This window comes from Mercenaria mercenaria, chromosome 11 (genome assembly GCF_021730395.1).
Source record: "Mercenaria mercenaria strain notata chromosome 11, MADL_Memer_1, whole genome shotgun sequence".
Taxonomy (NCBI): Eukaryota; Metazoa; Mollusca; class Bivalvia; order Venerida; family Veneridae; genus Mercenaria; species Mercenaria mercenaria.
In genome coordinates this window covers 9,890,454-10,034,632 of record NC_069371.1, presented here as the reverse complement: position 1 = coordinate 10,034,632, position 144,179 = coordinate 9,890,454, and the positions used below count along the sequence as shown (strand labels likewise).

The window sequence follows — 144,179 nt, the reverse complement described above, 5'->3', positions numbered from 1 at the left end:
ACGTACTCTTACAACCCCCATGTTTATATTTAATAGAGCAAATACAATGAAAATGAAGAGAAATAAAATCATCACACCACGTCTGCTAAATCTATTATTTTACTGGTTTATAATCATGTTTCAATACACATGACAAGTTGTACTGGTACAATTTCAATATCTTTGATGAACATGTTTATGCTGATAACTTATTTATTTTGGTTGCTCCAGGCACAGTTTTTATGTTTTTTAACACTGATACTGAATGTACTTAATGCTAGGATAACTAGAATGTGTCTGTAGGACACAGGGTGTGCCCCCCACTGGTACATTTGTCATAAATGAGGGCCAATAATTCAAATGTTTGCAGTCTTAATGGGGTATAGCCTCAACAATCATTTTATGAAAAGGATTCATTATTCTAGGCCCTTTACTTTTTGAGCTATGAGCATCACAAACAAAAAATCCACTATTTTGGTTATTTCACGGGCCATAACTCTGTAATAAGAGCTAAGATTCTCAAGAGGAATGCCAAGTGTGCAAGTTCACATCACGATAAAGACTCCAGCAAGGTTTCCTGAATTTACATCTGAAACTTTTTGAGCTAGGCACATAATTAGGTGAAAAAGTGCATTTTTTTACTATTTCAGGTGAGCAAGTTTATATCATGATAAAGACTTATGCAAGTTTTCAACCATTTATATTAAATACTTTTTGAGCTAGGTGCATCACAAGGTGAAAATGTGTATTTTTGACTATTTCAGGGGCCATAACTCTAAAAATAGGGGGTGGACCCAAATGAAAAATAGGAGGTGTGCAAGTTCATATCATGATTAAGACTCATGCAAGTTTTTCATGAATCTATATCAAATACTTTTTGAGCTAGGCATGTCACAAGGTGAAAATGTGCATTTTTGACTATTTCAGGGGCCATAACTCTGAAAATAGGGGCCGACTCAAATGAAAAATAGGAGGTGCGCAAGTTCATATCATAATCAAAACTCATGCAAGGTTTCATGAATCTATATCAAACACTTTTTGAGCTAGGCGTGTCACAAGGTGAAAATGCGCATTTTTTACTATTTCAGGGGCCATAACTCTGAAAATAGGGGGCAAAGCCAGATGAAAAATAGGAGGTGCGCAAGTTCATATCATAATCAAGACTCATGCAAGGTTTCGTGTATCTATATCAAATACTTTTTGAGCTAGGCATGTCACAAGGTGAAAATGTGCATTTTTGACTATTTCAGGGGCCATAACTCTAAAAATAGGGAGCGGAGCCAGATGAAAAATAGGAGGTGCGCAAGTTCATATCATGATTAAGACTCATGCAAGGTTTCATCAATTTTTATCGAATACTTTTTGAGCTAGGCATGTCACAAGGTGAAAATGTGCATTTTTGACTATTTCAGGGGCCATAACTCTGAAAATAGGGGGCGGAGCCAGACGAAAAATAGGAGGTGTGCAAGTTCATATCATGATAAACACTCATGCAAGGTTTCATCAATTTGTATCAAATACTTTTCGAGCTAGGCGCGTCATGAACTTCGGACAGATGGACGGATGGATGCACGGACAAGACCAAATCTATATGCCCCCACCACTCATGGGGGGGGGGCACAAAAAATCATGTTTTCTTTTTTCTGTAACTGTAAATAGACAATACTATGAATAGAAAATTGTTTGTAAAATACAGTCTGGTGATTGTATTAAGAAAAGCGTAAGATTGATTTAAAAATGCAAAATTTTATCAAAAAATTGATTTGTAAAGTATAACCACTATATTACAAAACAATGTTTTTCACAGCTTTATTTCTCATGTGCATAATTTCGTTTTTATAGGATCAGAGCAAATACCGATAAAGGGAGTATTTGGTCAATAATATTACCAGTAATCAATTGCATGTATTATATTCATGTTTCTGTTGTTGTGCTCCATCCTTCACAAGGATTTTCTTTTAAATAAAATCAATGTGAATTTTTTGTGTTTTTCAGGGGAAGTAACAGTGTAAGAATGAGTAAAGTTTGTAACTGATTGGTCTCCCTTGATGAATGTGTACATTTGCGATAACAAAAAAATTGCAGTGTTTAGATTTCGCCGGGAATATAGCGAAAATTAAACCTCCACGAATATAACCCGCTATACAGTATATCCGGACAATAAACATTTACCATGTATTCATTTACCATGTAATTCAGAAACATGACAGGTGTTAAAATGCACAATTATTTACCATATAATACCAGAACATGACTTACTTACAATGAACAGTTATTTACCTGGTAAGTTTTCCTCTTTTCCAATATAATCTTCAAACATTTTGTAAAGTCTGTATCATCCTGGTCTGGAGTATTTACAATTTCCACTCCCTGAAAACAGAAAGTCATTGAATCATTTAAGATCTGTACCATGTTCAGTCTATAACTAACATAGATAATACTGCTCACATGTCATTGATATCAACAAAACAAAACAAACAAAAACATTTTCAGATATTGGTAAATGTTTCATGTAAATGTTGGTTTACCATAACTAGAGCAACACAATTATAATAACCCATTTGCCTTTGATGCGATACATGTAACAGAGTTACCAACATCCCCTGCTTAGGGACATTTTTCACAAAACATATGGTATGCCAAAAGTTAATTCAGTTGCCTGTGACCTTGACCTTAGCACATGACACAATGTCTTGTAATGGGGAACATTTATGCCAAGTTATTTGAATATACACCAATGCATAAAAAAGTAACAGACCAGACAAAAAAAAAAAGTTCTATCTCCAAAGGTGACCTTGACCTTAAGAGCTAAGGGTCTGAGTCTTGCACATGACAAATCAAATTATTATAGGGAACATTTGTGCCAAGTAATTTTAAAATCCCTTGATGAATGGCAGAGTTATTGACCGGACAAGAAACAGACCATGTCAACCTTTAATCTCTAAATCTAAATGTGAGCTTGACCTTGGAGCTAGGGGTCTTGCATGACACGTCTTATCATGGGGAACATGACTGTACCTAGTAATTTCAAAATCCCTGAGGAATGGCAAAGTTACGAACTGGATATGAAACAGACTATGTTAATCTTTGACCGCTAAGTATGATCTTGATCTTAGAGCTATGTGTCTGGGACTTGCGCATGATATGTTGTCTCAAAAGTATCGTCATTGGTTATAAAATTGAACTTAAAGAGTACCAGGGCGTAAATTTATTATTAAATACCATTTCATATTGTATATATAAAACCTATTTTATCAGCGATAGTCGAACAAAATATTTATATATTAGTAATGTCCTATAAAATGATATAATTGTTATAATAGACTACTTGGAAAAAAGAAATACTTTGAAAACCTTTTTGAAATATATGTAATGTAACAAATGATGAATAATATTTTGTCATACATTCTATAGATTTATATTTTCTTTTATACTGCTTTTTATATTGTGTTATGTTAATTTGAAAAAATAAATGGGTCGTTCTACAGATATAAGATGATTTCAAAAAGAAAAACAATAACCCATTTGTCTTCAATGTGATACATTTAGAATAAAACATTTAATTACAGTGCAATATAATTACAATAACCGAACGACTGCCCATGTTTTATTACGGTAATTGATAAAATTATTGGAATATATTTATTATTTTGATTCTAACAACGCAAATAATTCGCATTTTACAGTACTACATTTTCAGCGTAATACGTAATTCGGGTCATATGCTGTTACAATTTACCCCCTTAGTATGGTTAGAAAGTGTTGCATAGCCAATGGAACGTATAGATATTTGTTTCTTTTTTATCAGAATTTTGAGAAGTATTCTAAAATTAGTTTTACTAACAGCTCGCAAACTAATTATGAACAGAATTATGAAATTAGGCGAGTTGACCCTGTGTTACGAGTGACGAGCTTAACTTTTATATAACGTCACATCATCATGACATCATATTTTATGTCATACATTTATGACGTCACCGCTGAATTATAATTTAGCTAATTGAATTTACTTGTAGAGATCAGAACGTGTTTAACGGACCTACACATAAGTCAGTATGACTTTTTATTATATTTATGTTTTTGAAATGCTGTTTTTAACGTTTGGTCCTGAAATAATTCGTATGTAATGGACCTGAAGTAGAATCTCTTATGTTACAATCATAGGGGGGTGAAATGTAACAGCCAACCATATTTTATCGTAGATTCATGTATAGGCGATTTCGCTATATATTTATATAGCAATTGCTGCGGATCGTGTTAGAATAAACATTAACTTGCTTCTTTTATATCTACATTATGTGTGTATAATATAACAATGCTACAACTCTATTTTAACCGAAAGATTACATTTTATACTAAAATTTCAAAACATATATGATACAGATAAACATGTACCTTTTCCTTATAAAACTGTAAGACCTCCGGCCTAGCTGAGTCAAAGTCCCCAGTGATGAGATTTGGCAGATATTTGCCTCTCTGCTCAGCCATGTTGTCATACAGCTCATTGGTTCCCCCATCCACTGTAGCCTTAAATAGGGCTGCAAAAACAAATAACTTCTACAGGATGATGTTAGACTGCATAGCTGAACTTCACTGCACAAACAGTATAAAAACTTAGCTCTGCCAACTAGCTGCAACAGGGTAACTTTTCTAAATAAATTTTGAATGTCACCTGTAAGTTTCTATTATTTGAATTGTTGGCCTAGAATTTCGTACTATATGACACAGTTGAACTTGACCTAGGTCAGTGTTCTGCCGAGGCCGCAGTATCACGAGAATATCACGTAAAAATTACAAATGCCGTGCACTTTGCGCACAATGGTCAACAGAATTTGAGCAGACAACACCTTTATTAACGGACTCACTTTCAATTTCACATGCTGAGACAGTGGGTTGTACAGAAGTGACAATTGTCATGTTACAAAAATTTTGGGGACAAATGCACGTATGGGATGACCAGAACTGAGTACGAATCATTCATTTCTCTTCCGCACCCAAATAGAAGAGTTTCCAGCAAAAACTTCATTCTTATCAATAATGAAAAACATTATTTCTCTATCTGCAGACAAGGAAAAAAAAAATTTAATCTAATGACTAACATCCTAGTTATTCATGTGACCTATAAAAAAGCCCACACAAACCGCGATGTTGTCAGCCGTTCTCCACCCACTGTCTCAGCATGTGAAACTGAAAGTGAGTCTGTTGATAAAAGCATTGTCTGCTCAAATTCTGTTGACCATTGTGCACTAATTGTCTTCAAAACTGACAATGCGTCACAAAATCAAACCACAAAGGGTGCAGAAAATTCATATTAAGAGAAAAGTGACTCCAAATTCCATGAGAGATGATTAGAGGGTGTCAATAGCCGGACTACAAAAAGAATTTTGAAAATGTCCCCACATTTTTCATACCAAGGGGACATTTGTCTCCACCATTTTTTTATCTTATGAAGAACACTGCTAGATTTCAGTGAAGTGACCTCTAGCATGTTATCAATGAGAAATAAAGCAACACTGACTAATTCAAGGGCCATAACTCCACTGTAACCACAGCAATCATGCCCACTATAACTGAATATGATGGTCTTGAAGAAACACATTCTGCACTGTTCTGCATCAACTACATGAAGATTGCTTCAGAAATGTGGCATATACTGTGAAATCATTAATATTCGTGGAGGACTGATTTTCGTGGATTTTCGTGGATTTCGTGGTTGAGTCAATCCACAAAATTTAATCTCAACGAACAAGTAAATTCCCATTTATTTTATGTTCATAAGTAATGCGATAGGTATTTCAACAACAACACGTATTATGTATAGTTTTTTTTATCTCATCAACGTTTCGGCTAACGCCTTCATCAGGATAATACACATACAAATATAAACAACGGACGTGACGTAAAACTGATAATGTAACGTCAAATGGCGGGAAAACGTTAATCAAAATATCAAAGTGCAAATACAATCATATAATTAGATACATATAATTCGTACAAGGTACTATCCCGGATATGAAAATACCAAAAATTTCCTATAGTAAGATTATATTATTATTTTTTTTTTTTTTTATGTTCATAAGTAGAAATCCACAAATTCATATCCCACGAAATTGCCATTTTGACCAAAACCACGAAATTTCATGCCCACGAAATAAAATGATTTTACAGTTCACAATGTAAAATATGACATTTTTGTATGTTATGGGTCACAACTATAGTTTTACTTCAGCAGATCTTTTGTTTATATTATATTCTACATAAGTTCAATGTCGAAAAAAAATGTGACCACTTTTGTGTTTACACAATGAAATAAGACACATGACAATGGATGACAGCAGACACAATGCTATCACAATAGCACACCAGAGTACAAATGCTTAGGTCTGCTTAAAATTTAAACCAACTTAATCTCTCTCAAATCAGTTTCCCAGGAAAGTAAGACAAGGCTGTGCAGATGTACAACAACTGGGCTCAAACTGATTGCCTGGTCACTTGACCGATTCCTTATCCACCAGACCATCACTTCCCAGCTTATGTAAGTCTACCTCTGGGAGTAAGTTCTCAGATACATACAGACTGACATACAAGCACGCTGAAAGAACTGTAACATCTGTTATTCTTCAGACAAGAAATCATGGATTTATGATTTTGTAAACCATAAGTTTCAGGAATACCAATTTTTGCAAACAAAATGAACTTATAAAATTTACCTTTTGACCAAAGTTGATGGAATATTTCTAGTTCTGGCTTTAGTGGCTGATTTAAGAGCAGCAATGCAAACTCTGTACCTGTAAATAAAATAGATAAATGTTTTAACATAATCCGCATTAATTGCATAATAAACATATAGCAAGCAACCTATATTTGAATCTTTAATTAAATATAATTGGCTGGTATATTTTGGCCACTGTAATTGAAAAACGGGGGGATTCACTTTTGTTCCTTTTCCCAAAAAAATCTTTCCCCTTTTCCAAAGGGTTATTAAACAATATTTCAACACAAAAAATCATAAAAATTTTTAACCTAAATTTATGTGCATGTATGCCCTTTTTTGAACCTGACCAAAAGGGAACATAAAAGTTTTAAACATTCGGGAATAAATTTTTCCTAGCTATTGTCATTAATGTAGCCTCTAGAGTTTAACAAGCTTTTCCCTCTGATTGCCTGGTGACATGTTTTTTAAACCCCCACCTACCCAATTTAAACTCGACCAAAATTTACCATAAGATTAACATTCGGGGCCCAAATTTTTCCATTAACCTTTACCCTTTGGGGGTGGTGAGAAATTCGCCTTTGCGCCAGGCAACCAAGACAACCTGCACATCATGGCCCTGCATTATTCATAAAATAAAGTAAATTTAAAGGAAAACCCCCCTTTGCATAATAATTGTATTCCCCAAAATTTGCATGATGGACCACCCATTTTAAAAAATTTACGGCTAAGCTTTAAACAGGGAAAAAGATTTTTGGTCTTTAAATGTGCCTCTGGGTGTTAGCTATTTTTTTCCTTTTGGCTCTGCCCTGGTACCTTTTTTTTTGCCCTCAGCTAAACCCGGGTTTAAATTGCATAAAATATCATAAAATTTAACCTCTACCAAGGTTCATTAAGTTTTAGGCCCATAAATGTAAATGAAGAAAATTTTCCCTGTAAAAATAAAAAAAGTTTTTCGGGAGAGACAAACATCGTCCCCTTTTTATGAAAATAAGACAGTTAAATTAACCAATTTTTTTTAAGGGTTTTTAATCTACTGACCAAAATAAGGGCTTCCTTCACAAAAAGTTTTTTTTTGCCCCCACCCGGGACCCAAACCCTTTTGGGTGGGGGGCGGTGATTCAAAGTCAGTGCATTAACCACTCGGCATGGGGGCTCTACCCTAAATTGGTCTTTTAAATAAATTTATTTCATTTTCATCCTTTTAAAAACTCTTTCCCATTCTATTTAAAAGAAAGTTTTAAAAAGGAATTTTTTTAAAATATTAAACCCTTATTTATTTACCATTGTTGGGTTTTTCAAGATATGAACATTTTCCCTTTCTAATGCTTCCATGTGTGCAAAAACCCTTATGATCAACTTTTTAAAGGGTTTTATTCTGCTAGAAAAACGTTGACAACTGTTTATGGTTTTCTCTGCTAAAACAACGATGTTTCCAACTGTTTTTTTATTTTTTTTTTTTCTGCTAAAAGAAATTTAATGACCCAAGTGTTTTATGTTTATCTCTAAAAATCAAACGGGAAAACATGAAAAAATTTTCATCCTCAAATACCAGGGGTTTCTGTTGCTGAATCCGGGAATGTCAATTTTTTTTTTTGGTTTTTTTTCCCATTACAACCAAGTTTTTGGGAAGGTTTCAGCCAATATGCACATTTGAAAATATTATGTCAAAGGGGCAAACCCAATAGAACTTTTAAAATGAAAGTCGGCTGCAATTTTTTCCCTAAAGGATGATGTTTTACAAGTGAAATCCTTTCTTGAACATTTGAGTAGGGGAAAATTTTTCATTTATCTTTGGCCCTTTTTATCATTTTTTAAAACTTCTTTTCTTTTTTTTATAGGGGCAGGTAAAAACCAAACTGAACCCTATTCCTGTAGCAACTTGTAAAAAGTTCATGGGGCCCCAAAAATATAAAAAGGGAAAATTTAATTAAGGGCCGCAAAATGAAAAAACCAACATAGTGCTTTTGCGACCCATGGTCCGACCAGCTTCGGATCCATCTTTTCGTTTAAGGGTTTCTTCATTGCAAAGGTTTTGAAACCCATCAGCATGGACCCTGATCAGCTTGGCCCCGGATTGCGGGCGGGGTCGGACCATTGGGGGAACAAATGCACAAATTTGGTTTTTTCAGGGCAAAGCTCAATATGTATCCCAAAAGATTCCAATACGTTGAAACTCTTATTAAAATTTTTGGCTTATTCAAAATTTCACCTAACTTAAAACATTTTCCCCCATCTGAAAAAAAACTTGTTTACCCCCGAAGTAAAAAAGCTTGATCCCTTAAAAATTTGGAAAAAACTGACCTGCAAACTGTTTTAAAATTCTACATATCGGGGTTTTTTTATTCCCTGCAAAAAAAGCATATTTTGCCCAAAATTTTTTTTTAAAAACTTTTTTTTTTCGGGGGGTTTTTTTCCAAAATTCATTTTTAAAAATTTTTTTAAATGCCTTTTCTTTTTTCCCCAAAATTTAAAACGTAAAAAATTTGGGGGCCCAAAGCTCTGTTTTATAGACGGTTTGCACAATTTTCACTAAGGGAAAAATCCCTGTAAAAATTTTTTAAAAAAGTAAACCCAAAGACTTTTCTGTCGAAAAAATTTTAAAATCTACCTTCTTGCAAAAAAAATTTTGTAAATCATAAAAATTTTGGTTTAAAAATTTAAGCAGTTAAAAAAAAATTTCTTACAAGGGGAAAAGTTTCATTGGGGGAAAGGGTTTCCCAAAATTTTTGGGGATTTCTTGTTTTTGCAAAAATTATCGCCCTTTAAATTTCCCTTTCCTCTGGTTTTTCCCAATAAAGAAAAACAAACTTAGCTCGGGCTCTTTTTTTGGCAAAATTTTAAACTTTTTTTTTCCCTTAATTAACATTGGGAATCATTTTTTAATAAACTTTTTGCCCCTTAAATTGTACCCCCATTTATATTAAAAACCCACAGTTCCCCTTTTAGCCCGGAATTGGGGGTTCCCTTTTAAAAAGGCCGGGTTTAAAATGGGGGAATCAAAATTTAAATTTCCCTTTCAAGAACACATGCAAGGGGGATTCCGGGTTTTAAAACGGGATTTTCCCCTTGTGGGTAAGTTTTTTCCCTTCGGCCCAAAATGAACCACTAAAAATTACTTTTTCCCAAAGTAAAGGGTTTTCATTTTTTTTTTGGGAAATTTTTTTAAAAATTTTTTGCAAATCCTACCCTTTTCCCAAAAATTCGAAAATTTCTTTTTTGGATTAAATGGAATATAAAGGGAATTCCTACCTGGCTTTTTAAGAAACTTTCTAATGAATTTTAAATTTTCTATGTAAAGAAATTTTGGGGTCTTTTTCCAAACTTTAAAGGGCCCCGGGCAATTTGAATCTTTTTCCAAATTTGGGGAAAATCGGTCCCCTAAGTTCCCCCCTCATTTAAAATGTCCTTAGAAAAAAAAACCTAACTGGCTTCTTGCTTTTGGGTTTAAACATCTTTTGGAAACATGCTGAAAGTGTTCCCTATGGGAAAAAATTAAACCCAAAAAATTGCTCATATCCAAAAAAAAGGGTTTAAAAACAAGGTGAATTTATACCCCCTCTCCCCACTGGGTTTTCATTGTAAATGAATACTAAAATTTTTGAATTTTTTTTTTGATTTCCAGATTTACATAAGTTTTACAATGGGGACTGCCCAAGGGTTTGTTGGTCTTAATTTTTTTACCAAATAAAGGGGAAAAACCCTGCATTTTTGGGATCTAAAATTTTGTTTAATTTTTAAGGGAAGATTCATCAACTATTACGGGGGTTTTTTTGGGAATAAATCAAAAATTTTAGAAAAAAAATAAAACACTAAAGGGAAAATTTAACTGCAGTTACTGAGCCCCCGAAAAAGTATGCATACCCTCGCCCTAACTACCCAAATCTTTCATAACAAGCAAAAATTTATAAAAAACAAATTTTCTACGATCTCACCCTAAATCTTTCTTTTTAAAAATTTTGGGGTTTAAAAATCCTTGTAAAAAAAACAATTTTTTTTTGCGTGTTTTAAATTTATTTTTCCTGAGGGGGTTATCCAAAAAAAAACCGCTAAAATTGTACCAGTAATGACGTTAAGAAACCTTTGTTTACGCCAATTTTCAATAGCCCTTCCCCCTTTACCCTAAAAAAAACAGACTGTCGGGGGAGGGTAACAATTTCCCAATTAGGCATTTCTGTTTTACAAAAACGGGGGCGAGTGTTTACAGAATTTTACATACAACTACAATTCCCAACAGAAAAAAACCCTTTTGCAAAACTTGATTCGGGTTTTTTCCCCAAAAATTAACATGCCCTACAAAAAAATGAAATGCCGTATTTAGTTTTTAAACCTGAGCTTATTTGTTGCAAAAAGGGTATTTTTTAAATACTGTATATTTTTAAGACATGAAAGGGGGCAAAATTTTGAAATAAATACACTTTTTCCCAAAGTAAAAATTTACAATTTTTTTAAGGGGGAACTAAAATTTAAACTTTCATTTTTTTACTGAATGGATAATTTTCTCAAAGGGAAAATCCTTTAAAGAAAAAAAAAAGTCATATTAAAATAAATCAAGACATTATGTTTTGTTACAGAAACAAGAGCTGCCCCAAAGACGCGTGTCGACTTTTCTAAGTGCTTGATCTGAAGGAGCTTTGCCAGAAAAAAAATTTCTAATTAAAAAAAGGGACAAAAACCCCTGTAAAAAATTCAAATCAATTTTATGGGAATTGGTCCCCTGGGGGAGATTTTCGATAGTAAAAACAAATTTTATTTAAAAGTCAAAAGCTTTAACAGTAACAGAGTTTTTTGACTTTTAACAAAACATTCTTATTTTAAAAGGGGCAAAAATTTGTCAAAATCGGGATTTCTAGGGATTTTGTTTTTTCCTGGTTAGATTTTTTGGGAAATAAGTTTTTTAATTTTCAAGTCAAAACTTTGATAGAAACAAAATTTTTGGGACTTTATCAAAAACTTTAACCAAGTTTTTAAAAAAGGGGCTTTAATTTTTGTAAAAATTCAAACCAGATTAGGGGAATTTGTTTTTTTGGGGGCGATTTTAAATTTGTATATAACTTTTTTGATTTTTCAAGTCAAAAGTTTAAATTTGTAAAAAGATTTTGATTTTATAAAAATTTAAAGAAAAAATTCTAAGTAAAAAAGGGGCATAATTCTTTCAAAATTCAACCAATTTAATGGGATTTTTTTCTCCTGGTGAAAGCCCTTTGATAGTAAATAACTTTTTTAAGTTTCCCCAAGTCAATGCTTTATAGTAACGAGACAGGGGGCTTTATTAAAAACTTTAAACCAAGGGCGACGGCAAACCCCGGGGCGGGGAAAAAATAGTTTTATTTTTTTTCTTTAAAAAGTCGAGCAAAAAAAGCAAAAAGTTTGGGGTCATTTACCCAAAGAAGTAAAAATACACAAATTGAAACCCAGGGAAACGGGCTTTGTTGTTATCACCCGCTTTCCCCCGGGCGTTAATATTTATTGAAGCTTTGCCTTAATTTTTTTTTTCCCCCCCCCCCCCTTAAATGTTTCAAGAAATTACACTTGATAACGGCCGGAATGAAAATCCCCCAAAAATTGTGTCCGTTTTAAACACCACTGCGTTTTTCCCCAGATTTCCCAAATCATAATTCTTTTCCCTTTTCCCCATTTTAAAAATACTAACAACTTTAAAAAAAAAAAGACTTTCGGATACACGTGCCGCTATTCGAAGAATTGTTTGAAAAGGGGGTAAAAATTATTTCCATAGATTTTCAGACAAAAAAAAAATGGATTAAAAAAAAAAATTTTTCCTGCTTTTTGGGGGTTTTCCCGTTAGCCCCTTGCCTAAAGGGCCCCAAGGGTTGACCATGATGGCAACTTTTTTAAAATTATATGTTAAAAAAAAAAAAATTTTGGAGTTATAAAAAATTTTAACTAATTTCCAAGCCAAAAAGGGTCATTATTCATTTCAAAATAGTTGCAAGTTTTTACATTTCCTACAGGGGGGAAATCATGTTGATAAAACTAGGGGTTAAAATTTTCAAACCCCACATTTTCAAACATTTTTTGAAAAAAAATTTCAAAGTCCAAAAAGGGCCATTTTTTCATTCCAAAAAATAGTTGTCACATTTAAGTACTCTTGCCTACAGAGGGAAATCAAAAATTGATAAAAAATGTTTAAAGTTTAAAAGCCATATGCCCTAATAGTTTTGAAAAAAACATGGACATATACGAAAATAAAAAACCCAATTTCCATGAATCAAAAAGGGGGCCCTTTAATTCAGCCCAAAGCGATGAAAAGGAGTTATGAAACCTTTTGCCTATTGATGGGGAACTTTATACTGAAAAAGATAAAAAAATTTCAAAGCCTTATGTCGAAAAACTTTAAAAAAAATTTTTAAAACTGGTACAAAAAACTTCCCAAAGATTTCTAATTTAAAAGGGGGCCAAACAGCCAAAATTTTTGTGGGTAATGTACTCTTGCCTTCAAAGGAAGGGTTTATGGTAAACAATTGTTGAAATTTTTTAAAAGCTTTATTAAAAAGGACTTTTTTCAAAAATGTAAAACTGGTACGAAAAACTTAACCCAAGATTTCTAAGTAAAAAAGGGGAAAAATTTCCCAACCAAATGCTTGATGGAGTTTTTTACTCTTGCCTACAACGGACATGGTATGGGTAAACAAGTGTTGAAATTTTTAAAAGTTTTTCCCCCTAAAAAGGACTTTGTCAAAATAGAACTGGTACGGAAATTTAAAACCAAAAGATTTCAAGAAAAAAGGGGGCCATAATTCAGTCAAAATGTTTGGACAGAGTTAGGGACTCTTGCCTAAAAATTGGAAAGGGTGATGGAAAAAAGTGTAAAGTTTCAAAGTTTTAAATCTCAAAAGATTTTGGCCCAAAATGGGGGCGGGTACAAAAACTTAAAGGGGGTGTGACGCCACCCCGTGGTTATAAAAAAGGGCTCTACTTTTTTTTAAATTAGCCCAAAATTTTCAAAGACTTACTGACTAGCTAAAAATTTTATTTGTACCTTTCAGTGTGCATGGGGTTAAAATTTCAAAGGGAGCTTGAGAAATGTGAAATTTGGTCCACAAATAAATTTTTAAAGGGACGAAATTTTTGAAAGTAGGTCACTGGGTTTCCAAAAATAAACGTCAAATTACATTTCCCAAACACAAATTTATGCATGGGGTTTCCAAATTTAAAGCCTGAAACCCTTAAAAAATGTAAAGTGGGTCACGGGTTAAATTTCCCTTGTCAAGGTCAAAGTTTGTTTTGGTACACAACCCCTTTTGTTTGGGGGCCCTAAATTTTAACCCGTACTACAAAAATGTGAAAGTGGGTTCACTAGGTCAATCTTAAGGTCAAAGTTATTTCGTACACAAAATAGGGAAAGTTCCAAATTTGAAGGCTGAAAAGCCGAAAATTGTGAAAGTGGGTCACTGGGTCAAAATCAAGGTCAAATTTTATTTGGGAAAAACACAGAAACTATGCATGTTTTCCCCCAAATTTTTAAAAGCCTGAAACCTTCAAAAATGTAAAAATTTGGTCCTGGGTAAGGGAAAGGTAAAGTTTTTTTGGGGTTTACCAAAACTTTGCATTTGCCCAAATACTAAAGGCTGTACTTGAGAAATTTTTAAAGTGGGGTTCGGGTGGGTTTAAAAATAAAGGGTCAAATTAAAATTTCAAAACACAAAACCCGCATTGGTCCAATTTGAACCCCTGTACCTTTCAAAAATGTGAAAGTGGGTCACTGGGTTCAATTAAAGGGGTAAAAGTTTGTTTCAGTGCACAAAACTATGAAAGGGCCCCAAATTTGAAGGCAGTAGCTAAAAGAAATGTGAAATAGGTCACTGGGTCAAAATAAAGGGTTTAAACCCTCATGTAAAGGTTCATCTTACTTCAAAACCATACATGTGGCCCAAAAATTTTGAATGTTGTAGGTTATGACAAGTTTTAAAAAATCTTTTTCCCTATAAAAGGTCTAAAATAAAACCATTTTCCCCCCCCAGGGGGGGGCCATGGATTTGGCCCCCTAGGGGGAAAATTTTAAAAAAAAATTTGGTAGAGAAACCACTAGATGATGCTACATTACAAATGCCAAAGCCCTAGGCTTTGGGGTATGGACAAAAAATTTTTAAAAGGGTTTTTCCTATAAAAGGGTCTATGAAAACCTTTGTGAAAACCCCGGGTGGGGGCCATATTTTGACCCAGGGGGAAAATTTTTGAACAATTTTAAATAGAAGACCACTAAGAAGGTCATATACAAAAAAATCCAAACTGGGGCCCTTTGGTTTGAAAAAAGGGGTTTTTCAAAGTTTTTTCCCTTTAAAAGGGCCCCAAAAATAAACCATGTCCCCCCCGGGGGGGGGGCCATTTTTGGGCCCCCAAAGGAAAATTTAATTTTGAATCATCTTGGAAAGGGACCACTAGATGATTTTTCATACCAAATATCAAAGCCCTGGGGTCTGGGGTTTTGGGACAAAAATTTTTTTCAAATTTTTTTCCCCTTTAAAAATCTATGTAAATTATAGAAAAAAACAAAGGGCCAAAAACTCACAAAAAAAATTTTTGGGACCGTTGATTTTTCGGGGGGAACACAACTGGGGGTCCCAAAATACATCATTCTGACAAATTTTGGGTTTAAAAACCCCCCCTGGAAATTTTCGGGGAAGATGCGATAACAAAAATTGGTTAAGGGAGGGAAAGGGACGGGGGACTGAGGGAAGGGGCCCGGACGGATGAGGGACGGAGGGAAGGAGACGGACCAGGGACCAGTTTAATTTGAAAGCCCACCATCACAATGGTGGGCTAACAAATATTTAAGATTTTTCACTACAAAAATTTTTATCCAAATGCTTTCTTTTTCCCATAGCCCAAGGAAAAAGGGAAACTCTTTTTTGTTCCCCTGACTGAGATGTTGGGGGGATTCACTCTATATGCAAAAAATTGCGGGATTTTTTTAAATTTGATAGCTCTTTCCAGTAAAACTTGAAAAAAAACTTTAAATCAGTCCCCTTTTTGCCAAATTTGGGGGTCACCGGGTTTATAAATTTTTTTCTTTTCCTTTTTAAAAAGTCTTTTTTTCTGAAAAAAACTTTAACTGTGGTATTAAAAAAAACCATTTAAAGACAGAATATAATGAGAGACAGAAATTTTTACTTTTAAAACCCGGGAGATATTAAAAAAGGAATTTATAGCACATTTTTCACAGTTGTATTTCTATCAAATTGCCCCCCCCTATATCTAAAAACTAAAATAAAAAATATTAATTCACAAAAACCTTTAAATTCATTTTATCAAAGTTTGCCGTTAAACCGTACAACTTTCAAATAAACCCTTTTTGTTTTGTATTTTTAAGCCAAAAAAAAAACCCTTTTGATTACCCTGAAAGGGGTGATTTCTCTTTTGGGCTGAATGGTCCCTCTGTTTCATGGAAATTTTTTTCCCATCGAAGTCAATCTAAAATTCATAATCATATTTTTTCCTATGAAAGGTGCGTTTAAAACTTTTCCCAAAATGATACCAAATTTGTGGGGTTTTTTATCGAAAAAATTGTGAGGTACGTTTAAAAAATATTCTACTTTGTAAAAATTCAAGAGGGGAAAACCCAAAGTCAAAAAACATGGTTGCAAGAGTTACTACTCAGGGAACTAAAAAACTAATTAGTTTTAGATCCATCTTTTTTTTGTCTTTTTAATTGCAAAATGATAAGTGTATGGGAAAGGACGTGTTTGTTACAAACCCGTTGTTTTTTTTCTTTTTTTAGAACTGACAAAGTTCGGGGGGTCAAAAGCCGAGCGCCCCTGTTTTTCTTTTTAACAGTTTTTTTTCTAAGGGGCTTAAATTTTCCCCTTTAAAACAAATGATACCCAAAAATTTTTTGATCAAGGGAAAGAATATAAAACAAGAAAATTTTTGAAAAATTTTTTTAAATATTATTTTGTTTATTTTTTCAAAATTTGGGGGAATTGCTACCCCGCTTTTAAAAAATAAAATTGTCTTTAAAACGGTTATTTCATTTTCAAAAAATATTTGAATAAGAAAATAAAAAAAATCGAAAGCATTTAAAAAATTTTTTAAAATTTTTAAAAAACCATATAGAATAAAAAATTTTTTAAAATTAAAAATTTCCCTACCCTTTACGGGTTTCCCATTTTTCCCGGCCCGAAATCGCTTTTTTTTTTGCCGGGAATTTTTCAAACAAAAAAGTAAAACAAAAAATTTTCACAAAAAAAAAAGCTATTTTTTCGTTAGCCCCAGCAAAAATTTCGATTCCCACTTCTTTTCATAACACAAATGTAATGGGGCCCCTCAAACGGGGGAAATTTAAAATTCCCAAATTAAAATTTCATTTTAGTCCGAGTAGTTTTCCGGAACTTTCTTTTAAAAAGTTATAACCTTCCGTAAAAGCAAAATTTCCGATTTCGTTTAAAATTTTCAAAAAAAAAACATAATTCAAAAGGCGTGATGATGATTTGAAAATTTATATTTCAAAAAATAAAAAATACTAATTTATAAAAGCTCATTACATTTTAATTCTAATTACGTTTTTAATACGTTTGCAATTTTCCCCGCAAAGGAAAGGGAGTATAAAAAATTTAGCGGGGCTGGTAATTCATGTTTACAAAAAGAAATTTTAAAAACTTTTAATAATTAAAAACTTTAAAAGAAAAAACAAAACGGTCTCAAAAATTTTTTATCTAATGCACTGACCACTTGGGGATGGACACGCTGCTAAACTTTTTTGGGTTTAACAGACGGGGATATACTTTTCGTTGATTTAAAAACCCGTGAGGGGCTATTTTGGTTCCTATTTTAATTGATAATTTTTTAAGCCCTAGTAAAGTAGATAGGTTGATATCTTCTGCTTTCGTTTTTTTTTTTTTTTATTTCTATCGGAATGTTTTTACTGTATTTGTCCCGTAAATTGGGGCATTTAATTGACTGATGTTTACCTTTTAAGGGGCCCCCAATTTCGCGCATGCGCACTGTAAATAAATTCCCCGCAGGTGCCCAATTTTTTGTTTAAAAAATTTTCGTCAAAATAAGTTAAAAAAACCGGGGTTTTTTCAAATTAAAAAAATGGTTCGGGAATGCTTTGTTTTCGTTCTATTAAAGACAACAAAAGGGCAGATATTTTGATATTGTTACCCAGAAATGCTTTTACGGGCGGGTTAAAAAAGGGGGGGGGGGGGGGCTTTTAAGCCAAAGAAATGTAAAAGGTCCGGGGGAAAAATACGGGGGCCGGGAAAATACTGGGGAAAACCCTACAAAAAACAATGTAAAAAAAATTTTGTTTTTTCCCACCGCCAGAAAAAACGGGGTTAAAGCGGGACGTTTTGGGCGATCTCTCCTTTTTAAATGGAAACTTAAACATTTTAGAGGGGGTTCGGGGTTTTTTCCCGGCCCTTTTTAAAAGAATTCAATACCCTATGGGGAACATTCTAAATTTCCCATTTTTGTATTCTATGGGCCCAAAAAATAGAAACAACTCCCGCACATTTTTGGGGTTAAATTCGGTAAAAATTTTTAAGAATTGATAACCCCGTTTAAAGCAAGAACGGTTTTAGATCCCTCGGCCCATGTCGGCCCTTTTTGATGCGGGCGCCACACAGTCGGGGTTTTTCCCCGGGCCCTGACAAAGTTTTTTTAAAAAAACAATGCTGTTTTAAAAGAAAAATAATAATTGTTTTTAAAGAATTTTAAAACAAACACCCAAAAACATTTTAAACATATTACGACATAAATTGCAGGGAAAACGGGAAATGCTGTAAAAACCCTTTAAAAATCATTTCCGAACAATTTTTTAAAATTTTAAAAATGTTGGGCAAAGTAACAAAAATACAGGGCATACCTTAAAAATTTAAGATATGACCATGCTCTATTAAAAAATTCTGGTTTTCTTTGGGCTACATTCCTAAAATTGAAAAACCAAAACAACAATAACACCCCAAAGATTTAAGTTTTTTTCTTTAATTTCAACACAATTTCACACAAATGCAACACTGCCCCCGTAAAAATCTGGGAAAACCCGGGTTGTTGGGTTAAAAAGGAAAGTCCCCATGGGCAAAAATGGCGGGCTTGCCCTGCTTTTGGGTAGTGGGAAAAAAACCCCCCCGGAAATTGGGGGGAAGGCAAGTGGGTTTTTTTTGTGTCAGCCGGCCTCCCCAAACCCCTTTTCCCCCCCGGCCCCCCCCCCCCCCCCCCCCCCCCCCGGGGCCCCCCGCCCCCCCCCGGTTTTCCCACCCCAAATGCAACTCGTAAATAAAAGACAGAAAAATTTTAAAAAAATATTTTTTTTTTTAGAATTAGAGGTTTTTCCCCCAAATTTAAAGCGAAACGGCCCCAATGCCCACAAAGGTATTTTTAGGCAAATCTAGGGAACTCATTTTTGTTCATTTACGAAACAAAAACACACAAATAGAAGTTATAATATGTTCTTTTATATCTGGCAAAAATGAATCTATATTTGTCAAAAAAAATTTAAAAATTTTTCACAGTTTGGGGTTTGCAAAGAGATCCCAAAATAACAAACAACACTGCTCTTGAAAACATTTTTGGGTTCCCGTCTGAAAATTTTTAGCTTTTTTTTTACCTGCAAAAATTTAAAAAAATTTATAATCGACGAATGAAAATTTTAAAACTCATTTGGGTGCCAATTAAAACTTTAAATTTGAGGGAAATTAAGTGGGATCTTTTAAAGCGTATTTCTTCTTTTTTTAAAAAAATTTTTTATACATTTTTTATATCCCGGGATATAACTTTTTTTATGATATCTTTAAAAATATTTTTAAATACTTTTTTTTCCCTTTAAAGATTTTTTGTTCCATGTCCCAGTTGACAAAATTGTAAAAATTTCTGGCCTTTCCCCGGCCCCCTAAAAAATTTGATTTGGAAAAATTTTCAAAAATCCATCAATTGCGTTTTTCAACATAAATTTTTACGATATTGATTGATAATTTGTTAACTAATTCCCGAAATACATTTTGTTTGACCTTGAAATTTTAAAAAAATTTTTACATGTCAAAAAAAAAAAAAAATTTTTTTTATAAGTTAAACTGCAGCTAAAAATTTAAAACTGTTCCCCTAAAATAAATGAAAAAAAATTGAATCATTGATTTTCAAATTTTAAATAAATGGCGGGCTGAAAACTTCCTTTTTGCCGGGAAATTGACTCAACAACTGCTTTTAAACCCCTTTGCCGGGGAAAAATTTTAAAAAAGGGGCTGTTCCTTTTTCATTTGGGCATTTTTTTTATTTTTCGAAGGGGTTCCCCTGAAAATTTTTAACTGAAAAGCGAACGTGCAAAACCATGATCGAAATGCACGGGGTGTGCAGGCTGATCTTGGGGCTGCACCGGGGCCCAAAGGGTGAAAAAATTCGCCGCCGCAAGGGGAAAGGTTAATTTAAAATCTTTCTACCCCGGGGAGCCCGGGTTTTGCCAAAGGGGCCCCCAGACCCAACCCCCCTCTAAACTCTTTTTAATGTTTAAGGGAAATTTACCCCTTTTTTTTTCAATTGACCCTCTACGGGATGTTCTCATTTGGGGAGTTGCCGTTTCTGGTTGTTGGGTTTTCAAGTCACGTGCAGTTTTACGGTTTTAACCCAAAAAGTATAAAATTTTAAATTTTTTTTTATGTCTTTTTTTTTTTTACGGAAAACAACAATAAAAGAAATTAAATTCCCGGAAGACAGGGGGATTAAAAAGTTAGAATTTTTTAAAACCTTTTTACTTCCTGTAAGAAAATAAAGTAAATTTAAATTAGGGTTTAAAATTAAAGTTTCGGGGTTTTCCTCCAAATCTGAATACAAAAGGGCGTACTTAAATCCAAAAAGGGGAAATAAAACCCAAATTTAAACCCATTTTAAACATTTTTAAATTTTTTCTGGCCTTGGGGCCAAAACCCCGGGGAGTATTTTATGCATCGGTCAGTGCTTTAAAAGGGTTTTAAAAACAGGAATCAATGTACAGGAAAAAAAGTAATATATTTGGGTACAATTCAGGTTAAATTTATTATTCTGGCATTTCTATTTTTCATGGATGGTTTTTAAACCTTTGTTTTGATAACTTTCTTTATTCTTGTAGAGAATCCGGGCTTGCCTTTTAAATTAAAAACACAAAACATGCACGCAATTTTTTAAAAAAAAATGGCCATCCTATTTTGCCTTTTTGGGGGAATGCAATATTGGACTAGACATGTAAGGCCCCGTGCCCCAAAATTTTTGCATTAAGTGTACCCCCGTACCTTTACCCAAAACTAAACCAATTTTTTCCCTGGTTCTTTTTGCTTTCCCACTTAAAATTTCGGTAAATGAAGGGGTTGTAGCTAACTCCTTTTTTTTAAATTTAAAAGCGGGGTTTTTTCCTGGTTTGATTCCAATGTGTTTTCCCCTTCTGTATTTAAGAATTTTACACAAGTTTGATTTTTTCCCGTCGATTGTATGTATATGTTTTTTCGCTTTCAATTTTAAAATTTGGGAAATGATAGTTGTAACTAATATTATAGCAGGGGCGATAATACTTAAACTATTTAAAAATTATACATTTTGTCATTTATCGACCCCAAATGCAAATTTAAAAAAAAATTTCATACCAGGTTGATTACATTTGCTGTTGATAACGCTTTAAAAACTATGAATTTTGTAAAATCAGAAATATTAAAAAATACCTTTAAAATTTTATCATTAAAAAAGGTTTTCCTTTTTGTCAAAAAAATGGAAAAATCTAACACAAGGGGTCTTCAAATGTTGTTTTTAAAGAATTAAACGCGCGTTTCCCCTATTCTTTTCTAAAACATAACAAATTCGAAAATGTCAAAAAAACAACAAAATTTCTCGAAATTGGCCGGGCACTGTTTAAATTTTTCATTTTCCCCAGGTGATGAGATCTAATAATTTTTAATATTAATAAAGATAATAATCTCTTTACTAAGTTCTTTCTGCAATTTGGGTTTTTAAAAAATGGGATTACAGTTTTTTTAATTGTGGGGGAACGTAAATTTTTTAAGGGAGTTTTTTTTTAATATTATTGTTAAAACTTTTTATTTATTTTTTATAAATCTGAAGAGAAAACTTTCGAAAATGTAATTTCCCTTTTTGGTTTTTCCCAATTTTTTGGGTCAAATAAAAGTAATCCCAAGATATTTTGCATTTTAGTTCTTATTATGTAATTTATTGGAAAGATATTTCTCTTCTCTCCTTCTCTTTTCTCTCTCCTCCCCTCCCCTCTCCTCTTTTTTTTTTGAGGTTTTTCCCATTTCTTCGATGTATCACATTGAATTTCCTAGCCCAAAAATTTCGTTCCCATTCTTCTTAATTTTGTCAAACATCTTAAAATTTTTTAAAGGGGTTTTTATCGGTTTTATGTTTTAGGGATATGATAATTTTCATCACAAATTTAACTTTTTCTTCCTTTAAAAAAGTTTAGGAAGGTAATTTATAAAACAAAAAGGAAAAGACAAGGACCCAACATTAAAATTTGAGGGAACCCCCCGATAAACTGGGGAAAAATGGAGCCTTCAGCTACTTCAGATTTTGGGCGGTTTCAAGGGAAAAATTGAAACCAGAATAGAGAGATTTTTGACACAAAGATTCCGATTTTTTTAAAAGGGGTTGATGATCAAACTTGTCGGAAAAACTTTTGAGAAATCCCTTACAAAGATACCTGTTTTTTTCCCAAAAAGGGAAAATTTCCCAAAATTTCTTGTGTAAAGGATAATAAATCGGGCCCCACAGCTATTTTGGGAAAAAGCTATTTTTGGGAAAAATTGAGGGAAGGGTTGTTGACTATTTTGATTCTCCAAGGGTTTACTTTTTTGTTTTTAAAGTTTCCCAATGGAAATTTATAAAAAGGGCTTCCGCCAGGTAGCCCCTGCAGAGTTTTCCCAGGACTTTAAAAATTTCAAAAGCTCTTTTTTGTACCTTCAGGTTTTTTTAGTTTTCTGTATAAGGGGGGCATCAAAAGGGCTTTTAAAGAATTTTCTTACTTCAGTTGCAGTCCCATAAACCTTTTTTAAACCCAAACCCCTCAATATCGTTTCATACACGTACCAAGTTAAAACCGGGCTTAATACAACAGGGGAAAGTTGTTTTTTGATGGGATAAGGTTTACCCCGATCAAATTTTTTAATGGCATTTGCGTTTTTATTGGGATGTCACAGTTTTTACCTTTTTCCCCGGGTTTTTGATGAAATTTCCGTTATTAAAGCCATTTTAAGTGTAAGTTTCACAAAATTTAAATTTCGTCAACGTCCCCCAAAATTTTAAAAAGGGACATTTCAGGAATTTTTTTTCTGTTTTCAATTTTTAAAATTTTTTAAAATTTATTTCCCAATTTTTTTATATTATGTCTTCCCAAATTAAAATTTTTTTGGGACAAATTTAAGGCAAACACTGATGGGAAATAAATACAAAATCAGAAGCCTTCTAAATTCTTTATTTTTTTCATTCCCCTGCAATTGTTTATGATATCAATATAAACAAGAGGGCCCCTATGGTCCTGAAAAAGGTCCCGAAATCCCCTTTTTTGGGGCCTTGTGGGTTTGGGCAGTCTGGGAAAAAATTTTACAATTTTTTAAAATTTTTAACCCCAAATTCTGGGGATTATGGAAATTTTTAAAAATTTTATTGTTTAATTTAGAAGTATATTGAATTCCCCAAAGAGACAATTTGCCCTGGGGGTGGTTTATTCAATCAAGTTTTAAAAACTCCCTTAAAATTTTTTTCTAATTTTTATGCAAAATATCTCAAACTCTTTTCCCTTGGGGGGCCCGAAAAAAGATTTTTGCTAGTAAGTATAACAGTTTTATATATAAAATGAAAGCCCTCATTCACTTACTTGAATTTATTAGCTCGGGGGGGCCCCCCCCTGGTTTTTTTGGGCAAAGGGGAGGTTTTTTTGGGTCAAATTTTTTCTTTTTTATCAGACTGAGTCAGGCTAATTTTGGGTATATGGGACCAGAGTAGCCAGAACATTTTTCTTTCCCAGAAACTCTGGCTTTTTCCTTTTCTGAAAAAATTTCCCCTCTGGCCAGCCCGAGTAACCAATTAGAAATCTGTAGAAGAACGCTGGCTACTCTGGCCAATTTAATTTAAAAAGAGTTATGGGCTTTTTGGCTGAACTCTGGGACTCCCTGAAAACGGCAACCATAATTTAAACCCGAGTTCTGATTCTCTGGGGACTTTTGGCTAAAAAATAGGGGGAAAACCCGGCTCTCTGGCTAAATCCTGGCCCAACTCTGGTACTCTGGCTAAACCCTGGGTTCTCGGGTTAATTTTACGCACATCGCTAAGCGATATTTTTACCCGGGAAACCTAAAATACCATGAGCCCTGTACTTTTACAGATCTACCGATTAAATCAAAGGTTTTCGGTTTTAAAAAACATGAATTATCCCCCCCCTTTTTACTTAGAATTTTAGGTTTTAAATTTTTTGGGGCAATTTCACTTTATCTTTGTTATTTCTTAATAATTTATTCAAATTTAAAAAAAGTTGTTCCCCCATCATCACCCCCCCATAAAGACAAAAAGTGCAAAAAACGGCACAAAATTTTTTATTTAATTTCCCCACTTTTACGGAAAATTTTAGGTTAAAGGGGTGGGCCCCCTTTCACTTTACTAAGTTATTTTCTTAATGGATTTTATTCAAACTTTAAAAAAGTTGTTTTTCCCCACATTACCCCAATCATTGACAAAAAGGGACAAAAATCGGGGTTGTATTGGGCGGGAATTCATGAAACTGCATTAAAACGTCGGGGAAAAAACTAAAAGGGTCCTTCCCTTTTAAGTCCCAAATTTTTGGGGCAAAAAAATTTTTAAAAAAAAATGCTGAATTTGCTGAAACTTTGTACGTGTATTACAGAACTTGGGGGCCCGGGGGTCGAAAAGTTTTTTGTTCCCGTTTTTAAAAATGTGAGTTCCCCGGGTTTAAAACTTTATTCACAGGGATGGTTTTCTATGCCCCCCGAGAAAAAAACATAGGGCTTAATAGGCAAGATATCCCTATGCTTTCCAAAGAAAAAAAACCTTTTTAAAGCTATGCAAAGCCAAATCAAAGCTCGTTATTGAACCAAAAAAGCTTTTGGGTTATAAAATCTTTTAAAAGAGTTACAAGTGATGGGGTCTTTCCCAAAATTTCCATTTTTCTTGGGACGAGTCCTATTTGACCTTTGGGGGAAAATTTGAAAATTCAAAAAGGGCCGGGACTCTTTCTTGAAGTTTTTTTTCAATTTTTCTTTTTATTAAAACACTCATCTAAGGCTGATTTTAATTTTTTTTGAAATTTTAAGAAAACGTTTTGGGGCACTGTATTTAAAAAAAAAGCCTCGGTAAAAACCCCTTTTTTAATTTTATGTTTTTCACCGTTGGGGTGTAATAGGTTTACGGGGACAATTCAATAGATTTATTGGGGATTTACAGATTTTAGACAAAATCTGTATTCATTCTAAATGTTTTTTAAATGGCCAAATTTGGTGAAGGGTCTCCCCCTGGGGGCACTAATGAACCACGAAAAAAAGGCTCTTTCCCCAGGGGGTGGGGGTTTATTAAACCCGCCCCCAAGTTAAAAAATTTGGTTTTCTTCCAAAAACAAAAAAAAAATTTTGGGGGTTGGGCCCACACGACGAACAAGTGGTTTTTTACAATACAATGTTGGGTTTTATTTTTAAATTTTGAGCAAACCACTTCATACAAATTTCTTTTTGGAAGAACTATCCAAGGCAAGTTTAAGGAAATTCCAAATTTAAATTTTTTTTTACAAAGTCTGGGTTACAATAACAATTTTTTAAAATAAGCCCCTTAAGAGCTTTTAAAACCCCACTAAATTGGAAAACGGGTAAACCCGTACAAAGGATAAAAAACATAATTAAATATGATATAACACGCACCCCAGGGATGCTGAAATAAGCATAACTTAGAAAACCTTTTTTACTTTGGGGCTTTCCAGGGTTTAAAGTACAAAAAGGTGACGTTTCGACTTTAACAAAATACGCTGAATTTATTCTTGAATTGAAATCAAAAGCCCGAATTCTCTTATCTTCGGCGGGTTTCCCTAAATTTCCCCGGGATAAAAAGAAATTTTGTTGGGAAAAACCCTTTTAACAACGAACGTCTTAGATCCAACATTTTTCGATTCCGCCTCTTAAACAGGGGTTTAAAATCCCCAATTGTTTAAAGGGGCCCAAAAGGGTGCCTGAAAATTCTATCCCCCAAAATTTTCAAAAACGTGAAATTTTTAAAATCGGGGCCCCTATTGAAAAAGATATGACATTTTAAATTTAAGAAAATGGGTGTTTATGAAGGCCCCATTTTAGTGTTTTAGGCGTCCCTTTCACTTTTCTGAATTTTTTTTTTCTAGCAAAATATCCTTTTAAATGGAAATTTAAATTTTTTTTCATTCTTGGGGGTGCAAGTTTTAATCATGGGAAATTTTTTTCCCTTATAGTGGAAATAGGGAGAAAATTTTTTCACAGAAAAAAGCAAAAATAATTCAAATACGGATGAAATATTTTTTTTAAATCCGCCCTGTTGTTTTGTTTTTTGGCCTTTGGGAAACCCAAAAAGGCCGCTATTTTTAAACCAAAAATTTTTTTTCTTAGGCCATTTTGAAAAAATTTTTTCACCCTCTAAAGATTTTAAAAAAAACCAAAATGAAATTTAAAACCAGAGCAATATTTTCCCTTACTTTAAAACCCAAAAATTCAATTTAGTTTTAAAACACAAACCTTTGACGGAAAAAAAGATCGTTTACCTTTGACTTTTTAAAAAACGCTCTTCCCCATTCCCCCCTTTGGTGTAACCAAACCGAGTTTTTCACGGGAGACCGATTTTAGCTAAATTAAAAAGGGTTTTTTTCGATAATAAAAAAAACCCAAAAAATTCTGTACTGGGCATTTTATCTTTATATTGGCAAAGGATTGGAACGGTTTTTTTGATATCACATGTTTAAATTTATTTGTAAACCCCCCTTTTTTACTTCCGTAAAAACCCTTTTTTTGTCCCACTTCCCCCTTTAGTTCTCGGTGACTCAGTATCGCCATATAAAAGTGTTTGTTCTTACTCTTTCCCCTTTTTTAAAGTTTAAACCTAATCGGGATTGACAGTAAACTCCGTTTTTTATTCAGTACCGCAAGGGTTTCCCTCTAATTTTCCCTTTTCCGTAAACGCCAATTTTAATTTTTTGTTTTTATTCCCTGAAGCCATGGGAAAAGTTAAAAATTTCCCACTTTCCCTATCAGAAAAAAACATCCCGGGGCCTGCCCGATCACCATTTAAACTCCTTTTTCCCTTTTCTTATATGTACAAATGTTTTGGGTTTTCAGGCCTTCCCCCTTTCTTCCTTTTTAACCCTTTCTTCGCTTTAACAAACTCAAACCCTTTTCAACCCCTTACCGAATCGCCATCTTTTAAAACAAAAAAAAAAAGCACGAATACTTTTATCAACTGTTTTTTTACTCTTACAAACCAATATACATGTACTTTGACATCATACCCTTTGACATCATACCCTAGATTAGGAATTTGATTACAATCGGTTATTATAAATAAATTGTAGCTAAGTTTTAATGCAAAAATGTCTTACATGGATTATTGATAACTTCTTCTTTCAGACTTCCTTACCAGACTAGTTTTTAAGAGAAGTTGAGAATTGATATTTTGTTGATTACATATACCTGTGAATTTGGTCAGAAAGTTATAAATGAGTGCATATAAAACATTAACCTTTGAATAAAATAGCATCCTCCATGTGTAATATTTTCAATGAAATGGACAAACATGGAAAGTGTGTTGAATGATAAATCGGTCAATGTACCTTACTCGAGTATGGGAGACAGAAGCTCAGGTGTTGGGAAGGAAGTGTACGCGATTCGCTGGTATGTGATTGCAGTTGTATCACTTGCCAATATCTTGAATAATTTTCTTTGGGCTACTTGGGGTTCAATTTCGCAGTCAGCATACCTGGTCTATGGATGGACGGATGAAAAGTTGTTTTGGATTGTCAACGTTGGAAATATAACAGGATTTTTATCAGTTTTATTTGGCGTATATCTTGTTGATTGTAAAGGTGAGCTGTAAATATTTACAGTCCAAAATATATTGTTGATTATAAATGTGAGCCATAAATATTTACAGTCCAAAATATAGTGTTGATTATAAATGTGAGCCATAAATATTTACAGTCCAAAATATCTTGTTGATTGTAAAGGTGAGCCGTAAATATTTAGAGTCCAAAATATCTTGTTGATTGTATAGGTGAGCCGTAAATATTTAGAGTCCAAAATATCTTGTTGATTGTATAGGTGAGCCGTAAATATTTAGAGTCCAAAATATCTTATTGATTGTATAGGTGAGCCGTAAATATTTAGAGTCCAAAATATCTTATTGATTGTATAGGTGAGCTGTAAATATTTAGAGTCCAAAATATATTGTTGATTGTATAGGTGAGCCGTAAATATTTAGAGTCCAAAATATCTTATTGATTGTATAGGTGAGCTGTAAATATTTAGAGTCCAAAATATCTTTTTGATTGTATAGGTAGGCCGTAAATATTTAGAGTCCAAAATATCTTTTTGATTGTATAGGTGAGCCGTAAATATTTACAGTCCAAAATATCTTTTTGATTGTATAGGTGAGCCGTAAATATTTACAGCCCAAAATATCTTGTTGATTGTACAGTGAGCCGCAAATATTTATTTACTTCTAAAAACCTGTATAAATCAGTTGTATTCAAATTCTGTGCCCAAAGCTGAAATTCCGCTCAATAATTTTGTTAACATAGTCACATCGACAAATGAGATACGTGCACATGCTGTTTGGTTTTTATTTTCTTTTATTTATGTCGCGGCATAAGTTCGTTGCTGTTTTAAGTATTGACTCAACACTCATTAATCTTCGCTAATATTGTTGGGTGTTTCTGTTACTTTACGCAATACATTTGAATTCTTTAATCCGGAAAATATTACTGTATTTAATAATGTAGATCTAGTTAACCAAGTTAATATGTAGTTAATGGTAAATAATTTTACTCGGGGTACGCCCAACGTATAACCGCCCATCGTGCATAAATAGTGTTAAAGCACTCTTTTGCTATATATTATTTCTTAATTCTAATATGCTTTTCTCTGTTAAAACACCTTACGCTAGAATAACGTCACGTTAACGTGCGGTGACGTCAATGTTTTTGTTGCGACCAAGAAAGAGCGCTACTATATTTTATCTACTGTTTCAGGTTAAGGGCATATTAGAATCGAAATAATTTATACCAAAACCGTATTTTAACACTATTTATACACTCGGGCGGTCATACGTCGTACAAATAATTTCACTCGGGCTGTGCCTTCGTGAAATCATTACGCCCGACCTATAACCGCCCATCGTGCATAATTAAGTGTTAAAACACTCTTTTGCTATAAATTATTTCTTAAATAAAATAATAATTTTCAAGAAATATAACTGCATAGAATCGATGTCAAATTTTGTCCTGAGGTAACTACAGGTTGGATCAGACTTGTAATATTGTTTGATCTCTGGTCGAATATTAATGCCTGCAAGTTAACATCTTGTTCTACTTGTAGGTTGCATACTTCCAACTGAGAAGGTTTGAAAGGTGTATTTCGGTTTCATGGTATAATATTTATCATATTTTAATTCTGTGAATAGTAAGATCTACATTGAGTGAATTACCTCGTCAACTAGAAATTTATTGAAAAATAAAAAAAAATGGAAATAATGGTTTTATGAATTCGTATAGGTATTCATTGTTTTTGTGTGTGCCCAGTGACTTTACTGTTTCGTGATATTTAAGGTATCCGTGTGTCAATGGTTGTGTGTGCTGTTACAATGGCTGTTGTCACAGCAACGAGAATTGTAACATTAAAGCCTGAAATCGCCACAATGTAAGTTTGAAAATTTACTAACACGTCAATGGACAGACAATCAGTTCTTGCCTACCTAGCGGGGAAAGTATAGGCCTACATTTATCCGAGCACGCGCCGGGGATAGATATTCCTTTATCCTGTCACTTGCAGTATTTTCGACCCGATATCAGGGTGCCGTATATCTTTCTTGATATACGGTCAGATGATCATGTGACCAGTGATATACGGTCAGTTAATCATGTGACCTTACGATCGATATTGTTGACATAAGAAATTTTGCAACGAAACCATCATCATTGTGTTGGAAATGTCCGAACTAAGAAAATGAGTGGTCAAATAATGAGTTTTTATTCAAAAACGAAGAAGTTATTGCGATTTTGCCGGTAATCACGTCATTATGTAAGTGACGTCATTACGAATATGACGTCATTAAAACGGTTGTCGCACACTTATTTTTGTAAAATAAATTGCCAAATATCGGAAAATGAAGTAATGACAAGATAAATAGAATAATAGTTTAGTGCCTAAGATGGAGAAAGTTTATCTGGCTCGGCTCCGGACGTTATCAGGTTCGCCTTCGGCTCACCCGATAACCTCCTCCACCTCGCCAGATAAACTTTCTCATCTACAGCACTAACCTATTATTCTCTGTCTTTCCCTAGGGAAAAAACCTTGTCTAAAATAGCGTGCACTAAGGTGACGTCACATAGTATTGGTACCATTGTGACGTCATAAACTTTATAAATAATGTCAGGAAATACCCAAACCTATTTGTCTCCACGATCTATTTTGAACATGATAGGCAAGAAAAATGATCTAACATGTCTGCCTGTGTAAGACAGCTGTTTTCCCTACCCTCGGGACAGCATGGATAAAAAGCCTCGCTAACGCTCGGTTTTCCATTCCACACTGTCCCTCGGGTAGGTAAAACCCCGTCTTACACAGACAGGCATGTAAGATCCTTATAATCTTTTGTTATTGTTATTTAATTATTATTATTATTATTATACCAGATTTATATAGCACCCTCGTCATGATAAACACGTTCAAATGGCGCTTTACATAGCACAAACGCAGCCACACAGGGCGTGACATTCATCCTCTACTAGTTCAGACACAGCAATCTGATCTGAGGAACAGAGTGAGATAAAGCCCCAAGAACAAATAGAGAGAAATCCTTTTTAAATACAGACAGTCTGGTTCTTTAACGTGCCCATGTATAGCACCAATACACGCGAGGGAAGAACCAGTACAGGCCTGTCTTAGTTAGGTGGGAGACACTCCAGAGCATATCAGAAATGTCCAATGCCTGGACCGGGATCTTTTGTTTTTCGACCATGACCTTTTTAAATTAATCTAAGGACAAAACTATCTTAACATCACTGTATATCTTTCCTTTGGTCTTACTTTTCTTAGTTTTGTGATGACTCCATATTAGTAGGTCTAAATCATAGAATAATTATGTTTGAAGGCAAACAGCATTTTCATACTTAAAGGTCCATTACTAAGGGAAAGTGAGTTGGCAATTTTTTTCATAGCCAGTGCATAGACTTCTGCAAGACACTAAATAATGAAGATTGGCAGGTCAAAATTTACAGAAGGTCTTTGGAACTCAAAGAAATGTATGTGTATTATGTTGAAATTGCAATGAATCGACAGAATGACCCCCCAGGTCTTTTTAACTTTCTTCATACTTCATAGAAAAATAATTGTACATATACTGCGATTTATTTCGAATTTCTACATACCAACTTTCATTTTCCAATAAAATGAAATAGTTTCTGTGCTTTTTAAAAGAAATTAAAATGTTCACTTTCCTTAGTATTGGACCTTTAAAACATGTATAGGGCCTACTCAAAATAGAAACGCACTTAAGCAACATCTAGTACGAGATCTAGTCACATCTAGTACGAGATCTTGTAAATTTACCATTAAAATGATATTAAAATGCTTGCAGACTAATTGCCATTGGTCAAGGTTTAAATGGTATAGCTACTAGTGTAACAATGTGTATTCCAACTGTCGTATCAAAGACCTGGTTCAAAGTCACAGAAAGGACCACGGCCACGGCTGTTTCTGCTCTCGCATCTGCCTTGGGTGCAGCAGCAGCTTACTTGTTCGGTATACTGTTTTTTTATATATCACATACTTATACTCTATAATATTAGTGAAGGAAATAGCAACATTTTGATCAAATCCCAAAAGTCATAATTAAAATGAAGTAAGAAAACACAATAAGTGAAAATTTGAAAGAACTTAAAAGCTTCAAAATTGAATTTTTGATCAATTTTCTGTAGATATGATCACGAAGTCCGATGTTTATTAGTTACATTTTTGTTTATATAAGGCGTCTTTTTTCATACTTACAGGTCCATTAACAGTGTCGATGCCTAAATTGTAAGTTAAAGGTTTTCTTTTCAATCGTTAGCACTAGCGAATTCAGCGAGAACACATGCCCCTACACCCACCCTTCCCATTCACACACGTCAAGTGTACTTGTTTCGATTTTCTACGTAATTAAAAGCTAATTTTCTGTTCGCTTTACTATCACATCATTGATAATTACTAATAATATCACCTGTTGCGATATTCCTACGCATACTGAAAATTTCGCTAGCACATCATAATAATTATTTAAAAAAATAACTATATTTTTTTAACGCATGATACATATTCTTATGGAACTTTAACAAAATTATTAAAACGCATGATACATATTCTTATGGAACTTTAACAAAATTATTAAAACAATTTTCGTAATGTTTTGCATTTAATGAGAAAATCTATTAGGACTGCTTTAATGGTGGTATTGTGGACGTGCAGATTATACACTGCCGACGTGTTTGTAATTCTATGTTGTGTTTAATTTCAGAAATGGTACAGAAGTACTTCTAAATGAAACAGGTAAGCCATAACTGACTATATTACAAAGTTACACTTATACGTAGGCCTACTAACATAAAGTGTCATACCCCAAAGTAATAAGGAAGTGATGTACGCACTTCTCTTTATAACCTATTCTTCTCTTAGATTATATCTGTATATAATGGTACATCGGTGATTGTTTCATTACATCAGTGTTTTTAACCTGTTGTCCAAAATTAAGTTCATTTCCATTGGATAACGTATTACTAAAGGGAACCAGATTTTTTTCACGGCAATACTTCACAAATATATCATAAAATTATAACACATTTCTCGTATATCTGTTATTAGATACTTCGCTGATAAAGTCACAGATGATGGAACTACATTACATATGTAAGTATCGTAAGTGAACATTCCGTTTTCATTAAAGACCTGCTCCAGTCCAGAATGTGCTAAAAAGGTTCCTAAATGTATTTATGATAAGGTCATTGTGATCGTCTGGATAATTTAAATATTAAGACTTCCTGGCTGATAGGGCGTTGATTGCTGTCGAAACTTGTTAATATTTGAAGTACTTGTAATTTTATTACCGTGAACTCTTTCTTGAATTTGACTGGTTAATACTGTTAATTACAGACACAATAAGGGTCATTTTAATTGGTTAGTTATTATATGTTGAGAGCGAATATTTTTTGAACACAGCAGGCTTCAAAAAAGAAGATTTGGATTTCCAAATGATAACATTGTGGTTCTCCAGCAGAAAATAATTTGATACTCTTTTAAATGTATGTACTTTAGTTGTTAACGTCAGGATAACCTTTGACGAACTTGTTATTCTATAAACTGTGTGGTTTTCCACTGAAGAATAATAAAGAAGAAAATCTGGAACTGTGTTTTATTATGTAGACATAATAGGTAGCGCTTAATACCTATAACATTCCATCATTAACTTTTCGGCATTACACCTGCAAGCGCCCTCTGGTGGACACTAAGTTCTGTTAGTGTTTATATGTTGTCTTCTTGTTAAAAATGCACGGTAAAATCTAACCATGAACGTTCCTTTTGAGCCTTTAAACATAGTAAAATTTATCACAAGGTAGCTTGCAAGTATGTCTCACATTTGTATACGAAACATTGTATAATTAGCTTGAAATCTCCGTAAGTATGATATATAAGTATGGTATTTCATTGTACATCTGTTTCAGCGTTTGGGTTCGCCATACTGCTGAAGTTGTGCTGCATCATATACCTCCCTTCCGCACCAAAGACTGCACCAAGCAAAACTGCAAGTATTGATAGGTACAGCTTGAAAGTTGGAATAATCCAGCTGGTAAAGTAAGTGTCCTGAGATAAATATGGACCACTTGATTGACAAGAACTCTCCGTAAGACAGCGCGCTCCACTATTCGGGGATTTGACAGTAAAATGAGTATATGTCTGAATAGGAGACCTCTACTTTAAAAGGAAGATACACCAAGGGGCATAATTCCATTAAATACACAAATTTGAGTTATTAAGATTATTACAACACATGCAGATGATGATGATAAAGATATATTTTGAGTTTCAAGTCATTATCTTATATAGTACCAAAGTTATGTCCAGAAAACGAAGTTTGTAAAAAAAAGGTATAAAAGGGGCATAATTCGGTCAAAAATACAGATCAGAGTTATGGGAATTGTTAACACATGCCGATGATGATGATAAAGGTACATTTTAAGTTTCAAGTCTTTATCTTTTATTGCATTAAAGTAGTATCCAGAAAGCAAAGATTGCAAAAAAGTTTAAGTACAAAAGGGGCATAATTCTGTCAAAAACACAATTAGAGTTATGGGGTATGTAGCCACAGATGCAGATGATTATTAACAAACACTTTTAATTTCAAGTCATTATCTTTTAAAGTACCAAAGAAGCTTTCGAAAAAAATTAACATGAAAATAATTCAAAGTATAACTCCTTGGTGACCTTGACCTTGGGTATAATGGGCCCAGCCCCAACACATACTTTGTTTGTATGCTGGACAATGTTTATGTGAACGTACAGTATGATATAAGCAAAAGTAACAAAGATATGACAGAAAAACAAAGGTTACCGGAAAACTTAAACATTAAAAATAACCAAAGTATAAGACCTTGGTGACCTTGACCTTGGGTATAATGGACCCAGTCCCTACACATACTTTGTTTGTATGCTGGACAATGTTTATGTGAACTTACAGTATGATATAAGCAAAAGTAACAAAGATATGACAGAAAAACAAAGGTTACCGGAAAACTTAAACATTAAAAATAACCAAAGTATAATACCTTGGTGACCTTGACCTTGGGTATAATGGACCCAGTCCCTACACGTACTTTGTTTGTATGCTGGACAATGTTTATGTGAACGTACAGTATGATATAAGCAAAAGTAACAAAGATATGACAGAAAAACAAAGGTTACCGGAAAACTTAAACATTAAAAATAACCAAAGTATAAGACCTTGGTGACCTTGACCTTGGGTATAATGGACCCAGTCCCTACACATACTTTGTTTGTATGCTGGACAATGTTTATGTGAACTTACAGTAAGAAATAAGCAATAGTAACAAAGATATGACAGAAAAACAAAGGTTGCCGAAAAACTTTAACCAAGAAGTGTCACGCCGACGCCGACACCGACGCCGACGCCGGGGCGAGTAGTATTGGAAACCTTTTAATTTCTTATATTCGAGATTATATTCTACTTAACAGGAGAAGCTAACATATACATTTGTGTCTTTCAACATCGAACATACTAAACTCGTTGAATAAGATTGATACAATGCTCGGAGCAGCCTCGCATTTTAGTATTTTATGGCATGAATAGACATTCATGTAATATCCTCTTTATCCTATATATTTGTTGGATATAAATGGTTTACATACAAAACAAGCATAGAGTTTGATGGCTTTAGGATCTGCGTATTATGGAGTCTTCACCTATCTAAAGCGGAAGGTGTATCTTCCAATTATAAAATTGCTGAACAGCAAACATGCTGTATGTCTGGTTATAGTTTCTGTCAATAAAACTATCAACAATAATGCAAAGTTTTCATGACCCAGAATCTTACGAAATATGTCAATATCAAACCCAGAAAAATCAATTTTTGATAAACCTTGTCACAGAAGTATCTTTAGACTGCTGTGAAATTTTGAAATCAAATTTGAATTCCGATAGTGTTTAGTAAAATATTTACGCAGTTTATGATGGTGTTAGCCCTCTTAAAAGAGCTTTTGTTTGGTAATATACTGATTACGTTCGTTGAGAATCATCTTGATGACGCCAACCTCTACCAGAACTGATTAATGGATAAGATGTTTAAATTATAATCATCTCGCTTATGATTCATGTGTGATATTATTAAATACGAGTGAGAGGTAACGCCCCCTCCTCGACAAAATGTACTAATGTCAAAAAGCAGACGACAGTAAGCTTGACATTTAATGTACCGTAAATATCTGATATGATCCCTAGACGAAAATCTTCATTTTTATTACAGAAAATCTTATATATATGTATATATTATAATCTTTGTCGCAAGAAAAGAAGTTTACTTTTTTAAGGAATCCTTCTGTTTGGTGCATAGCTGCCATTTATTCAATTCCTGTTGGATTCTATGGAAACTGGTCCTCAATCTTAGATGTTATACTTAGTCCGTATGGAATTTCGCAAGTAAGTAAAGCTTTTCATCAGTATACCCCGTCAGTAGATTTTAAAAAGAGGTTTTGTTATACCCAAGAGGTGACCGCAGAATATAGGCTAAGTATGGATTGATACCTTAGATTTTCGTTATGATTGATCAACAACCACGCATTTTTTATCTTGATTCATAGACACAAGAAATTTGATTGATTCCAAACACCATTTCAAGTAGAGGTGACATCCTTCATGACTAATCGGCTTTTTGAGTCGGCTAAACGCTGAAAGCGTTTGACGAGTCCTTGCTATCGCTCAATTTCTCATTCTCATTAAATGGCCTCACAACACAGCGAAGTGATGTAGTTCCATTAGATTGTCTCTACTTTCAAAGAGTTCATTGATCGGATGAAGTTCAGTTATGTCAATCCCATTTGCTATGACCAATATACGATGTAATCTGTCAAATTTATGACTTGTAATTGTGCAATACTTGAATAAAGCCGCGGTAACTCATTAAGCATAAACACGCATAACCGGATTCTGCGGGATTTGGTAATACATTTGCGCATATGATTATGGTGACTAATTTTATGCCCTTTTGTCACAAAATAGCAAATATGATGTTCACAAATTCAAATAAAAACTGCATATTTACTTATTAGCCAAATTATCTATTTGTTACCCTGTCCGTTTCAAAAAAATAATCTTTAAAATCATTGCACAAATAACAAAATTTATTGCGCTGTGCATTTTATGAATTGCGCAGGCTTACCAAGCTTGCGTAACATCCACCGAAAGACAAAATATAGTTCCAGAACATACTGCTGGTGTTTTATTGAGTCGGATACCTCTGAAAGCATTGGAATATCTCTTACCAAAGAGTTTACCACATCGATGAAATCAAATTATGTCAGCTTCATTTTAAATGACCCGAAAAAGATATGTGCAGTACGTTAATTCTTCCGCGAGACTTCGCGGATGAATCCTAATTACATTCTGGACACTTGTCGGCGAACACGCGTGATCTGTTTATAACAACGCTTCTACGACTTTGCGTGGGTTGAATTTTGCAGTCAGTAAGCGGATAAATTATCGGGAGAAGAAGCTCTTACTGGTTTGTTTTATTACTATTGATTTTAAAAATGATTTTATTTCTTATTTTTCGAGAAATAAACAAATCGGCGAAACATTAAATTGTATTTTCTTGTAGTTTTTGAAATCGAAAGTAGATCGTCTATGTTTGACTGCTTTGACGAAAAGTAACAACTTTTTTTATGAAATGATTTAAATAAGAGGTAATTTCACCGTAAACTTCAATGTCAGAGACTGTCAATTGCTGTTAAACTGTCTTCGTATCATCACAATTTGTAAAACATATTGTTGAAACTGGAGATTTAGGAAAGCGTAATCGTATCCGGATATAATATTTTGGGTAAATATCGAGCTGTGTTATGCACAGTATACTTACTTATTAAAGTATATCCCCCCCCCCCCCCCCCACACACACACCCCTATTGCCACTTTACAGTTTGATACATTTGTCCTTTTACCACCTGCCACAATGCCCATTTCAAAATCTGACTGCAATTCAAAGCGGGAAGGAACACCCCTCCCCATACCCACCCTGCTATCGACCACGTAAAAATGGCTCAAACATTTTTCAGCCCAGCCTGGGCCTGTCTGTCTACATGAATCAAAATGGATAATTGAAAGTGCATGAACTTGGGGATTATTGACATGGTTTTGAAGGGGTTAACAGGTCTGAAATAGAATAAATGATGGTTTTAACTAAAAAAGAACTGCATAATTTATTAATATCGGTTATCTTTTCCGAAATTGGTAGCTAGTCCGAGTTAGTTTCGAATGCGCAATATTCCTGTCAGTGTAAACATTCGTGACACTATATATTGACACTCAGTAACATTTACATATCTCTAAATGCAAAAGTAAGTATACTTTAAATTCACATCACTTATAATATGATTGAACAATACCTAATATATGACACGGTTATCGCCAGGCCCGTTATCTGTAAAATATCTGAACAGCTGTTTCGTCCATCCGTTACAAATTGTATGTGGCAATCCGCACTGTAAAATTTTAATATATAAATTGTCATATTCAAATTTTATCATGTGCGAATATATACCAGCCGATAATTGCCTCTTTTGGCAATGCCGGAGGCAAATGTTTACTGGAAAAATATATATAGTCATGGGCAGTATCTTGGTGTCAGCTGTCAAATTGTAGTTTGTATTTTCAACATTTTTATTTCTGCGAACCACTCTTCAATTTTAGAGAAATATATTGGGTTTAAATACTAGTGTAATGTCAATCAAAGTTTTACTAGGCATCGATTGAATGTTCATTTCATTTATTGTAACACAATTTCTGTTTAGTTGGGGAAAAAATCTCAAAACAAACCTAAACTAAACTAAACTACCAGTACGTCAATCATTAGCAGACTCTCAGGCCCTTCAGGCCTTTGATTGCATTTCATGTGATGGTGTAAAAATACTATTATCACAAAAGTGCATTAGAACTATTCTTTTAAATACATTGTACTGTTTCAAGTGAGAGGCAGAGGTAGGACTGATCTAACAGCTGACTTGATATTTAAAGAAACTATATATATTTTTTGTTTATTTAAGTTTGCCATTTTCAATACTATTTTGTTTTTATTATGTTGTTTGAGACAAATGTATTTTACTGTATTTCAAAAGTTTTGTATTCTTGATATATAGGCAGATGCAGGCTGGATGAATTTCTATGGTTCGATAGGTGGGGTTACTTGTGGAGTTCTTCTCGGCAGGTTTTGTCTACCTTTACTTACATTGAAGCTAGTGAACATATAAACAGGATATTTGATCAGTGTCGTGTTAAAACAAGTTTTAATATGAATTATGCATAAGTCTGTTCTAATTCAACAATTTTTAAACAATTTTACCTTTTTGTAAAACACAAAATCGATTTCAATGTTATACTGTAACATTTTGTTTGTTAAACATGTACCATTATGTCAAATAATTACTGTTTAAACTGACTTATTCATTAATTGTAAACAATGATAAAATAATACGCTTATTCTGCTTTCTTCTTTCAACAGGTGTGTTGATCATTTTCAAAGGAAAACGAAAATAATCATTATTATGTTGTATATATGTGCCGCGGTGGATTTTACATTGTTTACGTGCACGTGTGTGGACATTCTTCCAAAGTCGAAAGGTAAAATAATGATTTTTCCAAACTAGATGACAGTCACAGTCCAGAATAGACAACAACTGTGCTATATCGCTAAAATCCCATATTTTGTGAACTTTTGAAGACGGTTTTCTACATGGCGGCGATCCATTTGCTCGGTGGTTTATGACTTTGCACTGGCATATAAGTAGATTGTAGTGAGACGATGTGTGGAATACATGAACTTGCTTCTTAGTTCAAATGTCAATGTCCCAAATTGAGTTCAAATGTAGTCTGCCCTATATTTAGTGTCCCGAGCACAACTTTAAAAGAATTCAAGGTATTTACTTTAAACTTAAAATCGTTGGGTGGTGATGAGACGATTAGAGGAGTGCAAAAATCCACATGACTCCCCAACCCCGGCCAAACACCCACACACACATTAACCCCATCCCCACCCCCACCGTCCGAAAAAAGAAGAAGTGACTTGTGGTTCCATATGTCTTTGTATTCCGTCACCGCCGCCGCACACAACAAAAAAAAAAACACCAACCACTACTCAAAAACATTCTTGAAATTTTACTTCCTAATCCTCTAACCTAGAACTTCGGACGTATATTGCCTCACTTTGTGGAGCTCTTGTTGTCCTTGTTGTAATATTTATTCTGCTTTTATATGGCTATTTTAATTTAAACAAGCCATCGCCATGCAATGGTCACTTTAAACATAATTTATTATGCTAACTAGATTTGAAGTATGCAATTATATAATTTATGCAAGTAAGATAAGTACACACAAACATGTGTCATATTTACAGTACTTCTATTAAGTTTGATCTGCAATAGCGGTGTGCTGATTGATTATTTGTTCGTATGTATAAGTTAATTTCTCTCATAGGTTATACGCTTTGATCTCAAAATCTTTATTTGCATAATCAAAAAACAAATAAAACAACAAAAGGAAATGCTGTATTAAGTATTTAGGCAGCCCTGGTCAGTGCCGAGATCGCCTGTCCCCGATTATAGCGTGATCGAAGTATATCTGCACGCGTAAGAATACGACTGTTTTCATCATGCGTAAGTGTTCAGAATCATTTAGAAAGTTCTTATATGCCACCGTATAATAGCATACTCTATTTGAGTTTGTTTATGTGAGGAAATGAAGATGTAACAGCCCTATAGCTTATTTTTACGCACGTCGGGAGACAAAGAGTGAGGTTCCGTTGGAAATAAGCGGTTAAAGTTTTCCACTTGTGTGTTTGTCATTGACAGTTTCAAGGCGATACCCCACTGTGTTCCATTGTCTGTTTGTATTGCTCTTATTGTCTTTTTGGATTACTTTGTCTATGTTGATGTGTATATATGTATACAATGTACATACATGCACTTTCAAAAAGTGATCTTGTTTTTACGCTGGCTTATTTAATACCTGATAGGATCTATTTAAGAGGCACGTGCTATTTTCACCAACGTATATATTTTATTTAAATTAGATGCGTTGTTTTGTCTTGATGTTTGCTTTGTTGTGTAAAATTTATGTGAAGAACATAGACACCTCATGCTTTTATACACAATAAAACAAACAGTTTGAACTTTAATTACAGCCTCAAAGAGTAAATGTTTGGTTGTCTTTGGTGAAATTTTGTTGTTGGATGACGAATTCGGTCTTTCGTGTCAGTTCAAATATATTTGTAGACGACACACAGAAACAATGTAGGAGCATCTATTTATACATATTTCTCATGTGATAATACTTGCATAAGCATTTCGGATAGGAATATCTTTAAATCAGTGGAATGAATTACCGCCTCATATGTTATTCGCGGTGAACATAAAGAAAGTCCTCAAACAATCTGTCTGGCTTGTATTAAAGCAAAGGAATGTTTTATCTAAACTGTATACGTATTCTGTGCGACCATCAGTACTGAAATCATCTGTGCGAGTCGACTACCGTGTTGAAAGGGGAATGATTAAGCGCTTAAGAAACTAATTCTTCTCGCATTCCTGTTGTAACTTTACAAATCACTAACATGTACGTATATGATATATCTGATTTAAGCTTAGATCAGTCTAACATTAACCCTTATCCTGCTAAATTTCTAAAATTGACTGGTCCATCATTCAATTTGGGCAATACCATTTAATATCCGAAGGGGTGTTCACTGAAAATTTACTGACTGAATAGCGAACAGTGCAGACCATGATCAGACTGCACGGATGTGCAGGCTGATCTTGGTCTGCACTGGTCGCATAGGCAGAATACTTGCCGCCAGCAGGCTAAGGGTTAACAAAAAATATAATGCCAACATTTACGAAATGCATTTTACCATTTATTCAACAATTTAATGTAAATATTATATGATAAATTATCTACATTGTTTTCTATGAATCCGTACGTTGAAAACTTACAATCCCAATGCAGACATAGAAATTGATCGTGGCCATATTTAATGCCATCTTGAAAAATGCTTTTTTTGCAATTCGATAATGTGTAATAATCAACAGTTTCTCAAAGCATTGGGGTTTAGATTTCAACTTCTTATAGCCCAGGGACCTATTGTTGGTACCTAATATATCAATTGATATATTTTTCTCCAGAATTGAATACTCGAACGCCTATATTTTATAAACTTGGCCCATCAAAAAAAAAAAAACCCACTAAGTTTTAATGTCTTACATTTTTGTTTCGGTTTCAGTGATGCCAATTTTGTTTCCACCTGAATAGAAACAGCCAAAAGAAATTGACCATGACAACAGTATAAAATATCTAACATGCGACCCTAAAGAAAGTGTTTTATTTTCAGGGGTATTTTATACAACTGTTATATTAGGCAGTATGATTGTGAGCAGTAGCAGGCCACTTTTCCTGGAGATGACGTGTGAAACGTCATATCCTGTGGCCGAGGGAGTTACTGCAGGTTTCCTTGGAATGATTGTGAATTTAGGAGCAGCAGTCTTTATGTGCATAGAACTTATTCCTAACCTTGGTAAGTGCCCGAAAAACTCGTGCAGTTTATGAAAAGGAATGAAGTAAACAAATGATTAGATAAAACTGAAATCATCTCAGAGAATTAGAATTTCAAGAAAATGTCATATTTATTTGTCAACGTAATCCGTAATCGCATAGTACAAAAAATGCTGAATATTAAATCGCAAATAGATGAAAGCGCATCTAAATTACTATTATTAATTAACTACTTCATATGACATTGTGTGGCAATACTGTACTGACTGTCGAAGTTAGACTAGGATAAAGTTTGCAGAATTTTTCTTCATCTCACAAGATTTCTATGTCAATATCAGATTCCTTTAATTTGATTGTTTATCAACTCAACCGAAAGCAATGCAACTTCCGACTGGTTCATCCAAAACAGCCAATGCCACGAAAAGTTCTTGGCTGAAAAATAAACGTCATCTTCATATTTCTAATATTTCGTCAACATCTAAATTACCTAAGTGATATTATTTGATTACGAATACAGACAGTAAATCATTTAGTGCGATAAACTAACTGCAGGCGGAAGTGCACACCGAACTTTGATTTTTGAAAAATTTGGAATTATGACGAATTTATGCCTATACTTTATATTTTATAGCCGCAAAACCATAATCAATTACTTTTAAAACTTATTTCCAACATTTTAAAATATATGATCGATCAATATGTTCAATGTTATCACACTGCTGTGAATCCTCTTTACTTGCCATTACTTATAGTTGTATGGTTATGTGCTATTCTGATTATAATCAGATACTTACTTCTTTACGTACCTTTACTTAAAGTGGTGACGGAATTTAATTCTATTAAAAATCAAGTACTTACCTATTTATGAGCTGTAATGTTATTCAATGTTCTATTAATAATCAGGTACATACATTTTTTTCAGACACAGGCTGGGCAAACTGGGCTCTTGTTGGTGTTTATATCGTTGCTGTACCCCTCCTAGTATTCTATAAAGCTGAATATAAGAGAGTGGATATAGACATTGTAACAGATACATCCATATCGTGACAGATTTATTTCAGATGTAAACGGTTATTCAAAATGAATCGAACTGTTTAATAATTGAATATTCTGAAGCTTTCACAATTTTTCAACTGTTATAAGTTAAACTTTGTTTCAGTGTTAAGGTTAAAACGATATCACAGAGAGAATATCATACACAAAACATGTAATGAAATTACAAAGTCAGCTGATGATACGGGATTACACTAGGTTTTAAAAGCCCGCAAGGGTATAGAAGATTACCTTCTTCTGATAGGACAAATGTATTATATATATTTAAAATAACTACACGAAGATCGTTTGGAAACACTGAATACAACCAAGCAAAATTATTGCAGACTCAGTTTGGATATTAACGAAAGGAAATGGAATACAAGGTGCATCCTAACAAATTCTTTATTCGAATCCTCTAAATATATGTTAAAGGATCAGAAAATGTAAATAACTTAAGTTCTCAGATAAAACTTTTTAAACCGATAATCTCAGTTTTTCGCAATCACTGCATTCGGCCTGTAGTTACCGTGATTCTAATATCTATATTTGTAAACAGTTCAAAACATGGTGAATGTATCTGAATTATTATTATAAGATGCGTAAACTAGTGTTACTATTCAAATGATTACATAATTAATGCACACGGACAATATTTTTGCTCAACCTTTTTTCTTCAATATTTAATATTCCTATCTCCACAAACCCTTGAGTAGTCAGTGTTTAAATCTTCCTATCTTTACAAGCCCTTGAGTAGTCAGTGTTTAATCTTCCTATCCCACACAAGTTCTTGAGTAGTCAATGTTTAATCTTCCTATCCCACACAAGTTCATGAGTAGTCAATGTTTAATCTTCCTATCCCACACAAGTTTTTGAGTAGTCAGTGTTTAATCTTCCTATCTTTGAGTAGCAAATGTTTAATCTTCCTGTCCCCATCAACCCTTGAGTAGTCATGTTTTAATATCATATTGTTGACTTCTTTTATCTTTTTCTTCTTTCCTCTTTCTGTACATATGTTTGTAATTTCTATAGTTATTCCAGACTAAAATTCAGAAGTTCATACTGCTATTGACAAGTCATATCTTTCTACTGGTACATTCCAAAGACATGACGTTTTTTTTTTTTGTTTCTGCTTTTCATTGTGACAAAAATGAGTAAACACACATTCAACGTCCTCATGTAGACATTGTAACTAAAAAATTAAAACCGGAATTTTTAACATTTATACTCCAAATATATATTGCTAAGTGCATCAGATAATATATATACAATATTAAAATGCTGTGTGTTATTTTTTAAAAGAGATATTTACTCCAAAAAATTTAGTCCCCATAACATTTTTGGATCTCATCAAATTTGCTGATATAAAAATAAACTTAGGTATTTTCCCAGGATACCCTCATTAAAGTATGTTCAGACATGGAATGTAAACAAATACAGGAACAACCTAACAGTACAAGGACATGAAACAACCTTTTTTATTTTCCTTCAGGACAGGTACACATGTAAGGTCATACTTGTGGTTAATAAACCAAAATGTATAACAATTAATTAGCTCATCAAAGAAATGAAGACTATTAACTTCACAATATTTTATTACCTCCCTTCATTATATTTATCATCTTCATTCTACATATTTTTTATGGAATTACCTCCCTTTATCTCAAATATGTTTTCTTATATTGCAATTTAACCAGTCAGTAGTTTTTACCTTTATTTTCAGACAAATAAATATATATTTTTTTAATCCATGGTAAGGTGAAAAGCATAAATTATATTAAAGAATACCACAAAAGCATTTATCATACATGAATGCAAGGTATAAACAACAAATAATTTTGAGCTTTGTTGCCAATGACAATGTTGAAAAATATTAAAGCTGAGATGGCAAATGAGTGAGATAAAATCTTTTTAAGTTGAGTTAAGTTAATAATTCCCATATTAACTTATGACTACAAAAATTTAAAGTATGTTGTTATTCCCATTTCAGTCCAACATATCTAAAGAAGTAAATACTACAAAGACTGTATATCAATTTTTGGAAAATAAAATTCCACCAACATATTTTTTCATATTTCTTTTATCTTGATTATGTAGTGTACTTATCTGGAATGATGAGATATTTTAATATATATATTTCTTTATTCTCCTGGATGGAAATAAATAAAACATATAAACAAAACAACCATTTATACCAACCAAATTGTAAAACACTTAAGTTTCTTTGATGTTAGTAATTATATGTTGAGACATGAAAACAACATAAAATATAACTGAAAAATTGTGGAACATCATTTCTAGATTAGATTAGACTGTATTATACAAATGTTTATATGAAAATATGTGACAAATCTGGTTGAATAGAATATTAATTAAGTTATCATAACTTATGGTTAAATGTTGAACTGCTTTAATTCAGGGCTCCAGATAATTTTTTTGGCCTATGAGTATTTACTCATCAATTTTTTTTGCGAATGAGTAAAATGGTAAAACCTGAAATTGACTAGGAGCAATTTTACTCCTACAGTATATCATTGGACTGCCTTGCCTTCAGATGTTGCCAACTTGTCTGGGCCAGTGTTCAGTCAGGCTGTAAGCCAGATTGAGAACATCTCGCCTTAAGTACACCTGCTCTGTTTTTAACCTGTTTTAATTAACCATTCTCTTTCTTTCTTTTTACCACTACTTTTTACTCGTTTAACATTCTTGCTAGTTGACGCGCAAAGTCTAGGTCCCCAGCAGGGGTTTGACTAAATGAAAGATAGATAGATAGATAGATAGATAGATAGAAAGATAAAAACGGAAATCAGTTTTATAACATATTTATTGGGTGTAAACCCCATGAATTTGTTTGCAGTTCAGTTTCAATTCAGCATTCAGGTTGTTGCTTCTTTTTCTCCATTGGCTTGCTTTGGCTTCACACTCACTGCCAAATCCAATAGATTATTCAATATACCTTTAACGGTTATCTCATAACTCATTTTATGATTAAAATTATAATCATTAATAAACTATATGAAACATGAACCTGAAGTGTTCTAATTTATAAAGCTGCAATTAATATTGAAAAAAAAAACTGCAACTATTGTATACAATGTATATTAAAAAAGTATCATGAACCTGATTATAAAACAGTCCCAGTTCAAATGTAATAACACATGACAGTCAGAAAACCAAGGTATGGTGCACTTTAATGATATTAGTACTGCAAATCAGGTCAAATAACTTGCATATTTCCAGGGGTAACTGGTCTATGTGTTGCAACAATGACTTTTATATATCAAAATGTTTGTCAGAGTCTGTAGTTTTTAGAACTGCAACTCCTATGGTTCGATCTGGACGCAAAGTCTGAAAAATCCAAGATGGCCGCCAAGATGGCCGCCAAAACAGAAAATTTTAAGGAATTTTGATACGCATTACTTTCCCTTTCCACGGTTGAGTTCAAAAGGCATATACAATCTAATATGGAAGCAGTTATACTACAAATGCAATATAAATGTATTTTGTTTCTATTTTTGTTGTTTTTAATCTTTTTTTCACCTAAAATACGCTAAATTTAGCTCAAAATTAAGAGTTGGGGTTAGCATTTTCATGTGTAAGCTTAGCAAGAACGCACACAACTGTTGATTTCAAGCCATAATGTTCATTCACAGTATGAATATTAAGATCTAAATCCTATAAATGATCTACCAGTTTGTTACCATGATGTTGTAGGGCTTTACAGTAGGAGGTGGCGGGGAGGGGGAGGAGGGTGTAAATTGCTTTTCAGCTGCACATTGTATAGCGTTAATTTTAGCAGTTGTCACGTTATATTTCCAAATGAAAAAAAGAAAAAGTATCTGATTTATGAATTTACTCAGTATCATCATAAGCAGTAACACAAGGTTTTTAACTTAACAAATCAAAAATCCAATATAGAAACAAAAAGAAGTATTTACTAAATTCAAAACATATCAGTACATATATACAATATTTCTATAACTATCATTCAAGGCAGATATAGTGCTAAAATACTTAGAAATAGCATATCAATAGCAGATGATAAACACTAACAATAGTCAATATATCCTTTTACATAAATATTGTGTATCATGAAATGTATCTTAATGTATTCTTATTTTCACGTAAGACAGCTACTATATTTCATATAATCTTTAGAAAGTGTGCACATGTATACATTTTAAAGAAATAATTATTGTATATATACAATGTAAAGGCCAACACTTTATGTAATCACCCGATATTTTTACCTATTGAGTTTTTGTTAGTAAAGTTCATGTCAGTAGTGTACGATTTACAACAAATGCAGACAATGTATAAAAGCAAAATGAATTGTATACCGAAAAGAATCATGTCAATACTAAATAAGTATTTCAGAGTCAGTTTTTCAAAATTCTTAATACATACTGATCCAACATTTTTACGAATGTAAAAGTTTTGTAATAGTTGTTGTTGTTGTTTTTTTTTGTATAAACATTGGCGTAACAACAGGAACGGTTCTTTCGGTGTGACTGCATGCGCAATCTGACGTCATTTACAAAAAAAAAAAAAAAAATAACATTTCAAAACTAGACACCAGAATATCTAAAAGAGCAATAAATTAAGCTAACACTTAATTTCTCATGGTAACGATTAAAATGGAATCGAAGCAACTGCATGCTTTTTTTTCTGAAATAAGTGATATATTAGATAAAAAGCAGGAACTGTAATTTTATCGCAATGTGAATTACAACTGAATATTGGTGGGCTTTTTGGCTGTTCTATTTAGATATCGAAAGGCTCGATATCCTGGCATTTATTTTTATTTTCTGGTACTCATGGAATAGCAATTAACGTATTTTTGTAGAAAGCTAAGAACTTTTTTTTGCGTTTATACGGGTAAAAACCACATTTGGACATTTTGCAAATCATCTACGAATCGCTAGTGCAATTCATGCATTTGCATAGGTCCTAATGTGTTTTTACCGGTATAAACGCACACAAGTAGCATTTAGTTATTAAATAAATGCCAGTACATTCCACTATGTATTGTTTTGTTGATTCAATTTTATATTGCGTAAAACATCGTGCCTGTTTTCAGGCATACACAGTTTTTATTAATTGTAATTATTACTTTTTATTCATCATCTGAATTGTCATTGTCCACGACAAAGACCGATGCAAGTGTATACATGTTCATGCACAACATGTCCCCCGAGTTAGTGTTGCCGGTGCAACAACATGCCACTGTGCATGGCTGTTTGTTTTGAAAGCACATGCATGTTTCGCTGCATATTTCACAACTACAGACGAGGTCATTCAACAGTTCTGGTGCAGCCGCTGCCTGATTCATCATTTTAGGCTTTATCCCGTTCTCGTCTACTTCGTATCCAAATTCTGTAAGTGGTGGAAGGTGATGCTGTGCTGTAGTGGCGTGACGCCATATCCACAACTGGATCACACATCGCTGCAGGTGAAGAGAGAGACTGTCAGCTGTTGGGGGAATGTTCCTTGGGTGAATAGAACTCTGGGCTTTGACGCACCTTAACTGATGCAGGGTTTGCGTATCGTTGCCGCCATATAGACTGATAACAAACTTGTGATGCAGTATACTGGTAGCAGGATATTTAATTGTTCCTCAGTCAGTTTGTCGATCAACTGGTGAATTGGAATGAATCGTCTACCATCCGTGTGCACAGTTACTCTTCCTGTTGACATAAATACGTGTGCAGCGCCAATATAACGGTAATGATGTAGCAAGAGTACAAGTACATCCGTGTCTGGAGAGTGAACTATTAAACAAGTTGATCCCCTATTCGCCTCGTACTTGGCGTGAAGTATCATGACCGTGTCTGCTTCTTCTTGGTTAGTGTCAAGTTCCAGCTGATTAGAACACCGGTCTGTGGTGACTGTAACGCAATTTTTACTTTTCCCACCATTTAGAACAAGTTCTTCCTGTTGTTTTAATTCACTGCACGCATGCTCTGCCATGTATCCAATATAGAAATGTACAAGTCTCTCCTTATTTTCCCCGCTGCGTAAAAACATCTTCCAGTCCTTTGGTACTTTCAGCTCACCTCGGACATCGATAATTTTACAGCTACTTATGCTACTGTCTCCTCTACTTTTTCGTGTCTCTGTTTTCAAACTATTTTCGCTGTATTTGTCGAAAATGATATGAATTTTTGTAACTTTTGGCGAAATATCACGAGCTTTATTGATTATGTACGACTGGAACTTAGCTGCCATGTCAGCGAATGTTTCCTGCTCACTAAGAACAGGTAGTATCTGAACGATAGCCATGCCATCGAATATGACCACTTCTGGGTTCTCCGTCATTTCCAGTTTGTTTGGTAACAGTTCCTCCAACTTTGTCATGAAGTCTGACTTCTTTGTTTTGATCATGTGTCCTTCATCACTGAACATACTTAACGGTACCGTTGTATTTTCAAATGCAAATACACGTTCAGATGGCACTTTTTTATATGCATTTATAGCCAATAACCGTTGAAACATTGTTGCCCCATTAAGGACTTCTGCCTTTGGTTTCCTCGGTGTTTTTTCCTTTAAGTCTGACATTGTTTTCACATTACTTCTTTGCATTGGGCTAAATATGTTTTTCTCAGGAGGATCTGAACCATCACTTTTTGCGATAAGTCGTTCAGATACAAACGATTCAAACATCTTATACCCTCTCTCTAGACATTGTGTCATCGACTGTTGAACGTCCTCTGTAGCATGAACCCCTGTGGCAAAATTCACAAGCTTTTCAGGTGCGGCGTTAAGATCAAATGGGTCTATGTAATTGTTTTCAAACAGGTTTGCCATTTTCGCTACAGTTTTCTCATAGTTTTCTCGTTTTGCTTTTGTGTCACTGTGGTGTTTGGTGTTTTCATCATCATTTCTGTTGTCTATGCTTTCATGGAATGCCATGGAATATCGAGATGCTAGAGGTCGTGCCAGAAACCAACGGGCAAGTGCATTTTCTTTCAGTGTCAGGCCGATGATTCCACCTGAGCCCTTTAGTGCCTTATTCTGAGTTACCTCAAGGGTGTAGTCTAACCACACATTGTTAAATTTGCCAGATGCCAGTTTAGCTGTAAACAACCCTTCAAGAAACCCTTCTTTCACTTCTGTCGGTAGTCTGTTCATAATGATATACTGAATTGCCATATACTTAGCATAAGTTGTGCGATTCGACGCAAACAAAAAGGCACGAGCTGTAGTTTAGCGTATTGGTGCACTGTCCAGTTGGAGACCTTGTAGATTTCAGGAAAAGTTTCATAGGTGTTGATACTCTTGACAAGTAATCGTCCCATACCCGGAACGTTGGTGATACTTTCCGTCCCTCTTCTCGGAACTCGTCGAGCAGTGGAAGCACATGAATCGCGATGGCTTCGCAGTAGCTCTCTATTTCGGAGGGTGGATACAAATCCTCATTCATGCATCTGAGTCTTGACAACATTGATATGACATCTTGGTGGACATCTTTGTTGTTGTTCATGCACCAGTTCTGAAAGTTGATTAATAAGCGGCTGTATAAAACCTCGTCAATCAACTTGAAGGCTGCCAATGCACGGTCAAAATCCTTGCCTGTCAGTATATTGGCCGCTGTAGCTGAGGCATATGTTCCAGCATCAGTTAGAAGATTCTTCAAACCTGCTTCTCCATATAAAAAGCCAACTCCGGCGAAGACAGACATGAGAAGATGCATCCCACCTTCGACAGGGATAACACCTTTCAGAGAATCGTCTTGACTCCATACGATTTCAAGAGCTTTTGTTAACAGGCCCATGTCGAAAACGACAGGAATATGACTTTGGCCTAATTCATGCATGACCTCTTTCGCCCGTAGAAGTGTTGTGTACACTGTGCTGTAGTCTGTAGGTTTGGCCATGATGATTGGGTTGTAGGAAATGGTAGAGATTTGTTGCTGGTCTTGACTGACTGAATTAGCAGAAAATATGCTCCAATTTGGAACTTTGTTATCTTCAGCTAAGTCGTCACAAAAGGCAGAACACCGTCCCAGTGAGTACAGCAATTCAATAAGTCTAGCTTTCTTGACAGTACTTGGTTCTGATGGATTTATCTCGTCTAGTGTGACAGGGCTTTCGAAGACAGGAGTTGGCCTTTGACTCGGCTTCTTGTAAGGTGTGATGCTACATAGACTACCACCAGGTAGGGACTTTCTGTCAAATGTTCTGCTGGTTGACTTTTCTAGTCGTGAACATGGTATGCTTTCAACATTGGTACTAGATACAAGAATGCTGGTCATAGCATGTGTTGTTCTTTTCCCATCCACCGTTCTCTCGTTATGGTCCCAGTTATCTGCCACTGCAACAACAAGTTTCCCTCCTCTCTGTTTAGAAATAATGTTATCTGGCACAATTCCTCCAGATGGAGTGACCTTTTGTGAGTCGATGGCTTTCTGGGCTGCTGATGTTAGAAACATTCTGAGATCTGGATATGTTATTGTGTAACCAAGTGCAGACATGTCTTCAATTATATGGCGACTGTTAAATTCTTGGTAAAGATGAACACCTAATCCAAGATGCTTTGGCGATGGCGTGGATGTAACTAGAGTCATTATGTCACTGGAAATTGCTAAACATTTTCTGTTTGTGGTTTCTGATGCAGCATTGAAACATTTTTTGTCTGACAGCCAACATATAGCTTTATAAAGCAAGGGCTCGCAAAAATCTACTTGGGCAGACAAGTTCATCTCATCAGGTGAATAGTATTCAGCACTGTAGTTATCAAGTCTGGAATGATGGTCGATTATTCTTTTTCGTAATATTCCAATCGCTTTATGCACGAGTGTTTCGTCTGAGTCTGGCTCTGTTTCAGTGATGTTATATGAGCATTCAGTATTTTCTTCAATAGCTTGTTCCAACTGTTTCGCTTCTCTAATGGCATCATTTATTGATTTAGTACACGAACACACTAGATCAGATTTTCCAGGATTGTGAATAAATGCTATCTCAGGCCATATATCACTAAGAAGCTTCTTTAAATAAGAACTCTTATAACTCTGTGGAGTTTCACATCCCTCGTCTGTGGCTAATTCAATGAAACGTTCTTTTAACGTAGACAAGTAATACACCTTATTTTGGACTACAATAGACTGCTTATACTCTTGTTTCAGTTTCTCTGCTGCCCGTTTGTACACCTTATTATATTTGTCAGATGCACTAGGTACATTTTTGGGTGGAGTACGACCATCAGTTCGTGCATAACTCAGGTACGTTGCAAGACAGCCTTTTCTTCTATGATAACGTGCTCCAACTGCAACTAGATCACCATTTGCAACACTACTTAAACGATTAATAATTGTTGTGTCATTTATCTCAAGAGCTGTTTTTAATACTTTGTGATATATGGTGTTATGGTCAGTAGAAATAGAACTTTCTACGTAAGACCAACTTCGCGTATATCCTTTTGATGAAGATTTACAGTTAGGGTCACATGTACAAGAACAAATAAAGCATTGTTTTGTCCAGTCAAAATTATCACTACTGGATCTTGTTTTCAATGGTGTTTCATTGTTTTCCTTGTTTGCCATATTCAAAATCCAGCATAAATCGAGCCAGCGGGTCTGAAATGAAATATTATTGATTTGAGTTTTATGTACATTGTACTTGTGTGGATAATCCAGAAGTTTGTGAATAATATAAAAAATCTTCATTTTGAAATATCAGGAAACGCTAATAAAATCTGTAAACAGATCCTTTGAAAGCAAAGAATGCAACCAAGAAGAATAATAGCAGACTCGGTTTGATTAATTTTGTTCATGAGAACATGTTTACACAAGAACATGTTTACATTACGTATTAGGAATTATAGTAGGCTGAATTTAAAAATATTTTTGTTTCCGGGTAGGTAGTTAGTTAGGTAGGAAGTACATTTCTGTCATGTAAACTGTAGTAATTTACACAGAGAAACAAAGTTAATATCGATATTTCACATTTGTTTGTATAGGTCAACATAAAGTTTTCTTTGTTCCCCTCTCGCAACCAGTAGTGTCATTATAAAGGATTGGTAGTTAGGTGAATAACTTTTATTTACTTATTAATACATTTATTTAGGAAACATTTTAATTTAAAAAGAAAACATTTGCAACATAATGTGTGTACAAAGTCAGTCTTTGGTTCATACCATTAGGCAAACATTTGACCAGGCATGGCCTAAGGAATTGAAATATGCTGATGCCAAATTAAGTGACATAAACTGTTCATTTATGTTTGATAAAATTCAAGGTCTCACACCAAATTATAATTGTTATTACATGTATGTAGCTATCCGTTCCTGCTCTCTTCTGGGCAAGTGGATTGAACTGCTACTAAGGTCGTGACATCAGCTCCAGTCTGTTGAGAAAAAAAAACAAAACATATTTGTGTCAGTTATGTATCAAATGAAAGATGCAACTTTTTACAATATTCTCTGGCCAGTCTTTGAGTCTAATTAGTGAACTACATGACATATCTGGCAGACCTACATTCCTTTTTCTAATAATGTTTGCATAACACAATTACAACAAATGAAAAAAAGATGTAAAAATATGTATTTAAAGTACTACTTTGAGAGAACATACCTTTATGAACAGGCAAGTAAGTTTCTTCATTGATATTCATTTGCTTACTTAGGTTTCTGCTGTAATGCATTTTCTTCTAAAATTTTATTTTCATGTTACTGCAAAATTCATTCAAAATTATATATTTGAAGTAATATACAAAATAGTGTATACGCTATATACCTTCATATCTAAAATTTGTTGGATGTTAAGAATCATCATGTACAACTTTGTAAGTGACTGGTTCTTAGTGCGGCTTTCAAAACTGTTGATCACAACAGATCCACTTATTCTACTCATAGTGACATATCTTGAAAATGTTGCACGATTCTCTGAAAACAAAGTTAGAAGCCATCTATAGTAAATACCTGATTTATTGAGTATTTAAAACAAACATCCTTAAAAGGGCATATACCCGGTTACTAGTTCACATCCGATTACTACTCAACTTTGCTTGGAAAATGATCGTGGGGGGTATGGAAAATAAGCAAAAATGAGTTTAGCTATATAAATATCACCGCAGGCCTGACTATTTTCTTAAATTTAACATTGTTAAGTTTTTTTTATATAAATTAAACAGCCCTAGTTGTATTAAATTCATAAATTGCAAAAAGTGTACTTTTGTTTACATACCAGTGGCTAAATTATTAGCAAAGTAATCTTCTGGAGACACTAAATAAGTGACAAAACATTAAGAAAAACACTTTCTTGATTTTATTAAAATATACCTACCATAACAATTACTTTTCCTCAGTAGTGGTAACAGTTTAAAGAGTATAAACTTCAGTAACCTTCAAGACTTGCAGACAACTTTTCATGGCTGAATTACATCAAAGGGGAGTAACTGTGCAAATGCTAAACCTACACATTTGATTACCAGTAGTAGATTAGTCTAAATTACCAAACACGTAAATTTTTTAACTTAACGTGATACTAATGTAAGAAGTTACAATTTGAAAAAGCAACACATTGTTGTAAATGAAATTCACTTTTTGTAAAATATTATGATCATTTTATGCTTGATGTAACCTTTTATAAAAACAAACTTACTCTTTTAATATTAGACACACTATTGGATACTCCTTGCACAAACTGTACCTTGCTGTCATAAAATATTTATATAGATCTATCTATTGTAAGAGTCGCCAAGATAAAATGGACACCGGTATACTTGAAAATAACGTAATATGAGGTTCAGCTGGAAGGCAATTAATTTCCCCCACCCACTCTGTATGCACATAATGCATCATGAAATTCCATTAAATGTCAATAACTATGCATGTACATAAATGTCCATACATTGTACATTACTTTCAAATGAAAATAACATATGTTTGCCTGTTCTTTTTAAATACAAACATGAAAATGCTAACCCCAACCCCAATTTTCAAGCTTAATTTAGCATATTTTATGTGAAAAAAGTAATAAAAACGAAAAAAATAAAAAGAAAGTACACTGGTATCGCATGAGTAATATCAATTCTTACTTATAAGGTGATGTATATATTTTAAAACTCAAAATAGGCAAGAGAAATTAGCTTATATGAATATTCTCTAAATGATTTGTTTTGGCGGCCATTTTGGCGGCCATCTTGGATTTCTCAACTTTTGCATCCAGGTCAAACCAAAGGAATAGTAGTTCCAGAAACTACAGACTCTGACAAACATTTTGATATATAAAACTTTCTGTTGCAACACGTAGACCAGTTCGGTGCTCCAAACCTCTATAGATGTGCAGCACTATTATCATGAATGCCATCAATAAACTTCATATATAACAAACTATACCACTATGTCAGCCTCTTTCTTGTTATTTCTACAGCTTCCAAAGACAGACTGCAACTACATGTATCAGACACTGAAAGTAAAATATACAAATTGTCATTCGCTGTCAAAGCCTACTGCCATTAGAGAAACCGTTAGCGAACAGCATGTATCATGCGCAGTCTAGTCTGGATCCATGCTGGTCGCAACGCCACTATGTTGGTTTTCTCATATATGTTAAGGAATCTATTTCCTTTGCTCGGAGAACTGACCATGAACTTAACCGTTTAGAATGTTTATGGTCTGAATTGAAATTGTCTGCATTAAACAATGTTTTATTAGGTGTATTCTATCGTTCTCCAAGACCGACATAATATATCGTTCACTTATCGAAAACTCCCCAGGATTAGCAGTTGATGTTGCAGCTATTGTAGACTTCAATCTGATAATTGTTTTCGTACGTGCAACATTTCCTACAAAAAAAAAAAAAAAAAAAAAAAAAAAGTCATCAATATTTGTATACGAGGAGCACCCTCGTAAAATTCAGTCGATAGACGAGATCGTCTGTGAAATTAATTCTACTTCTGATTTTAAAATCAAGACTAGACATACAGCATTATATAAAGGATTATATAAAATATATTGACATTAAACTCTTACAATTCAAGACTTTTTTTTTCAAAATAAATTTTATGAACGAAGGTTCTGATTTCATTGAAATACCAAGTATTTTTCTTGGCAGGCGTTTTATTGGTTCTATTTCAAGTATTTCAGAAACTCAGACGCGCCAGTTAAATGCCACTTTTCGCCTGTCTATAATAATAATTGCATGTTAGTACACTGGTTCATTGATATTTTCCAAATTGGCGTTGTAAGCTTCATCCGTTCATTTGTGAATTATGAACAGACATTTTCGAAGATGTATGCACATTTCTATTTGAAATTATGATATGCCCTTTCATATTTGAAAAGATATATAATTACTAAACAGTTTATACGTAAACATTAACAAAAAAGTTTGTGTGTATACTTGGATATCAAGAATAGTTTTAGTAATGTTTTCTAAATAGATGTTAATATTGTCATTTTAAAGGTCGTCCCACTTTAACTGATCCAACAGACTTCACGTCAAATCATACATGTATAGCTGCTTTTCTCATACAACCAAACAGTTCAGTCAAAAGCCTTTAGTTTAGGTTTAGTGTGACTAAAAACAGCAAAATTCAGACAATGATGCCTAACCCCCTGCTGGCGAAAAGGATCACCCACACTAGCCTTAATAATATATTCCATATTGTTAGAAAAAAGAGATCAGACAATGGCTGAAGAAGAGCTGTCTGTGGAATGAGTAAAGTCTTCAATAAGTTGGGGCGGGGTGAGTCCAAACTGTCAGCACAGTGAGTACACATTTCGGAAGGAAGAAGAAGAGTTAATATTCAGATTGAAGTCTACAATAGCTACAACATCTAGAGACCGTACCATAGTTCTTCGCATTCTTCATTTTTTCAAAAAAGTGGTTTTTACAAGAGCACCGGTTACGATTGAAAATGTAAACAACCGACTCTATATATTATTTGAATGAATGAATGAATGATCGTCGATCTTAGTCATAATACTGATTGACAGTGAATGATAATAACTCCATGTGTTGCAGAAAGGTATTTAGTTTGTAACTGTAATTTCCTATCAATTGATATCCTGCCGAAACTGGTAAAATAATTGCTTATATTAGGACAAAGCCCACTGTCTTTGCCGTTCGCCAGCTGCTAAAAAGGCAAATATATAAGATTCAGTGTAAGTTATATTTCACTGGTACTACCAGTTAGTAACTTCATACTCTAAAAAACACGTCAGAGAAATTTGGGCAGTTTTGACCGATTAAAATGTTTGCAGCATTAGATTATATTTTTTCTTTACACGAAAATTGCCGTTAGTTAACCAAGCGAATACGCCGATAATCCGGAGTCGGCCGATTATGTGTTATTGTCACAAAACTGTTCCAGTTCACGTAATGTAATCGGTGCACTTAAGCTATAGCTACTGCTGTTATAGAGAAGTGGTAGAGTGTCTGCCTTAGGTGTGAGAGGTTCTGGGTTCGAGTCCCAGTTAGAGCTTAACAATTTTCATTCTGCTACAGCATCTTTTGCTGTTAAAGGACTGTTCCAGTTGTTCTATATTTTTTAGCACACAGTATCATGGATTATTATTTACAAAATCCAGATCACAGTTGAATGTTAAATCAAATGCACCCAAGTAGAAAATATTCGCTATATTATGTCCCTTTGATGTTTCTGCTCTCCAGGTCCAAGAAGAGTTACATTTCCTTGATCACAAAATTTTCTTTTACATGAAAATATTAAATGCTCATAACTCTACGCTTCTGGTTAAAATATTGTTAATATATCTATTTTTGAGAAATTTATGAACATTTGTCTTCATTTCAATGCTTTTTCACTTCATACCTATGATTTGAAAAACTTAGGTACTATCACTACAACATCTACTGCTAATCCTGTGCAGTTTTCGGTAAATGAATGATATACTATGTCGGTCTTGGAGAACGCTAGAATACACCCTAAAAAACTTTTTTTTAATGCCAGACAATTTCAATTCAGACCAGAAACATTCTAAACGGTTAAGTTCGTAGTCATTTCTCCGAGCAAAGGGAATAGATTCCTTAAAATATATGAGAAAACCAACATAGTGGCTTTGCGACCAGCATCCGCGCAGTCTGATCAGGATCCATGCTGTTCGCTAACGGTTTCTCTAATTGCAATAGGCTTTGACAGCGAACAGCATGGATCCTGACCAGACTGCGCGGATGCGCAGGATATGTTGGTTTTCTCATGGTGCGGCTCATATGATATTACAACAAACTTTCTGTGTTTTTTCAGCACTGACATCTAGCATTAAAAACAGCTATCTGTTCAAGTGCGTGAAAAAAAGCGAGTTGCCTGGTTTTTAGGTAGATAGCTGAGAGGAATGAAACAAACTTTCTATTACTTAGATAAGTAGTCTGACAGCATTAATAAAGAGTCAGAAACCAATAAACAGTCAAGGACTGCTGCCACGATTGTCAAACAGCAAGTGCGTGGTTTTCAATCTAACTTACACGGTGGAATCGGTCCCTAGCTAAATCATTGAATTTCGGACGTAACAGAAGTGTTGAATCAAAGTGTTGAGTCGTGAAATCCCACGTCTGAAACGCCATCAAACAGAGTAAACTGAAATAATGTGGCTTAATTTTTCTTGGAGAAAAGCGGGAAAACCGGCGGCCATGGATAATACATTGTATGACAAAAAGAAATCTTACTAAGAAGCTATTTCGCGCATCCTGTAGGTAGACAATAACAAAGCGTGATTTTGAATTAAAACAGAAAATTTTAGAAGCTAGATCTTATGACTCTAAGTACTTCATAAACCGGTCAGGAGCCAACAGCAGAGAGGAAACACATTTATTTCTGATCTGCAAGTCAATGGGAACTGCTTTGAGGGGGATTCCAACATTTTAGAACTTTTTAACACTTTGAACAGCTAGCCACTGAAAGTAGTTACGAGCTCTTTGATTACTCATACCACAACCAAATGAATTCCGAAATCAAACATATAGTAGTAGATCACAAGCACATGCTTCGCAGGCTTTATCAAATTGGTATAGATGACAGTCACTCGTCCTTAATCAGCAGTTTCTACAAAGGAGCACTCAGTTAAATTAAGTGGCGAAATCAAATTTCAAGTCAGTTTTTTTTTTTTGTAAATCAAGGTGTAAGATAGGGAAGTATACTTAGTACCGACCTATATAAAACATATGTAAATCCTTTACTTGACCGACTTCAAGACAGCCGGATTGGAGCAAAAATCGGTAATGTTAAATGTGCCGCCTGTGCGGATGATGTCTGTGTATGTACAGTGAATGGCCATGAAACCCAAACTCTCGTCGACATGTCTGCTGACTTTGCCAATATGGAAAGATATCTCCTCCAGCTCTCAAAAAGTGTACACATCAGAGTAAACACTAAACGTAAATAAATACTGGAAGAAAACTTTGAAATGAACATTAAAACGATACCGTTAGTGACCGTTAGAACTTCTCATCTGGGTATAATTAGAACAGACTCCATCAGTTCAAACCAGAAAGAAAATGTAGATGAAATTATTAAGAAAGCTAGGCGAGCAACATTATAGCTTATTTGGAAGTTTTCCTAAGGGTCAGATAGGTCTCAATATATTTGCAATCGTGCATCTGTACGAATCATATGTTGTACCAGTTTTACTTTATGGATTGGAGCTTATGCTACCGACACAGTCATTAGTTTCAAAACTAGAAGCATTTCAGAGGAAATTTGTCAATGTAGTTTTACAACTAACCGACAGTACAGCTAACACTGTGATATATACGATAACTGGTCTCTTACCTATAGAAGCTCAGATTCATACGCGGGCATTGACTGTTTTAAATAATGTATGTCATCAAAAAGAAAATAGTATTAAAAGGAAAAATTTTGAAAAGACAGTTAGAAACTAATTCAATAAAATGTAATAGTTAGTTCAGTGATATACAGATAATCCTCTGGAAATACGACCTTGTTAGGCCTATGCTTGTGTGGCATCGTCGAGGATAATCCTTTTTAATTTAATAGGCGGAAAACTCGTGTGAATAGACAAGTACGCCAATTCTGGAGTGAAAGGTTAACTCAGCCGTTGGCATATAACAAATCTCTACACTTTATGAAATTTGAGGTATTCAAACCAGGAACCTTGATGCCAGTCTTTTTCATGTGAATTCTCTGCCCGTGAATCTGCATGTCTGAAAATCAAGTTACGGCAAAATATCGGTACATATATGCTTTAAACTACTCGTAAAATACTTTAATCAGTACAATATAGACACTACTTGTCAGCTTTGCAGTAATTTGACAGAGACTGCAACACACTTTGTTCTGGAGTGTATATCATTAGACAGTGTGAGAGCCGCGGTTCTACCTAATATTGAACAGCGGTGGTATGAACTTACTACCCACATATTCCAAGAAGACTCGGAGGAAGTACGCGCTCAGATCATCATTTATTTAACTGTTGGCCAGTCCTACAAGAATACATCAACTCCCCAAACCTGGGTGCATTCTACAACTTCGGGGTGTAGTGTAATAGACTTCTGTGCAACCTCGATAAGGCACGCCAGTCAATGCTCAGTGTTGTATCCAGCTATAGCCCTCCTGGCACAAGAACAATGTACAATAGTCTGTTCCAAGAAGCTTTCAGTAGACTTACATTTCGAAGTATAAATGTGTGTGTGTGTGTGTGTGTGTGTGTGTGTATATATATTCTTGGTATTATTCATTGTGAAGGGATTTACAGTATTCACGTTATTCGTAGAGTTTGGAGTTATATTCGATTCTTTTCTACGCCCTTGTGGTGGTTCTCCTAGGAAGGGGGAAAGATATTTAAGTTACAAGATACTAGCACATATAAGCACAAACCTGTAAAAAATATGTACATGAGTAAAAGGGAAATGACATATATATAATACACTACATATATATGGTGTGTTTATTGCATAGAAGGTGCTAATTTTGGCAGGAGCTATATTGTAAAGAAAAATAAAAGGCAAAAGAATTTTTAAAGGCATTTTAAGATTTAGTGAATGCTAGTAGCACATTTACTTAGGTCGATGTAGCCCTTAGCACGTTCCTCTAGATCATATTAAAGAAAGCACATAAAAGACTAAGTTAAAAACATCAACAAACTAATTTTAAAACATCAACAAACAAACATTACCCTGTTTCTACTGCAAACCAGATCACTTGGTTCTTACTGACGTTTGGATGTCAAATCTCTCGTCCAGCTGACAACAGACAGGCTTCTCTATAGCAAATAGAAAAAAAACCCAACGGGCATCAGTGTCTGTAAATTACCGTAGTCCCCCAAATAAAATCTGCTGAACATGGTGTTATTTAGTCTTACTCATTTGGCTTATCGGGTCGACTTATTTCATGATCTGATAGTTTATAAATGTCATCCCACAGGACAGCGACAGCCAAAAGTTATCAGAATCTATCATCCGCACACACAAAGAACAAAGGGAAGTAATTCAAAAGAAATTATAAGTCCACGAAAAATGCTTCTCAACCCACAAAAAAATCTTTACCAGATACAGACATGTCAAAATGCAAGACGCTAAGTCCAGAAAAACTACAAACAACATGTGCTAGGTGCGATAATGACATAGTTATGGATGAGAACAAAATAGATTATAATGGGTGTAAAGTGTACTACTGTGCAAGATGCTCGGGATTGAGTATGGCTTCATTACAACTCATTACTGGTGGGGGACTTGATGACTATCACTTTCATAGTAAAAATTGCAAACAGACCTTACCAACACTAGAAAACATAGACAAAAACTCACATATATAGGTGAAAACAGGAGTCAAGACTAACATCACTAGAAGAAAAAGTAAAAAGAATTGAACTTGGTGCTATATACACAATCAAAGAAGAGATGAAAAGAGTGAAGTCCGAAATAATGGACGACACTGAGGAAAAAATTAACAAAAAAGTTGACACCAGAGCTATAAACGTGCATTCTTGTATTTATGTCTGATTTCTTCACTGTAAACTTGCATTTCTGTACTTGTATCTATATAATAACGTCACTACGAACATGCATTACTGTACTTATGTCTGATTCCATTGTTATAAACGTGCATTCCTGTATCTATGTCTGATTTCTTCGCTATAAACATACATTCCTGTATTCATGTCTGACTCTGTCTCTGTAAACATGCATTCCTGTATTTGTGTCTGATTCCTTCACTATAAATTTAAACTTCCGTATTTGTCAGATTTTCTTGCTATAAACATGCATTCCTGTATGTATCTGTGCTTTTTCCACTCCTATTATGCATTCAATTGGTAGAGGAGCAATCTCTAAATGGAGAGGTGATAGGGAAGGGAGCAGCCAAACCTAACACTTTTTAATAGACGTTGGTCAAATCCTCACCAATACGAGTATATATGCTCTCTCAAAATGATTTTTACCCTATATCTACTGCTATTTGTATGAAAAAGCAGATTTTGTCTTGGTCAAAAGCTAGGGGCCCATAGCAAAAGTTTCCCCCTTCCCCACCCTCTGCCTCCCCTCTGATCTTACTCCTTTGCAATCCTGTAGCAAAGAATTCGCTAAAACTAAAGCAATCCGTGATGGGCTATTTGGTTTACATTGATTATTTCTGCGTGTGATAGTACGTATACATAAAACATGAAAAACGTGAATAGTTGTGTTCAAGTCAGAAGATTAACATGCACTTCCTTCTTTTTTTTTGCAATGCTTTCATCACCAGGGAGAGTGAATATTCCTTAGCATGTTTATGTTTACAAAGTGAGACATTTTGTAAATATTGAGACCTGCAATCCATTAAAATAAACACACAAGAAAAAATACTGCTTAGTTCCGCATAACATGCGCAATCAAGTTACGTGACAACAGACAAACGCGTCGATATGAGGTCCGGCAAGTACGAATAACAAATCTTACGTATCAGTAATAACGACTTATAAAACATATTTATCAACATCATTGACAAAACCATTACTTTTTCATTATTTGTCACTATCAGTGTTAAAAGCGTCATCATCATCAGTTATATCTATCATTATCATCATCGTTAGCATCCTCCTCATAACTACGGGGCCTCCGTGACCGAGTGGTTAAGATCGCTGACTTCAAACCACTTGCCCCTCATCGATGTGGGTTCGAGCCTCACTCGGGGCGTTGAATTCTTCTTTGTGAGGAAGCCATCCAGCTGGCTTATGGAAGGTCGGTGGTTCTACCCAGGTTCCCGCTCTTAATAAAATAATGCTCGGAGGGACACCTGGGGTCCTCCTCCACCATTAAAGCAGCATGCCTCCAAAGTTGGCTAAAAATAATATTTCTTTCAAACTGAAGTTTGGTCTTATTATGAACATTAGAATATGATTTTTTGTTTCTAAAACATTTTAAAAGTTCCAAATCAAGAAGAAAAAAAAGATGACCGCGTCGGAAATCGAACCCCGGACCGCCGCGGCAATAAAGACATTTTCCCGTCGTCGTAACCAACAGCGCTATAGCTGAAGTAGTGAATAATTACTTCAAAAAATAGAAATTTATAATCGAGACAGTTTACATAGAGTTCAAGCCTGACAAACGCTTTTCGATTTTCATCGTAAAAAGTAGTAAAAACAGCAATTCTCATGTGTTTCCGTAACATAAAGTTTGTCAGTAATTAAATTTTAAAGCCTTCTTAAGAAATATAGCATTTATTTCAAGATATCTAAAGAAATATTTTTCTTTTGTTGTCGAAAGATCTGGAGGCATGCTGTTTTAAAGCATGAGCTTTAATTATGTCGGTGCGATTTAAACCCAACAAAATAAATAAATAATTCCTCATAACTATTACAAACATCATCACATTTCATTACCTGCATTTACTATCATCGACATCTTCATCAGAATTATCATTCTAATTACAATGTATCAAAATACTGACCACGATGGTGATGATCATGTTACATGCACTGGTTAAAAAACGATGATGATGATGATGTTGACAACAATATAATGATGATGATAACATAACTGATTATGAAACTAATGATGATAATGGTGATGATGTCAGCTATTGTATTGTTGATTTGGTTCATCTTCAGCAATATCAAATTTATGAACTTTTAGTATTTTTCCCCATTTATCAGTTACCTTTTTCTTTTTAAATTTTATCCACGAGCTCCTTTCTTAATATTTACTTATATGTCTAAATGAACTTAGATTAAAAACGTAGTATGCTAGTGCAGAGACTTCTGTTTCAATATGGATCAAATTGTCATTTATATCTTTCGACTGTTGGTATGTACTTGTATATAATGGTATGTATACATTTGTGTGTACACAATGGTATATTTTGTTGTTGGATTTAACGTCGCACCGACACATGATAGGTCATATGGCGACTTTCCAGCTTTAATGGTGGAGGAAGACCCCATGTGCCCCTCCGTGCATTATTTCTTTACGAGCGGGCATCTGGGTAGAACCACCGACCTTCCGTAAGCCAGCTGGATGGCTTCCTCACATGAAGAATTCAACACCCCGAGTGAGGCTCGAACCCACATCGATGAGGGGCAAGTGATTTGAAGTCAGCGACCTTAACCACTCGGCCAAGGAGGCCCATGTACAATGATATATGTACAATGATACGTATACAGTGCTACTCCTCATAAAATAAACAAACGTGTTTGTACACATGGACGGTTCCAAACTGAAGGGGATCCATGCTCAAAAAATAATGACAAAATACAAATCATATCTTATATCCGTAGCCCTGATCAACCTATAAACCGGGCCTGTCTATTTCATAAGTACAACAATACTGTTGACCTATTTAAACGAGGAGTATCTTTGTACAAAAATCGCACAGTAATGAGGCGCTTTGAAGTGTAAACAAACAAAACAATAGCACAAATTAAGTCAATACACAACGTTTACGCTGCAAATAGTAACTCCTCGTTGGCCGATCGGTAACGGTATCCGTCTTATACTTTTTCGTCGGGAGTTCGATTCCCGGACCCGTAAAAAAGTATTTTTAAAAGTGTATTTCATTTTTTTTTTTTCAATACGATTCAACGAAAACAACCCAAGTTTGTTAATCTGGTACTATCTTCTTCATTAACTTATATATGTCACTGTTAACATGTAATCATGTTTAAATACGCTTCATCTTTAATATGATATATTGCTTTTGAGGCTTTCGTGAATAAATTAGAAACCAGAGAAAACAAAACTTACGCAAAGTACATAGATTAAATGCAAAATAAAAAAATGACGCAGATGCAAGGTTTGAACCATCAAAACTATTACTACAAAATGATTTCATGTCTATCCACTCAACCTACTGCGCCATCAAGCCAACTGCTAATCGTGCTTCCAATATCTTCTGTTTTAAAAGAGATTGCTAAGTACTGATTGATTATTTACATGTTGGTAAAAATAAAAACGCCATAATACTGGGCGGTACTTATAGATGTGTGTATAGAATGGTATGTATACAATGATGTGTGTACATTGTTAATAAACTTTGATAATGTGGCAGTTGAGTCCAGTTAGACCAGGGGTGTTCATAGATAATCTGTCATAAAATTATCTTGGGGCTATATTGCGAAGTAATTATTAGTTACCTGTATTTGAAAATAACACTGTGGATGGTATTGAGGCATACTGCCACATTATCAAAGTTTATTATTTCATTATTTAGAAATCATTTTTCTAAAATTCTAAATACACCTGTTGAAAGTAGTTGAAAGTAGTTTTATTTCAGATAATGTACAAATAATAAACGAAAGGGATCGATATTGTGTGGATATTGATTGTTTAGATAAGCCTTTTGACGTACAAGAAGTAAGCAAAACCATATCTTCTTTAAGTAGGAATAAATCTCCAGGATGTGATCTTGTTGTTGCAGATTATTTTATAGATGCCAATCAATTTATAACACCATATTTGGTTAACATTTTTAATAAAATTTATCATGATGGAGTATATCCCATATCATGGACAAAAGGAATAATTGTCCCACTACATAAAAAGGGGGATAAATCTGATCCTTCTAATTACAGAGGAATATCACTGATAAGTACTATGGCCCAGATTTTTTCTTTGTTATTAAGAAACAGATTGAATAAATGGTGTGAACACCAAAATGCTTTTACTGATGTGCAATTTGGTTTTCGAAATAACAGAAGTACTTCTGATTGTGTTTTTATTCTTCATAGTATTATACAAAAGATTATTTCTATGAATAGATCGTTGTACTGTGCTTTTATAGATTATGAAAAGGCGTTCGATACAGTTAATAGGAATGCCCTGTGGTTTAAATTATTTGAAATAGGTATCAGTAGTAAAATGGTTAGAATGCTTCAGTCAATATACAAACATGTATCAGCTTGTGTTAAGGTTTTTTCAAATGTTTCAGATTTTTTCGATGTTTCGCTTGGCTTAAAACAAGGGGAACCACTCTCGCCAATACTTTTTATACTCTTCGTAAATGATGTCACAGCAAACCATGATTTTAACCCATTAACAGATTACGACTTGCAACAGCTTTCTATTTATTTGTTGATGTTTGCAGACGATATGGTACTATTTACTACCGGCCAGAAGAGTCTCCAGGCACAGCTAGATAGCTTGTATATTTACTCTGTTAAATGAGGACTTAAGATAAATATTGATGAAACGAAAATATGCATTTTTAGAAAAAGAAGACAGAATATTGATTTGGTACATTAATGATACACCAGTGGAAACTGTGAACTCTTTCTGCTATCTTGGTGTGAAATTTTATTGTAATGGAGCTTTATCTGAAGCTATTAAGGCACTGTCTGATCAAGCACTTAAAGCTGTTAATGGTCTATATTCATTATTTTCTAGGTTAAAATTTGATGTTAAGACTAAATTGACACTCTTTGATCGTATGGTTGAACCAATTTTATTATATTGTGCTGAAGTATGGGGCGTATATGATACAAGTTGCTTAGATAGAATACATATGAAATTTTGTAAAAGGATACTCGGTGTAAAAATGCATACCCCAAATATGGCAGTGTTGTGGGAACTTGGAAGGTATCCTCTCTCAATACTGTGCAAAGAGAGAGTTCTAAAATATTGGTTAAAGCTTGTAAATAATCCAGATTCTATCATGACTGATATTTTTAGAGACCAATGTAACTATGTCAATTCTCCCCGATGTACAAACTGGCCCAAATATGTTAAAACTATTTTAGAACAATTAGGATATGGATATTTATGGAACCATATAGGGCCAAATATTAACTATTTTCCAATGCTACAAAAACGGTTAAGAGACCAGTTTATACAGGAATGGCATGGTAGTATTACAAACATGCCAAAACTAGAATATTATTCAAGATTTAAAACGCTGTTGATGTTTGAACCATATCTCACAAACGTTGATAATGATTACATAAGAAAATTACTCAGTTGTTTTAGAATGTCTTCACATTGCTTAGATATTGAAACTGGAAGGTATAGTGGTATAGCTAGGGATCAAAGAATATGTCAAAATTGTAATTTAAATGTTATAGAATCTGAGTATCATGTATTATTGACTTGTCCTAAATATAAAAACTTACGTTCAAAATATTTGCCATAAACATCGTGGCCAAATCTGAATATGTTTGACAATTTGTTGTCATTTGCTAAGAAAAAAGTCCAATGGAATATATGTAAATATTTGAAGGAAATTTATTTGTTAAGGGTTTGAAATCTTGATTACAAATTATTTATACGTATGATTTGAAAGAACTGTATACTGTTCATTAGCCAAAGGCATATATATGTCGATTATGCTAATAAATGTTGTTGTTGTTGTTGTTGTATTAATATTTCTTGGTATGTAAGCACTGGAATGTAATTATAATAGATATGTATACAATGGTATGTATATAAACCCCGCATGATAACTCAAACGATAACATGTTGATAAGTTTGATTTTTTTCTTCATTAAAACGTTTCAATACAGAAAGTTTTTTTTGTATAAAATTACAGTATGCACTTAACTTCTATCATTGACATTTTTTTTGAGTTCAACGATGCATGAGAACCATAACAATAAAAAAAAATATAAACAAGCTGTCGTTTAAATTATCGTGCGGGAGTAGTACATTTGCTTGTATTTATTAGTTTGTTTATAATGGTCCGCAATGGCATATATACATTGGTATGTGTACAACGGTTAGTTTACTTAGCTCAGTAGGGACAGCATTGTTCTTCGGATCGCGGGGTCGCGAGTTCGATCCCCGGGCGGAGCGTATGTTCTCCGTGACGATTTGATAAAAGACATTGTGTCTTATATCATTCGTCCTCCATCTCTGATAATTCATGTGGAGTAGTTGGCAGTTTCTTGCGGAGAACAGGTTTGTGCTGGTACAGAATCCAGGAACGCTGGTTAACTGCCTGCCGTTACATGACTGAAATACTGTTGGAAAAACGGGGTTAAACCCAAAACAAACAAACGGTTAGTTTACAATGGTATCTATACAATGGTATTCATACACTGGTTTGTATTTCTTAGCACATGTATGTATAGGTTGGTACGTATGCAATGGTATATATACACTGGTATGTTTGATTTCACTACTCGCTCTCAAATAGCGTTGTTTCCATGTCGCGACGTGACAATGGAAAGGTGCTTTATTTTTCGGCGTGCCGTATTAAGCACGATTTTATGACCTCGTATGACCTTATGCCACCTGAATAATGTACCAATCGGATTGCTTGGTAAGGTATTCTTGGTATTTTCAGCCATAATGAGAGATTTAGTAAGAGTGGCGCTGATTGGAGGGAAGGCTGAAAATGCTTCACGCTGAGTCATGTGTGACACTGAGTGAAATGACAACGCGTTCGTCATCTATAACCTCTATAAGTACAGCACCATCGGGTTGTATGCATACCACTTGAACAGGTGTGCGTAACCAAATATTCATCTGCTCATCCGGACATATTTCTGTTTTATTAAGTTTTCTTGTTAAATTATCTCTGTTTTGTTAAGTTTCCTTTCCTTAATTTTTGTTTTTACAAAAAGGTTATTTGTTTTATACAGTCATTAACTCTTACCCTGCATTACAGAACAATTTCTAACCAGTGCAAATCATTACTAACCTGCAACAACATGTCCTGCAACAATATGTCCGATTCTCTTAAATTTTAGACTCTTAATTTTAAATTAATCTTTCCGGTGAAAACAGTACTGTACATATTCTGAATGATAGACACATTTGATAATAAGCTGAAGTAGGGTAAGGGTTCGTGTTGCTTCCAACAATTCCAGAAATAAAGTATAGAACGTATATCAATATTGTTTGCTTACTGTTACCATCTTTTAAGCACCAAAGGCTCAAAGTGAGCTTTTGTGATTGTTTGGTGTCCGTCGTGTGTCCCTCCACAATTTCTAAATACAGTCTTCTTCAGAACTACTGTCCTCATTGATACAAAACTTCACAGAGGCCCCTTTCAACATTGCCAAAAAAAAATAAAATACAGGTTTCTGCCCATATATAACTTGTGCTTCAGTTACATCACGCCGACCATCTTTTTTAAAGATATTTTTTGTTATAAATCATCTTACATCATCAAAAGTATCGTATCTAATTGATTAAAAGATCGCTTGTGTGCGTGATACAATTTGGTCTCAAGTCTATGTTTCCTTGTCTTTCGGGCCTCTTACATTTAGGTAAAATTGAGATTGTTACAAGGAACAAGGAAAAAACTTTACATTCTTAGCGTTCCATTATAACGTTTAAACGTTGTTAGCTTACCTATACCAGAGGTGCAGGGTGTGCGTGATACAACTTGGTCTCAAGTCTATGTTTCCTTGTCTTTCGGGCCTCTTACATTTAGGTAAAATAGACATTGTTACAAGGAACAAAGAAAAAACTTTACATTCTTAGCGTTCCATTATAACGTTTAAACGTTGTTAATCACCTATACCAGAGGTGCAGGGTGGAAGGTCCGTCGTCCATCGCCTTCTGTTAAACTTTAACATCTTCTCCTCTGAAACTACCGGTAAGAATAAACACACACTTGGTACGTAGCTTTTTTTTTACAAAGTACTATCCTCATTTTCTTCAAACGGAGGTACATGGCCTTTTTTAGGATCACTGGATCTAAATATAGAAGTATATGTTAACAACCTCTCATGGAGCGCTTTGTGGATCTTCATTAAACTTGGTCTGCAGTTATGATGTTCTTATAAAGTCCGTTGTTTTTTTTTTGTTTTGTTGTTTTTCAAATTGGAAAATTTGGCCGTTTTAAGGGTCATCAGGGGTAAAAATTGATATATCTATACATGTTTTTTTTCTTGTCAGATATCTTCAATTTGTTTTTCTTGTCAGAAAAATGATGATTCTTAGTGTCTATATTTATCTGAAATATAATAAATCTTTGAGTGGAGTAATGGAATGGTAAAATACAAATGATAACCACGTTTCTTAATTTTTCAAGTCAAATTCGCAGAGCTATATACGTCACGATTCCTTGTGTTGGTTCAGCATTTATATTTGAATACTAAACACAATTGTTACCATTCATGATACAGTGTGACTTACATATATTTAAGGCGAAATAGTCAATATTAGGTGAGCGACATAAGGCCACTTTGACCGTCTTTGTTTTCTATTCTGATTGGATATGAGCAGATAAGCTGTTAGTATAAAACAACGTAATATTCCACTGAAAGCAGAATCATTCGAGTTTATAGATTGCAAGATAAAGGTTAAGATAAGTTTGCATGATACAACACTCATTGTAACATGTTGAATATTTGCATTTTTGTAACTGTGTTTGTGAATGTAGTTGGACTTAACAGTTATGTTTTGGCTCAGTCAGGTATCTGTGTTTTATGTATTCCAATATTTATCATTTAACTTGAAACATTGTTAATGCAATTGACAAGTTAAGACAAATAAATTAGGTCTTTAGGTCTAACTATATTTATGTCAGATTTTTCATGTTTTGTTATCATGTTAATTATTTTATAATACTTGATATTTTACACATATTTAGAAAAACTGTTGTTAATAAGATATCAAAATTACAGCAAAATCAAAATATGCCATCACAGGTTTTTATCTATTTTAATATTAGTTTATCAATCCGAACCTTTTATCAGATCATTGCCTTATAAGTTGTACTTTTAGTTTTGACACTCTATGTAGTAAAGAGAGCTGTGAATTTACTTCGAACGAACAAGGAGAGAATATTACTTACAAATTTGTTTGGAATGATGAATTTAGAGCAGATTTCCTTGCTCAGTTAAACAGTGATGATATTTCACGTGATCTTAACACTTTTTCAACTGAGGTCAATTCATGCTCTTCTTATTCCGATGTAGATATATGCATACAAAACTTCGGAAATATTATCGATAATGTAGCATCACCTTTGTTTAAAAAGAATATTAATACAAATAATTATATTAGCGATAGAAATAGTAAGGGAGATAATCCATGGTATAATGAAGATTGCTTTGAGAAGAAAAATACATTCCTACGTTTACTGAACAAATATAGAGATTGTCCGAATGACGTAAATAGAAAAAATATGGTGAAAGCTAGGTCTGATTACAAATGTACTATTAGAAAATGTCGGTATGATTATGACAAAGAAAAAACTTCAACTCTTATGAAAGCTAAGTTAAAAAATGCCCGAATGTATTGGAGTATGTTAAAACAGTCTGCAGGTATTAAGGCAGGAAATATACCGTTGTCGTCTTTTGAAACTTATTTTAAAGCTGTTAATAATCCTACTGATAGATTTTTTGTACCAGATGAAGATGTTATATATTTTAATGAACAGTTTGAAAACAATGAATTTAAAATTATGTTTGAAGAACTAAATGAGCAGATTTCTGTTAGTGAAATAAAATTAGCTATAAAACAGTTAAAAAATAGTAAATCAGCTGGGCCAGATTGTATGATAAATGAATTCTTTGTTGTTGGAAAAGACACTTTAGCGCCGGTGCTGTATACACTATTCAACAAAATTTTTAACATTGGATATTTTCCAGAAAAATGGTCAGAAGGATACATTGTTCCGTTACATAAAAAGGGAAGCGTAAATAATGTAGATAATTATAGAGGGATTACTTTATTAAGTTGTATAGGTAAACTTTTCACACGTATATTGAATAATAGACTTAAAAGTTGGGCCGAAGAATACCATGTATATGTGGAAGCACAGGCCGGTTTCAGGCCAAATATGAGTACAACAGATAATGTTCTTGTATTGAATGGACTTATTAGTCATATGTTAAATCAAGGGAAGCCACTCTACACCTTATTTATTGATTTTTCAAAAGCTTTTGATTATGTAGTTAGGGAAAATCTGTGGTACAAGTTGATTAAGTTAGACCTACGTGGAAATTTTTAGATATTATACAATCTATGTATAAGTCTGTTAAGTCCAGAGTAAAATACTTAAACAAACTTAGTGAGGAATTCTCTTGTATGCTCGGAGTCAGACAAGGGGAGTGCTTGTCTCCCTTTTTATTCTCAATGTGTATTAATGATCTAGAAGATGTATTTATTCATAGTGGTACTCAAGGTATAGATGTTCATATGTTTAAGGTATTTTTATTATTATATGCTGACGATATAGTTGTTTTTGCTAACTCAGCAGAAGAATTACAACATTGTATATATTTGGTATCTGATTATTGTAAAACTTGGAAGATGAAAGTTAATACATCAAAAACTAAAGTAATGATTTTTAAGAAGGGCGCTTTACCCAGAAATTTAGCTTTTTATTATGATGGAGAGTTATTAGATATTGTAAATAAATTCACATACTTAGGCATCGTTTTTACGTGTGGTGGTTCATTGAGCACTGCTCAAAGCACTTTGGCTGGGCAAGCTCAGAAAGCAGTATTTAAGTTAAACAAATACCTTTATAAATTTACTTATATATCTCCAAAGAATAAGCTAGAGTTGTTTGACAAATTAGTCGCGCCTATTTTGAATTATTGCAGTGAAGTATGTGGCTTTTCAAAAGATCTATCCATTGAAAGAGTGCATTTACAATTTTGTAAGAAATTACTAGGAGTTAAGAAAACTACACAGAATGATTTTATATATGGTGAACTGGGTAGAATTAGTTTTAAATATATACATTTTTATAACATTATTAAATACTGGACAAAAATTGTGTGTACAAATGAAAATAAATATGTAACTCTTGTGTACAAAATGTTAAAAGATGACTTAGAAAATGCTCCAAATAAGGTAAATTGGTGTTCACTGCTTAAAAATTTGTTATGTTCTTTAGGTATTTATGATGCCTGGTTACAACAAAGTGTAGGTAATACTAACCTATTCTTAAGCATGGTTAAGCAAAGAATAAATGATCAATTTATACAAAATTGGCACGATAGATTAGAAAATTCTTCACGTGCACTCTTTTATCGAAACATAGCCTCATTTAGATTTCAACCATACTTGGAATATCTTTCTGTTAACAAATTTTGTCAGTCACTCGTTCAGTTGAGGGTTTCTTCTCATAGGCTACAGATAGAGGCAGGCCGTTGGGCTAGACCATTAAGTATTCCTGTAAATGAACGTCGATGTCATATTTGCAATGTATTAGAAGATGAATTTCATTTTGTTCTTGAATGTAGATTGTATAATGATTTGAGGAAACAATATATCCCATTAAAATTCTGTAGAAGACCAAATATGTATAAATTTATAGATTTGTTAAATAATGAAAATCAGTCAGTCGTGAAAAAATTGGGAGCATATGTATACCATGCTTTTACTTTAAGAAATGCAAATATGTATCAGTAACAATATTTCATTTTCCCGTAAAACTATACCAGCCTAAACAAATACTGTTGTAATTTAAATATGTATGTATATTTCACAGTAGTTATTTCTTGAAACGGATTTATGATTATCCAGTCTGTTGTTCCTTTTGTTTCGTTTCGTTAAGGATCAACTCAAGACCGGAATATATCTTAATTTAAAAGACTGGAATATTTTTCAGTTCTTTAGTAGTAGATACTATGTATGAATATATATGTTATGCTAATCTATTATTAGTGTGTAACCTTCTCCAAATGTAAAAATGTAGACACATATACACAAATGTTTTATATATGTACATGCTGATTTCGCTGTTAATGCTAATCTATTATTAGTGTGTAACCTTCTCCAAATGTAAAAATGTAGACACATATACACAAATGTTTTATATATGTACATGCTGATTTCACTGTTAATGCTAATCTATTATTAGTGTGTAACCTTCTCCAAATGTAAAAATGTAGACACATATACACAAATGTTTTATATATGTACATGCTGATTTCACTGTTAATGCTAATCTATTATTAGTGTGTAACCTTCTCCAAATGTAAAAATGTAGACACATATACACAAATGTTTTATATATGTACATGCTGATTTCACTGTTAATGCTAATCTATTATTAGTGTGTAACCTTCTCCAAATGTAAAAATGTAGACACATATACACAAATGTTTTATATATGTACATGCTGATTTCACTGTTAATGCTAATCTATTATTAGTGTGTAACCTTCTCCAAATGTAAAAATGTAGACACATATACACAAATGTTTTATATATGTACATGCTGATTTCACTGTTCGTCATATATGTGCATTTTATGTCCTCATGGGCTTCTAGCCTATTGGAATTGAATTAAACTTACTTACTTAATTTTAAGATTCGTCAAAAATGCTATTTCGTGGTTAATTTAAGTAATAAATAATAATTGTACCTACTGCATTTTGAAAATGATTGTAGAAAAATATTCACAGGAATCTTCTGCACATTAACCCCATTAAGATGTCTGGGGAAAACTTTATGTTGAGATAGACACTTCTAAAGTACAGGCATAAATATATTGTTTTAGAATTAATAAACTAATCAAAACTTTATACGATTATCAATAACAGGGAAACGATAGCAGAATGAATCTGAAGTAAGTCAAATTGCACGATATCGTATGATTATTACGCTATTTTAGCAGTTACTGTCAGGCTAATGATCACAAAACATACATCAGTCTTAACGGAGTATGAGATTGAAATTTTGAAAACGAAAACTTACCTGACCTTCATAGAAACTGACCATCAATATTGAAGTGCCACTTGAAAATAGTCATTAAATAAGCACTTACCTTTAATTATGCAGTTCAGAAATATGTGAAAAATTTTCATTATCTAACATGAATGAAACTGATAATGTTTTGGGAAGCTGAGGCCTGAATATCAGGAAAAACAAAGACCAACATATCTGACGAAGAATAATTTCATTTTTATGTCTATAACTAGAACCCGTAGATGTCACAATACGGGATGCAGGTACAAATGGCGAATTTCGAGGTAATCAGGCGATCATGCCAGACTGGATGCAGATCACTCTTCACAGAGCAGACGAGAATGTGTTGCTGTTGATGGAAAGGAACAGGAACATACAGTCAGATGTTCCTATATCTGTGCACAGAAATGGAAGATTAATCTATCAAGATATCAATGATACGGAGGTACGTCATTTAGTTTTATATATGACAGTGTTTATAGAGGATATGTTTGTTTTCTTTTATACGAATATGGAATATACATGTATGTAAGTGAGACAATTTCTATATTTTCACAAGCTCGTGGCGTCAGTGAAAATCTAAATTATTCCATATCTACGAAATGGAATACACATTTTCTTTTTCTTTTTCTTCTTGTTTACATTAAAATGTGCATTTTGCAAACAACTTTAATCTAAGCACTGGAAAAAGACGCGCGTAAATGAAAATGAACGTCCTGGGACGTTACAAATACACACAGGACATAAGGGATGATGCAACATGAGTGTCTTTTCATAATGAATTTATCAAACGAGTTGAACAAAATAATTAAATACGAAGCTCTGCCGAGCATTTTATTCAACGAGTTTAATAAATTCAATGTGGAAAGGCGCAAATGTAATATTGCTTTTATCACATGTTAGCTTTTCCTGTGGAAACATCAAAATTTCTTCTTTTTTTTATATTAGAGACCAGGACAGTTTGTCTAAAGTTTACGTCAAACATGAATAAATTCCATCCATTTTTATTATCTACAGCATAAATTGAAGTAACATTTATAATAAATAACAAAGCGCGACGAAAATTTTCATCTCGTTTAAAAGGAGCGACCTCTAGATCGTGCGACAAGAAGGAAAAGTATCAGAAAGATATCAGAAATTTAATGTTACGTTACTAAAGAAAGCTTTGCAGATTATACGTTATGGAAATACATGAGAATTATTTGTTTTTACGTGAAATTCTAACCTACTTTTGTTTTCAATGACTGGAAATAACACAGAAATCGTTCAGAAACCTGTGACATTTAGTTCACAGATCTGTTACCAAAGCTGTCCGAAAGCATTTCTTCGAGTGCCCGACATCCCTTAGAGTGATATCGTGAGTTTATTTTGAATAAGTTTAGAATTCCGATCGGGTCAGCCTTTTCACATTTCCGGATCAATATAATTTAGCCTTATGTTGGTAGTTAATATGATTGGAGAATAGCAGTAACATTAGGCAAGACCATCAAATGTTTCAATATTTTTTTTTTCTTATAGAAAAAGCTTTGATTCGTATTTTCAATTAAATTTCATTGTGATGAAGTTTTACGAATATATGAATTGCTAAGCACCTTCCAGACTTCCGCTTGTCAAAATATCAAACTCTAAGTAAATGCTACATTATTGAATTATGTAATAGTTACCGTTATAATATACCTGCGTTATTAAAAGATTCGATGAAAATAGCTTTTTCCTAGGATTGACACAGCTCCCTGCAGGAATACAAATAAAGAGATTTGGAGTTCAAGGTCTAAGTTCTCTCTGACATGGCGACGAGTCTGATCCACGTGGAGAAGTTACTTGTGCAGATATAGTTGATACCAGTATAACTGGCCGTCATACATAGTTGAAATTATATACATATTTGTGAACTTTTTGCAAGTAAGCATGTTTCTTCAAAACTATTTGACCAAATGTTTTCGATTTCTGCACACATCTTTGGCCGTCATTCGAGTCCTTAAGTCATAAGTCGTCGACACCGTGTGAAATAACAATTCTTATCCAGGTTTCACATTTACGACTTACAGTTTAAAGGAGCAAGTAGGTAATTCCTAGTATTTCATTGAAAATCATAAAAAGGTGTAATTTCCTGCGATGATTTAATTGTAGCATTTTGACATTTAAAGTGGTGTATAACGCTTTATGAAATTTTCTTTGCTGACATAAAGGTTTGTATCGTTGTTCAGCTCACGTGAACCGAAGGTTCATTGTGAGCAGTTAATATAGTAGGATGGCCCATAGTCTGTTACACTGATCTGTCTAGCAATACAGTTAATATGTAGTATAAACGCATGGAAGAGTCTAGGATGGCCCATCGTCTATCGTCCGTAAACAATACACATTAATATTGTTTTACAAGATACCGCTTAGAATTACACCAGGCTTAGTATGGTAGCATCATTGTAAGGTTCTGTCTCAGTTTTGTTCGAATGGGTGGCCGTTGGTTCCTTTCAGAAGCAATTAGAGCTAAAATTTTGAATAACTTTCTCTAATCAACATCTTGAATCTTCACGAAACTTGGTCTGTAACATCATTATAAGGTTCTCTCTTCATTTTATTCATACAGGGACACATACTAATTCAGTACCAATTTCGGGCCAATAGAGCTAAAAATAGAACCATTTTAAAACACATTTTCATGAAGTGCTTGATGCATCTTCATCAGACTTGGTCTGTAGCATTCTAATAAAATTCTTTGTTAAATTGATTCAAATGGAGGCACTTGACACATTTCAGCTAAAAATGAGGACAAAGAGCAATTTTCATGCTAGCGGTTTTGGACCACTATGACCTTTAGTATAATATTGAAATGGTAGATAAACTTATACATTTGTTGAAATGTCTTTTAGATAACACAAAACAAATTACAGTACATAGGATCACACAAAAGTAGATCAGTACTTGGAGCAAAGTATCTTACCAGTCATTAATGTTAATCAATGTTTGAAGCTAGGTGTAATACACACCATCCAAATGTTTAATTGATCAGGGGATAGTGTTGAAATACTGTATTCCTATAATCTATACACTATTCTATTCCATGCTTGAAAGAACTGGTCACAGATTTTTGGTATGTCTTTAAATGAATGTTATGTCCGTTTAAGTAATGTTTAGTGACAGGGGGTAATATCCGCTCAACCATACCGTCCAGCTAACTAGAGGCTAATACGTTGCTCGCATTGTTTCAAGAAATGTGTGCTCCTGCAAGCTATTTCAGCACATTGCAAAGTACAGATCAGTTCAGAGAAAACCTTATCCGTTGTATTAAATTTTTCTTTGTTTTTCGTTTAGGCTGTGGGATATTACCTTTCGCTGGAACCATATGCGACTGTCATGGCAACAAAAATTAAAGAACATGTATCTTCGGCATTGAAGTTGGTAAGGCTGTATTATTTTCTATTTCTGTTACAGTTTGCGTACATTCTGAATTTAAATGTTTTGATATGAAAACTCTGTAGGCAGAGAACACCATTTTCAGGGCGAAACTTTTAACAAGCAGTGTAATTCACAGAAACTGCTTTTTAATAATGTGCTCATTTTAAGTTACTTTTTAAATCCCTAAACTTATCTGAACATAACGCGGTAATACATGTGAAATGGTGCTGCAAACACAGCAGCTGACATCACGGAATAACGGAGCAGGGATGACGAGACATCTTATGTAAACAGTATTTATACACTGCTGTAGGTACTGGACTAGCAAAAGCGATCTGTTATCACATTTTATTAAAGAAGAACCATGCTTAAACATATTTAAACACGACGGAGAGGTCACACTCCTGCTGGAATAATTTCACGAGCGCGAAGCCCGAGTGAATTATTCCACGTGGTGTTTTTCCGATTCAGAGTGTTTAAATATATTCAAACAAGTGATACCTTTTATTAATTCGATTTTAATATCTATGTAAAAATTTAGAGCTATTTCTTAGCATTATCTTGTAGATTGACGTGACCTCAACGTGACCATGTTTTACTAATATCAAAGCAAGGCGAATAGGTAACATGTCCGGTGGATTAATTTAGGAGTGCGTAGACCTCTAGTGATTTGTTCTAAGCACATAACAGTCGAATAAGAGTATGCAAATTAAATTTAACGCCGTGCTGTTATATCATTTTAATTCTGAAATGACTTGTATTAAGATTTGATTTTTTTTTTTTTTGGTGTTCATATGAAATTAATGACAGAATAGGATCGACAAATCCACGATTCATGTGTAATTTACCGATCCTATTCTGACGTTCATTTCGCTTGAACATCGAAAAAAAAAAGTTTCATTTCTTATATTTACATTATACTTCCTTTCCATCTGTAAACAAGATTATATTATAAATTACACACATTTAACACTAAAATCAGCTTTCCGACCATTCTGTTCACCAGACAACAGCGACGCCATCTAAGGAACGTTCTCCCTGACTATACATAGACGTCACCAAAACAGCGGCCTGTTATCACTAAGCAGCGTTGACGTAACTGTCGCGCATTGCTGTTTGCTGTTCATATGAAATGAACGTCATAATTTTCAATCGAAAAAATAGGGTGAATGTAAAATTATGGAATGGTAGTTTAAATAAAGTAGCACTCTATCTTTGTGACTGTATCACAGTGTGTATGCCGCCAAATAATATGTCGACTTGACGTCAATGTTACCGTGTTTTAATGAAAAAAAAAACATGAATTTCAAATGGTACTTTGAAAGACAATGAATTAATAATCATGTTCATTACTTTGTATGAACGATATTGAAACAATACTATATATGCGTTAATTTAATTTTATTTTAACAAATCAGATTTATAGTTATACAGTCATGTATAAACATGATGAATGACGTACAGTTTTATGGTGCTTTGTTTTCAATGTACTATCTCACATGAAAATATCATTCCATACTTGCCTAAGAATGATAAAATAATCCGGCTTAGAACCCGGGACCGCTTGCACCTTCCATGACGGTGTCACCGTTACAGATGCATGCTCACTATCAACGTCATTAACAACATGCAGTGATACAGCAAGCTGTATACATGACGATACATTCATAAACTATATTTCAGGCAGTGAAACAACAAGCTGTATACATGATGATACATTCATAAACTGTATTTCAGGCAGTGATACAAAAAGCTGTATACATGATGATACATTCATAAACTGTATTTCAGCAGTGTACAAAGCTGTATACTGAGAACATCTAATGTATTCAGGCGTGATACAAAGCTGTATACATGATGACATTCATAATATAGCTGTCAAAGTATAATGATATAATTTATAACTGATATCAGCAGGAACATAAGCTGTATACATGATGATACATTCTAACTGTATTCAGGCAGTGTACAACAAATAATGTGATACTTCATAAACTATTTCAGGCAGTGATACAACAAGCTGTACACATGATGATACATTCATAAACTATATTTGAGGCAGTGATACAATAAGCTGTATACATGATGATACATTCATAAACTATATTTCAGACAGGCAGTGTTACAATAAGCTGTATACATGATGATACATTCATAACTATATTTCAGACAGGCAGTGATATAATAAGCTGTATACATGATGATATATTCATAAACTATATTTCAGACAGGCGATGTAAAGTTACAGAACGTTATATACCGTCTAGAATATCATGACAACACACAGGAATACAGACTTTCAATGCTTGGAGAGAGGTCTTTCAGAAGGAATGATTTTGTAATCAGGTCTGACAGCAAAATGACAGAAATCACGAAACGTAAGTGTGGCGAGATAGATGGTTGGACTGTTGAAACATTACGTCTGCGTTCGAACAGGCTTCATGTCGTTATAAGGAGAATAAATGTACAATTGATATGGTAGAATTAGCAAATACTATATCCAAGTATAACATCTATACAAATGGATAATATTATACGTTTGTTCAATGGATCGCCGGCCAATAGTAAAACCTATTCAACACTGCTCAATTCTTTCTTTTGACCAGATCAAAGATGTGTATATTTATTAACCAGGCAATAGCAAAAACTACGAACTGGTACTTTATATGAGCCGTGCCATGGGAAAACCAACATTGTGGGTTTGCGACCAGCATGGATCCAGACCAGCCTGCGCATCCGCGCAGTCTGGTCAGGATCCATGCTGTTCGCTTTTAAGCCTATTGGAATTGGAGAAACTATTAGCGAACAGCATGGATCCTGACCAGACTGCGCGGATGCGCAGGCTGGTCTGGATCCATGCTGGTCGCAAACCCACTATGTTGGTTTTCCCATGGCACGGCTCATATATGTTGTTGTTGTTGCTGTTGTTGCATATATGGAGTAATGTAATAATATACACTGACTGAATGGCTTGTCGGCTGATAGTCAAAACTTTGTCCCGAGGTCCGAAATCGTTAATCAGATGTCATGACATCAGAAATAAACTGTTAAACCTTTTCCCCTCCAGGTTTTAACGCAGTAAACCTGTTTGAACTATAGATCGGTCAAAAGCACAAACTGTAGACCGGAGGTTTTTTATAGAGCCATGTAATAACAACGGTAAAAGAGAAAACAAGTATTTATCAATTTGGATAGTATGTATTAACTTATGTTAAAAGGCACTGGCGTCTACATCGTACGACAACAAAATGATAGAGAAACCTTTTAGGTATCAGAAAATAAATGCTATATTTCTTTAAAAAGCTTTGGAATTTCGTTACTGACAGTCTACATGTTATGTTCCAGTTTAGTATTTTTCAGCAGAGTTATTAGCATTGATTGGCCAAATTTAGCCGCTTCTCTTATAACTGGGCGGATTTTTACCAAACCTTACAGGAGTGATCAGTGCCATGTCATATCATGTGTATTTTCGGCATGTTTCAGTTTAGTAATTTCTCGGGAGTTATGGCCCTTTACTAATTTTGTCTTATGTTATGATATTATTGACAGTATATAACTACTCATTTCAACCGATTAATTATGTTCAGTTTTTTTTACAGTTGGCCCAAGTTGCTCTGCCAATGAAATTGCTCCATTTCGTTCAAATCTGGCCATTCTATTTCACATACAGTTGTCACATCAGCTGCATGTATTAAATATATAGTTGCAAAGTGCATATTGTCTTTTGAATTTTTAGCAAGCAGTAAAATATAGACCATTTATATACTCAAGCTTCTTTTCTAATTTTGTAAATTTCACTCATAAATTGTTATGACTTTCCTTTCTTCTCTCTCTCTACCTTTCTTTCTTTTTCCTTTTATATTGATGCATGCAGTAAGAATTACCAATAACACAAATTTATGGTTTATTGTTTTATACAAAATGTATGAGGCTATAAATGTATTATGTCATTTAATGCCAATAAAGTTATGTTGTGTTATGTTAATAAATTTAATGACAAACTGTAAGACGGTGATCAGTTTAATACAGCAGTTTTAAGATATTAATTTCTCGCTCCGCTAATGCTCGTTCGAAGTTAATATCTTAAAACTTCTGTATTTAAAGCCCTGCTCCGCGGCTATTCAAATTCTATTGTGTGTATGCAACCCATAATTACAATAGGTAACTGTTAACGGCCACGTGCCTCACTTTAGCACGCAAAACCACAGGTATTTTATACAGATTTTTATATAGAATAGACTCTATTTTGACAGGCGTGACTGTTCACAGTCAGGATTTTCATGCTTTTTCAGTGACATTTTAAGGTTAAAAGGTAGGACTGGAGCAGATCTTTAAAGAGGCACCGCAAAATAACTGAATTCTTTTGTATTTCCATGATAGTAATTATACATAAATTGCATGAAAAATGTGAGATATGCAATAAATTTTTGGTTTCAAACTGACAGTGTCATATATTAAGCCATGACAATGCGTTTAATGTCTTAACATTTCATTGAATTAATGTAGCAATATGTACATAGATCAGTATATTTAGTTAGATTCGAATCACATTTGGTTTCTACAGTGTAAGGCAAGTATTCATCTATATTCTTAAATCTATGCTGAAATGAGATTGATTGAATAAGCTTGCAGATTAAGTTGTGAAAACATATTTTTTCAGGAAGGGCCTAAATTGTCCACCTGAAAACTGGAAGTATAGCTGTATTTTACCTGTATTATAAGAATGATTTTCATAAAGACTTTGTGGGCGATAAAAGTAGGTCGCTAGGTCGTTCTGTGTCTTTAACTTATAACTTGTGCATATGGTATGAAATAGCAGACTGAAAATAAACAGTGAGGGTCAATGAGTTTGTAAAATGCACAAACATCAGTGTTTTCTCGAATCACTCTTCACTACTGACGATTGTTATTGTATTTTGCCAGTTTAAAATGTACAGACGTGTTTGTTTTTATTTTTATACCTTATTTCACTTATCTTAATTAATTATGAAAGTCGCTTACCCTTGTTTGGCTATCACTGTTTCATCTTGTTTTTTTTTCCAGCTGATTTAGACGGATTTTTGAGGGCAGAAGAGAGAATTTACAAACAGTTGTATGAAATAGAGGTTCTAGCCGTCGCTGATTACTCAGAATATAAGTTGTAAGTTTGTGTAAATGATGTGACCAATATGTGTATTATGCTGATTGATAAAATGCTTTATTTTATTATGGAGATATAACATTTTTCAATCACTGTGAGTGATATAACTTTGTCGATCTGCTTGTACAAATTTGTATTAATGTTTCACAATTCACATTTAACTGGCTGAAACTTCCAACCAAGCTTTATTTTTTAATAGTACAATTCTCGATTTAAATAACTTTAATTGACGAATTTTATCGCATGTTTTGACGTCGTGGCAGTGAAATAAAAACATTGCATAATTTTGGTATTGCACTAGTATAATAACATTTCTTGCGAATGGCGTCTGCAGTAGGGGAGAAATTTGTTCGAAATTAGTTATAAAACAATGTTAAATGTGTGTCTTTCTACACTGACTTTATTAAACAACGTGAATAAAAATGATAACCTCGCATTTTCTAATGACATTCAACCCTTAAAAGACACTCCAGAAGTTCCTTATGCTGCATATGGAAATGTTGTGTGCGTTTTTGTAAAGTCTCAACGTATAACGTCATGTTCGTTTACGTGCCACTGTTTCCGCGCTGATTTCAACGTAATTAGGCATAATCTTTGTTCGGTTTCCATTGATATTGAATATACACATGTACCTTACATTAAAGTGAGACAATTTTCACTTTTAACTGGCTCGTAAAAATATGTTAAAAACGCTTCTTGGTAGGATCTATTTCATTTTTGCTCAAAACAAAGATATTTCCTCTATAATATCTGTATGATTATGTATGATACAAGAACTTATATATTTCAGATTTTAATCTTTATTTAAGTCTCTTCAAGGTAGATCACATATCATATGTACACATACAGAAAACATCATTAACAAGAAATACATTGCCATTCAATTAATGAAATATAAGAGACTATGCATCTCTAAGTAACATATTTTACATGTTTGACTACTAATCTGCACGTGTTCGATGTATTACAGTTGGCTTGATGTAGTTTCCAATACGTTCATCAACATGCCATTTATATATCGTGATATGATCGCAAAAGAAAAACTGAGGCAATACATCGCCTTTGTCTTGAATGGCGTAAGTACCTGTTGTGTCAATGTAGAGGATAGATGAATGGCGTAAGTAGCTGCCTTGTCAATATAAAAGCTCGCTGAATGGTGTAAGTAACTGCTGTGTCAATATAGAGAATAGCTGAATGGTGTAACTAACTGCTGTGGCAATATAGAGGATTGTGGAATGGTGTAAGTAACTGTTGTGTGGTTGAATGGCGTAACTAACTGCTGTGGCAATATAAAGAATGTTTGAATGGCGTAAGTAACTACTGTGTCAATATAGAAAATGGATGAATGGCGTAAGTAACTGTTGTGTCAGTATAAAGGATGGATACATTGCGTAGCCAACTGTTGTGTCAATATATAGGATGGTTGAATGGCATAACTAACTGCTGTGTCAATATAGAGAATGGTTGAATGGCGTAACTAACTGCTGTGGCAATATAGAGGATGGTTTAATGGCGTAAGTAACTGCTGTGTCAATATAGAGAATGATTGAATGGCGTAACTAACTGCCATGGCAATATAGAGGTTTGTTGAATGGCTTAAATAACTGTTGTTTCAATTTAAAAGATGACTGAATGGCGTAACTAACTGCTGTGCAATATAGAGGATTGTTGAATGGCGTAAGTAACTGCTGTGATAATATAGAGAATGGTTAAATGGCGTAACTAACTACTGTGTCAATATAGATAATGGTTGAATGGCGTAACTAACTGCTGTGCAATATAGAGGGTGGTTGAATGGCGTAAGTAAATGCTGTGTCAATATAGAGGATGGTTGAATGGCGTAAGTAATTGCTGGGTCAATATAGAGGATTGTTGAATGGCGTAACTAACTGCTGTGTCAATACAGAGGATGGTTGAATGGCGTAAGTAACTACAGGGTCAATATAGAGAATGACTGAACTGCGTAACCAACTGCTGTGGCAATATAAAAGATGCCTGATGGCGTAACTAACTGCTATGGTAATATAAATAATGTTTGAATGGTGTAAGTAACTTTTGTGTCAATATAGAGGATGGGTGAACGGCGTAAGAAACTGCTTTGTCAACAGAGAAGATGGTTGAACTGCGCAAGTAACTGCTGTGTCAGTAGAGAAGATGGTTGAATGGCGTAATTAAAGTCAGTATATGAGGACGGATGAATGGCGTGTGTAATTGTTGTGTCAGTTTAGAAGGTGGTTGAATGGCGTAAGTAACTGTTGTGTCAATAGAGAAGATGGTTGAATGGCGTAAATAACGTCTGTATGGAGGATGGATGAATGGCGTAAGTAACTATTGTGTCAACAGAGAAGATGACTGAATGGCGTAATTAGCTGTTGTGTCAGTAGAGAAGATTGTTAAGTGGCGTGTCACTATAGAACAGAGGATGTTCGCGTGGCATAAGTAGGATGTATAGTAACTATTTTATCAATATAGAATATGGTCGAATGGCGTAAGTTATTGTTGTATCAATTTAGAAGTTAAAAATAATCTGGTTAAATCTGACAAACTGAAATACTTAAACCATAGACTGAGATATTATTTTCGTTCATTTAGTGATTGAAATGTACAAACGTAATGTCCTACTAAACACACGCATGGTGATAAATCATGTGCTATATTCAGATGCAGGCATGTGGTACATTGCAAAAAAATAAAACGCACACCTAAGTTATCCTTAACCATATCACGATTACGTTAAAAATAGTCCAAATGTTTTAAATTGTTTAAATTTGACTTCCTTAATGATGATTAAGTTTAGGCACTTGTTGTCCAACAAATAACAAATGTATTAACATAATGTAAACTTTGTTTGATGACGAACAGGTTGATTTACGATACCGAAGCATTACAACAAGGAACTACAACATACAGATACTGTTTACTGGTCTATACCTCGCTGATGTAAGTGCATACAAACTACCTTCCTCAATCTAAATTATTTATTAGTCATCAACGCTAACGTTTACTATATATCTAACAGTAAGAGTTTTCACAAACTACTTGAGCTCTCTTGCTTGCAAACTTGGATTATATCAGTATACATGTACATTAAAATCAAATTAATGACACGCATGTGTCTTCTTTCAGATAAAGGAAGCCTCGCCTTGGACAGAAAATAGCAAACATCAGCTAACAGGTGGCATACAAGTAGATTCCGACACAGTTCTATCTGCATTCAGTGATTGGTCAGAGGAATTTAAAGCCTATCTCTCTGATCACGACCATGCTATGCTGTTTACAAAGTAATTACGCCTCAAATCTTAACAACAGTAACTAAATCAAATGACAGAAACATAATTTTTCAAAACACCTAAAATCTAAAACAAACTGGACAGAAGTCCAATAGAACTATTTCCATTCAAAGAGTGTAGTAGCCCCTTGGACACCCCACCGCACACATGGTGATCGTCATGAACATAAGCCATTATTTCCTTTCAGCTAAGCAAAGAAGTAATTATAGTAATAATAATAACAAACAAAATTGTTGCCTTCTATGATGGGCTGTTACAAGTGCAGAAGCGTTGACCCCGGTTTTCTCATCAAGTGTGCAATATGTGTTGGTTATTAGTTTTGTATCGAAAACTATGGACGAGTTCTGCTGACGAAATATTGCACGATTTCAGGAACGCAGTATTATTTCGTAAAAGATGTAGAATCAAGGTTTTTTCTACAATTAAGAAGTTTTTCATGCCCTTCATTTTTTCGGCGTCGCCGTTTGTTTTCACTAAATATGCATATTAATCATGTCTCTCAAGACCAATGAAAACTCGCCTTATCGTCTACGAGAAAAACGCGCGAGAAGTCAGTAAAAATCACATGTTATGGCTGTGCCGATTAGTCGAAACGTGGGATTCCCCGGGATTTCAGCTTCATATTTTCATATCTAAAATATTGTTTGGTTCACATGCAAGCTAATTCTTCTTAATTAACATTTAGAACTGATACAGGTTGATAAAGGTGGGTGTTCCTCATTTATTGTTAGAATTCTGCCGCGATGTAAATGGGACTTTTATCTGTTTAAAAAAAAATTCTTGTTATTTAATAGAGCATTTCCTTAAACCCTGTTTAAGCATTTCTGAAATCAAGTAAGATTGAAAAAATGGGGGTCTATAACATCTCATTTTATGTTATAGGGATTTCAGGTATTACAGGTTGTTATGAATGTACGGCGATATCAGTGTTATGTAAGCATAAATGTCACATATTGTACATGTTGACACAATTATCCCACCCACATTTTTCAATGGATAAAACGTATTAAATCTAAAAAATATTCTGTAGTTAAGATTTTAAAAATATTGTGTTGCTTCAATGACGGACAAAAGAAAGAATGAGTATGAGAAATAAAACTTTAAAAAATGGTGAATTTTAATATTTTAACTATTTTTGTTTCTGTTTATACTTACCAGATAATATAAAGTGCTCTGATGAAAACTTTTGTTTTAGTTGAAGCTTATCTTTAAGAATTAAACCTGATCTAGCTAATACATATTTGAAATTATCGACCACTACCCCCCCCCCCCCCACACACACACGCACACACCCTCTCCCCACCCCCCATCCCCATTGTACATTTTACATCAGATTATGGCAGATGCCGGCCAAAGATAAGTGGGGATTTTTTCTCGCAACAAGTAGAATCTGTTTGGTCAAATGATGTATTATTAGCAGTATTTTGATGATTAAACATTTGTTTTGACATAAAGTTTGTTAAGAAGAAATATTTAAAATCATCAAAATGGTGGATATCCTAAAAAACGCTCGTATATCCTAAAAGAAGAGCAAGTGCATATTTCTCAATGCAAAGCTAAAATCCTTTTATTACATACGTATCTACATATTCCAATGAAATATAAATATCATTTATTTTTGCAATAGCCTCACCCGACGCCATTAGGTTAAACTTTCGTTTTACAAGCAGCGAATATTGGTTAAACTTTTGTATTTGAATAGAGTGAATTTTGTTCCAACATTTGTATATGTTAATTAAAGTGCTGTGAGTATTTTAACAAATATAGAGCTAATACATTCAAGCAAGGAAGTGTCGTATCAATACAGTGAGGTTTCCTGTAAACAAATGAGCCGCGCCATGAGAAAATCAACATAGTGGGTTTGCGACCAGCATGGATCCAGACCAGCCTGCGCATCCGCGCAGTCTGGTCAGGATCCATGCTGTTCGCTTTTAAAGCCTACTGCAATTAGAGAAACCGTTAGCGACCAGCATGGATCCAGACCAGACTGCGCAGATGCGCAGGCTGGTCTGGATCCATGCTGGTCGCAAACCCACTATGTTGATTTTCTCATGGCATGGCTCATTAATGTAGTCGACTCAGTCGGTCATAACAACTTTTCTTGTTGGCAACGTAGATAACTTGTTTAAACTGGATGTAACTTAATATTTCTTTTATATCTTCAGGTATGATATAACAAGAAATGAAAATGGTGCTCTCAATAGAGACATTGTGGGTAAGTTTGTCACAGTATATTCTTAATACAGACTTTGTTGGTACTTTTGTCAGCTATATTCTCAATACCGACACAATACTCTTAATACATGCATTGTGGGTAAGCTGGTCTGAGTAGTTTGGCACGCTATATTGGGTAAGTTTGGCACGCTATATTGGGTAAGTTTGGCACGCTATATTCTTAAGGGGACGCATATTGCTACATTCACAGTTCATACAGCAATGCGGAAGGGGTGCATATTCAAGAAATCGATGGTGGGAAAATAAAAAACATATTCCTAAACTGATACAATACTGATGGACACCTGTAATATTCAGTATTTTGTGGATAAGGATGTGGTACTATGAATGTAATAGGAAAACAGAGGTCTTTGTGAAAGTACATTCAACACAAAATATTAAGCTTTTGTATAAGGAAAATACAGGTTTTTTACAATAACAGTATTCCAAATAATGTTGAAGGGATGAGATTTTCTTTCTAACACACCAGTTTGCTTAAACATGTAAAAATTTAACGTCACGTCTGTTCATCTCGGGATGGACGCCATATTTCTCATTGATAAAAAATGTAAACAAAAAAAATCAGAGTGGGATTAGCATTGCAAGGGCATAACATGACATTCTACACAATGAATACCTTAGAACAGATATCTAAGATGCTACACAGTCAGGCGGGTTAAATGCATAATGTCGATCACTTGAAATTCATCTTGAAAAGGTGGTTAATTTTAGTTTGTTTACATGGTTTTTAATTTTCCCACGACTTCTCGGCGATTCACTGCAAATGTATTACTGCGCCGGACGAAAGGTAACTCTAATAAACAACGGGAGACAACTTAGGTGTCAGCACGTGTACGATTTTTAAAAAAACATGTCGATGATTATAATTTCTTATCAAATAATGAATCCTATTCAGATATTCGCCTTTAATATTAGAAAATTATTAATTTCTGTGGACATTTGTCAAATAATATTACTTACAGTGGACTACTTTGCGCATCAAACTGGTTTCCGCTTCAGTTGTGAGGCACTTCCGTTATACTTTTTGACAACAATAACAAAACACAAAATGAATCAATAAAGTCACTTATAAACCGACTGCTACTTAAATCAGTGTAAGTAAAGTTGTTGTTACAACATTATACATGTTCGTTACGATATGAGATAAAGTTTATCTTGAACTGCATAATCCATTAATTACGTTTAGATGATACTGCATTTACAACTTATTTGACCCCGTTTTTTTACGTGAATGACAGCATTCTCGTGCAACTCGTGCAAACAGAGTTATGAAAAGTATGGTGGAGAATTCAAGGACAAATATAAATGACATTAAAGTGAGGATAACTGTATATTCGTCCAGTTTTGATCATTGACATTCCTGCTGTTTATTAGTAACTTTTGTGAACAAGATTAGAATGTTGCTTTTGCACATATACACATTGATTGGACCTCTCAACCAAATTTCATACCTTATTTAGGGATTTTTAAGACAATACATTTTCAAAAGTTTGTTGAATGTGTTTTGATATTTAAGTGCATTGTAGTTCATGAATACCAAGTTAAAAATTAATAATGGCAACATTTCTAGGCCTTTATTGTAAGCCACTAGACTTCTGTAACGATAAATGTTTAATGTATTAAGGGGAATATACTCTTTTAGTTTTGTAATGTGGCATTCCTTGACCACCGTATCTTTTCTTATGCACTACTTTGTAAACAAACTAAATAATGTGTTTTAGCTCACATATGCAAAATGAAAAGCAAGACAGTGAACTTATTTCACATTCTTTCTTTAAATTAGAATCTGTAGGACATTGATAAATGTTTAGACAAAGTGAAGCACTATTATTTTCGCACCAAAAAGTCTTAATTGTTGACTTTGAATGTACACAAGAAGTCTTACGTAATTCAACAATAACTTTCTTGTTTCAGTTTTTCTCATTTTTATTTTAGTGAGCAATCCTTTGTTTACTTATAACAGTTGAAACAGTATTCATTTCATTTACCAAAACCTTGTACTTTCTTGCAGGTAAATTTTATAATACCCCACCCACTTTTTTCTAATTTCAAAGTATGCGTCCCCTTAATACATTCACTGTGTGTAAGTTCAGCACGTTATATTTTGATACATTCAGTGTGGGTAAGTTTGGCACGCTATATTCTTAATACATGCATTGTTGTTAAGCTGGTCACGCTACATGTATATAGACAATCTGAGTAGTTGAGCACGCTAAATTATCAATAGCGACACTGTAGGTAAGCTGATCATGCAAAAGTTTTAATAAAATCTGTCAAAAGATCCTTTGGTAGCAAAGAATGCAAGCAAGCAGAGTTAAAGCAAACTCGACTTGATTGATTGAGTCTGCTCATGAGAGGTTATGAAATGTGCAACACCTCTAACGCCCACTAACATCTATTGAATGAACTCCATGATCCCAAAGGACCAGAAAAAAACACATGTTAGTAATGTGGTTTACGCCCTTTATCATGCTGCAAATATGGCCAAATAAATAGCTTAAAATTGGTAGTAGGTGGTCTATGAATGTGCACATCAACTTCTGCATACCAAAATGTCCGTCAGAATATGTAGTTTTCAGAACTGCCTGATGCCAGTTTCTAGTCACTGGGCAAAGTCCTCAAATTCAAGATGGCCGCCAACATGGCCGCTGATACATGAAAATGATACCCAATGCATAAAATTGCAAAATAAAAGCATTTAACTGTTGTAAATTAATTTGAAGTTATTATAAAAATGTTAAATTTATAAATCTGCAAAATTATATGCATTTATTGATATGAAATACAACTTTCTGACACATTTGATACCAATTTTATATGGACTTAAATGTGATGAATACTATTTTCTTGAACATACGGTCAATATAATTTGTTTTGTATTCCTCTATTTACTGTTGTTCCTTACACAATGCAATCCCGTGTTGAACAAGTGATAATAAATTGTAATAATATTATTATTTTGTTAAAGGATACATTCAAATTATTGATAATATATATATTTATAAGTGGGTGGGGTAATTCAATATAGAACACAATGTATATCTAATAACAGTTAAAATAAAAAGTAAATTGATAATCATCTTCAGTTTTGTATACATCCTACTATAGTTTCATTATCAAAACAATGTATAAAGTACGAAATATATATTTAGACGAAACGTACCAAGTTTATTAAAAAAAAAAAAGGCCGCCAAGATGGCTGCCGCAATATTTTTGCTATGACTTATATTTAATACCGGCAGCAACACCTTTGAAGAATATGCTATAGCTTGTTGATTTCTTTGTGTTATAACAGTCGTACATATGTTGATTATTTAACTGTATTATGATTTATAGAGTAAACTGTAATTCTTTTTTTGATATTTATAGAATAAACGAAACAGAATATAGGTATATACATCCATACCAGATATAGGTTATAAATGTAAATATACATATACAAATATCTAATAAATGAATCTTTCCTCTACACCAAATACACAGTGAATAAACACTGCTTAATTAAATTACTTAGATCAAGGAAAACTTTCCCATACACCAAAGTTACAGGAAATAACGAAACTGTCCGCTCTTCTATTGGAAATACAGGGCCCGAGGTTTTTTGGCTGTGAGGGTCAAAACACCCGTTGTGCACGTTCCATTAATTTCTGCCACTGTGTGGGCAGTCATGTCCAACCAATGTGGGCTGCCAAATCTGGAAACACCATGGGACAAACTGCCCAACAAATGTGGGCCGCCAAATCTGAAAATCCCATAGGACAAAATGCCCAACAAATGTGGGCTGCCAAATCGGAAAACCCCATGGACAAAATGCCCAACAACTGTTGGCCGCCAAATCTGAAAACCCCATGGGACAAAATGTCCAACAAATGTTGGCGGCCAAATCTGGAAACCCCATAGGACAAAATGCCCAACAAATGTGGGCCGCCAAATCTGAAAACCCCATAGGACAAAATGCCCAACAAATGTGGGCTGCCAAATCGTTAAACCCCATTGACAAAATGCCCAACAAATGTGGGCTGCGAAATCTGAAAATCTCATGGGACAAAATGCCCAACAAATGTGGGCTGCCAAATCTGAAAACCCCCATAGGACAAAATACTGAGCATTCAACTCCAGCATTAACAAACTATCGGGAATTAATTATTTCCAGTCGGTGACCTGGTGAATACTCAAAATGGCCTGGACATTCCCTGCCAACCATGTGGTAAATGCAGGGAGAAATAGATCCTTGAGAACATACACTATACAAAATGGTAACCTCCCTGGTTTAATATCTTACATCATATAAAATTTACAAGGGTAATCTCCCCTTTGTTATACATCCTAAACTGACCAATCATAAAACAGGCAATTCATGTACATTATTTACAATTACAAGTGTAACCTCCCCTGTCTTATATATTCTGAATTGATCGGTTGTAAAATTTCACCTACATCATGTAAAATGTACAAGGGTACTCCCCCTGTGTACATCAAAATATAAATATAAAAACTAAGACTCCTACCCTGATCATCACGGAGGACACCCTACCTTATTTGAAATATTGCTTACTCTTGAAAAGTGACCCTCCGGTCAGACGGAGAATCACTCTTCTGCTTCAGTTCAGGGCAATCTCTTCTCAGGTGATCTCCCTGACAATTAAAGCATCTCCCTGGAGATCTAGGCAAAATACGATTTTCAGCCAATGACTTCCCCCACAATTAAAGTAGCCTCCCCCATTCCGACTAGGACTACCTGATCAACCCGGACAGTTTTCCCGAGACTTATTTCTTCCAGGACTATACGGAGAGGGAGACAATGATTGTTCAACTTTGGCGGTAAGCTCAGACATAGCTTTCAACAAATCTGTCTGCTGCTTAGTAGCGTTTTCTTGGTATTTAAGTTGGCTTTTGCTAGCAGTCTCCTGGACTTTAATCATACTGTTTAGTAACTCTGAGAGGGCATGTTGCGTTGGGGTTGGAGCGACTTTAGAACTATTAGTCGGACTTAAACTATCTGAGTCTGTACTGGAGGCAAGCCTCTCTGAACGTCTGGGAATTGACTTCCTATAGTAGCCCTAATATTTAGACATTCCTTATGCGGAGACAGATTGCCCTGTAATGCATTATGGCACTGTTGAAATTCCTTAGCACGTTCTAAGCACGAGCGTACTGAATTAGTTTGAGATGGATCATATGTTCAGCTGCACTTACGTCCCGCATTCCATAACAAAAACGGGTTACAGCCTGTTATTCTATCAATGACTGGTCAACGGATGAAAATGCCTCAGTGGCCAATTCTAACACCCTATCTGACCAATCGTCAAGGCTCTCATCCGGGCATTGTGTAGCAGACTGAAGTTGGACTAGATATCTTTCAGTGTGTGTGGGGGGAGGGGGTGTTAAATCCCCAAAATTCCGTTCCAATTTATAATTAGTTCTGCATAGGAGATGTTAGGCCTACGTCTGATTGAGTTTGAGAAGAACTCCCCTGCCTTCCCGGAAAGGTTCAATTCTATATGAAATTTTCTCTGTTCTTCCCCCACTTATTATAACGTGCATATGTTTCAAACTTATGACGGAAGGTTCGCCAACTTGAGGTGCCATCATATGGTGGCAGTTTTGGCAGCTTAAAGTCTCTTTTGGAATTTTATTTTGGTCTTGCAGAAGGTTGTGCGAGGGCAACCCCGTTTTGGTTCATAAACCGCACACCCGAGCTATTATAGTCTTGCAAACCAGAATTACTGGGGAGCACATAAGGCGCCTGCTGTTGAGTCCCCAATAGCCCCTGGGGGCCCAGGTTTCATGGTTCAAGATGGAACCATTGGTTGGTAAATTGGCTTGAGCCACAGCACTCACTTGATGTTCATAAGGGGTTGTATCTCTTGAATCCGAATATAACAGACCAGAACCTCCCCAAGGGTACATGAACTGAGCCGCAATCGACTCATGTACCCTAGGTAAGATCTGTGCCCTTGTGGCAGGCACTTGGAACGGTGCCCTAGCATGCATATTTGCATAAGCTGGGGTGCGGATCATGGGAGTAGCCACGGCATCAGGTGGCATTGAAGCAGCCATAGTGTATGGTGTCGAGGCCACTAAAGATACATTAGCGGGCATCTGCGCAAATTTCGTAGTCGTATGGTAAGATGGCAGTGCAGCAACTGTTTGGGATTGAGGCCAGACCGGACCCAGCTATACTGGTTGGAATGGATTGAACCCCAACGATACCCATTCCGGGTGCCAGGGGATGACACAAATGACTACCCCTGGGTTGTGCTACGCGAGAGGGAGCTTGTATATTTGTACTAACTGTGCCACTCATACAGTAGGGTGTTTGTGCAACAACATGGTCGCTAGCTCCATGTGGAAAGGATCGAACCACCGTTTGTTCCACCGGTGAGATGTGGTACAGGAGCCATAGCCGGTACATTTTTACTAATTCTAGGGGCCTGAACCCCGGTGTCAACCATAGGGTAGGGTGGTCAAACCAGAGCGTTCTGACAAGGTGGACGGATATTATTCCAAATGCAACTTGTGGGTTTTGGTGCAGAAACTGTTGCGGGTACATTTGTGTCAATAGGATGGGGATGATCGCCTGTGCTATCCATATGGTAGGGTGGTCTAGCAATAGCATTCTTACCCCCGTCAAGTGGACGGGATTGATCCCAAGTGCCACCTGTAGGATGTAGTGCGGGCACAGTTCCTGGCACATTTGAACCAGTTGTAGGGCCCTGCAGCCCTGCTCCTCCCCTATAATTGGGTGGTTGTACCAAAGTGGACTGTTTTATGTCGGGCGGACACCGCCTATTCCATATTTTAGCCTTAGATTGTTGTACCGTACCCAAAACTGGTATAGCTGTACCATGATGAGGGTCAAGTACCCCACTCCCACTCATAGGATAAAGCGGCATATACTTGGCACATTCCCCGGAACCACCCAAAAGATAATTTGACACAAAAGCTGATGAGGGCGTATTCGTACCAGGCGGAGATACTTGCCCCCCGGTACCACTACTAAGACACGGATGCGGGCGTATTTGTACCATGTGGAGGTACTTGTCCTCCGGTGCCACTACTAATAATACTTGGCACGGAAACCGATGTGGGCGCATTTGTACCAGCGGAGGTACTTGTCCCCCAGTACCTCTTGATGCCACAGTCAGAACTGGTTTATATATAGCAGGAGTCTGGCACAGTTTGCCAGTATAGAGGTTCGATGCTGCTTGACACGTCGGTTCAGACATACGGGAGGCGGGGGCTCGGCCCCTCTGAATATTCGCGTGATGCGATACCAAAGATGAACTCTTTTCATTAGTATTTGGATAAGGGGTATGATCCCTCGTGCCACCCGTAAGGTTCGAAGATGTATGCATTGCTGGATCAGACATACGGGAGGCGGGGGCTTGGCCCCTCTGAATATTCACGTGATGCGATCCCAAAGATGAACTCATTTCTATAGATATAAGTAAGCGTTTTATTTTTACAGAAACTACTTACGTCTTACAAGTAAGCTTTAAATCGCAAATACAGTGTATGTATGAGTTGTACGTATTTGATGTATACAAAGATACTCCATTAAAAAGTGCCTAGATAGCTTCCTGCATATGTTCTCAAAGACCTTCTTCAATTTAAGGCTTTTCTACATGTTGTTCTGCTATAATTACCTCATACTACAAAGTATGAGAAAACATATGCTTTCTTAAATAACAAATAAATAAAATTAAGATGTTGCTGTTTCAAAACCATGACTTACATGTAGATTACTTAAATCATATTGTGTCAGTTTGTATCAATCAATATGTGTTCAATGTATGTTTGTATGTTTTTTTTTTTAGAATTTAATAACATTCTAAAGGTTATTTATTTAAATCTTAAAAAAAGATGTCATTGCAGAGCAGTATTCCATATGTGACTGATATTATCATATCTCACAAGCTTACAACTGAACATAAAATGTCGAAGACATTATTACGTATGTAGTATATTAATCATTTTTACATTCTCTTTTTACAAGAAAATGACTAGCAAACAGTTAATAAGTTTAAATCAGTATTTTATGTAATTGCTAAAGAAATATTCTATTAAATGCTGTTTTAATCTTCGAATTTACATGTCAGCCTGTTTTAGTTACTTTTAGCAAACATATGTATACTTAAAGATAGAACCGTATCATAATGTGAAAATGATATATTTTCATCAATTACTGATTACCCACACAAATTATGTAACTTAGTTTTACTAATGTCGGTATATATGACACATTTTATTCATGTAATAGTTCGTTTTCACGTATTATTTCCGTCAAGAAAAAAACAATTTGCACATTAAACAAGGAGCTGCGTTCAATGAACGCTTGATGCCCCCGGTGACATCCTTGTCGATACAAAGCAACCTAAGTCCAAAACGAGGTCAAGTTCAAGGTCAGGTGATGTCTGAAGATGAGAAATGGTCACAGGTTACATCTGCGTTAGTATCAAGTCATTCTAGTTAGGGTATTGATGCTAGACGAAACGGTCCGATTTGGTTAACCTCGCACGGACGGACGGACGGACGGACGGACAGGACAATCACTATATGTCTCCCGCATCAGTAGATGCCGGGGGCATAAAAACCTGCACATTTACTTAATATGAATTTTAAAGTATTACACATATTTTATGTAAGTGTACATAGATTTACCCCACCCACTAAGCTGTTTACTTAGCCCTTGATTGCTGGATTAACAGATAATAATTTAATTAAAAGTTGTCATGTCAAATACTTATGATATAGTTAATGAAATTCTGAAAATTATAAAGCATAAAACTTGTAAAATATAATCAAGTAATTAAAAGTGGTAGAATTATTAAAAGAATGTATGTAAACAGCAATTTTTCTGATCATTTTGCATGCAAAATCCATCATATTTTGTAAGAATTTATTTCAATTTAGTTAAAGGTGAAATATACTATGTTTTAATCTATTCTGCAACAGAAACTAGTATAAGACTAGGACGATGCCTTTAAATTTGAAATATATTGTCCAGTCAATATGTATAGTATGATTTTTAATTTTCGGCGGCCATATTGGCGGCCATCTTGAATTTGAGCACTTTGCCCACCATTTGCATTCTGGCATCAACTGGTTTTGGAAACTTAAGACTCTTACAAACATTTTGATATATAGTTTGCGATGTGCACATTCGTAGACCACCTACCCCCCATTGAAGTGAACTCGTTTGCGACAGTATTAGATAAATTGCTATAGTCTTAATACTGACACTGTACGTAAGTTTTTAATACAAACATTTAGCGTTTGTTGGTAATTATGAAAGCTGTAGGTAAGCTGGTCATGCTTTATCGACAGTAGGTAAATAATTGTACTGTGGCTGATTTAGGACATGTTGTTGGCGTGGGCGCGGCATTTGTAGCATATTGTATTGTGCCGTCCTGGCGCGGCATTTGTAGCATATTGTATTGTGCCGTCCTGGCGCGGCATTTGTAGCATATTATATTGTGCCATCCTGGCGCGTGCGCAAACGAGCCATCACGAAATTTTGAAATTTTGGTGTATCGTTTTGGAACGCACGCCAACGCGACAAAACGAAACTAACAACTGGACATAATGAAATATAGAACGTTACATAAAAACATGGAACGCGACAGAGCAAAACATTTTAGTTCGTGTAAGAGAGCGCACCATCAACAAAGATTTCGTTTTTGTCTTGTCAGCGCGCGCCAAACCAAAATCAACTGTTTAGTTTTGTCGCACTGGCGTGCATGCGGCTATGTAACACATTTCATTTTATCGTCCTGGGGCGCGAACTACTTAAACAATGAACTGTTTCTTTTCGTTTTGGCGCTCCCGCCAACATGCACAAACGAAATCTTTGCTAATGGCACGCACGCGAACCAACGAAACATTTCATTGCGTCTTGACGTGTGCGCCAACACGAGCTTCTGTTAATGACATACACGCCAGCACAACATAAAACGCTTCGTTCTGTCACATTCTGTGTTTTGTTATGTCACGGTGTTACTTTCGTTGCGTCGCATTAGCACGCGTCAAAACGACACACAAAAGTTTTGTAACGTCATGTTAGCGCACACACCATATTCTTAAAACATACATTAAAAGGAGGTTGGTGACGCTATATTTTCAATACATACATTGCTTCACACTATATTCTAAATACTGATATTGTAAGCGATTTGGTATCGCCATATACTCAATACAGACGTTGCTTTACACTACATTCTCAATAAGGACATAGTAAGTAAGTTGGTTCGCTATATTCTAAAAAAAATATTTTAAGTAAGTTGGTCAGGCTATCAATACGGAAATTGTAAGCGAGATTGTCACGTCATATGTTCAACAAAATCATTGTTTTGTATGACGTACCATTTGGGTCAAAAGTCTGAAATCGCTCGAGCGGGTCCATAATACATGGTAAGCGTGTAAATTTACACGCTCACCGTGTAAATTTATACGTTAAGCGTGTTTTTTACACGGTTAGCGTATAAAATAAACGATAAACGCGCAAATTTACACGCTTACCGTGTAAATTTACACGCTCAACGTGTATTTTCGTTGACCCGATTCCTAATTTAGAATTCGAGCGAATAGACCAATCAAAATTTAGCCTAGTTTAGAACTGCAAAAATGACTGCATTCACAGCGGACCAGTAGTATGGTCGTCTTCTGTATCAATATGAAAAGAATGCATACAGCAGTAGTTTCTTAAACGAGTGTATATTATTAAATGGGAAATAATTTACAACTAAAAACAAATGGAGAATAATTTCATTGAAGAAATTGATAATATTTATTTCCGGGTAGCCAACGACCGGCTGCGCGAAGTCCCAGTTATGTATATGATGCGTACCTGTAACTAACAAACTTACACTGAAATGGATAATAATTTATAACTACAGCGAAATGGAGAATTATTTCATTGGCGAAATGGATAATATTTATTTCTGGGTAGCCAACGACTGGCTACGCGAAGTCCCGGTTATTTATTTGATGCGTAACTGTTACTAACAAACTTAAATAAAATTGATAATAATTTATAACTACAACGAAATGGAGAATAATTTCATTGACGAAATGGATAATATTTATTTCTGGGTAGCCGACGACCGGCCGCGCGAACATCCTGTAATATTTATCATGCGTACCTGTAACTAGCAAAGCTATTACTGAAATGAATAATAATTTATAACTAAAACGAAATAGAGAATAACTTCATTCACGAAATGGATAATATTTATTTCTGGGTAGCCGGCAACCGGCCGCGCGAAGCCTAGAAAATGTATATTATGCGTTTAGGTTTTTTTTTTGTTTGGTCCCCCCCCCCCCCCGAGTTAAATCATATTTTATTGCTTATTACTGTTTACATTTATACTAACAAACATCAAAAATGTACATGTACAGCCAAGAAAATAAACAAATAGGTCGGGCCACAAGTACATGCCACTAACAAACTTATTACTAAAATGGATAATAAATACAACGAAATAGAAAATATTATTTCATAGCCGAAATGGCTAAAATTTGTATTACCTAAATGGAAAATAATTATATATGGAACATTTAAAGATCAATTATTTATACCAAAGTATTTGTCTTATTTCCTTGCTCGACCTCGCAGAACTTACAACCTGCCGCAATAAGCTTGCATGATACTTGTAATATAATAAAAATGTTGAAAATGAAATATTCAATTAAGTCCAGCCTTTCATATTGTATCCACTTATACTAAAGTGAGGATGAATTCATTCCGTATTCAAAAATAGTAATCATCTTAAAATTGTTATCATTTCTATTGATTCTTCGAATTGCAAGTTTTTATTGAAAATATGAAATGGCAGCGGTCAGATTTAAGAGAGAGAGAGGAGGGGGGGGGGGGGGGGGGGGTGGGGGTCATGTAGCAGCAGGGAAGAGTGTTCTAGACTTGAAATCTTGTTCTATTTTTTGCGGAATTCAGCTTTATCATAATTATTCTATTAAATTACGGATAATGACTTTGCGCACGATACAGTTTCAATATGAAAATGATCCAGCATGTAAATTAAAAAATAGAAAATTATAGATTTATATTAGCAGGAAGGTCTAATGCGTATCAGTTGTTCCAGATATTAGGTATTTCCCATCAGTAGTAGTTTAAGTCCTTGATTCATATCTAACGAATTTACATTTTTTTTGTTACTGCACGTTCATCGTTTTAAAAATAAATGTCCATTAAATTTCCAAATATATTCTTACAGATTTTAGAATACTAGATATCCTGTGAAATTTTTATTTTCGTTTCACAAGACAGCTCCGCCACGTGATATATTAATCCGTGCTCGTTCTTATATAGTGGCATTGATGACCGAAGGCATTAAATTGTATCATATCAAAGCCATCTTATATGCTTCAGTAAATTTTATGATCCGCTCTAATTAGTGAACCTCGAAAGGATTTCCTGTTCTGATAACCTAGGTGACATATGTTTTATCATGTCATTTTGCAGAAAAGTTACGTAATGATTTCCGGTAGATCACTTAAAACAGCAACTTCAGTGACATGGAGCCGCTCGATTCCCCCACCCCTCCCCAATTATGTACATGTCATTAAAGTCGGAGAAAAATAAATACTATTATTATTTATATATATATTATTTGAAGTTGTAGAAAAATAGATATATGATAACAAATGACATTTTAAAAAGTAAAGTACAAGTTTTATATGTGTATGATGTGTGGAATTAGACTTGAAATGCTTGTTCTTTTCTGACGAAAATAAGAATAAAGCAGGCTTTTCAGGTAAGATATAATAAGAAATATACATGTCTTTAATCAAAGCATATATACAGTAGAATAAATTACTTGACTGAAATCATCTTTACAGTGGCAAAACATTTCGTAATATAATGAAAATATTATTAGTAATATATAATAATAAGTATATAATAGTAATAATTCAATCATAAACTTTATAAATATCTTCCTTTGTAACATGAATTTTGATTGGCTAATTTATTTAAAAGTGTAACTCAAGCGAGCGATACGCGCTAAGCGTATAAATTTGTACGCTAAGCGTATATTTTACCCGGTAAACGCATAAAAATACACGGTGAGCGTGTACTTTTATAGATCTACCGATTGAAATACACGGTAAGCGTGTAAATTTACACGCTAACCGTGTATTATGGTATCGCTCGAGCGATTTCAGACTTTTGACCCAAACGGTACGCCATAGTTTTGAGCTATATTCTCAACAGAGACATTGTAAGGAAGTTGGTCGCGCTATATTCTGGAAAACAGATGATTTAAGTTGATCAAACTTGTCCTCAATACGGATATTGTAAGTGAGTTGGTCACACCATGTACCCGTTACAGACATTGTTTCTTGCTATGTTCTGAGTAAAATCGTTGTACGTAATTTGATAACGCTTTATTCTCATAACAGGTATTTTAAATCATATTCTCTACACAGATGTTTCACGCTATATTTTCAATACATACATTGTCAGTTTGTTACGTTATACTCTCAATATAGTTACTGAACGTTGGTCACACTATAATTTGCATTACGCTATGTTCTCAATCCAGATATTGTAAGCGAGTTGACCTGGCTATATACGCAATACAGACATTATTTCGCGCTATATACTCAATCCAAATATTGTAAATGAATTGGTCTGGCTATATAGACAATGCAGACATTGTCGCACGCATTTCTCTCAATCCAGATATTGTACGCGAGTTATTCTAGCTATATACATAATATCGACATTGTTTTGCGCTAAATACTGAATCCAAATATTGTAAACGAATTGGTCTGGCTATATACAAAATACAGACATTGTATCACGCATTATTCTCAATCCAGATATTGTAAGCGAATCGGTCTGGCTTTATACACAATACAGACATTGTTTCACACTACTTTCTCAATCCAGATATTGTAAGCGAGTTGTTCTAGCTATATACACACTACAGACATTGTGTCACACTAAATCGTCCATACAGATATTGTACGCGAATTGGTCTAGCTATATACTCAACACAGACATTGCATCACGCATTATTCTCAATCCAGATACTGTACGCGAGTTGTTATAGCTATATACACAATATCGACATTGTTTCACGCTATATTCTCAATCCAGATATTGTAAGCGAGTTGGTATGGCTATATACAGAACTCAGATAATGTTTCCACGAATTATTCTCAATCCAAATATTGTAAGCAAGTTGGTCTAGCTGTATACACTATACAGACAATGTTTCACGCTATACTCTCAATCCGGATATTATAAGCGAGTTGGTCTAGTTATATACACACTTTTGACATTGTATCACGCTATGTCCTCAATCCAAATATTGTAAGCAAGTTGGTCTAACTATATACACAATACAGACATTGTTTCACGCAATGTTCTCAATCCAGATATTGTAAGCGAGTTGGTCTAACTATATACACAATACAGACATTGTATCACGCATTATTCTCAATCCAGATATTGTAAGCGAGTTGGTCTAACTATATACACAATACAGACATTGTTTCACGCATTATTCTCAATCCAGATATTGTAAGCGAGTTGGTCTAACTATATACACAATACAGACATTGTTTCAAGCTATGTTGTCAATCCAGATATTGTAAGCAGATTGGTCTAAACAGTCTCCTAACTATTGTTAGGTGTCAAAAGATCACAAAAAAGTCAAAGATAAAAGGTAGCTGAGTTTGCGAAAATTCCGGATTTGCAAACTAAATCCGGAGACTGTTTCTAGCTATATACTCAATACAGACATTGTATCACGCATTATCATCAGTCTCAATCCAGATACAAAATACAGACATTGTATCACGCATTATTCTCAATCCAGATATTGAACGCAAGTTGATCCAGCTATATACACAATATAGACATTGTTTCGCGCTAAATACTGAATACAAATATTGTAAACGAATTGGTCTAGCTACTAGTATATACACAATACAGACATTGTATCACGCATTATTCTCAATCCAGATATTGTTAGCGAATTGGTCTGGCTATATACACACTACAGACATTGTTTCACGCTATATTCTCAATCCAGATATTGTAAGCGAATCGGTCTAACAGACATTGTATCACGCATTATTTTCAATCCAGATATTGTAAGCGAGTTGGTCTGGCTATATACACAATACAGACATTGTATCACGCATTATTCTCAATCCAGATATTGTAAGCGAGTTGGTCTAGCTATATACACAATACAGACATTGTTTCACGCTATATTCTCAATCCAGATATTGTAAGCGAATTGGTCTAGCTATATACTCAATACAGACATTGTATCACGCCTTATTCTCATTTCAAATATTGTGAGCGAGTTGGTCTAGCTATATACACACTACAGACATTGTTTCACGCTATGCTGTCAATCCAGATATTGTACGCGAATTGGTCTAGCTATATACATGATACAGTCATTGTGTTATGTATTATTCTCAATTCGGATATTGTAAGCGAATAAGTCTAGCTATATACACAATACATACAATGTTTCACGCTGTGTTCTCAATACTGATATTGTAAGCGCATTGACCTGGCTATATACACAATACAGACATTGTATCACGCATTATTCTGAATCCGGATATTGTGGCGAGTTGGTCTAGCTATATACACACTACAGACAGTGTTTCACCCTATATTCTCAATCCGGATATTGTAAGCGAATTGGTGTAGCTATATACACAATACTGACAATGTTTTAATTTGTATTCACAGGCATTTCGTCTGTAGGAGATATCTGTCTAGCAAAAAGACAGTCTGTGATAGAAGACAAATTTGGCGAGGATGTATCTCTGACAGCTGCCCATGAACTAGGACACAAGTAAATCTAGCAATTTTAAATCTAGCACATCTTGTTCTTTCAAATAATGAAATCTTCATAATGTAATTTAATTTCTATGAAAATATAACTTCATGGAAAAAAAAAAAGTTTAAAAAGATTTGTATACAGATGCAAACCTAATACATTCTCTGTACGTACGTCAATGTTATCGGCGGGGATAAGTATTGTAAATGAAGTCACATTATTTCATTCCATTACTGTGCTAAAAGGACAGTTATCTGTAAAACACTACAAAACGTATCAGTCTTTTTTTGAAAATCACACGGTACCTTGGACAAAGAAAATAACACCATGTTTCCAATGAAGACGATAACATCATTTATTCTATATCTATTTTATCTATCCAATCGTGAACGTTCATTTGCAACACGTGACCGTACAATATATTACCTTACTGGACGCAGGTCCGTACAATAGACCTGTAATGTTTTCCGTAATTGGACGTATTTGGTCCCATGTTAAACATACGATAAAGCCCAAAACACGTGAAAATGTTCCGAATGTAAATCGGATGATTACAGAAGTATGCGCTCTATGTACAGAGTTTGATTATGCGTCTTGAAATCAGAAAAGGCAGAAATACAATATTCAGTGAATCATTTTTGATTTAAACTAAAATAAAATAGATAGAATAAAAAGGTTATTTAACATTGTACTGTACAATACGAGATATATTTGTACTTTTATCCAGCTGGGAAAACCATATTGGACTCGCCTATCGGCTCGTCCAGTATGGTTTTCTCAGCTGGGTACTCGTCCAAATATATCTCCGTATTGTACGGAACAATATTAAATAACGTAATAGTATTTCATAAGTACTACGACTTTATGTTCTGATGGGGCAATACATTCCTGTTTCTCATATTGACAATTATTTCATGTTTTCTATTGAGAAAATAACTCCATTCTTTCTATGAGGTCGGAAGCTATATCTTTCTCATAATGAAAGCAACTATGTTTTCCGTTCTTCCCATAAACTATCTATAAGGACAATAATTCAAGTTTCCCGTGAGAACAATATATTTATGGATTACGAGGACAACGTATTATGCTTCCCAAGATGACAATATCAATGTGCTTCCCACGAGGCAATATCTTTTCGTACTCCGTACGGACAATATATTTGTGCTTCCCATGAGCACACTATCTCTACACTTCCAACGAGGACACTATCTTCATGCTTTTCCAGAGGATTGTCTTAATGCTTCCCAAAAGGACAACATCTTCATGCTTCCCATGAGGCAATATGTTCGTGTTTCTAATTAGCATGACATCTTTATGCTTACATTGAAGACAATATCGTTATTTTTCACGTACAGATTCTCAAGGACAATCATTTGTATAACCTGCCAGGTAATCCATTTAAGAGAAGGAGTAAATTGTGCACCATTTCAGACCAGTCTCTTTGTAATAATACTGACATGAATTGTATATACATTGTTTACATGTATTTCGTTTGAAGCCTTGGAGCAGATCATGACGGGAAACATGGGTTCTGTCTGGAAGAAGACGGTTACATTATGTCACCAGTGATTAGACATGACAAGCCATCGCGCCGTAACCACTGGAAATTTTCAGCATGTTCACAATACTACTTCTTCAGAAACATCAATGATCTGAATAGACTAGGGTAAATCATATTAATTATTATATTTTCATACTTTATATAGCACAAGACTGTTTGAGGTTTGACCTCACACCGACACATTTAAGAGTGTTTGGAGACTCTCTTGCTTTAATGTCGGAGAAGAATCCAAGTGATATCTCTATGTAGCGTTTCAGACATGAATGATTTCTTCCTGCAACCACCGACCTTATTCAAGCCACGTTGGTCTCACGGAAAAAGGATTTTTGACGATCCTCCATAACGGATTTCTGAGCAAAATGTCTTGCATTTTCAGGACGAGCTATGTCATTTGCCGTCATCGGAAACGAGAGAAGGTTGGCATTTTTCCGAGTAAATTTGTGCGTTCAATATTTTACTAAGTTTTAAATATCAAGCGTTATTTTGGCTCGCTCAATTAAACGTCTTTTCGTTGAATTATGTAATAAGGAAAATGGACCTTAAGTTATTTTCCTTTAAATGTCACAATTTCATCACTGCCACGGATTCTGTGTACAGATTTATTACTTAGAAATATGGGTAAAATAGAAATTTCCGTTACGGAACAGAGGTCTGTGATACATGTGTCAGTAAATAAATGCATTTCAGTTATCAACAGGTCGTTACTAGTTTGAGGTTACATGTAACCGTTTTAAAGGTGTCTACATCCAACGTCAACGCTGACGGCGTCAGCACATTGATGCAATATCACTCAGTACATCATTACAGCGAACTTATCTTTAAACATCTCTTTATTTCATTATTAAGTTTCAGACGTGTCGTTATGTTTCAGACGTGTCATATTGTTTCAGACGTGTCATATGGTTTCAGACGTGTCATATTGTTTCTGATGTGTCATATTGTTTCAGGCTTAACTGCATGTCTACACGGGGAAATAATATCAATCTGTTGTCAGAATACAATAACAAACTTCCGGGACAAATATATGGTCCGGACGAACAATGTGAATACATGTATGGGAAAGGCTCATATCTATTTCGTGTATGTACATATATATTCTAACTTTTGTTTGTACTTAAACACACTATATGTAGTCTGGCTTCATAAAATATTCTGAGATGTACATGTATAAAAGGTGGCAACCATTCTCTAAAATAAGATAATAGAAGTGACAGAGTTTATAGCTCTATTTCACATAGTCAAGCATAATATCTACTGACACTTAGACAAAAATGCGACTATATCTTATTGGTACTTAGATCAAGACCAACCCGTTATCATAATTCCTATATTCTCGAAATCTGCTGTGAAATATATAAGAACACATTTTATAACTAAAACAGTTCTGATTCCTGTGTTTTAGTACGGATACAAACTGAACTACACGAGTATATGTTCCACTTTGAGATGTGTCGATCCGGATGAAAAAGGTTATCACTTTATTACCGACACTATGGAAGGAACACCGTGCGGAAAGGGAAAGGTTGGTTTCGTATACGTGCCGTGTACTCCTGCTTAGATTAAATTTCTTGCATACTGGATGTTACCAAATTATAGAATTAATAAAGCATAACGAAAGACTTTTGTTGTAGCACTCTTTCTTACAGTAGTGATCGGGGTCGGGTAGTTCTGGTCATGAGACTATTGATGACTAATTGTTCCAGTCTCTTGTATCACTATGTACATAGCAGAATAGTATCTGAAGTCATCAAACAGACGTAACATTATTTTGTCTATGTTATAATTTGTTTTGGCGGGATTTACCAGTTGTTATTTTGGCGTGATTTACCAGTTGTTATTTACGATAAAAGAACTTGACAGTAATTACCCACTTCCGAGGTAAGAAAATTTCAGTGCGATTTATGATCAAAATTCTGATATCTTATTGTTGACACTGTCTGCAGATTTCTTCTTGTTATATATACGTATAGACATAGGCAAACATGTTGTAATGTTCTAGAATGTATATTTCACACTTTAAAAGACTGGACAGAAGAGCTCATGTCAATGAACATGCGAAGTCATTAACGACCAGACGTATGCTAGAAGATGTAAATATCGCCCAAAATGAATAAATGATTGTCAAGTATTCAACAAATCTAGATTGAAGTATTCATTGCTGAATATACGATGGATATTGTGAACGCTCTAGCATGGGTCCATTGAAAGGTGTGTGATTATCCTATGTACTTGTGTACCTCTGAAAGTTTAGGGCATATATCCGCAGAATGTTGTCCAGATATTTTACTCATTATATCAAGATTCAAATTAATCGCAAGTACATAGTTTGTGTAATTTTCGCTATGAATGTTGCAATCTAACTGGATGAAAATTAAATGAAAGAGGTTCAGAAATATGAGCTGTTGACACCTACTTGGCCACTTGTCAAATTGAATCCATCCGGATTTATCTGCGAAACGAGCCAATAGTCCATTCTTTCTTTGCCATGCCAACTGAGCGGTGGTTATGCTGAGCTTATGTCAATAATTGAAATTTATTTCTGATGTAATGTAAACACTTTTTGAATGGCTTGTCGGTCAAAACTGCTAGCCGTCACTAGAGAAAACATCTGGGAAAGCTATGGCCACTGTGTAAATGTATTACTTACTGCAAATGATAATATTTCTTTCTTTTGCATGCACTGAAGCTGACAGTTCCTGTTCCGATGTGCAGCACTAATGACTACGAATTATTTCAGCTCTGGCTGAATTGGACTTTTCTTTTTGGTTGTGTGTGTGTGTGGGGGGGGGGGGGGGGGGGGGGGTTGTAAAATAACTTATTTTGAATCCAGAAATGTATCATAAAGAGCGAGGGATACTAGATGTATAAAAGTAGATCTATTCGATTGTTATACATAAACATCTATATGGTTGTTATTACAGCTGTGTCATGGCGGGTATTGTGTGGAAGATGCGAGAGCTAGTACCGACATCAAAGGTTGGTCCCTTCTCATATATATTTTCTCCGTCATATATAATAATAATGCAAACAATCACTGAAATAGTTCCCTTTCGCATGTAATCTCCCCTATAAAAGGACTAGTCCATGTGTTATAATTACATTCCGTTTTACTGAACTTTTTTAATGTATTTTTTTTTTAAATTATGAATTATAATTCATGTAATAATAGCTGAGATATACTATATTACTACACTGTATATTCAATAAACATCTGCTGAACAGGGATTATGTCAGTTTATGTTAATAAAACTAGGCGTAAAATTATTATGTATAGTTTATTAAGAGTAACATATTTCATCGCATACTGTTTCCATATATGCACGTATTAATGTGTTGAAACAACAGGATCAATTCGGAAGTTAACGTTCCAGACCAAGCATAAGATATACAAATGCTAACCACCTTTTACAGAAGTTACAGACTAGGTAAAAGGTGTTTTGGCTATATATGCGAACCTTTTGGCACTGAATGTATTATACTAGGCACTGAATGTATTATTATACTATATCTTATAGATGAATGTCCATTTGGAGACTCTCCGGAAATATACCCAGGTTCTAGGACAAAATGTTCGGACATCCTATATGAACCACAATGGGACGCGTACATTAACTGCCAAAGCAATAGGTACCCGTGTTGTGAGACCTGCTCCAATCTTTGTAAGTCAAAGTCGGTCAGAACGTTCTTATAAGGTTTTGTATCGTGCTGTTTGCGGCAGACAGTGTTATTTTTTCAAATAAAGTTTTGAAACGGCCATATTGCATTTTCTTTAAAAAAAAATGATTTGAAAATGATAACTTTCCTGGTCTTGTTAAAAGTTCGCAACACCGTTGTCTGAGACCGCCTAACAAATAACATGTGCGATTTGTATTAAAAAAATACTCTAAAACAGTAGCAACAGTATGTACCTTTATTTTTTTTTTGTATAAATGGATACTTTAAGGCAATATCTATTTTAAGGGGTATTTGTCTAAGACTGAATGGGATATCAATTAGGTTATGTGATAGTGTAAATTGTATTTGGGTTTTGTTATTGTTCAGAAGGCCACACATAAAATTGAGATATATCATTTGTACTTTGTACTGGTCTATATCTTCATGTGCTACCTTCTATGAATAAAGATATTATCACTATTATTTTTATTATTATAATTGTTTTATTGCAGCTTTTCTTCCTGCAATGCCAACAAGCACAACAAAAAATAAACAAGGAACAAGCACGACAATGGATCAGATAGGAAGCCTTCAGCCTTTAGTTGGTAATTATACATATAAAAGTAGTTGCGGAGTTATTTGATAAAAACGGACAATGTTCTAGCGCAGCAAGAAATAAACTTGAAAAGAAAACAACAACAACAACAACAACAACAACAACAAATAATTCAAAATATGTTTTATAGTTATAACGTGGATAGTTCCTGCTGCATAAACATAAATCATTTAATAATAGTAAGCTATTTGTGTGCCCCTCCCCCCACCCATTCTTTAGGGTTTGTGGGGACTCTAATTAGTTTAGAAACAGAATTTCCATCACAAAATAAAGGTCAAGTCATAATACTTTTGGTTAGTATATAATTGACTAAAGGTATCAGACAAACAACCCACTCGATTATTAAAACATGTTCGCCAATAGACAAGTGACTACGACAGAAAACGGCGATTGGCAAACAAAACTAGTACAGATCTTTCAACCGTTGTGTGGTTGCTTAGGGTGGCGGTTGGGGCAGAGTGGATGTAATAAGTAGAGCTGATTTTTGTGTGGGGGAGTGGGATGGGGGTTAATGGTATAATGGACATTAAAAACAATATGGGGATAAGATGTATGTTGGTGTGAGAAATGTAAAAAGGAATTGTTGTCTTTTGGCGGGGGTATGGGGTTATGGGTATTAGTAAACATTATAACTTATTTTTAAGAGTTTAATAAACTTTCTTGGTGTCTGACCCTTAAAAAAATGGTGTCTGCTCTTTTTCAAGATCAAATCGACACCGACACCAACGTCGGACCAAATACATTAAACCTTCTTGGTCTTCAAATAATCGATTTAAATATAGTAACTTCACTTTCGTCTCTGTCTTCAGGTGAATGTATTACAAGTTGTAAAGGTGTAAGAGATGGAGAGTACCAGTCATGTAGAGGTTGTCACGTGTATGCCTCTTGCTATGATAACGTACTTATGGATGGAAGACCATGTCAGCTCAACCTTTTTTGGTCAGATGACTTGAAAAGATGTGAATATTCTTCAAACACATGTTGAATGTTACAGTAATTATGTTACAACATTATACAAAGACATTTAATTCAGATATCAAACGGCAACGCTACTTCAAGAGTATGACTATATCTACAAACATGGAACTTTTACTCCACTCTAACAGTAAGATTATATATCGGACATAAAACTTCTACGCCATAAATGTTAGACATCTTCGTCACTTCAACAGTATGACTATATAAACTGACATGAAACTTCTACGCAACGCATGTTAGACTTCTTCTTCACTTAGAAATTTGATTAACAATACAGTTTAAAATGGTTAAACAGTAAAATGTAGTATTAAAGTTTTTTATTGAAGTGCACCGAAGATTTGTTTACATTTTCCTTAACAGCATTATATTGAACATTGACAAATAATGCTAGTACAGAATACCAGGTCGTACCGTAATGTCAAAATAGTTTATTTGGATACGTACGGACAAGCACTCAACACATTTTGGTTACAATGATAACTGTATTCTTATCAGCCTTCGATATGATGACGACACTCCACACTCACTCATAAGGTTTTTGGTAATTTCTGTCTAATAGTGATAATAAACTAATGGACCATCTAGGTGAGCGTTTCGACGTTCGGGCTCTTGTACATTGTTTAGAGAAGCTCTGCTCGTTAATGCTCCAGCTACAGTGTCATTGCGATTTAATAAAATAATAAATCTTACATTTTTTATTACGATAAGTCCGGTAATAAAACACGCACTATAATAAAGCTTGTGTTTTATTTTTGCGTTAGACGGCACTGATGAAGCTTTTCTATTCTTAACTATTCTTAACAATGAAGTCCCCTACAACAATCACTTGTCGCACTCCTGCAAATATGAAAAAAAGGTTAAATACTTGTGAAACGCATGAAAATCAAAATCAGATTTAAATACAGAGAATTGAACACAAGTGTAGATATGATAAATGGAATTAAACAAGAAAGTAGATTTAAAAAGTAATTGGTCATCTATCAAATGACAAAATGAACAAATCATATAAAATATTGACAGTAGTTTCTAATTGCAAAATATTGATAATAAATATAAAGACCCTAGTTATGCCGACATTTGCATATGAGCCGCGTCATGTGAAAACCAACATAGTGGGTTTGCGACTAGCATGGATCCAGACCAGCCTGCGCAAATACGCAATCTGGTCAGAATCCATGCTGTTTGCTTTCAAAGCCTATTGCAATTAGGGAAACCGTAAGCGAACAGCATGGATCCTGACCAGACTGCGCGGTTGCGCAGGCTGGTCTGGATCCATGACGGTCGCAAACACACTATGTTAGTTTTCTCATGGCGCGGCTCATATCTATTCTCTCCGGTTAAAACATCTGACCGACGATAGAAAAGTTTCTCTATTAGGACGAAACGCATAACAAGAAATCTTAGAAGTCTTGATAATTATGACTGACAAAACCATTCATGACAATGAGTACATTTTTGATAAGATTAACTAACCAATTAAGTTATCCAAATGTCGTCCAATAAAATGTGAAACCTTCATTATATCTATTAGCGAATATCATTTGTCTTTTTATAGCCATCAGAGCACCAATCATTCATCAGCTGAATTAGATCTGATGTGATTTCTAATCTGAAGGCCAAAATTGCAAAACCTGTTCTAAAGGAATGGGCGGAGAAAAGGTTAGGCTGTAGACCAATGTCACTAATCATTTGACGAAGCTTGGAAAGCTTTGAAAGAAATCTATGGTTTGTTAAAGCCTTCTCTGAGTTAAGTATAAACAAAGGAGACCGACTTGTGGCAGGAATGTTTTTCATCATCAAATTGAAGGCAGTAACTGGACATAGCACTGACACTTCTATTGAAGTCAATGGCGTAATAGTGTTGATTGAAATGTACAGGATAAAATCAAATCTGGACAATGAAAGCCCAATCCTGGATAATATTCAGTTCTATTGCATGATTATATAAACTCGCACACAATGCAAACACTGACCTAGCATTCTTCAATTCATTGACCCTTACCATGCTGGACACGATTTATTCTTGCGACCAGTGTAGATCATGATCAGTCTGCACATCCGTGCATGCTGATCATGGTATGTATTGTTCGCTATTCAACCAGTAAAGGTTCAGTGAACATCACTTCAAATAATAAATGAGCCGCGCCATGAGAAAACCAACATAGTGGCTTTGCAACCAGCATGGATCCAGACCATCCTGCGCATCCGCGCAGTCTGGTCTGGATCCATGCTGTTCGCTTTCAAAGACTATTGCAATTAGAGAAACTGTTAGCAAACAGTATGGATCCTGACCAGACTGCGCAGATGCGCAGGATGGTCTGGATCCATGCTGGTTGCAAAGCCACTATGTTGGTTTTCTCATGGCGCGGCTCAAATGGTACAGCCCAAATTAAAAGACAGACCTGTCCATTTTAGGAATTTAGCAGAGTAAAGGTTAAATTCAATAAAGCTGTCTGTGACAGAGGAAACAATGTTACATGTATTATAGTAATGGATAAAAGTTTAGGTGAATTATTTTATAGTCTCTCAATATATTTTTGGAATCTTTAGGTCATCCTTTAAATAGTGGATGCAAACATTCAACATATAATATACTGATAATTTAACTAAAACAGAACATTCCCAATTATCAAGAACTATAAGTTTTATTTGAACAGGCTGCCCTTCCCATATTAATTTGAAAATTGTTTCAACAAACTAAACTTTCAACTTACTGTTCTAACTTTGTACATGGTACTGTAAGCAATATCAACTAGAACAAGAATATTAATTTCTTTAAAAAACAAAAACAATAAATCATTTGAACAATAGCGACAAACGTGTAACAAAGTACACCTGTCCCAGCAAACAGCAAATTACTTTTGATTTTAAAACTACTCTACTTACTGAACAGGCAGGTTCTCATTTTTCTAATTGTCTATTTCTCGACTAATGATTAATCTGACTCATTTTAATTTGTAATCGCTTCCAAATCACCAGCTTTATATGAACAGAACAGAACAGAACATACATTTTATTTGAATTAAGCATATACAGCTCATCTTCATATACAACAATATATACATGCATGAATACGAAAAAATGGTAATACCTAGTATAATAAACATATACTAGTAAATTTGTGAGAGTGCAATACATCACATGTAACACAATCTATATAACTATATACATGAAAACTAATACATGATAACTAGGATGGTAGGAAATACTACCCGGCATTCAATGCATTCGATCTCATTTTGAAGGCTTTATTACAATACACAGCTAATTTGATTAACACTGACTTCCTTTCTGAATTAAGCAATTCTATGAATTTATACACGCTAGGGTTTCTTACAAAATAATTAGATATATACTGTTTTCTTATTGTATCATACAAAGAGCAAATCAATATAAAGTGGTATTCATCTTCGATGTCATTTTTGTTACAGATACAACATTTTCGTTCACTTCTATCAATATTATTGTGTCTTCCTGTTTCTATAGATAAATTATGTGACGATAATCTGAGTTTAGCCAATGTGTTTCCTAATTTCATACTATCTATTTTAAGGTATCCAGACCTGCTAAATTCTGTCTTAATATGTTTATACAAATGTAACGAAGAGCAAACACTTACACTAGAGTTCCAATGTGTGATATATATATCTCTTAAACGATTATGTAGCACTGGTATAAATACATTTAAGTTTATAGATTCTGGATACATCCATACCTCGTTAAATCCCGCACTTTGCAAAAGTGATTTTACTTTGGACAACCAATTTACAGCATTTGGTTTAGAATCTATCTCCAATCTCTGGCTTTTAACAATGTAATGTAGTATACAATTACTGCTTTTATTTTGGTACAACTTTATGAAATATTTAATAATTCTTACTTGTCTTGAAATATATAGTGGAAATCTGCCAACTTCAGAGTACAATGATAAGGTATTTGTCGACATTTTCACATTAAGTAACAATTTACAATACTTTCTTTGTACGATTTCTAAATTGTCCGCCTGCATACTACCCCATATCTCACAACCATAATTAAGAATTGATAGAACATATGCATCAAATAAATTGAACATGATATCAATTGGGACTTGCTTCCCTTTAGTTACATTTAACAATGAGCTCATTGCCCGCAGTGCTTTACCTTTCAATGTGTTTGTCGCAGGCATGAATGATCCACCACTAGACATAACAATACCTAAATAGTTGAAAGTTTTGACAACCTCTATATCAGATCCCGCATAGGTCCAATTATAACTTTTATTCAAAACTCCACCTTTTCTAAATACAACAATTTTAGTCTTATCTACATTTACAGTTAGGTTCCGTTTTGTACAATATGTTTCTAAGCTATCTAAGGAGTTTTGTAAACCTTGCGCAGAATCGGAACAAATAATGGCGTCATCTGCAAACAATAATAAGTAAATCGAAATTTGATCTAATGTTATACCATCATATAAATTTTCTTGCAATGCATTTTCTAAATCATTCAAAAACAGACTAAACATAATTGGAGAAGTAATCTCCCCTTGAAACAGACCAATTTCACTACTGAAAAATTCTGACAACGTACTTACATGTTTCACACACAATTTAACTTTTTTTGTTTTGAGTTTAACGCCGTTTTTCAACAGTATTTCAGTTAGTATTTCAGTTATATAACGGCGGGCAGTTAACCTAACCAGTGTTCCTGGATTCTGTACCAGTACAAACCTGTTCTCCGCAAGTAACTGCCAACTTCCCCACATGAATCAGAGATGGGGGACTAATGATTTCAGACACAATGTCGTTTATCAAATAGTCACGGAGAACATACGCCCCGCCCGAGGATCGAACTCGCGACCCCGCGATCCGTAGACCAACGCTCTTACCTACTGAGCTAAGCGGGCTTCTCATACATTGAATAAATCACTGAAAACAATTTACCATCAATTCCACAATTTATTAATTTATACCACAGACAGCTTCTGTCAATTAGGTCGTATGCCTTTTTAAAGTGAAGATTTACTGAATTACAGAAACGGCATAATAGCTTAACTAGCAACTGGTGTTACGTAGCATACCATGTTTACATGATACTATTGTCAAATGCTTATTCAACTAATTTAAATAATTATCACAGTGCCTATGTCAAAAACGACAACGATTAACACAATTTTATCTTGAATCCATATAACAAACGCTGATCTTGTCGAAACGAAACACAAGAATCCGTGAAATATATACGTTTTGAATACGACTTGTCAACTAACATAATAAAATAGTATGCCACGTAACATTGCATGTAATATGTTATAATAACAGTATGATTAAAGTGAAATATTATTCTCCTGACAAGACATAAAATTATAAATATGTCATCGCATGATAACCATCATATTGTAATCACTGATTATAGACTATATCAAGTTTCATGACAAATAAACAGTTAGAAATCGATATATGGTAAATAAGTAGTCAGAAACATTGACAGACATAATAAACGTTAAGGTTCAATTATCTTAACATGGTTGTAATAATTTAGTAAGTGCATATTGTTTGGAAATATAAAACAACAACAAACAAACAAACAACATTTACCATAATCTAAATAATAAATGTTCAAGTGAAACGCAAGAGCGGGTTAACTTAATAGCCAGTTACGCATAGTGATATTACAATACATATAGCACAATTGCAAATCTGTGATTTCATGTAACTTTTTAAATTAAACATTGCATAATGTTAATATACATTAGTTTCCAAACATATGTTCTCTTCTGATTTGAAAGGCATTATAAACAACTTTTCCAAGCTTACGTACAATATTTTCATTGCATGAGTTCATTAATTCAATTAATTTTGCCATACATGGTCGTCTCCAATAATATATAGGTATACATTGTTTTCTTAAATCTGAATATAATGGACATTCAAATACAAAATGATATTCTTCTTCTAATACCCCACATACTAAACATTTTCTTTCACTGATAGGAGTACTAATAGGTTTTGTCCATCTGCCTGTTTCAATATGCAGTCGATGAGAAGAAACTTTCAATTTAGTAAAATTCCTACAATGCCTATTAATAGTAATATATTTAAGATATGGCTGAAATCTAAATTCTGATAAATGTCTATAAAACAAAGCTCTACTTGATTCTTCTAATCTGCTAGACCAATTTTGTACAAATTGATCATGAAGCCTCTGCTTAATATTGTACAAGAATAAATCAATATTACCAACACTTTGCGACAGCCATACATCATAGAATCCTAAAGAACATAACAATGACTTAACTAGAGAACACCAGTTAGTCTTATTTGGGTGATCTTCAAAATCTTGTTTTAACATATTATAAACTTTATTAACATATTTATTTGTTTCGCAATGAATAACTTTAATCCAATATTTCAGTATATTATAACAACGTTGTGTTTTAAAAGATATTCTTCCAAGTTCCCCATAAATGAAATCGTTTTGTGTAGTTTTCTTTACCCCAAGTATATTTTTACAAAACTGCATATGTACCCTCTCAATAGCATTTCCGTGTATAAAACCCCAAACTTCACTTCCATAATTAAGTATTGGACCAATACGTTTATCAAACAATTCTATTCTATGTAAAACCGATATATTAACAAATTTCTGTAAATATTTGTTCATTTTAATGGTATTTTGAGCTTCGTTGAAAGATCCACCAGTTGTAAAAACAATTCCCAAATATGTAAATTTATCAACAATTTCAACCTGTACATCTTTGTACATAAAATTAATATCTCTACCACCTTTTCGAAATATCATAATTTTGGTTTTAGATGCATTTACAGTTAATTCTCACCTGTCACAATAATCTGATAACATATTTAATCCCATCTGTAATTCTTCTTTTGTATTTGCAAAAATAACAATATCATCAGCGTACATAATTAAAAACATTTTGAATATGTGAACATCAATACCAGGTACTTCACCATGTAAACACGTGTCTTCTAAATCATTTAGAAACATTGAGAATAAAAAAGGAGATAGACATTCGCCTTGTCTTACACCTAGTGTACATACAAATTCAACACTTAATTGATTACAATATTTCACTTTTGTTTTAACAACAGAATAAATAGAACGAATAATATTCAAAATAGGGCCCCTAATACCAAGATTTATCATTTTAAACCACAAATTATCTCTTACAATGTAATCAAAGGCTTTGGTAAAGTCAATAAAAGCGCAGTAAAATTGTCTCCCTTGATTAATTAAGTGTGTAATCAAACCATGTAGAACAAAAATATTATCAACTGTACCCATATTTTTCCTGAAACCAGCCTGTGCTTCAACATATACGCCGTAATCTTCTGCCCAGTCAGATAGCCTATCATTCAAAACCCTTGTAAATAATTTTCCTAAAACACTGAGTAAGGTTATCCCTCTATAATTATTCACATCATTGTTACTACCCGTTTTATGAAGTGGAATTACAAAACCTTCAGACCAACTTACGGGGAAATAACCATTTTCAAATATTTTGTTAAAGAGTAATGATAAAGTAGGCAGTAACATATGTTTTCCATGTATAAAAAATTCATTCAATAGCATATCGGGACCAGCACTTCTACCAGATTTAAGCTGACTAATAGCATTTAATATTTCCAAATCAGTAATTGTCACATTTAACTGCTCAAAAATGGCATGCAACTCATTGTTTTCATAAGTTTCAATAAAATGTATAACATCTTCATCTGGGGTATAAAACTGGGAATCTGGATTATTAACAGCTTTGAAGTATTGTTCAAATTGATTCATTTGTACATTCGATTTTTTAATACCTGCATTCTTCTTTAACATATTCCAATAAAGTTTCGCATTTTTATGTTTTGCTGAAATCAGCTTATTAGTTTCCTGTTTGACAAATTCACACCTACATTTCCTTATGCATGTTTTGTATTGTGATCTAGCATAAACAAGATTAATCCTATTAACGTCAGACTTATTTGATCTGTACCTGTTTAACATTTTATGAAAAATAATTTTCTTTTCATAACACTCGTCATTAAACAATGCATTATCATTAAAATTTGCATTTACATTTTCTTGGTGTATCACAATATTTCGTTTAAATAAAGGGGATACAACCCCGTCATTAATATTACGGAACGTATCAAGGCAATTATCAATATCATTCGAGTCTATAATAGCACTAATGTTTTCATTCAAAGCATTAATTTTTACCGTTAATTCTTCTGTATTTAAACTATCAACAAAAGTTGCCTTTAAATCATTTGACCATACATATTTGTAGTGAACATTTTGGTACGATTTATTTTCAACATACTGCACAGGTTTATCAAACTCTAATGCAAAGGATAACAAACAATGATCAGACAAAATATTAGGATCTGACACCTCAAAATGCGTGACATATTTAAGTAAATTTTGTGTTTCAATGACATAATCTACTAGGCTTGAACCTCTATGTTCAACAAAAGTGTATTTACCTACGCCATTGTCTTACATATCTGTTTATTAAAAATAACAAACTGCTTTATCTACAAGACAAGTTATGATCTGTACCGAAAACATTGGGAAAAGCACATAACGAACTATTAATTGCACAACACAAACTAAGAAATGTACCGAACAAACTAGTTAATGTACATAACAAACTGATTTATCTACACCACAAATTATGATTAGTACCGAACATATTAAGAAAAGCACATGACGAACTATCTGTTGGACAGCACAAACTAGTGAACGCACAACACAAACTAAGAAACTTACCGGACAAACTAGTAAATGTACATAACAAATTGTTTAATCTACAAGACAAATTACAATTTGTACCGAATATATTGGAAAATGCACAAGACGAACTATAAATTGTACAGCACAAACTGGTGAATGCACAACACAAACTAAGAAATGTACCGGACAAACTAGTAAATGTACATAACAAACTGTTTTATCTACAAGAAAGATTATAATTTGTACCGAATATATTGGGAAATGCACATGATGAAGTAATAATCATCATGTCAAGACAGTCTAGGCGTTCCATAGCGGCGATTATACAATTCTATATGATCCTGTTCAATCCATCTATACTTAGATCGGGAAGTGCCGAATTTTTGATATAAAAAAATAGGCTTGATTTCTTGATATCAAAAAATTGATTTCTTGATATCAAGAAGTCGATTTTTTGATATCAGAAAATCATTTATTGATATCAAGAATTCGATTTCTTGATATCAAGAAATAACACGAATTTTTTATATCAAAAATTCATTTCCTGATATCAAAAATTCTATTTTTTGATATCAGAAAATGGACAGCATTTCTTGATATCAGAAAATGAATTCCTGATATCAAAAAATCGAATTTTTGATATAAAAAATCAATTTCTTGATATCAGAAAATGAATTCTTGATATCAAGAAATCGATTTTCTGATATCAAGAAATATGACTGATTTTTTGATATCAAGAAATGATTTTCTGATATCAAGAAATCGAATTTTTGATATCAAGAAATGATTTTTTGATATAAAAAAATGCCTATAAAATAGTAAATCGGCGCCCCATAGATATCAGGGAATCGAATTCTTGATATCAAGAAATCATTTCTTGATATCTAGAAATACGGACTAGTTTTTGATAGCGAAAATTCGATTTCTGGATATCAAGAAATCGTGTTTTGATATAAGAATTCGATTTCTTGATATCAAAAATTCGATTTCTTGATATCAAAAATGGCCAGTATTTCTTGATATAAAAAATTCCCGCCATTTTAAAAATAGACATGCAATTAGGGATTATCACTAATTAATTCATTCAGTGCGGGGTATGGAACGCCTAGACTGCCTTGACATAATGATTATCAGTTTGTCATGTGCTTTTTTCTAATATATTCGGTACAAATCATAATCTTTCTTGTAGATAAAGCAGTTTGTTTTGTAGATTTACTAGTTTGTCCAGTACATTTCTTAGTTTATGTTTTGCACTCACTAGTTTGTGTTGTACAATTTATAGTTAGTCGTGTGCATTTCCAATACATTTGGTAGAAATTATAATTTGTCTTGTAGACAAAACTGTTTATTATGTACAGTTGCTTCTCCAGAACTCTGTAAATGGCAAGTTTTTTAGAGTCGTCAATAACATGTATATGAATATCAAATCATGTGTGGCTCATAATGGTGCTGTCTCGGCACCATTCATTTCTGAAATTGGCGTTCGACAAGGAGAAAATTTATCTCCGGCACTATTTTCTATTTATTTGAATGATTTGCAATCATATTTAATGAATAACGGCACTGTTGGAGTAGAATTACATGACTCACAAGATTTTACACTATGGCTTAAGCTGCTAGTTCTACTCTACGCAGATGACACCGTTTTATTATCTAATACACCCACGGACTTACAAAAATGCTTAGATTGCTTCAATACATACTGTAATACTTGGCACTTACAAGTTAACTTAAACAAAACGAAAGTAGTAGTCTTTGGAGCACGTCAACTTAGAAATTTTAACTTTAAGCTAGGTAATAATGATATAGAGATAACAGATAACTATCATTATCTAGGAGTAACTTTTTCAAGCAGTGGTTCTTTCTTAAAAGCCAGAAAACATGTCGTCGCACAGGCTAATAAAGCAATGTATCTATTATTCACAAAGTGTAATAATACAGATCTACCTATCGATTTAGTTATAAAGTTGTTTGATCACACAGTTCTCCCTATACTTACCTATGGATCGGAAATATTTGGTTATGAAAATTTAGATCTTTTGGAAAAAGTACATAACGAGTTTCTGCGAAAAATTACGAAGGCGCGAAAATCAACCCCCTTGTACATGCTGATGGGCGAACTCGGGAGATATCCTATTTCCGTAATAGTTAAAACGCGTATGATTTCGTTTTGGAATCGTTTAATCACTGGAAAAGTTTCAAAATTATCTTTTCAATTGTATCAATATATGATAAAAGAGCCAAATAGAGATTTTAAATGGGCATCTCATGTTAAAAGCATCTTAAACTCAGTCGGTAGACCAGACCTATGGCAGAATCAGGATAGCATAATTAGTAAATCAATCCATAAACAAGTAAAACAAACGCTGATTGATCAATACAAACAGACCTGGTTTGCACAGCTTCGCGAATCTAATAAAGGTAGAACTTATAATAGTTTTAAAGACACCCATGCTTTCGAGAATTACTTTAAGATATTAGATAACAACGATTCTCTAATCTTGTTTAAATACAGAACGGCCAACTTCAAACTCCCGGTTGAACGTCTGCGTTCCTAAGCGATTCCATACGAGAACAGAAAATGTGATCTCTGTAGTGGAAATCAAGTCGGTTCTGAGTCACATTACTTGCTCCAATGTGATTTTTTCTCTCATCGGAGAGAACAATTTTTAACTGCGTCAGAACTAAGTGGTACACCACATCTAACTTTGAAGCTGTGTTTAGCATCTGAGAATACAATTACACTCAAACACTTGTGTAAATTCTTAAAAATAATTATGGAAAAATTCAACTAATTGTATCACTTATACCACTATAAATGTGTAAATTCTATCATCTTACTTTGTATAGCACTAATACCACTATATATGTACTTGAAATTTTTGTCGCTAGACAATCACAGCGGTAACTTGACCTTATTAACTCGGAAGATATTTGTTCTTTCTTCCTTTCCATAATTATATCTATTATAGAGAAAGTTTCTTTTTTTACCCAGATTTTGCAAGTAATAATAACTTTCTCGTGCTAGGAATTAGTCCTATTTTCTGCCTGTGTACTATTATGAAACCTACTTGATGATAAATAAATTTTACACAATCTACATCAATGAAACTATTTTAAGAAATTTGTGTGCACTACGATATTTTATGAATGGAGCGTGTTTATTTTGTGCAAGCACCGCTTATACAATGTTTATATAGCGGTTTATTTTTAGAAAGACTGTTGCTAAATTAATAAAGGAACTATTTTCGAGTTATAAGGTCAAAACCAAAGAGCGTAGCTGAGACTCACTATCTGTAATAGCTGTCTCTCCCCCTTGTACCATATACAGTCAGTACTTAGTAATTAACTCTCCGGTTTGTTATAGTATACAGTATATATGTAGCAATAACATTTTTCTTTTTAGTCACTCTCTTGTACTGGAAAATTTCAATGTTGAACTTGCAAATGTTTCTTTGTTATACCCCATGTTGTATTCTGTGTGATACCTGGGTGAAAATAAAGATATGTTCTGTTCTGTTCTGTTCTACTAGTTTGTCCGGTACATTTATTAGTTTGTGATGTCCATACATTAGTTTATGCTGTCCAATTAATAGTTCGTTATGTGCTTTTCCCAATATGTTTGGTACAAATAATAATTTGTTATGTAGATAAACAGTTTGTAATATACATTTACTAGTTTGTCCAGTACATTTCTTAATTTGTGTTGTGCATTCGCAGTTTGTGCTGTCCAACTGATTGCTTAAAACTTTCAGGTTAAATTACACAACGTGTACCCTTACAATTTTTGTCTTTACAAGTGGATTCTCATACATACAACAAATATATTACTTATGTTAAATAAATTCTTTTCGGCAATATCTATTTTCGGAAATTTTTGGAAAGATAATTAATATATATCTGTTTACTAAAACATATCAAACTGCTTTATCTACAAGACAAGTTATGATTTGTACCGAAAAGATTGGGAAAAGCACATAACGAACTATTAACTGGACAGCACAAACTAGTAAATGCACAACACAAACTAAGAAATGTACCGTACAAATCAGTTAATTTACATAACAAACTGTTTTATCTACAAAACAAATTATGATTAGTACCGAACATATTAAGAAAAGCACGTGACAAACTATCTATTGGACAGCACAAACTAGTGAATGCAAACACAAACTAGGAAACGTACCAGACAAAGTAGTCAATGTACATAACGAATTATTTAACCTCAAGACAAATTATAGTTTGTACCGAATATATTGGAAAGTGCATATGACGAACTATCAACTGTACAGCACAAACTGGTGAATGCACAACACAAACTAAGAAATATACCGAACAAACTAGTAATTCTACATAACAAACTGTTTTATCTACAAGAAAGGTTATAATTTGTACCAAATATATTGGGAAATGCACATTATGAAGTAATAATCATCATGTCGAGACAGTCTAGGCGTTCCATAGCGGGGATTATACAATGCTATATGATCCTGTTCAATCGATCTATATTTAGATCGGGAAGTGTTGAATTTTGATATCAAAAATTGATTTCTTGATATCAAGAATTCAATTTTTTGATATCAAAAATCATTTACTGATATCAAGAATTCCATTTATTGATATCAAGAAATAACACGTTTTTTATATCAAAATTCATTTCCTGATATCAAAAATTGACAGCATTTCTTGATATCAGAAAATGAATTCCAGATATCGAAAAGTCGAACTTTTGATATCAGAAAAATCGATTTCTTGATATCAGAAAATAATTTATAATAAATCATTGATTTCAAGAAATCGATTTTCTGATATTAAAAATGTGACTGAATTTTCAATGAATGATTTTCTGATATCGAATTTTTGATATCAAGAATGATTTTTTGAAATAAAAAAATGCTTATAAAATAATAAAACGGCGCCCCATATACACATACATTCATATACCAGTGGGCATTATAACTATAGGGGTAAATATGGTAAAATATAATAGCTTCGAGATACGAGATAGTTAAAGAAATGTAGAATATCAGATAACTTAGGAGGAACATGAATAACGTTTTATTTATGTATGTAATGAGAAGGTGATAGCTCTACTTCAGTCTTTTTTATATATGAAGCCGTGAAATTCTTTTTTTTTCTTTCATCATCATGATGATATAAACTCTTTGCAGGTAACAAAAATTACTCAATCGGCACAAGATTTTTCCTAACCAGATTATATGATATTTGTTGGCCAGAAAGTCCGATGTTTTTTGGGGTTTTTTCCCAAGAACTTTTTCCTTGGAGGTTTGATGAGAATATGCAATAAGTCTAAAATAGCGTGCACTTAGGTGGCGTCACATAGTATGCCTACAGGCACTATTATGACGTCATAAATTAAAGAACTAATGTCAGGAAATACCCAAATCAATTTGTCATTATTTTAAACGTGATAAGCAAAAAACAAAAAACAAAAATAAAACAACAACAGATTTTACATGCCTACCTGTGTAAGACCCCTCAGGACAGTAGGCCTATGTATTAGCATATGTTTAGGCAGTGGTAGTCACTTATTTGAGTCCGAATTACACAATATTGTCAAAAGTATATGACTACCAATTAACACCTCCGATCGTGTCACCAAACAATAATCTGGACAGCGTGTATTGTTTAACGCAAAGCAAAATTTGATATACTGTACAAAATGATTGGGTCCGTGGATCTGCGGCTTCAACTTATAAGTTTACAAAAATTCGTTTTTGGGCAAATTTTTGGGGCCGCGGCGGCGGCCCCTGCGGCCCCAGTTCCGACGACCCTGGTTACTTATCATAAAAAGCCTTTATTGTAACTATCTAAAAGACAAACATATTACAAAATAATCTTTTTAAGCATTATAGTATATGCTGAGAAATGCGACCACCACATACATTAATTAAATGCAAAATAAAGAAAACCACCGATTAATGCAAGCTTTGGTTAAATTGCGTATTGAATAGTGTCAGTTATTACAAAAGCGTGTATATATACTCATCAAAATTCTATCGCAACCCTCGGTATTTTTCGACATTTTCTAAAAGTACATTTTGTAAAATTTCTTTCACAATTTTACAAATATGTTGTTAATAGCATATTAAAATTTCAATAACACCAACTTTCTTAAATACAGCATTCTATACAACCTCTACCCAACTTTAACCTCTACCCAACTTTAAAATGTCACAAAAAACACGCATAAAAGTAGTGTCTTTTATAAAAAGAACAGCAAATCATATGAATATATTTTTCGCAAACGTGTAATCCGATAATGAGCCTTTTAATAGAATGGTGTATTATTTGTAAACATTAACATGTTTCTTAAGCGCAGTCATAAAATAAAACACTTACTGTATGATGATATAGGCCACAGTGAATCTCACCTTGTTCAGGTCCGTAAACTTGGATATTCACCTTATCATCAAACAATAACTGTAGTATTTTAGGGTAAGTCGAACTTGTTGAAAATTTCATACGTATTTTTCAACATAATTTTCTAAATAAGTGAGAATTTTCAGAAATGTACCCTAAGTCATACAAAAGATATTGACAAAGATATTGGGGAGACATGAGAAGTTTCGAAATGTTATCACTGGTTTCATCATGCAACTACTATGCAAAGTGCCTGATCAATATCACTTGCCTGTTATTTTATTTTGATATCAGGTCATTGAAAATTAAGCTCCTCCCATATTGCCGGACTAGTTTTTACATCAGTTTCCTTCCAGATTGAATTTAATTAGAGAGTCCAGTTTCGATGTCGCTATTTTTTTCTGAATAGATTCTGTAATCTCAACAAATTTCCTCGTATATGGTGGTCTCTACATTTATCACACAGACAATAGCACTGAATAACGTCATTTTGAAACGTTCATCATGACATCACAATGAATGTATTATATACTTATTCTTGATTTATGCCTAATTTAAGGCATGCACATTTTATTAGCAAAAGTATTTGTGTATTTGTGTAAAATTAATCTTGGATCAGTTAATTAAAATTCTTGGATCAGTGTAGATTTAGAGATTTTAAAAAAACTTTAAAATGTCTCTGAGTCTGGAACTGGAAGTGACATTTTCAGCGCTTTGGACATATAGTTTTATAAGTCAAATGTTTAATAATGTCGAAATAAAGCATGTTATGGTTTATTCAAGAGGATGTTTTATTTTTTATTTTTACGCAGTTAAGAGTTTATGTCATTGTTTCTTTTTACAAGAATAATATCAGAAAGTCAAAAAGACATTGTCGAAGTTGAATTCAATATGACTTCCGTTTCGTTCAGATGTTTCAGGGGCATGAGGGGCCGAATTTTCAAATCCGTAAAATATAAAATCTTTTTTTTTTTATTTTTGCTTTAGAAGTCATTTTTTTACGAAAAAGTGATGAGAACATATGTTGTTCTAGGCAGTTTGTATGAGTATCATGATAAATAGAATAACAGGCTACTGTCTTTTGATATCAATGTTATCAGTTCTCGGCTGATATGGGCGGAAGGGTTCGGTTCCCTTACCCCTTCAAGCCCATATCAGCCACGACCTTATAACATTAATATCAAAAGACAGTAGCCTGTTATTCTCTATACAACAGACCTAAATATTATTCACATTATATCTTCTACTTGAACAAATTTTACAATGTTCACAGAGCTTTCACATATAGCAGTATAAATCCTTACCATATTTAGAAGAATTATCTAAAATCTGACATAAAATTGATAGAAATGTAAGGATCTTTCAATTTTAACGTTAGGACTCTAAATGTACAAGTAATTTTGTAAAATAGTGTCAATGTTGGAGCGCTTGACAATAAAAAAGTTGACGAAAGTCCTGACCTTAACTTATTTCAGCCGAAGCATCTAGTCTGGGATGATACTGCTGGAAACACTATCAATTCAAGTAAATCACCTAACAATGAACACTAGCCGTGATATCATTCGCGAGTGGAAATCGAACCAGGGTCGCTGGCTTTGTAATCCAACTTGCTAACCGCTGCGCCATTGACTCCCTTCCCCTGACATCTTAATTATAAACCTAGTTGTTTGGTTGTCTCTCAGTCTCTGTGTCATGTGTACAACATAAAATCACATGTCGCAGTATTAAAATGTTGTTCAATCATAATCTAATGCTATTAGTGTTGAATTTAGCGTATTCTGACCTTGGGGTGTTTAATTTAGCATATTCTGACCTTGGAGCGTCCACTACACATATCTTACACAAGGAAAGGTAGTAGGGTGTATATAAACTGGATTTCTATTACGAATAAATAAGTCTACTACAGTTTTCTATCTACAATATTGTTTTAAATGACTACTTAAATATAAATCGCCGGTCTATAGTGTTTGGTATTCATCTCGACTGACTTTTGCTCGGCTGAAGTCACATTTTAGGAAAGCATAAACGATGTCCTATTAAAATGCTTTGGACTTCGAGCAACAGTTTTGACTACTGACCGGCACACCTTCCAATACGTGTAAAATATATTCCAGACAAACATTTAATATATCTCTTATGTTTTCCTAGAAACAAGATTTCTTTACATGTTGCGTTTTCTACATCACGTGATATTTGATGCAGTATTTTGAGTTTCGTTATCTATGTCACGTGATGTCTGAGGACGTATCTGGGTATCTGCAGCGTTCTCCGAGTTCCGTGGAATTGTTGAAATGGTCTGAACTTGAACTTTGTTGATGATTGCGCGAACCTAAAAATAAAAATAATAATATTTATATTCAAAGCTACTATAGTCTATGAATAAAACGTTCATATTCTATTCTAATTTACATGGTTTAATTGAAAAACTCTTTAAGACTAGTTCAATAATTTATCTTATACCAAACAAAAGCTATTTGTAAAACATGGATGGCCTGTCCCAGTGACCTTCAACGTAATAATCATTATCTACTGCAACCATTCTACGAAATTTGAAGACATCAGGCCAAAGCGTTCTTATGTTACTAGGCGTAAACGATGTTCAGTTTCTACGTTACTTTAACCTTGACCTTTGACCTTCTGCCTCCCAAAGTTATCTACTGACCACTGGCAATCACCCTACGAAGTTTTACTTTTGTGAGACTAAACGTTCTCCAGTAAATAATCGGAAACCAAATCGACTACTGACGGCAGACAGACGGATGGACAGACAGACAGAGAGACAGACAGCCCGGCAATAAGCAAAACAATATACCATCTTCTTCGAGAGTGTATACTTGATATAACTAAATAAAGTAGCATATGTTTTGAATCATAATTTTGTTACGCTCTTACAGGAAATACACAATATGTGTGCATGATAAGCTCATGTTAACATGCAGAAAGAAAAACAAATTACAATACGGATTTTAGTGCTTTAATTATAGCATGAATGTTATGAATTTTCGTTTAGATGAGTATAAACCACATTTTAATAACAATTACAGAATTTAACGAGGATAACATACTTTACTATGGCAAGTCTAGTACATAAAAATGTTTTGCTGTTGTTATTTAGTTTCTCCTTGTTGTAAGATATGAATTATATTTTATCGTATGAGCTTCGATTTTGAAACTCATATGATGAAATAAAATTCTTCTTTCACAAAAAGACAAACACACGTTCTTTTTACTTAATGTTTTTCAGCGACAGAAAAGACAAAATTACTGGCACGTTTCATTATGTCCGATTAAATGTACTTTGTTGTAGCCCAAAACACGGGCCAAAGCACAAGTCATCAAATACCAGTGTGCTTAAACTAAAAACTAAACGTAGTAAAATATATCCGTCACAATTATATGAATATTTTCTACCAAAAATTAGGATTTAATCAGCACCATATTGGAAAATCTTGCGAATCACGGAAAGAAAATGTATTCAATTTCGCCAATCGGGAACATTAAATTCACGTCTAGTGAAAAATGCAATTGTTCATTTTGCTTACGCGTCCTGTCCTTTTTTGAAAAGGTCTTAGTGGATACGAATAGTGTAGTAGGTATTGGACAGCCGAAGAGAATTGACTGTTGCATGTGCACTGAATGAGAAAAAACCTGCCTGGAAATATACTGTTATTGTGTACGAGCGGTTAAAAAAGAATATATGTTATCTATGATCAGCTCACCTAACCCCAAACAACTCTAATATCAGGAAAGTACAGAAAAGCGTTGGATAACATTTGAAAAGCAATAACATAATAGTGCAGTAATGTCTGCACGAATATAGATATTTGTGATAACGGAAATAGGCTAAAGGAAACTTGACACAAATTAAATATAGAAATGTTGACACTTCAAAGTGAATATAACACAAAAAGCGGAAAATGGAGACAAAAATATTTTGCGACAGAAACATTGTACAGAAAGAGTATTATACATGAAAGCAATGCATCGAGCCTTCTGTTGGAGCTAGGGATTCTAGGAGGATTTGTCAAAAGTCACAGTGTGGTTTATACCCGTCTAAAAGCACAAAAATTACACACTCAGTGCTGATATAGTTTACATTTTTACAGAGATTTCTTTCCACTTTGGTGATTTTATTGTTAAAATTGATAGCCTCGTTCTGACGTCCCTTCCGCTAGCCAATCAGAGCCTTACTTACAACATTTCGTATGTGAAAGTAAAACTTTAAAAACTATATTTAGCCAGGGTTTTTCATATTTACAATTCTTATGAAGACCACATCGCGACTACGCCCTCGTGTTTTGAGAGAAATCATATGTCATGATACGGACTTAGTCACGTAAGGTGTTAGACAGCCGGCTAATTCAGTCGGTAGGGCACTTGCCCTGTAAGAGAGGCGTCCCGGGTTCGAGCCCGAACTGACTGCATATTTTTCTCACCCTTTGAAATTCGACGGTATTTTGATGGTTCAGCCAAATGCTTGTTGAAACAAGTCGTCTGACTGGTTCAAATAGAAATAGATTTGCAAAATAAAAATAGCAATATCGGAAATCCAAAATATACAGAAGACGAATGTGAATTGGTCATTCTCAGATCATCGTTTAGAAGATCAAGTACTTCAGTCAGATTGTGATACCAAATCAATAGCTCTTGATGTTGTAATAAAGCTATTGATTCGAAAAAAAACGTGTTTCTTTTTTTCTTTTCCGTACAGATGTAAATGTAAGACCTGACCTTGACGGTTTGATTATGAATTAATCTCACAATATATTGTATCATGGAAAGTTACATTTTGTTCATTATGAAGCAGGACGAACAGGATAAATTTTATTCTAACACGATCCGCAGCAACTGCTATATAAACATATAGCGAAATCGCCTATACATGAATCTACGATAAAATATGGTTGGCTGTTACATTTCACCCCCTATGATTGTGACATAAGAGATTCTACTTCAGTTCCATTACATACGAATTATTTCAGGGCCAAACGGATGAAAACAGCATCTCAAAAACATAAATATGATAAAAAGTCATACTGACTTATGTGTAGGTCCATAAAACACGTTCTCATCTCTACGAGCGAATTCAATTAGCTCAATTATGGTTCAGCGGTCACGTCATAAATGTATGGCATAAAGTATGACATCATAATGATGTGACGTCATATAAAAGTTAAGCTCGTCGCTCGTAATACAGGGTCAACTCGCCCAATTTGATTATTCTGTCCATAATTAGTTTGCGAGTTGTTAGATTACAAATTTATAAATACTTCTCAAAATTCTGATAAAAAAGAAACAAATATCTATACCTTCCATTGGCTATGCAACACTTTCTAACAATAGGGGGTAAATTGTAACAGCATATGACCCGAATGACGGATTACGCTGAAAATGTAGTACTGTAAAATGCGAATTGATTGCGTTGTTAGAATCGAAATAATAAATATGTTCCAATAATTTTATCAGTTAATAAAACATGGGCAGTCGTTTGGATGCGAATAATTAAATCACTCGTGCTACGCACTCGTGATTTAATTATTACGCATCCAATCTCCTGCCCATATTTTATTAACTGATAAAATATAGGAACAGATTTATTATTTCTTAATTAATGTTCATTAGAACTGTGTTTTTTTTTCTAACTGTTAATGTAAGCGACATGCCAGTCATTTTAGGCTTGGCTGGTTTCTGATGGAAACCCCTCTTTTTTGTTTAATCTTTCACGCCAGTGACCAAGAAGCAATAAATACCGTTCACCTTTACCATATAGCTGTTGTCTCCGCTGTCATATTGGTCAAGAACAATTCTTCCGAGGTGACCCAGCTTTGTAACTTGCGATCGGATTTCATGTAAATCAGTTAGAAAATATGGCCAAGTTTCATGCCAAACAGGTAAAAGGCTACTACTGAATTATTAACACATTTCTTTCTTAGTTTCAAGTTAGTGAAATAGTTTCTGATCTCAAATGAATCAGTCTCCAAGGACATCGTACGATTTGATGGTATTTGGTCCTCATTTTCAACCATGAATATTTCAAAGAGTAGGCGCACAAGGGCAAAAAAGTGAATTAAATCTTGTAGCTTGGTATGTCTCCAGTACACAGTCATTGAATAACTCTTTGAGTTTCGAGTATTAAAAGAAAAATAACAAGATTAAATTAGCAAGGGTTGAATTTTTAAAAAAAAATATTTTGAGCACTTTTTTCATTTAGTAATGATCTAGGATTAAGTAATTACAATTTTGATACACATTTAATATAAAGTTTAGCAGAAAATATGATTTATTTAAAAGTTTAAGATAATTTTCAATAAGAACTGCACAGAAAAACATCAAATCGTAATAAAACTTATAGTCAACCCTGTATCATTGAAATCGCCCATGCGTTTTCATATCAACCTTGACCACTCTATTGTGTATAAATCAGGACATGCATTAACAGACGGTATGTTTCTACATGTAGTGGTCAATATCTAGACTGATTTATATATCAATCTGAGTACATTGTACATACCTGGGTTATTGTATCGTAAAATATGGAGAGATGTATATATAAGCTGAGGTACTTATGAGGTTACAGTCTTCTAAATCTAAAGGCAAATATCCATAGAAAACAAAACCTGAACAACAACAACAAAAAAAGATAAATAAATAAATAACTTCTTCGATACTGGTGACGTGCACGTCGTTTGGAAGGCATGTAGTCGGTTGGTATGAGAGTGATGTAGCTTTTATGTGTTATTGTTCTTCTCTCACAATGCTACAACGACAAACCCGAACTATGATTTTCGGTGCTTATAAGTACAACGACGAAATATTTTACTTACATGACATAAAGGAGTACTTTATTGTTATTTTCTCGACAATCGCACACGACAAACAGATAGTATTTTCGGAGCTTTTATGAAGTGACAAACGACTGAAATATTTTTATCTTACATGAACATTTATATTAGGCTTCTGTTTATAATATGTGAAACATCCAATCAATGTACTTAAGGTGATGTCACGTTTTAAATTTCCGGTGAATAACAAAAAACCAAAGAATATTCATTTCTTTCCAAAAACCGTTAAGTTATGATTCAACCAAATAGTTTCCTTTGTTTATCAGAAAGGAACAATTCTTATATCTTAATATTGAGGCTTGGTACCTTTATAACAGACAATAAACTAAAACAAAAGAAATTCATACGTGACTTCGGTGAGCTCAACAAAGCAATTTCAAGCATAAATATTAATGTGGAATGTAAAGTAAGTTACACACTACAATATCCGACCAAGATACTTACAAAAACAATGCATTTGCAGAACAGAGGGATGAAAATAATTTTGACAGCTCGTGAAAACTAATGACAAATTTTGACAGGTATATGATGACTCATGACCTAATTAATTTTTTTCTGTTATTTCTAACTTCCAGTTTGATTTTCTTAAAAATGGGTATTCTATATTGTAGCTTACAACTCATAAATAAAAACAATATCAGAATACACTGTTACCTCACTGTCGTTTTGTCTATCCAAGTAACATACGAATTCCTATTGTTTCAGTCACTTGTCACTAATTAGAGCAACTCACAGTGTTGCAATCATTCAAAACACATCCCTTATTTTCAAATAGCTATTGAGGATTTATCTAATGAGCACGTGTATTGGAAACACAATTTTAACACCAAATGTGTATTGCAATAATGCTAAACTATCTCAGCCGTGAGGTGTCCTTAAACTTAAGTATGGTTTTCTTTACAATGACCATATCCAAAACTATTAGTGATTCCTGGTCAGCATTTTAAAACATGTAAGCTGTAATGTCAACAGAATTTTATATGACATATATTACAGTACCTAACTAAGCAAAAACTAAAAGAAGTCAACATTTATGCATTGATTTGTATCTGCTATGGTCTTTGATTTAAATGACCATAGAGTGTTCTTACATCACACACATATAGTAAAATGCATCCCAGATAAGTGAGGCAATCGTGGTTTTTATTGTATGGTTGAAAAAGTACATGTGGAGTAATGTTCAGAATCTTTTTAATATTAGTGACCTTGACCTTAGTCCTGTGTTTTTAACCTTATCAAAGATGAGTAGTCCTTCAACTGTACCTACATACCAAATATCTGATAGGTTGGTCAAAAAATGAGGTTAATATGACCAATAGTATTTTTTTAAGTGTCCAGGAACCATGAGAATGTTATTTAATTGTTAATATCGCCCCATTCAAGAGTAAAATATTTTCTTTGATAGAAACTCATCAGACAAAAAAAATGCATATGTGTGAATAATCATGATGCACACGGGGGGAGGGAGACATGCCATTTGAAAATGAAATTGTAATATGAGGGAAAAATACTCAGACAAAACGTTTCAAAGTAATTTTTTACTTTTTTTGGTGAATGAAGACATTGTGGGGTCGTTTTTATTCATTTTTAGGGTCAAATTTATCTTTCCGTAGAAGTTAAGTAGAATTTTATTTTTAATGTTACTTGAGGAGAATGGTAATTGAAACCACACAATGTCCTTTGAACTAGGTGTGTACAGGCAGTTTCAAGAAAATAATGTTTAATAATGTTTTAATACAAAGAATAACAAACAAATTACAGAAACATTATAATAACAACTACAATAACAAGGCGGCCGGTAACATCGATATTACTGTGGCACGTGGTCAGCAAGAGTTGTGGTTCTTTAACACTGTTCTCCCTCTCACAGATCTCTATGAATTTGTAAAGTATCAAGTCAATACCTTTATTATATCTTTGATTAAGAAAAACGTATTTGGCTGTAGCCCGTCAATATGGCCCTCTATAGAAAATTAGTGTAAGCAAATCTGAACATACCTTTGGTACAAATATAATCATCTGTGTCACAGTTGTACCAAACACAAGAAACCCGGATGTGATGCCATACAAAAGCACTTCTTCATCTTCCAGTAGCAAGGTTAATGTCAAACCGACAGCACTCAAAACAACAACGTTATAAAGACAAAGTCCTATCTTCTGTGAATCATTTAAGGCTTCCAGGCGCACCTAAAATTATACGTTTATTTAAATGATATATGAAATCACTCAGAGACTGGTAAAAGCTCTTCATCAAAATTTTGTGTTTTTATACGATTACACGGACATGGAGTTACTGTCTATACAGTAAAACCAGTATTAAAGAGCCAGCCAATCTAGCGGCTTAAAGCAGGTGGTTGAAATTAAAACAAAAAGCCAATTTGGACCGTTAACTTTCTGTAGGGCTGTATCCTCAACTTTTAGCTAGACTGATATGAAACATGTGGGATGTTTTTATAATTGGAGTCTGTCTTTTGAAAGACATTAACATTTCCAGTGTTGACGGTTATTACATAGAGTTTCTTTGATTCGATACAGATTAACTTTCTGTTTCCCGGATCAGATATATATTCCAGACGTGTTCTGCAGCGGATATATATTTTGCAGCAGATATATATTCCAGACGTGTTCTGCAGCAGATATATATTCCAGACTAGACGTGTTCTGCAGCGGATATATATTCTGCAGCAGATATATATTCCAGACTAGACGTGTTCTGCAGCGGATATATATTCTGCAGCAGATATATATTCCAGACGTGTTCTGCAGCGGATATATATTCCAGACGTGTTCTGCAGCGGATATATATTCTGCAGCAGATATATATTCCAGACGTGTTCTGCAGCAGATATATCTTCTAGACGTGCCCTGCAGCAGATATATATTCCAGACGTGTTCTGCAGCGGATATATATTCTGCAGCAGATATATATTCCAGACGTGTTCTGCAGCAGATATATCTTCCAGACGTGCCCTGCAGCAGATATATATTCCAGACGTGTTCTGCAGCGGATATTTATTCTGCAGCAGATATATATTCCAGACGTGTTCTGCAGCAGATATATATAATTCCAGACGTGTTCTGCAGCAGATACATATTCCAGACGTGTTCTGCAGCGGATATATATTCCAGACGTGTTCTGCAGCGGATATATATTCCAGACGTGTTCTGCAGCGGATATATATTCCAGACGAGTTCTGCAGCGGATATATATTCCAGTCATGTTCTGCAGCGGATATATATTCCAGACGTGTTCTGCAGCGGAGATATTGCATAAATTAAATGGAAAATAAGTGTTCAATAATCTGACCGCCATTACGCGACACCAGATAGCCCCTGTACGCGACACCAAATATCCCCTGCACTGACTCTTTTAAAATCTAATACTGTTTGTCTGAAATTTACCCGTTCATATGGACAACTATCTTAATTTCTACTAAGTTCGGTCAACTGACTTCACATGAAAGTCGTATATTTTCCAAACACAGCTTCCACATTTTTACTAGATTTTTACAAGAGTTACTTCCCTTGTTGCTGTTTTTGCAGATGCTATTTGGTTTTTTTTTTTTTTTTTGGTTTTTTAAAGATGTTTTTCGGAATTTATGTAGAAAGCGGTTACACGTAATGAGCACATGAAAATACTTAATTCTAATATATCGAAATAGAAACAATTTAGCCGTTTGATTTTTCAACTTCATCATTTTGTGAAAAAAGGTTTATTTGATTTTCCCCTCTGTCAGGATCATTGGACGGAAACTGATTTTACTAAGAAAGCAAGTTATTCCTTCAGAAATAAGTTCTTGAAATTAACTGTTGTGTTGCTAAGATCAATTTTCATCTAAACTGATTTTATATTAATAAAAAGTGAGAAAAAAAGATAATAGGTAAGGGAAGATTTTCCTAACAACCTTACTTCAAATAAAAGTTAACCGGTGTAATAAAGTCGTGACAGTTTTTAATTTTACCTAATATGGAATACACAATGCCTGTGAATTCCATACGGGACTTCGCCCCAACACCAAATGGAATTTACTGGTACACTGGTAGTGTATGTTCCTGTTAAGGGAATTAAACACTGCAACGAATAATATTGACGTCTTCTTGAAGACTGAATATAGCCATGTAATAGTAATCTAAGTGCAAACTTTGAACTTAAGGCAAGACATCAATTCTTCATATTTCTATTAAATCATGTATTTTCTGCCATCACTAATTTCTTTAATCTCACAATTTACATCACATGGAATTACATTTAGTTATGAATTCTAAAATAACTAATAAATGAGGTATAGTGTAATTAAGAACCTATCTTAATGTAGACAGGATCTAATATATCAAAGACGTACATTATTTGATGTTTACTTGCAAATTTAAGTCTGGTATAGCGTGATAATGGAAAATGATGGAAACGAGGCTCTGGAAATTTAACGTTTGTGTACTCCTTTATTAGTCTTTTAGTACTGAGGCACTTAAAGGGAGGGTATGTAATAATGTTGAGCACCTTCATATATCTCTTAAATTTTAACCTTTTCCAGCAATGAAACATACAATCTAAGATTTGCTGCTTATAATGACATAGTTATACCTAAATATCGTACAAATTATGGTAAAAAGCCTTTTGTTAAGATGGTGCAAATGTTTGGAATTCAATACCAAATGAAATTCGCTCCACATGTTTTCTAACATGTTTTAAGTTTTAAAAAGAAATATAAAAAGTATATCTTGCAGCTGACTGCCTGAGAATCTCTTCGTTTATATCAGCTGAATTGTAACTATGCCATTATAATATGACTGATTATTATAACTAATTGATTGCCTAAATGAAAATTGTATAAATGGATACTTAAAGGTAATATCTATTTTTAGGGGTATTCGTCTAAGAGTGAATGTTATATTAATAAGGATAAATGTGATATTAATTAGGTTATGTGATAGTGTAAATTGTATTTGTATGTTGTTGTTTTTCAGAAGGCCACATTTAAAATTAAGATGTATCATTTGTACTTTGTACTGATCTATACCTTCATGTGCTGCCTTCTATAAGAAAAGATGTTATTATGATTATTATTATTATTATTATTATAAGTGACCTTTACTGACTTTGAGGTCAGTAAATTTACAATTATAAAAGAACACTCACAATGGACACCTCTTGATTTTAAGATTTCTAAATCAAGACCGCAGTCAGTGCCATGCATCACGTTGCTTCGGACGTATTATGCTCCTCACAGCGGTGTTTTTAAATGATAAATCTGTTAATCGTACCACATTACAGTCCAACCTGTTTATAAAGACCATCTTTAGGACAGCCAAACATTTGTCGTTATCTGATGATAGACTTTGTTCAGAGGTTAAAATGCACTGTTTATGTTTCAATGCGGTTTTTGTTCAGAGGTGGACTTAAGCACAGGGTTGAACTGTAATTCAAATGTTTTGTTTTCTTACTCACATGTCGTGTTTCCCATGCAAGGAATGCGCCAAAGACTAGCAATGCACCTTCTATTATTCGCAGTGCCCAACTGAAGTATATAGAGTATGCAGACTGGCATACCCGTATGAAAGGGCGAACTTCAGTACCGTCAGCTGTAACATATTCCTAGAATGAAAGTGTTATTATCGGCATGATAATGGCTAAAGAGGGCATGCATTGTATATTTCAATGAAATACATTCGTGCACTACTTGCATCATTTAAGGAATAGTCGTTTACATGTACATTTCATATGAAAATGAACTTCAAAGACTTATATAAAAATCGAATATAAAGACTTGCTTTAAACCCTGACATAATCCAAGTTGTGATAAGACTGACAACTTGTTTCGTGATAGGTCAAAGAATAACCAAGACGTCATATTCACTTTACTATAAATATGAAAGACGAGAGCTTTGTGACTTGTGTAATATTTACATAATTTACAACTTGATATGTCAAAAAAATGATGAATTTCTTTTTTCTTAAACACACGATTGTTTGGCATTTAAACTTCCCGGAGCAACCCAAAGTTGTATTATATTGCTTTCATGCACTATCTACTCATTCAATGTTTGCTTAATACACAGAATATATTATTCATAACGTATAGTATATAGTATGCTAACATACTTATGCATTAATCACCTCTTTTTCCAAGAGTTTAATGGTTACAGTTTCCGGTCCAAGTACTTCCCAAACTATTAACACAACCAGAATCAAGGCAACAAGAAGACCGTTGACTACAAACAGCTGGCGGTCTTTTATTTGCTAAAATGGAAAAGAAAAATACAAATCAAACATTTCCCCTATATTGTAACAATTCGCTTTAAAATAGTCACGTGTTATAGCTTCGCGTCACTGGCAGATACACCTGCGTATGGTATGCTTAAACAAATTAAAGAATTATTCATGTATAAGGAGTGCCGTTTTCCTATTTATTCAATCACTATTGATATCCTAAATACAAAGCAAAATATTACGAATTCATTTTGTGATATTAATATCTTGGATATCATTTACTGAAACTGTCAGAATTTAGCGTGGGGCGAAATGTTGTACGTTGTATTCTTTGTCTCTGTATTTTTAACGAAAACAAAAAACAAAAAAAAAACAACAAAAAGAAAAAACCACACACACACACCAGAAATAAAACTTTTGTCGTTATATCAGAATTCGTGCACATCTGATATGCTTTTATGACTATATTTAAATGAATAAGCACGCCATGAACGCAGTGATATTTCTCCTGGATCAAACATTGTACATAGTTATTTAATTATTATCATATACGAATTAGTTATTGAAGATTGTACTGACTTTTTATTTTATCTGCCAACTTCCTAAACTAACATTTATATTTTGTATTCTATTTAAAACAGAGGTCAGGAAAATTCATTACCATTCTGATCAACTTCTTGTTTGTAAATATGCGATATACCCTCCACGTCTTTGAGAACAAGGCCCCAAACGTAATTGTAAATCCCAGACTCACGCTGTATATCCTCGCCTGAAAACGGAATAGAAAAATACTGGTGAAATGGGATTTTTTTCGGAGCAGAAAGGCACATTCTGGAGAGTTATGTTCGTGGAAAGTCAGTATCTGCAGCTCTTTTCCTATACAAATCAAAGTACTGAGAAGACTGATGGGGCAGTACTTTGCAGTTTCAAGACTTGATGTAACCCATTCAAGTCAGGGAAGTACATACAGGCATTATGTAATGCATAGGTGTGTGGCAAGACATGGAGTGGTCACAACTTTTACAGTGAACAACAATAAACAGAAACAAGTTCGTGTTTCAATAAATTTATTAACTTTGTGTTCTGTACACTTCTATGTTTTGTTCAAAAAGCAAACATCTAGTCTTGTTAAATAGCAATTATTCATCGACAAACAAAAACCTTCATTGGCAGGTTTAATAAGATGAAAAAGATAAAGCTTTACAATGTATTTCCATTTCTTCAATACGTCTGTTTGCACTCTATGTCCTGACATCATGTGTTCTTGACAGTCTAACAAAAACAGGCATATTAAAAGTTCCATTTTTCAAAGTAATATGCAAGCCCAAATTTAAAAAAAAAATAGCTGTGAAAAATGATACCAATGGTGTTGTTGCACATGACACATCATCTTATTGAGGTATACATTTATGCAAAAGTATTTAAGAATCTCTCAGTACATGGCTGATTATGACCAAGACAAGCAAAACAGCACAGAGATTTGACCCTTGACTTCAAAGTATTATCTTGACCTTTAAGCTACCAACTTGGTTCTTGCACGCGACACATAGTATCATTAAGGCAATTTATTTAAGAATCCCTTGATCTAAGGATAAGTTAAAGTCCTAATAAACTCAGACAAACGCATGCACATATGTACACACACCAGACTGCTATTGTGACAACTACGTCAAGCTCACCATCAGCAGGCTCATCAACAAGAGCTGTCACAGGAGACAGCGCGCTCGACTATTTTGATGCTGGATAGTGAAACTTGGCAAATCTGAGAAAACTGGAGCTGTCTATTGAATGTTTAATGACTCCAATGGTGGATGAAGATATTGCACAATAGCTTGAGTCTGTGTCAAAAACATTAATAAGAGAGCTAAAGACAAAGTGTGTCAGAACACTATATAATTATAATTCTAAGCAAAAAGGGGGAATAATTCATAAAATATTGGTGCAAGAGTCATGCACCTTATGTCAAATGATGTGGGCGATAATATGGAACAACTACTTCAAGTTTGAATCAAAAGCATTTCGTAATAACTGAAATATATTGAAACTGCATCAAAATTAACCTCAAATTCTAAGTAAAGGTTACATAATTCATGAAAAATTGGTGCCAGTTTGTTTGTGTTGGGTTTAATGCCGTTTTTCAACAGCATTTCAGTCATGTAACGGCGGGCAGTTAACCTAACCAGTGTTCCTAGATTCTGTACCAGTACAGACCTGTTCTCCGCAAGTAACTGCCAACTTCTCCACATGAGTCGGAGGTGGAGGACGAATGATTTCAGACACAATGTCGTTTATCAAATCGTCACGGAGAACACACGTCCCGCCATAGGATCGATCTCACGACCCCGCGATCCGTAGACCAACGCTCTATCTACTGAGCTAAGCGGGTGGGTTCAAATTGGTGCCAGAGTTAAGCACCTTATGTCATATGATGTGGGTGATGATGCTGAACAGTTGTTTTAAGTTTGAATCAAATCCATTCATTAATGACAGAGATAGAGTGAATGTTCATCAAAACTTTAACACCTAAAATTCAAAGTAAAACGGGGGAATAATTCATAAAATAATTGTACCAGGGTTATGCACCTTGTGTCATATGATGTGGGCGATGATGTTGAACAACTATATTTAAAAGTAGGAACCAAATCCATTCAGTAATAATAGAACGAATGTGCATCAAAACTTTAACCTGAAATTCTAAGTAAAGAGAGGGAATAACTCATGAAATATTTGTTATATACCTTGATTTTTGACGTGGATCAATTATCTGGCTGACACAAAATGAATCCTTAATTTTTAAAAATACCTTACAAACATTTTAACAATCATAGTCTTCAAAAAGATAACATTCATACAAAGAACAAAACATCTATAAAATCTTCACATTAATTAAAGACAATTTCTACAGTTTTCCTACCCGGGATCTATATGATGTTGCCGCATATTTATAGATTCGCCTACTGATAAACTGTACTAATCGCCGCAAACTGATAAAGTTTCCCGATAATACACTTCCACAACGGTGTCGAGGCACGGCAATGAAAAATCAATAATCTATCGGCTTATCTGTGTTGATATTTTACTCTTTATTTCGAATTTTCGGACAAATGTTACATGGATATTACTTAGTCAGAAAAATATTTCCATATTCTTGAAAAAGGACAAGTGTCCGAAAATTCGAAATAAAGAGTAAAATATCGGCTTATCAGTGGCGTTGTAATTCCCTTTCTATCTTCTTCCCAGCGGTAACGAAGAATTAATGCTCAGCTTACTCAAAACTGCGACGTCTACGATCAATGTTGCGCGCACTTTTTGGTCACGTGAAGGAATTGGCGCGTCTGTATTCATACACTTAAATTCCTTTTTATTACACAAGCGCAAACATCAGTCGCTTTTCAAACACATGAACATAAGAAAGAATTATGCTGACATAAATAGTTTACGTTTCTTTGCCATTAGTTATTTATTTTATCGCTAAATTGTGTAGAAATAGATCTATATTCTTATAGGTAATGCGGCCATGAAGTGGGTCACATGACCAAAAAAGGGCCCCTTTTAATATCAATCCGCTTTGTTGTTATCTGTAATTATAGAAGTACAACGCATAAATTTGGGTAATTTGATACCGAAATATATTTGATTAAAATGTAGTTTAAACGTTTTGGGTAGTTTCAACTGTCTAACACGTTACTGTAGTCACTGTTTTCACACAATATCAAGAACACATTTTTGGACCGTATTGAAACTAGTTATTAGGTTTCAGGATAGGTCACATGATCACTAAAACAAGTGTCGGTTTCAGCATCGATCACGTGATCGAATCAAGCACCTTTATTATTCTTACGCTTAAGTAGATATATTATCATTTGTATTTACAATGCATTTTAGTTTTCTTCAGATACTGTTGTTAATATAAAATGTGTATTTAATCATATCCGGATCAAAAATATAATTGCAAAACGTCAAAATTGAAGTTATGTTTGGTATAATACTTTGGAACTTGTTTGTGTTGTGTTGTCACGTTGGTCATAAGCTCGTCAAGGAAATTGACAGACGGTTTGGTATATCTGGGGGCACTGCCCCCAAAAAGTTAACCGC

At 34.2% G+C, this 144,179-nt stretch overlaps 3 protein-coding genes across 3 annotated transcripts in view; 2 read left to right on the top strand and 1 right to left on the bottom strand.

Annotated features, from left to right (window-relative positions):
* Window positions 1-8,692, bottom strand: part of LOC123532703 (thiamin pyrophosphokinase 1-like) — a 24,765-nt gene extending 16,073 nt beyond the window's left edge. Inside the window, exons 1-4 of the mRNA XM_053517936.1 lie at window positions 8,650-8,692; window positions 6,690-6,767; window positions 4,375-4,517; window positions 2,260-2,349 (exon numbers count right to left, since the gene is read on the bottom strand). Of these exons, the coding sequence (XP_053373911.1) occupies window positions 2,260-2,349; window positions 4,375-4,517; window positions 6,690-6,767; window positions 8,650-8,692 (354 nt within the window). The remainder of the gene's footprint in view (window positions 1-2,259; window positions 2,350-4,374; window positions 4,518-6,689; window positions 6,768-8,649) is intronic.
* An 18,518-nt stretch (window positions 8,693-27,210) lies between these two features.
* On the top strand, window positions 27,211-43,906 carry LOC123532888 (solute carrier family 49 member 4-like). Its single transcript, XM_053517935.1, has 12 exons — window positions 27,211-27,725; window positions 29,466-29,556; window positions 31,496-31,659; window positions 31,908-31,935; window positions 32,411-32,442; window positions 32,755-32,799; window positions 33,612-33,741; window positions 35,992-36,100; window positions 38,812-38,879; window positions 39,174-39,292; window positions 42,051-42,233; window positions 43,134-43,906. The coding sequence occupies exons 1-12, from the start codon at window positions 27,422-27,424 to the stop codon at window positions 43,256-43,258; spliced, it is 1,398 nt and encodes a 465-aa protein (XP_053373910.1). The 5' UTR covers window positions 27,211-27,421; the 3' UTR covers window positions 43,259-43,906.
* A 26,928-nt stretch (window positions 43,907-70,834) lies between these two features.
* LOC123532245 (zinc metalloproteinase-disintegrin-like daborhagin-K) lies at window positions 70,835-112,273 on the top strand. The gene is made up of 17 exons (XM_053518521.1): window positions 70,835-70,989; window positions 75,457-75,668; window positions 78,536-78,622; window positions 80,847-80,997; window positions 83,663-83,759; window positions 84,730-84,835; window positions 86,622-86,699; window positions 86,886-87,040; window positions 89,215-89,264; window positions 105,027-105,132; window positions 106,616-106,783; window positions 107,626-107,758; window positions 108,081-108,200; window positions 109,600-109,654; window positions 110,194-110,337; window positions 110,845-110,937; window positions 111,758-112,273. The coding sequence occupies exons 1-17, from the start codon at window positions 70,914-70,916 to the stop codon at window positions 111,931-111,933; spliced, it is 2,007 nt and encodes a 668-aa protein (XP_053374496.1). The 5' UTR covers window positions 70,835-70,913; the 3' UTR covers window positions 111,934-112,273.
* The last annotated feature ends 31,906 nt before the right edge of the window (window positions 112,274-144,179 follow it).

Coding starts and splice junctions, on each gene's coding strand:
- LOC123532888 (XM_053517935.1), top strand. CDS start 27,422: ATGAAATGGACAAACATGGAAAGTGTGTTGAATGATAAATCGGTCAAT. Junction 36,101..38,811: donor GTCCGTATGGAATTTCGCAA/GTAAGTAAAGCT, acceptor CTTGATATATAG/GCAGATGCAGGCTGGATGAA. Junction 38,880..39,173: donor TGTGGAGTTCTTCTCGGCAG/GTTTTGTCTACC, acceptor TTCTTTCAACAG/GTGTGTTGATCATTTTCAAA.
- LOC123532245 (XM_053518521.1), top strand. CDS start 70,914: ATGTTGAATATTTGCATTTTTGTAACTGTGTTTGTGAATGTAGTTGGA. Junction 83,760..84,729: donor GATTACTCAGAATATAAGTT/GTAAGTTTGTGT, acceptor GATGTATTACAG/TTGGCTTGATGTAGTTTCCA. Junction 110,938..111,757: donor AAGCCTTCAGCCTTTAGTTG/GTAATTATACAT, acceptor CTCTGTCTTCAG/GTGAATGTATTACAAGTTGT.